This window comes from Gobio gobio (genome assembly GCF_949357685.1).
Source record: "Gobio gobio genome assembly, chromosome: 24".
Taxonomy (NCBI): domain Eukaryota; kingdom Metazoa; phylum Chordata; class Actinopteri; order Cypriniformes; family Gobionidae; genus Gobio; species Gobio gobio.
Genome location: NC_137120.1, coordinates 12,898,614 through 13,042,792, shown reverse-complemented (window position 1 = coordinate 13,042,792; position 144,179 = coordinate 12,898,614). Strand labels below are relative to the sequence as shown.

The window sequence follows — 144,179 nt, the reverse complement described above, 5'->3', positions numbered from 1 at the left end:
CATTTATATTATTTTTAATTTATTTTAATATTTATTATATTTAAAATCAGTTATACATATGTCAATGAGTCAAACTGATTGTAAGCGGAAATGCACTTGTATTATTTAATATTTCAGGTATACAGTCAAACCAAAATATTTATTCAGACACCTTCAACTTTTTCTCACCGCAGTTTATTCACTATAGTTTAGAAAATGGTAATAAAATATGAAAACTCAGAGTTAAACTGTGTCAGAACAAATTCATCTTGAAAATGTCAGATATTTTTGATAGAAAGGGATGTAATGGATTACAATCAACCAATCAGCTGTTAAATGTAAGTACACAATCAGATAATACCAATTTAGGTCAACCAATGACCAAGCAACGTTTCATTTTGTTCAGTCTGTGGTGTAAAAGGTCGCATTAACAATTAAAGAAACAACACTTCAGCAAAACATGGTCAGGTCTAAGATTCTGAATAATTTTGGTCCCAAATATTTATCAATTTTACTGTTAGTCACTATATGAAGAATTTTTGGGTATAATGTCACAGTTTGCTTAATTTTGCTATCCTCACTTACATAAATGAACTATAGTGTCCTACACCCACTAGTAAAAAAATATATCTGGTGTCTGAATAATTTTTGGTTTGACTGTATGTCAGTTTTTCTCAAGGAAAAAAATGGATTGTACAGTCAGAACATTTGGAATATTTGCCGCTCCTCCGCATGAGATTATTTTATTGCATGTTTGCACTTTAAGCTTGAAGAAGGTCATCAATTACTCCTATTTAAACTATTGAAAGTCACAGAAAAATAAGTTGTGAAAGGGTAAATAAAGTCCAATGAATGAAAACTGTCGTATGTAAATAATTAAGTATGGCAGTAGGAGTAGTAGTTCATTTTATGGTTTTTGAAAACATCTGAGCTGCCATGTGTGTATATATAATCATATTGTGCCTTGTAAGTAAAATTTACTTCTGTTTGTATTATTCTTATTTGTAAGTCATTTGGATAAAAGCGTTTGTTAAGTGAATAAATGTTCATGTAAGATATTAATATACCATCGGTCTATGATCTTTCTGTCATCCGTCATCAATCATGTGTGCAAAACTTGTACGGTTCTTCTGTTTTACAAAATATAAGAAAATATGCATTTGTATGTGAACAGTTTTTATCTTATGATATCATGTTATGTGAAATCTGTTGGTTTATACTGTCTGTTCTATAATTTATGTACGAATTCAAATTTTGAGAGAGAGAGAGAGAGAGAGAGAGAGAGAGAGAGAGAGAGAGAGAGAGAGAGAGAGAGAGGAGAGAGTGTGAGTGTGAGTGTGAGTGTGAGTGTTTGTACTTTAAACCACAATCTGAGCAAATCTGAATTCAATAAAATGGCTAAATAATCATAACTATGAACATTTCATTTAAAGTTCCATCTTTAAGAAAATATATTAGGAAAAGATAGCTTCCTCTTGGGAAGCAGACCAAAACATTTTGACTCATCTTGCATGCATGAAAAGCACTAGTCAGAAGAGTGTAATATAATGTTTTAGATTTGCATGTGAGGGGTCAAGGGTCACAGGTTTACAGCCCTGCTAGAAAAGCTGCCTGACCTACCAGATTTGTTTCAATTCAATCAATGGATGTCCCTGCTGGTAACAGCTGTAAATACACCATCAGGATCCATAATTAATTGTCCTCCATTGATGGTCATTCATATATCAGCATCAATCTTAAAACATCTTTAGCTGCCATGTTAGTGACAGTGAGACCGCCGTCTGTTATTGAAATAACACAGGGCCGTAACCACTATAGACATTGAGGGGACAAGCCAAAATAATTGCAAATGGTTCAAAACGATTATTTCCAAACTAGAATTAGACCTATAATTAACTTCACTGATCTATTTCTATTCTTTATGCATTATAAAAAAAAAACATGGTTACAGCCTTGAAATAAGGTAGTTTAGTGTTCAGACACCAGGGGGAGCTAAATCTCTGTCTCTGCATTAAGAAAACAGGCCGTTAGCCTGAAAATACTATTAAATCTGCTGTGTTATATCATGTAAATTAATGACGTGATTAATCACTTGAGGAAAACCCTGGCTGTTGCTCCACAATTATTTAATAATTTGTGTTTTTGTGTAATTTCACCCTCAGTTCTTAATATCTGCAGTCATGCATTGTTAAACATTAATAAACACCATAATAATTATCTTATTTTAACAACCAGACCACATTATACATATTTTTTATGTTCATTTAAAAACTTAAAATCCAAAGTCTGTTGATATTTCCTGATCAAACACAGATCACAGAATAATATACTGACAGTTTCACAGAAGCTTCTAGTGATGATATTCAGACTGAATTTGAATCAAAATCACGTAACTATATTATTGAATATTTAATGTATAGTTGGGAAAAAAAGGGACGGTTTAGTTTTAAGGCCTTTGACTGTAAAATACTGTAATGTTGTGTTTCCATGTTCAGTCACTAGTTGGCGCTCCAGCAGGGTGTTTAGGAGAGACACACTGTCTGTTCATCATTAAACTGAGTTAAAATGAATGAATCTGAAGTTTAAAAATGATTCTGAGTAGATCATAAGAGTCAGTTTAATATCCCATGATGATCAACTGTATGTGATGTTTGACCTTTAGTCTACATTAATCACACAGTGACCTTCAGGATCACTTTAAACATGTCAAAAATTCTGAATGGTTTGTGTTTAATACAGTAATACTGCAGAAGAGAGTCATAATTAATTCAGAGTCTCATTCATTTTCAAGAACGGCGCTGACAATTTCAGGAGAAAGGTTTGATGCCATGAACATTTACACATTTTTACATGATATGATAATGTTAAATAAAGCAGATCTGAATGTAAATGTTCTGTATTTTTCCACTGCACTGGTCAGTTTCTGTTCTGTTTTCACACTTCATCTCTCTCTCACATGTCCACATGCACAAAAGCAGAAGTAACTGCAGATTTTTAACACTTTTAGCTCCTGACCAGTTTCGAGTAATTCTGCTTATCAGAATTTATTTTTAATCTGAAGCGCAGTAAACCACAGTGTGTTTAAAGGTTAAAGTGTCTCTGCACTTACAGCTCTTCTCTCTCATCTGATCTCAATTGATCACTCACTATATTTGCACAAATACATGTTCTATTGATGTAAATCATTCAGATTGTTGTATTGAGCTTGTCTCTTGCCGTAAAGCGTTTGATGTGGTGATTCAGAGACTGATGCAGCTGATGCTGATGGTTAAGTTGCTCTGTGGAGTTTCATTATGGTTTGTGAGGAGCAGAGAAACACAGACTGAACCAAACAATGATTTTAACAGCTGAAGGACAATGAGAGACTTGATCCGGCCAAACATCTGAAACTAATGGGGTTCAACAGCCATGAATGCAAACCATAGACTCTATAAAAAAAATATGGACGTAGTAGGGATGGGAAAAAATCCATTTGATTTAAAAATCGAGTTGGTAGGTCAAATCAATTAATATTTTCAAAAAATCAATTTTTTAGATTTTTTTCTCCCCGTCTGCAGTATAGCGCAATACATACATTTTGCATTCGCCAAATCTTCCTTCAGGGTTTCCGTAGCACGCTCAACGGGTGGCGCAGCCCTCTGCCCCTCCCCTCTCCCGAGGGCAGCGCTTGCATACACAAACAACATGGCAGAAACAGCCGGCGAAAGAGAGCAGCTCCTTCCAAAAAAAAATTATTCGACTTCAGTCGTGTGGAGTTGGTTTGGATTTACGGCATCTGATGAGGAACAGGCAACACCTCGATGCAAACTATGTCTTAAGGCTGTTGTTGTTGCTGGCAGCAGTACGACAAATCTGTTTCAGCATTTAAAGCGAAGACATGCGGCTGAGTGGGAGAAGTGTTGCCTTCTTCGAAAAGAAAACCACTCTAGTGGCCTTAGCGCTAGCACCCCGTTTGCAAAGCAAACAACTCTTCAACAACCGAGCTTGCCTCAAGCCTGCTGTTGTTGATAGGCTCATTTTCCTTGCAAAGAATGTTTAAAATGCAATTACATTTTTTATGGCGAATGGTGTTACTGTTTACATGTTCAATTCAACTAAGAGTTACCTCAGGATTTTTTGTTGTTTATTAGCTCAATCCAAATACAGTATAAATAATTTGGATGGTTAACAATCTTTGTTGCACACTACACAGTGACTTTTCAGTTAGATAAAGGGTTTGCCGTTGCAATTTTATGTTGATGCACTTTAATTAAATATATATATTTTTAAAATATACGTACAGTTTGCAATTATTTTGTTTTAAATGGGGGGGCGGGGATAAAAAATCGAATCGAATCGTAAATCAAGTTTTTTATAAAAAAATCACAGATTTTGTTAGGGGAAAAAATCACCCAGCCCTAGGACGTAGTGTCCGTGGCGTCACCCATAGGATTCTGAAGAGCAGTTTTGAAGCGAAAAGTAGGGACGAGCTGCCCGTTACCATCTTGGCAGTGTGTCACTGCACGTCACTCCCGGATAACACAAAGTGGGTGGAGCTGAGATAAGTAATTATAAAAAAAAATGAATTCACCGCCCTCACAGTTGTCATTACGGGCAAAGTTAGATATATAGACCAAAACCACAATTTGTACCAGATATAGACCATAAAAAATATGGACGAAGCGACTTCATTGGTTTCTGCTGAAGTAACTGAAGCCTCCGGAGGTCCAAATATGGCGCTAGGAAGGCGTCCCAGTCCGCTCAGCCCGCCCCGCTAAACGCCAGGCCAAGCGGCGCTCCTGAGACGGACGGCTCAGGGATGGGAAATTCTTTCCAGGAGATGGTAGCAGGACCACTCCCTCCCCCGGTGGAGGGCCGGGGGAGAATCCTTTGTTCAGCTGCTGGCCCCCGGGTCAGCAGCACCCTAATTTGGTCAAAGAAAGAATTACACTCCCATCCCTGAGCCCCCAGAGATCGGTGATGACGGTGCGCACCACCCACGGGTCCCGCCACTCGCATCCCTCTCTGTCGCCAGCCCCCTGGCAGAGCAGACCCCAGTGGAACGTGCGTCCTTCCCTGGTCTCCTCTGTCAGGACGCAGTCGTTAACCCAACAGCCTACAGCCTACGGTAACACTGCATCGCTGCCCCTCACCGGGTACGCCTGTAGTCCGAATGACCCCGCTGGTGCAGTTCCTGGGAGCCTGGCTTCAGATTCCGGGACTGTCCCGCTGGGTCGTGAAGACAGTCAGACGCGATTCAGTTCGTGCACGCTCCTCCCTGCTTCCGGGGAGTCCGCTTTACTATGGTCGGGGCCAATGCCACTGTCGTGCGAGCGGAGGTTGCCACCCTACTGGCGAAGGGTGCAATCGAGCCTGTCCCTCCAGCCGAGATGAAGTCCGGGTTCTACAGCCCCTACTTCATTGTACCCAAAAAGACCGGTGGGTTGAGACCGATCCTGGACCTGCGCATCTTGAACCGTTACCTACACAGGCTTCCGTTCAAGATGTTGACAGCGAAACGCCTTTTCGAATGCGTTCGTCCGGACGATTGGTTTGCAGCGATCGACCTGAAGGAAGCCTACTTCCATGTCTCCATCCTACCTCGACACAGACCGTTCCTACGGTTTGCTTTCGAGGGGCGGGCATATCAGTACGCGGTCCTCCCATTCGGGCTATCTCTGTCCCCTCGCGTCTTTACGAAGATTGTCGAGGCAGCCCTTGCGCCTCTCCGGCAGCACGGGGTTCGCATCCTGAACTACCTCGACGACTGGCTCATAATGAGTCACTCTCGAGAGCAGGTTTGCGGACACAGAGATTTAGTGCTCCATCACTTAGCCCGTCTGGGTCTTCGGGTCAACTGGGAGAAGAGCCAACTTTGCCCCGTGCAGAGGATCTCTTTTCTCGGTATGGATATCGACTCGGTCGCCATGTGCGCGCAGCTTACGAGTGCGCGCGCGCAGTCTCTGCTGACTTGCCTCCGTCAAATCGAGAGCAAGAGTGCGGTTCCACTGAAACAGTTTCAGAGGCTCCTGGGGCATATGGCATCTGCAGCCGCAGTGACGCCGCTCGGATTGCTACATTTGAGACCGCTTCAGCACTGGCTACGCGATCGAGTCCCGAGATGGGCATGGCGGTCTGGCATGCTCCGGGTACAAGTGACTCGGGCCTGTTTACAGACGCTCACCCCGTGGTCGAACCTCAGTTTTCTACGGACAGGAGTGTCCTTAGAACGAGTTTCCAGGCATGTTGTTGTATCAACAGATGCCTCCACCATGGGCTGGGGTGCCATGTGCAATGGACAAGCAGCCGCGGGCTCCTGGACAGGACCCCAGCGCCTTCTGCATGTCAATTACCTCGAGTTGCTGGCAGTACGGTTCGCCCTGCACCGCTTCTGAGCGTTGCTGAGGGGTCAACATTTACTAGTCCGGACAGACAACACAGCCACAGTAGCGTACATCAACCACCAGGGCGGTCTACGCTCCCGCCGTATGTCTCAACTCGCCCGCCATCTCATTTTATGGAGTCAGAAGCACCTGAGGTCCCTTCGTGCTGTCCACATCCCGGGAGAACTGAACCGTGCAGCCGACGAGCTCTCACTGATTCAGCCACTTCCTGGAGAATGGAGACTCCATCCCCAGACAGTCCAGTTGATTTGGGAACAGTTTGGCGACGCACAGGTAGATCTGTTTGCCTCCCACGACTCTTCCCATTGCAGCCTGTATTATTCCCTGACCGAGGGCACGCTCGGCACGGATGCACTTGCGCACAGCGGGCTGCGGGGCCTACGCTTATATGCGTTCCCCCCAGTGAGCCTTCTCGCACGGGTACTGTGCAAGATCATGGAGGACAAGGAGCAGGTCATGTTGGTCACCCCGTATTGGCTCGGCCAGACCTGGTTCTCAGAACTGCTACTCTTTGCGACAGCCCCTCCCTGGCCTATTTCTCTGAGACCGGACTTCCTCTCTCAGAGACGGGGCACTCTATGGCACCCGTGTCCAGCGTTCTGGAAGCTCCACGTGTGGCTTCTGGACGGGACGCGGCAGGTTTGAGTGGCCTGCCACCTGCGGTGGTCGCCACCATCACTTCCGCTAGGGCAGAGTCTACACGACACGCTTATGCGTTGAAGTGGAACCTCTTCGTCACCTGGTGCTCTTCCCGCCAAGAAGACCCCTGGAAATGCCCGATCGGGTCCGTGCTTTCGTTTCTCCAAGAGGGGCTGGAGCGAAGGCTGTCTCTCTCCACCCTGAAAGTGTATGTGGCTGCAATATCTGCCCATCACGACCTCTTGGGGGACAAGAAGGTAAGTCAGCACGACCTGATCATCAGGTTCCTGAGGGGGGCGAGGAGACTGAATCCTCCAAGCTCTCCTCTCGTACCCTCTTGGGACCTCTCAGTAGTTCTAAGTGCTCTGCAGAGGCCTCGCTTTGAGCCTTTGCGGTTGGTTGATATTAAGTTCCTGTCGATGAAGACGGCACTGCTGACCGCATTGGCCTCCGTTAAGAGGGTCGGGGACCTGCAGGCATTTTCGGTTGACGAAGCATGCCTAGAATTCGGGCCGGCTAACTCTCACGTGATCCTGAGACCCCGGCCTGGATATGTGCCCAAGGTTCCTACCACCCCTTTCAGAGATCAGGTGGTGAACCTGCAAGCGCTGCCTTTGGAGGAGGCAGACCCAGCCTTGTTATTGCTCTGTCCAGTACGTGCTCTCCGCGCTTACGTAGACATGACGCAGTGTTCCAGGACCTCAGACCAGCTCTTTGTCTGTTATGGTGAAGAGCGGAAGGGAAGAGCTCTCTCAAAGCAGAGGTTGTCTCACTGGATAGTGGACACCATTGTTTTGGCTTACCAGCAGCAAGGTCGACCATGTCCCCTTGGTGTGAGGGCACACTCCACTCGGAGTGTGGCCTCCTCTTGGGCTTTAGCACATGGCGCCTCGCTAACAGACATCTGCAGAGCTGCAGGCTGGGCGACACCGAACACATTCGCCAGATTCTACAATCTCCGAGTGGAGCCAGTGTCCGACTATGTACTCCCCTCTACTAGTGGCCGGTAATGGACCAGGCTCAGGTGTCTTCGCTTGCTCGCCATTCCACTCCATGGACTGGATACGTGCAATATTTTCCTCAGGTGAGCTCCACGAGAGCCCTGAGCTCCTCCAGCACTGTCGACGCCGACATCAGTTCAGTCTGCCCTCTCGAGCCCAGACCCTCATGTCCGACCAGGTGCCCCGTGTGCATGGTTCCCCTCCGGCGACCCCCACACGAGTATTTCCACCGTAAGCCTCCTCAGTGAGCAGGTGTCTTTCCCTTGGCAAGTCCCTGCCACCCCTAGGGTTAAAAATCCACCTTCGGCTGGTTCCCTAGAGTTTCCCATATGCAGCCCTCAGCGGGTCATATGTGTACTCTCTAAGTCAGGGGTGTCCAAAGTCTGCATGAATTTCAAATGGCCCACAGCGCATCTATTAAAATGTATTAAATGTGGCCGGCCACGGATCATTTACAAATCATGCAGTTTCACGATGTCACCACAAGGTGGCAGTACTAGACTTTAGGCCAGGGAAACAGCGCCCAAAGCGGAACGAAACAGCGCGAGCTCTGACCCCTCTGACTCTGAACAAATGTGTTTACCTGCTGAGTGTCTCGATCACGCGCCCACTAAACAGCCTTCCGAAGCCCGTAAGAAGTGTTCGAGTTCGGTGCAGAGGTCTCTTCTCCAGTACGAGCTGCGAATCTCTTTGTGATTTGATTTAATTTAAATCCAGTTAAACAGCGCTGACTTAATAAACAACACTAACGTGCAAATCAGCTGAGCCGATTCAAAATACTTTTCAGACAACAATTCACATTACGAATTTATCGCGTGTTTACTGTGGAAACACCTTTAACCGGTAATTTGTCAGAAATGGAAGCTTTAGCGTAAGTTCTGCCAGGAAGACTTAATTGTCATGTCACTTTAATTTTATCTATCCAATCACATGCTAAATACCTGGGTATAAAAGATCGGTACTTACTCATGTCTGAGTTCGCAGATGCTGACGCTCCCATTCACTTGACGATCCGGGCGTTCCGTAGTGGTCGATCGCTGGTCCTACGATAACTAATAATGTGTTTACAGTGGCGTTCTAAGTCCATGTCAGCCTTTCATTCTGTTCAATGAGTTACCGCAGTAACAGACGCGAGTGCTTCACTAACAAGAGCAAGTCTCACGTCAGACTCAGATCAATCGCTTCATGAGGACTATCTGGGCATGTTATCAAAGACACGGCTGTGGTTTTCATCACCATTCTGGCGACATCACTACATCAGCATTTATCACAGTGATATGCATATGGTTATGCATTCCGATGCCGATTGGGTGTAGTATATTACTCTTTTTCAACTTTGTCGCAAGCATATCTGTATAGAGCACACACATGCATCGTGTGAGACGCGCACAGGTGTTTGCCGGTCTGCTCGTGCAACGTGATCTCTCGTTGTGACTCGTTTGTGCCCATAGTGCTCGTAAATGATTCCTATGACACCGGTTACCGCTATAGATAGTATTTTGTTATAAAACTGAAACAGAACAGATATGCACAGCATATTTTGACTCTATCATTCTCCCTACGAATGCAAGGAAATTAACACGGGTTTTAAAGCAACATGCACCCATTTAATCGGGGCTTCATGTTGAACTGAAGTTAAGCTGAAATCGCGATTGGGTTCAGTGTTATCAGATCACTAAAATTGAATTTAAAAACTATGCTGAGCAAATAAGCATATTTAGGTACAGCACCGACATCAGTGCTTTGATCCAGTCTGATTCAATGGCGTTAGATTCATCTTCCAAGTGTTGTGAGTTCGTCACATATGCAATTTAACTGTCACAACAAAGTTTCAAGCTTGAAGTGTTGGCTGTCATCCAGCAGAGTACATATTTTGCTCAAACATACGGGGCACCAAGCGTTGGACCGGCTTCCTTTCGTGATTCGATATGGCTTCCTTCCCTATGAGGAAGATCTGTAGCGTTCTGTGCTCATATAAAGGTGCTGTTTTATGTTCAATCTTCAGGTGCTACATGGAAAGCCTAATGAAATACTCATCCACCTATTCAAAGAAAAAACATCTCAAATTAATTTTCCAGAAATTAAACAAAAGTGTGCTTTGATGAACACAGAAAAACACATTTTGATGGTGAGAACAAGAAAATATATGTAATTCGCTGAATGGAAACATTTCGTTTTTTTATACGTATTGTTGAAGGTTAACAATGTTTGCAAGATAAATTAGTTTAAATTATCTCCTTGATACATTCTTTGCATTATGATACTTTTTGATGTTGTGATGGTAATGACGTTTTGCAGTGCCAGTTGGCAAATGGATATAAAATACTCAAATTACATTTAAGCTCAGTCGTGGCCATTTTTATATCTTTACATCAAAGCATGTAAACATTGTCTTGACATAATTTTAACAAAATTCAACCAAATTTCATTCATCAAAATGTAAGATGGCAAAATAGCCCCCAATTGAAGAATCACCCTTATATTTCTAGAAACTTAGAATTTGGTGTTATGTCTCCCTTGGTCTTCCGTGCTAGGACGCCATGGCTACATTCATGAATAAAACAAATGTGTATCTCGCTTGTACTCTCAGCATCATATGTTGGGTAAGGTTTGCATACAAAACAAGGTTGACTTGATATTCGATAGCAGTACTAATTTAATTCCTTACTCAATCCGACCTGTTAACATAAGATTGCATCGCACAGCATCTAAATGGCAGCACGGGAATACAATTATTCAAATCTTTTATGAATATAGTGAGCAGAGTGCACTCCTTTATAAACGCATGAAACTGCCAGATGCTTCAGTTCAGATAAACTTAGTGGAAACTGCTGTGGTCAATCTGACTACACCGAATCATGATCTATTGGATGTTCTACTATTCGTTGGTCAAATGTATGCACTGGAAGGCAGAATTAGCGGTGAACAAGCTCTGAACCATTCAATCCTGATTGTGTGTTTCTGTTTTGTGTAGCGCCTCCAATTGGGCATTGTATTCGAGTGCCCAACGGACATTACATTTATGCATTTGGCGGACGCTTTTGTCCGGGCACCTTGAGTTGCATTCAGGGTGCACATTTGGCGTTTTCGGGTCTTGCTTTTCCTGGGAATCGGGCCCGCGGCTCGGCGTTGCTGGTGCCATGCTCTACTGTTTGAGCTACAGAAAAGACATGCCTGTGATCAGTTACACTCGCACTGAATTCTATCGTGACTAAAACAATATACAGGGGAGTAAATATAGCATTGACTGTTGCACAGTCTGCATATGCGTATTGATTTCTGGCTGCGCCGCAAACAGCGAGTTCTCTCGCAGTAAGTTTTTCTCTTCACTAAAGCTGGCACACACGGTGCGCTTATAGACATTGTGATTTGTTGCTTTTCAGACTGCGATCCTGATGCCACCCTGGGGGATCTCAGTGCATTTACAGCAGGCTGTATGTTAATCAGACGCACGAAGACGTGTCTGGAGTTTTACATCAACTAATTCACTAAATTATCATGGCGTTGGGGAACATGTCAAACTAATTATTAAAGACATCAGATTTTATTCTAGGAATTTTTAGGATTGCGATATTGTCTCATACTGCCAAACGTGGCTAAAATCACACAGTATTATCCTGGCTTAGGTATCAAATGAAGATTTCGCTTCGATCTCTTCCATAGGTTCGGTAGCGGTGTCGGTTCCTATATAGCTAGTTATGGTTTTATTAGCTAGTAAAGCTTAAACATATAAAACATAATTTTTCCTTTTGCAAGGGCATCGTCCGGTGTTCTCAATCACATGCGCATGTTATGTATTTGTCATGCTGTTCTGGTTTATTTTCTTTTGGGGGTTCTCTCAGCAGGTTGACGGTTAGATGGTGTTCTATCAAGATGTGAGCGGGAGCTACGCCCAGGGGTTTAGAATCCTCCTAACTGCAGATGGAAAGATGTGTGATCTCTAACTCGCCTGTGCATGGGCCATTCTTTCAGATTGGTGTTGCTACGAACATAGCTCAACGCGCGGAGTTGGCATCCTCTACTAAGGTCTCTCCTATCAAGAAGCATTTTGAATGCAGGATTCCATGATGGTCAAGATGGTTTCTTCAGCAATGCTTAAACCATCAGGCATGTTCATTAAACTCTCCCATAATTCCAAAGGTAAAACTAGGATTACCTACTTGTCTTAACAAACATCAGGTACGTTCAAAGCTTTTAAGGTTGATCTTCCACTTACACCGATATTCCGATAGAAGCCATGTTTTATAAGCCTTTCGGCTTCATGTGTCCAGGGAAATTCACTTTAGAAACTAATCAGTTTGATTCTACTCTCGGTCTTTCCTGTTCTGATCGTCACTTCTCACCCAATTTCTTTACTCTTTTACTTAAGCATTCTAGAATGACTTTAAAGGTTCTGGTATCACATGAACAATTTCTAAGATGAAGAATAATTACTGTCCCTTCACTTCTAAGGTTAAATATCTTCACGTTCATCCTAAGACTTCTGACCACTCCCCCCTATTTTTATCTAATGGAGCACCTCTCTCTAAGGCCTGGTTCAGACCCACTTTTATACTGACTTAAAAGCTGCAGTTTTCCTCCTTCTCTTCATATCAGACTTTCTACAGCTACGACAGCGGAAATTCTAGGCCAGCATTTAAGCTACCGTGAAGATGATGTTCTTCTGCATTCAAGTCTTATATAAGACAGATTCTAAAATCATCCTTGAAGCTCAGCAAGCTCTCCAGTAATGGTTCTGGTAAATCCCTATGCAACTACTGGTGGTGGTGTTCCGGCCAATTCGGCTCGGTACGTTATGATAGCATGGTCTTTCTACTATATCAAAGATGGCGTGTGGCCCTGCGGCCTTGTCTCTGTGGTCTAGCAGACTGTGTGGCCCTGCGGCCTTGTCTCTGGAAAAAATAAATAAATAAATAAATAAATATATATATATATATATATAAAAACCTGTTACATTTATGCAGCAACAGATATGAATTGCTCATGTGTAGTACTCCTCTACAAATTATAACTTCAAGTTCTGTTTAATCATGAAGTGGCCTTTAGCCATCAGCAGGCGGCGTTCCATGTTCACGCTTAACATGTTAACTCTTATTCTTCTTCTTTGTAGGAACTCCAGGACACAAGACCGGTGGGTCTATTTTATTTACCTTTTTTCGTGTGGCCCTGCGGCCTTGTCTCTGTGGTCTAGCAGACCGTGTGGCCCTGCGGCCTTGTCTCTGTGGTCTATCAGGCCGTGTGGCCCGGCGGCCTTGTCTCTGTGGCCCTGCGGCCTTGTCTCTGTGGTCTAACAGACCGCGCGGCCCTGCGGCCTTGTTTCTGTGGTCTAGCAGACCGCGCGGCCCTGCGGCCTTGTCTCTGTGGTCTACCAGACCGTGTGGCCCGGCGGCCTTGTCTCTGTGGTCTATCAGGCCGTGTGGCCCGGCGGCCTTGTCTCTGTGGCCCGGCGGCCTTGTCTCTGTGGCCCTGCGGCCTTGTCCTTGTGGCCCTGCGGCCTTGTCTCTGTGGTCTATCAGGCCGTGTGGCCCGGCGGCCTTGTCTCTGTGGTCTAGCAGGCCGTGTGGCCCGGCGGCCTTGTCTCTGTGGCCCGGCGGCCTTGTCTCTGTGGCCCTGCGGCCTTGTCCTTGTGGCCCTGCGGCCTTGTCTCTGTGGTCTAACAGACCGCGCGGCCCTGCGGCCTTGTCTCTGTGGTCTAGCAGACCGCGCGGCCCTGCGGCCTTGTCTCTGTGGTCTACCAGACCGTGTGGCCCGGCGGCCTTGTCTCTGTGGTCTATCAGGCCGTGTGGCCCGGCGGCCTTGTCTCTGTGGTCTATCAGGCCGTGTGGCCCGGCGGCCTTGTCTCTGTGGCCCGGCGGCCTTGTCTCTGTGGCCCTGCGGCCTTGTCCTTGTGGCCCGGCGGCCTTGTCTCTGTGGTCTAACAGGCCGTGTGGCCCGGCGGCCTTGTCTCTGTGGCCCTGCGGCCTTGTCTCTGTGGCCCTGCGGCCTTGTCTCTGTGGCCCTGCGGCCTTGTCTCTATGGTTCAGCAGTCCGTGCGGCCCTGCGGCCTTGTCTCTGTGGTCCAGCAGACCGTGCGGCCCTGCGGCCTTGTCTCTGTGTCTAGCAGTCCGTGCGGCCTGCGGCCTTGTCTCTGTGGTCTAGCAGTCCGTGCGGCCCTACGGCCTTGTCTCTGTGGTCTAGCAGTCCGTGCGGCCCTGCGGCCTTGTCTCTGTGGTCTAGCAGACCGTGCGGCCCTGCGGCCTTGTCTCTGTGGTCTAACAGACCGTGTGGCCCTGCGGCCTTGTCTCTGTGGTCTAGCAGACCGTGTGGCCCTGCGGCCTTGTCTCTGTGGCCCTGCGGCCTTGTCTCTGTGGTCTAACAGACCGTGTGGCCCGGCGGCCTCGTCTCTGTGGCCCTGCGGCCTTGTCTCTGTGGCCCTGCGGCCTCGTCTCTGTGGTCTAATAGGCCGTGTGGCCCTGCGGCCTCGTCTCTGTGGCCCTGCGGCCTCGTCTTTGTGGCCCTGCGGCCTTGTCTTCGTGGCCCTGCGGCCTTGTCTCTGTGGTTATACATGTTTTATATATAAATATATATTATATAAAACAAAAATGGCCAAATGTACATTTATGCAGCAGCAGATATGAATTGCTCACGTGTAGTACTCCTCTACAACTATAAATTCAAGTTCTGTTTAATCATGAAGCGGCTTTAGCCATCAGCAGTTGGCGTTCCATGTTCACGCTTAACATGTTAACTCTTATTCTTCTTCTTTGTAGGAATCCCAGGATACAAGACCGGTGGGTCTATTTTTATTTTTCACCATTTTTTTGGGGGTAGGATAGGCTCCGTCCAGGTGGAAGTATTCTTCCACTTATTCTTGGGGGTCGGCTGCGCCTCTGCCTTCGTCTTCAGGCAGGATATGCAGAGTCCGGACCCTCAGATTGCGAGCTACGGACGGGGCCTATGCCAATATACTTTATTGTTTGCTGGGTTGTTAATAAATGGATAATTGTCACAGTATTTATTCTCCCGAGTCTTTCTGGCAGAAATGGAAGCTTTAGCGTAAGTTCTGCCAGGAAGACTTAATTGTCATGTCACTTTAATTTTATCTATCCAATCACATGCTAAATACCTGGGTATAAAAGATCGGTACTTACTCATGTCTGAGTTCGCAGATGCTGACGCTCCCATTCACCGCCATCCTCCCCACCACCTCCAAGTCAAATCCTTCCCTACATCCACCCCACCACCACCAGGATGGTCCCTTCCATACCTCACGTGGGGGTCGGCTGCGCCTCTGCCTTCGTCTTCAGGCAGGATATGCAGAGTCCGGACCCTCAGATTGCGAGCTACGGACGGGGCCTATGCCAATATACTTTATTGTTTGCTGGGTTGTTAATAAATGGATAATTGTCACAGTATTTATTCTCCCGAGTCTTTCTGGCAGAAATGTAGGTTAATATCTAATTTTATTTAATTTGTAATGTAGACATGTATTAAATGAGTAATAAAGGCCAAATTGCAAACTATTTTTGTCATAAACTTGTAGTTTTGTGCATTTGTATTTATATGTCTATAGACTAAATACCATTCTAGATATAGAAATTATATATATATATCCTCACTTTCCTAATTATATGCAGATTTTTGCAACCCGTTCGATCTAAATATTATGTTAAATCACGTCAAACGCGCTGCTGCGCAGCGAGCGAGGACGAGCTGTCAGGTCGAATCACGTGACTTGACGCTCTCAGAGTTGCCAGATTGAGCGTGTTTGAATTTGATTTTTTGCGGTAAAAAACGGGTTTGGGCGGTTGGATAAAATTTGAGCTGGTTTGGGGTCAGTTTGGCGGGTTTCAAACATCAACATTTTATAGTCTAATTGATTAATAACAAACTCAAGTGTGCATGTACTCCATAAAATCAGTCATCATGACACACACTGGCCCAGCGTTCAGCATAGAGTTAGCTCAACTGGCGTTGGTGTTGACACTGACGACGAGCACGCACTTTCAGCCAATCAGCGATCTGCAGGGAGTCGCGCTCATTCATGACAGGTTTTCAGCGCGAAATTGTAGCTGGATATCAAATTATCGCTATGCCAAAGTGGCATAAATATACAGTAAGTTATCTACAGTAATGAGTGGGAGAGTGAACCAACTCTCAAAACGTGGATTACACCTGTGACTCAAAGACTCTTTACATATAACTAACTCCAAGAGCACAGTTGACATGAACTGAAACGGAATATATGACTCCTGTCCATCATCGCAAGCACACTGGCCTGACCGGGGATGGCGTGCAAGATGGCGCCCTGATCACATGTGCGTTTATGAGCTAAGCAATCCCCAATTGTTTTATAGTAGTTACAACAAAACTTTAGATTTTTTTTTTTGAGAATTTCCATTTATTAATGCCTTGATTTTTTGGAACAAAAATAATGGGAGGATCAGAAAAGAGGAAAGGTGCGAAGAAGTCAGGGAAAACAGTGTCAGATACTCCTGCTAGATCTGCTAGCACAGGTGACGATAAACAAGCAGTCGAACGACATAGCAGCACTCCTGCAACCGGGGTATTGAAGGACAGTTTGCATGATTATTGTGAACAAAATGATGATTCTGAGATTATGCTGGCTGAAGAGGTGTTTCCACCGCTTCCCGAAACCCCATGCAGTTCCCCGGCCGTTAAACTTCGGAGAACTGTTATAATGCCACAGTTATTTCAACACAACTCTCCGAGCTCTCACAGTTGGTGAAAAACAGATCAGACAGTCTGGAAAAGTTGATTGCCGACAATTCGCGGGTGATTAAAGACATGAAGGAGGAGATCTGTAGGAATATGGAACAAATCTCTGGAATGATGGAAACCATTGAGTTTGTCTGCAGCGAAGTTAAAAGCTTGAAAAAAGAGTTGATTCTATTGACTCGCGCACAAAGAAAGAAGAAATGAATGCCACTGAGCGAGAAAATCGCCTTGCTCATTTAGAAGCTTACACACGCAGATGGAACCTGAGAATCCACGGAATTCCAGAGAAAGAAAGAGAAAACGTCCGTCAGGAGGTTATCAAGTGTGCCAACGCCTTCTACCACAGTTTAAAGATAAATTCCCTGAAGTAGTTGATGTGGCACACCGACTTGGCCGTGTTAATTCAAATGATAAAGCTTGTGGAATCATCTTCCAATTCACCTCGCGTTTTTACCGAGATGCTGTCTGGCATACCGCCAAGGATGCTGCGTTTCTGATTGAGAACCGACTGAAAATTACGGAAGACTTGTCACCGGCCGATAGAGCGAGGAGAATGACGCTTTGGCCCATAGTTGAAAAGGCCCGAAAAGAAAACAAAAGGGCCGTTTTCGTCTGCGGTCGAGCGTTTGTAGATGGTAAGGAAATATTTCCTCCTGCTTAAAAGTTAACGGATCTGAATTCCGCATTTGGCTGATGCTACGCTGACTTGACATTGGAACTGATTTGCGAGTAATTTCTGAAACTTTCACTCTGATCCAAAATACCTTTACCCACTTCTGATGGTGATGTGCTTTTTTTATTTTTTCTCTCCCCTGGACACTTAAAAAAAAATTATATATATATATATATATATATATATATATATATATATATATATATATATATATATATATATATATATATATATATATATATATATATATATATATATATATATATATATATTTACATCTTTCCTGAGCCTTTTTGTTTACATCCATTTAAAAAGAAGAAATATGATTACTAAAGACTTTTATCGATTTAGGTTAAAATGCTAATTATTTTAACCCCTTTAAAAGGGGAATTATAGTTCCCTTTCGTTCAGTCACTACGACGTAACGTTAGTGACTAACGAATGGGGGTTTCGCTTAGAAGCCTATCAACTTCGAGTTTTGAGAAAACGCCCAATGGCGTGCCAATGCCATGGGGCATGCGGAATTTGCATACGTAGCTCCGCCTCACTGCGTGAGTATATAAGGAAGTACGAGGCAATATCGCATTATGTTTCTGCTTTCGGAGCCAAGAGTACCTACCTCTTCACTCCTACAGCCTTCTGAGACTCTGTCAGCTTCTTCGAGACGAGCAGCTTTCCAGTCGGTGTTGGTGTGACGGCGCGTTCCAGTGATCGCATACTTCCTGCCTGCTGATCTGTGCAGTGGTCTGCATCCAGCTGGTGTGTGTTTCCCTGGGCGCTTCGGCATCGACTGTGAAGTTTCCTCTCATAAAAGAGCTTGCACGTGACGCGTCCTTTTCAGGATGTTTCGTCCGTGCACTTCTGGGTGCGGTAGATCGCTTTTTTCTTTCGACGGGCACGAGCGCTGTGTGACGTGTTTGGGCTTTCAGCACGCTCAGGCAGCACTCGTGGATGACTCATGTTCTCTCTGCGGGAACCTGGCCATCTCAGTGCTACGATCGAGACTCCGTGAATTCCGTGCTGATGCCGGAACGAGAGTCCCCTCCGTCCCCCCCCAATCTGCGGTCTCCTCTGGAGGCGGCACTTTGGCTGGTGACCAGGGTGATCTGAGGGTGACGGTGTGGAATAAAGCTCCGACGCTAGTTCCTCGGCCCACACCCCCCTCTCAGGCACTTGACCCGGCCCGCGCTCAGGCGTCTACATCGGGGCCGGCTCCTGCTGTCCCGACTGTGGCGTTTGGCGCGGCGGAGGAGGAAGTGATGTCTATCGCCGCATCACAAGGTGGGCTGGAGTCATCTGAGGATGAGGATTCGGCTGTGCTGCCACCTTCGGGTGTCCCAGCATTGCCCGAGTCGGACCCAGAGTTGACAGCCATGCTCTCTCGGGCCGCCGCAGCGCTTGGACTGGAGTGGAACCCTCCGCCTCAGCCCGAGCGTTCGCGGTTGGATGATTGGTTTTTGGGGGCGGCGCGTTCGGACACCCGTCCGGCCGCTCCTCCAATACCTTTCTTCCCCGAGGTGCATGAAGAGGTCGCGCGTTCCTGGAAGGCCCCGTTGTCTTCCCGTGAACGTTTGGCGGCCTCTTCCGCCTTCACCTCTCTCGATGGAGCCGCGGCTCATGGGTACACTGGGGTCCCCCCAGTCGAACGTTCTGTTGCGATGCAACTGTGTCCACAGAGCGCTTCGTCCTGGCGTGGTGACCCAAAGCACCCCTCCAAGGCCTGTAGGTTTTCGTCATCTCTGGTGGCGAAGTCCTATAGAGCTGCGGGGCAGGCCGCCGCTTCTTTGCATACCATGGCAACTCTTCAGGCTTACCAAGCCAAGTTGCTGTGCGATATGCACGAGAGAGGGGCTGATCCAGGGCTCAGCAATGAGTTGCGTGCCGCCACCGACCTCGCTCTCCGGGCGAAGAAGGTGACCGCGCGCTCCCTGGGTCAGGTGATGTCCACAAATGTGGTCCAGGAGAGACACTTATGGCTCACCCTGTCTGATATGCGCGACGCCGAGCGAACACGTTTCCTCGACGCCCCCATATCACAGGATGGGCAAATCGGCGGAGCGGTCGAGAGCTTCGCCCAACAGTTCTCGGCCGCTCAGAAGCAGACTGAGGCAATAAAATACATCCTGCCCCGGCGGTCAGCTGCTGCCTCCACCCCACCGCCCGCGCAGGTGCCTCAGCCTGCTCGCCGCCGAGGACGTCCTCCCGCGGCTTCCTCCGCCTCTGCGCCACCCAAGCAGCAGCCTCCACCCGGGCCGCGCAGAGGCAGCCGCAGGAAGGCGTCCCAGTCCGCTCCAGCCCCGCAGCCCGCGAAGAAACGCCAGGCTAAGCGGCGCTCCTGATGCGGACGGCTCAGGGATGGGCAGTTCTTTCCAGGAGACGGCGGCAGGGCCGCTCCTTCCCCCGGTGGAGGGCCGGGGGAGAATCTTTTGTTCAGCTGCTGGCCCCCGGGTCAGCAGCACCCTAATGTGGTTAAAGAAAGAACTGACAAACCCATCCCTGAGCCCCCAGAGATCGGTGACGGCAGTGCGCGCCACCCTCGGGTCACGCCACTCTCGTCCCTCTCTGTCGCCAGCCCCCTGGCAGAGCAGACCCCCGTGGAACGCGAGTCCTTCCCTGGTCTCCTCTGTCAGGGCGCAGCCGTTAACCGTGCTCCGACCCGGGGACGCCCAACAGCCTCCCCTGTCCGCGCCGGTAACGCTGCCTCGCTGCCCCACCCGGGGTACGCCTACTGTCCGTATGACCCCGTTGGTGCAGTCTCTGGAAGCCTGGCTTCAGCTTCCGGGGCTGTCCCGCTGGGTTGCCCGGACCGTCAGGCTCGGCTACGCGATTCAGTTCGCGCAGGCTCCTCCCCGTTACAGGGGAGTCCGCTATACCGTGACCGGGGCCCATGCCCCCGTCATGCGTGCGGAGATTGCCACTCTACTGGCGAAGGGTGCGATCGAGCCTGCCCCTCCAGCCGAAATGAGGTCGGGGTTCTACAGCCCCTACTTCATTGTACCCAAGAAAACCGGTGGGTTACGGCCAATCCTGGACCTTCGCATCTTGAACCGATCCCTTCACCGGCTTCCGTTCAAGATGTTGACTGCGAAACGCCTTTTCGAATGCGTTCGTCCGGACGATTGGTTTGCAGCGATCGACCTGAAGGACGCCTACTTCCATGTCTCCATCCTTCCTCGACACAGACCGTTCCTACGGTTTGCTTTCGAGGGGCGGGCATACCAGTACGCAGTTCTCCCATTCGGGTTATCTCTGTCCCCTCGCGTCTTCACGAAGATCGCCGAGGCAGCCCTTGCGCCCCTTTGGCAGCACGGGGTCCGCATCCTGAACTACCTCGACGACTGGCTCATACTAGGCCACTCTCGAGAGCAGGTTTGCGGACACAGAGATCTGGTTCTCCACCACTTAACCCGTCTGGGCCTTCGGGTCAACTGGGAGAAGAGCAAACTCTGCCCAGTGCAGAGGATCTCTTTTCTCGGTATGGAGATCGACTCGGTCGCCATGTACGCGCAGCTTTCGAGCGAGCGCGCGCAGTCTCTGCTGACTTGCCTCCGACAAATCGAGAGCAAGAATGCGGTTCCACTGAAACTATTTCAGAGGCTCCTGGGGCATATGGCATCTGCAGCCGCGGTAACGCCGCTCGGATTGCTTCATATGAGACCGCTTCAGCACTGGCTTCGCGATCGAGTCCCGAGATGGGCATGGCAGTCTGGCACGCTCCGGGTCCAAGTGACTCGGGCCTGCTTACAGACACTCACCCCGTGGTCGAACCTCAGCTTTCTACGGGCCGGTGTGCCCTTAGAACGAGTTTCCAGGCATGTTGTCGTATCGACGGATGCCTCTGCCACGGGCTGGGGTGCCATGTGCAATGGACAAGCAGCCGCGGGCTCCTGGACAGGACCCCAGCGCCTCCTGCATGTCAATTGCCTCGAGTTGCTGGCAGTACGGTTCGCCCTGCACCGCTTCCGAGCGTTGCTGAAGGGTCAACATGTGCTCGTCCGGACAGACAACACGGCCGTAGTAGCGTACATCAACCACCAGGGCGGTCTACGCTCCCGCCGCATGTCTCAACTCGCCCGCCATCTCGTCTTATGGAGTCAGAAGCGCCTGAGGTCCCTTCGTGCTGTCCATATTCCGGGAGTCCTGAACCACGCAGCCGACGAGCTCTCGCGGTTTCAGCCTCTCCCGGGAGAATGGAGACTCCATCCCCGGACGGTTCAGCTGATTTGGGAACAGTTCGGCGACGCACAGGTAGACCTGTTTGCCTCCCACGACTCTTCCCACTGCAGCCTGTATTATTCCCTGACAGAGGGCACGCTCGGCACGGATGCACTGGCGCACAGCTGGCCGCGGGGCCTACGCAAATATGCGTTTCCCCCAGTGAGCCTACTCGCACAGCTTCTGTGCAAGATCATGGAGGACAAGGAGCAGGTCCTTTTGGTCGCCCCGTACTGGCACGGCCGGACCTGGTTCCCCGAACTCATTCTCCTTGCGACAGCCCCTCCCTGGCCTATTCCTCTGAGACCGGACCTCCTTACTCAGAGACGGGGCACCCATTGGCACCCGCGTCCCGACCTTTGGAACCTCCACGTGTGGCTCCTAGACGGGACCCGGCAGGTTTGAGTGGCCTACCACCTACGGTGGTCGCCACCATCACTTCCGCTAGGGCAGAGTCCACTCGGCATGCCTATGCGCTGAAGTGGAACCTCTTCGTCACCTGGTGCTCTTCCCGCCAAGAAGACCCCTGGAAATGTCCGATCGGGTCCGTGCTTGAGTTTCTCCAAGAGGGGCTGGAGCGAAGGCTGTCTCCCTCCACCCTCAAGGTATATGTGGCCGCAATATCTGCCCACCACGATCTCTTGGAGAACAAAAAGGTAAGTCAGCACGACCTGGTCATCAGGTTCCTGAGGGGAGCTAGGAGACTGAATCCTCCTCGCTCTCCTCTCGTACCCTCTTGGGACCTCGCAGTAGTACTAACTGCTCTGCAGAGACCTCCCTTTGAGCCTTTGCGGTCGGTCGATATTAAGTTTCTGTCTATGAAGACGGCTCTGCTGACCGCATTGGCCTCAGTCAAGAGGGTCGGGGACCTGCAGGCATTTTCGGTTGACGAAGCGTGCCTGGAGTTCGGGCCGGCTAACTCTCACGTGATCCTGAGACCCCGGCCTGGATATGTGCCCAAGGTTCCCACCACTCCGTTCAAGGACCAGGTGGTGAACCTGCAAGCGCTGCCTTTGGAGGAGGCAGACCCAGCCTTGGCATTGCTCTGTCCAGTACGCGCTCTCCGCGCCTACGTAGACATGACGCAGTGTTTCAGGACCTCAGACCAGCTCTTTGTCTGTTATGGTGGAGAGCGGAAGGGAAGTGCTCTCTCAAAGCAAAGGCTGTCTCACTGGATAGTGGACACCATTGCTTTGGCTTACCAGCAGCAAGGCCGACCATGTCCCCTTGGTGTGAGGGCACACTCCACCCGGAGTGTGGCTTCCTCTTGGGCTCTAGCGCATGGCGCCTCGCTAGCAGACATCTGCAGAGCTGCAGGCTGGGCGACACCCAACACATTCGCCAGATTCTACAATCTCCGAGTGGAGCCAGTGTCCGACTATGTACTCGCCCCCCCGAGGGGCCGGTGATGGGCCAGGCTCAGGTGTCTTCGCTTGCTCGCCACTCCACTCCACGGACTGGATACGTGCGATATTTCCTCAGGTGAGCTCCCCGAGAGCCCTGAGCTCCTCCAGCACTGTCGACGCCGACATCAGTTCAGTCTGCCCTCTCGAGCCCAGACCCTCATGTCCGGCCAGGTGCCCCATGTGCATGGTTCCCTCCGGCGACCCCCACATGTGTATTTCACCGTAAGTCTCCGCAGTGAGCGGGTTTCTTCCCTTGGCGTGTCCCCGCCACCCCTAGGGTTAAAAATCCACCTTCGGCTGGTACCCTAGAGATCTTCCATATGCAGCCCTCTCCGGGTCATATGTGTCTCTTAAGTCCTCCCCACGGGTAGGCATCTTGGCATTCCCTCACTGGGATATGCTTCCCAGTGTACCTTGGTAATCCTGTGTTAAGTGGGAGTCCTTCGTCCGTACTAGTCTTACGACAGGGAACTCACACTTACGCAGGGCGCTGGAAGACGGCTGAGTGGCGGGATTATATTGGGACCCCCATTCGTTAGTCACTAACGTTACGTCGTAGTGACTGAACGAAAGGGAACGTCTCGGTTACGGATGTAACCCTCGTTCCCTGAGGAGGGAACGGAGACGTAACGTCCCCTTGCCACATCAGCTGTGTTGCCTGGAACGCAGGAGTTCAGTCTTGGCTCCTCAAGCAGGTAACATAATGCGATATTGCCTCGTACTTCCTTATATACTCACGCAGTGAGGCGGAGCTACGTATGCAAATTCCGCATGCCCCATGGCATTGGCACGCCATTGGGCGTTTTCTCAAAACTCGAAGTTGATAGGCTTCTAAGCGAAACCCCCATTCGTTAGTCACTAACGTTACGTCTCCGTTCCCTCCTCAGGGAACGAGGGTTACATCCGTAACCGAGACGTTGTTGTTCCTCAATTGTATGTTTGTTCTCTTGATAGATTAATGAAGGGATTGTTAACCTCATCCCTTACTTGTTCTGACCAGTTAGGTTCCCTATCTCAGTGACTTAGTCCTTATACTTGTTCTTTGAACTAATTCTTTCTTCTATTGGTCTGGGTTTTTTTTCTTCTTCTTCTCTTCCTCTGTCATTATCTGTTATTTCCTTAAATTGTAGAGGGCTACGAAACATTCTTAAGCGCAAAGTAGTTTTTTTGTATCTTAAAAGTCTCAACACAGATCTTTGTTTCATACAAGAATCTCATTCAACTTTACAAGATGTCAATTTATGGAGAGCACAATAGGGGTTAGAAATGTGGATGTCTCACGGAAATGAATATTCTGCTGGAGTTTGTATTTTAAAAAATAATTTTGGAGGAAAGATCCTGGATTCTGATTGTTACATCAATGGTCACTACATTACTATACTTGTTTTTCAGTTTGCAAATATGACTTGTAATACTGCTAATGTATATGGGTATAATTCACCAAAAGACAATAAGGTATTTTTTAATATATTAGAAACGCGTATATGTCATATGTTATCTTAAATTTCCAAATTCTTTCTTAATATTTGGTGGCGATTTTAATTTTGTTTTGAATTGTACCTTGGACAGATGGCCCCCCCAATCTACTAATACTAATTCTGAGTATCTATTATCCTTTATGCAAAAATGTTCTGTTGTAGATGTGTGGCGAGAAACCCATCCCTTGCTAAAAGTATTCACATGGAGCAATAATTCTCTTTCTAGACAATCCCGACTTGATTTTTGGTTGACCTCAGCAGAGTTATCTAATATAAAGACTGATATACTTCCCTCACCATTTTCTGACCATAAAGCCATCTCTATCTGTATTACATTTGTATCCTCTCCCTCACAAAGTAAAAGATCCTCGTATTGGAAACTTAATACCTCAATTCTTCAACATAATGAAGTTCTCACTAAGATTGACAACTTAATTTCCTTTAACTGGCATAAAGCCAATAATGAGAATATTTTTTGTAATAATTGGGAACTTCTTAAATATGAAATTGGGAAGTATTGTCGGAAATACAGTAGTTCGTTAGCAAAATTAAGAAAAAGTAATGAGAACCAGAACCAGACTAGAATTTCGTCATTATCATGTAAAAATGTAGATGATCTTACAGATTCAGAAAAAATTTAGCTTGTTAATCAAAAACATAATTTAGAGAATATATATAAACGGAAGGCTGAAGGTGCCTTCTTCAGATCTCGAAGGAATTGGCTAGAGGAGGGTGAGCAAAATTCTGCCTATTTCTTTAGGTTAAAAAGGCAACAAGTAAAAAATTCCATTCAGCAACTATTGATGGGAATGTAACGGATGATTTTAAGATAATTGCAGATTTTTGTAAAATTGCAAATTTTTTATAATGATTTATATTCTTCTAAATTTTGCCAGCAATCCACCACTAATTTTTTTGATTCCTTATCTCACATAAAACAAATTAATAATGAAGATTGTAGTCTGTGTGATGCACCCATTAGTCTTTCAGAAATTATTGATTCTATAAATAATTTAAAAGTTAACAAATCCCCAGGTACTGATGGAATATCTGCAGAGCTTTATAAAGCATTTAGTCAAAAATTAGCACCTTTTTTACATAAAATGTTTTTAGAGAGTATTGAGAAAACAATGCTTCCTTCCTCTTTATGTCAGGGGCTAATAACTTTGATTCCCAAGCCCAATAAAGATCCCCTTCTAATAGAGAATTGGCGCCCGATTTCATTATTGAATACTGATTATAAAATTATTGCCTTGGTTTTAGCAAAAAGACTAAAACTTATTCTTAATAATATAATAGATGAGTGCCAATCAGGTTTTATTAATCAGAGACATATTTCTAATAATATACGCTTAATTTTTTATTTATTGGATTATTCAGATCTTATTTCTACAGATAGTTTTATCCTCTTTCTTGACTATCATAAAGCATTTGATTGTTTAGAACACAAATTTATGTTACAAGCCCTACAAAGATTGGGTTTTGGTAAAAAAAATTTGCAAATGTATTAAAATGCTTTACTGTAATGGTAATAGCTCTATCCGTCTAAATAATGGCACTTCTCCTAGATTTTCTTTAAACCGTGGCGTAAGACAAGGTTGCCCCATTTCCCCATATCTTTTTCTAATAGCTACACAATTTTTAAATGTACATATTAAAGAGAGTCCTGTGAAGGGAATTTATATTGCTGGTACGAATTTGTTTAATAGCCAACTGGCATATGATACAGCGTTGTTTCTAAGAGATGCCTCTCAGATCCCTATTGCTTTAAGCTCTCTACAATCTTTTTCTAATGCGTCTGACCTTCTTCCTAATATTAATAAATGCGAATTACTCCCGATAAAAAAATGTGCTGCAACCTCCATCTCAAATATTCCCATCAAAGAAAGTGTCACCTATTTAGGAATAAAAATAATAAAAGATAATAAACTAAGATGTCAGATTAATTTTAGTTCAGTTATAGAGAAAACTCAGAAAAAATTTAACCTTTGGTTGTTAAGAGATCTATCTTTGAAAGGCAGAACTCTGCTTACTAAAGCAGAAGGGATTTCCCGCTTATCTTATGCTGCTTAGTCTTTATTTTTGGATAAATCTACTTGCAAGCTGATTGATGTAGTGTTGCTCAAATTTCTTTGGAAAAATAAGACTCATTATGTTAGAAAATCAGTTATTTTGAATTCTTATAATAAAGGTGGCTTAAATTTCATTGATTTTGATTCTCTTAACAATACCCTAAAAATCAATTGGCTTAAACGTTTCCTTTACAATCAATCTTCTATTTGGAGTATAATCCCAAAATATGTCTTTTCTCAATTAGGAGGTATACATTTCCTTTTAATGTGCAATTATTCAGTTAGTAAACTTCTTATTAAACTTTCAAACTATCATCAGCAGATGCTTATGGCCTGGAGACTTATTTACAAGCATAATTTCTCGCCACACAATTTTCTAATTTGGAACAACTGTAATATTCTACATAAGAGGAAGTCTTTATTTCTTGAAAACTGGTTCAATAATGGAGTGATATTAGTAAACCAGCTGTTTGATAGTGATGGTAATTTATTTAGTTATTCCGCTCTTGTCTCAAGATACCAATTCCCAGTTTCTAGTAAAGAATTTAATATAGTTCTCAAGGCCATCTCTTTGGAAATTTAAATGCTATTTAGAAACCGTAATAATGCTACACTGACTTCTGTTTGTACTCCTAGCCCTGAAACCAATGTGGTTGGTTCTATTTGTTTTTCAGTGCATAAATCCAACTACAAAATCAGGTCCTTATTTTTGGACCTTATTACTTCAATTCCTTCTTCCATTTCTTATTGGAATAACCTTTTTGATGACATTACATGGTGTTGGATTACAAATTTAAGAAAGTACATTGTATTTACAAATTTAAGATAGATAATAATTCTGGGGTTTTTCCAGCAGGAGATTTCTGCTGGACCTGTTTTCAGACTCTCACCGTCGTTGCTTTATGCGTTTGAATAGTTATGCTGATTAGGAGTATTGGTGATACTCTGTCTGGGCGGGTTTTCCAAAAACCTGTATATTTAATTTACATGCTTTGTTCAGCCTCAATGTAAATCCCTCCCCCTTTGGAATGTATATAACCTATCAGGTATACTGTTAAATCAGACTGTTTTCGGGCGACCTGCAGCACAGAGAGTTCTCATTAAAAGAATAACTTCTGTTTGATCCCGATGTCTCCTGGTCTCTACTTCAAGAAACAACAGAAGTTCACAACAGATGGTGCCGTGACCCGGATAGAGTTCCAGCTTCCTCACCTGAAATCCAGATTGAAACTTCAAGTTCAAAGATAAAGATCTGCCTACGTTCCAGACTGGAATCCAGAGCGAAACTTCCAGCTGAACAAAGATTTTCCAGGCTGAATCTTAACCAAGGGTTGTGGTGAGTGCTGCTCTATCCAAAAGAACCTTAAAGACCAATACAAATTTGATTTCCTCTGCGCTGCCAGGGAAGAGTTAACGGACATCTGTAGGGTTTGGTTAACTAAGTTATCCTCTAAAAAGTTTGTTTAGAGATGAAAGTTATCCTCTGTTCCCTTTCAGTCGGTCACGTTCGACGTACGTCGGAACTGACCGACGAATTGGGATCTGATCTCAGAGACCAATCTACTTCGAGTGTATTAAAAACGAGCCAATTGGAGATTGGCATGCGATCCACGCATTCCACGCACCGCCCCGCAGCGCGGGTATAAATAAGGAAGTGGAATGCTAGATCATTGCTTTCTACTTCGGAGCCGAACAGCGAATGTTTCCTGCTTCCTGTTTCTACGAAGAGTGTTTGACGAGTCTCGTGAGAGGATCTGCTTCCAGTGCGGGTGTGACAGCGAGTCAGCGAGTGCCGCTTCAGACGGAGATCAGCTGTTGGTTCGCTGGGCGTTTCCCATTCTGAGTGCACACACAGGCTTGCACCTTTGTACTGTGTGGTGCCGCGGTCATCTCCCTGGGTGCTTCAGCACGTAAAAGAGCAGTTTCCTTTCTAAAAGAGCAACACGGTTTGACCCTGCGTCTTTTTCAAGATGTCATTCAAACCGTGTGTTTCTGGATGCGGTCGATATCTGTCCCCAGCTGACGGTCACGTTCGTTGTCTCACGTGTTTGGGCGTTCAGCACGCTGAGGCTGCGTTCGTGAATGACTCATGTTCCCACTGCGGGAACATGACCATCGCAGTTTTACGGTCCAGACTCCATTACCTCGAAAGAGGCGGAGCACCATTGCGCATCCCCCGATCTAGTGGTCCTCCCGCTGCAAAGCAGAGGGCTGCTACTTTGGCTGATGGCCTTGGTGGGGACCTGAGGGTTACTGTGAGGGCTTCCCCGACGGGTCAAACGGCTCCTCGGGCCCCTCCCCCCTCCGCTGCGCCGGTGGAGCTTCCAGAAGAGCGCGCTGGCCTCCCCCGGGAGGTCCCAGGCGTTTCTTTTGGGGCTCCGGCTGAGGACATGCTGTCGATTGCAGCATCGGGGGACGAGCTAATGGGCTCTGAGGATGAAGATTCGGCTGCGCTGCCCCCTTCGGGTGTGACAGCGTTGCCCGAGTCCGACCCAGAGCTTACGGCTATGCTTTCCCGGGCCGCCGCGAGTGTCGGGCTCGAGTGGAACCCTCCACCGTGTCCCGAACCCTCGCGGTTGGACGATTGGTTTCTCGGGACGGCCCGTGCTGGTTCTCAGCGCCCCGCCCCGGTTCCTTTCTTCCCGGAAGTGCATCAGGAGATCACGAAATCGTGGGTAGCGCCTTACAACGCTCGCTCACGGTCGACTGACTCCTCCGTCCTCACTACTCTCGATGGTGGTGCGGCTAAGGGCTACGTGGGAATCCCCTCAGTCGAGCGGTCTGTGGCGATGCAACTGTGTCCCAAGACCGCTGCGGACTGGCGGGGTGCCCCGCGTCTCCCCTCCCGGGCGTGTAAGTTCTCGTCCGGTCTCACGGGCAGGGCTTACACCGCCTGCGGGGAAGCCGCATCATCTCTGCATGCTATGGCGCTCCTGTAGGTCCACCAGGCCAAGGCGCTAAAGCAATTGCACGAGGGTAGTTCCGACCAGGGTGTTATGCAGGAACTGCGTGCGGCGACTGACCTCGCTCTCCGGGCGACGAAAGTCACTGCACGCTCCCTGGGTCGGGCGATGTCCACACTAGTGGTCCAGGAACGCCACCTGTGGCTGAACCTGGAAGACATGCGTGATTCCGACAAGGTCCGGTTTCTCAACGCCCCTGTCTGTCAGGCCGGCCTCTTCGGCGACGCCATCGAGAGCTTCGCCCAGCAGTTCTCGGTGGCCCAGAAGCAGACGGAGGCCATCAAAAACATCCTGCCCCGACGACCCGCTGCTGCCTCCACCCAGTCGTCGTCGGCAGCACCTCCGCCTGCTCGTCGCCGAGGGCGTCCCCCTGCGTCCGCCTCCGCCCCTGCGAAGCCCAAGCAGCAGCCTCCACCGGGAAAGCAGGGTGCCGGACGTAAGGGAGGCGCCCAACCCGCTCAGGGCTCCGCTAAACCAGCCGGCAAGCGCAAGGGGAAGCGGCCCTGAGACGGGCAGCCCAGGGAAGACGGGAGCTGCTCTGAGGGAGATGATGTCCGCATCCTTCTCCCACCCCCCGGAGGAGGACCGGGGGGCCCCGACTGGTGTTACATCTCTGCCGCTGGCTCTCCGGAGCCCAGCGGCACCCACTTTTTCAATAAAAGAGCAGTTTCTATTTTCCCTGGGCCCCAAGAGGGCCAGGTTGGCAGTGCGCGACGCCCCCGGGCCTTGCCACTCCTTTCCTCCCCTCTCCCCCTCGCCAGGGGGCAGCAGTGTGGGCACCGAGAACGCCCCCGGGCCTTCTCACCCACACTCTGCCCCGCCCTGGAATATTCGGACAACACTCCGGGCCGCCTCCGGGCCTCCCGAGTCGGTTCCGTCCATTCCACTTCGCTGCCCCACCCCGGGTACGTCTGTGGTGCCGTTGGTCCCGCTTGTACGGTCTCTGGGGGCTTGGCTTCAGCTCCCCAGGCCGTCTCGCTGGCTCATCCGTACCATCAGACTCGGCTACGCGATTCAGTTCGCTCGCCGGCCTCCCAAGTACAAGGGCATCCTCTTCACCTCAGTGCGGAGCAGCGATGCCCAGGTCTTGCGGTCAGAGATCGATGTCCTGCTGGCGAAGGACGCGATCGAGCCGGTTCCTCCAGCCGATATGAAGGCGGGGTTCTACAGCCCCTACTTCATTGTACCCAAGAAAGGGGGTGGGTTACGGCCAATCTTGGACCTGCGTATCCTGAATCGGGCCCTGCACAAGCTCCCGTTCCGGATGCTAACGCAGAAACGCATTTTCGAATGCATCCGTCCCCAAGATTGGTTTGCAGCGATCGACCTGAAGGACGCGTACTTTCATGTCTCTATCCTTCCTCGACACAGACCGTTCCTACGTTTTGCGTTCGAGGGGAAGGCATATCAGTACAAAGTCTTGCCCTTCGGGCTGTCCCTGTCGCCTCGCGTCTTCACGAAAGTCGCAGAGGCAGCCATTGTTCCGCTCAGAGAACGCGGCGTTCGCGTCCTCAACTATCTCGACGACTGGCTTATACTCGCCCAGTCTCGGGAGCAGTTGTGCGAACACAGGGACATGGTGCTCAGTCACCTCAGCCTGTTGGGCCTTCGGGTCAACCGAGAGAAGAGCAAACTCTGTCCCGCACAGAGGATCTCTTATCTCGGTATGGAGCTGGATTCGGTCAGCCAGACTGCGCGCCTCACGGAAGAGCGGGTCCAGTCGGTGTTGAACTGCTTGAATTCGTTCAAGAACAGGACGGCGGTCCCACTGAAATTTTTTCAGAGGCTCCTGGGGCATATGGCATCTGCAGCCGCGGTAACGCCGCTCGGATTGCTTCATATGAGACCGCTTCAACACTGGCTCCATGGCCGAGTCCCGAGGTGGGCGTGGCAGAGCGGCCAGTACCGGGTCCCAGTGACTCCTTACTGCCGCCAAACTTTCAGCCCATGGTCCGACGCTTCGTTTCTCCGGGCCGGGGTGCCCTTAGAACAAGTCTCCAGGCATGCTGTGCTCTTCACGGATGCCTCCTCCACGGGCTGGGGGGCCACGTACAACGGGCATGCAGTTTCAGGTCTGTGGACGGGACCTCAATTGCATTGGCATATCAATTGCCTCGAGTTGTTAGCGGTACACTTGGCACTGCGCCGCCTCAAGGGGCCGCTACGTGGCAAGCATGTACTGGTCCGTACGGACAACATTGCGGCCGTTGCGTACATCAACCGTCAGGGTGGTCTACGCTCCCGTTGCATGTTCCAACTCGCCCGCCACCTCCTCCTTTGGAGTCAGAAGCATCTGAGGTCGCTTCGTGCCATTCACATCCCAGGTGCGCTGAACCAGACAGCCGACGAGCTCTCTCGCCAGTCGACACCTCCGGGGGAGTGGCGACTCCATCCCCAGGCGGTCCAGCTGATATGGGACCTCTTCGGAGCCGCACAGGTAGACCTGTTTGCCTCTCCGGACTCGACCCATTGCCAGTGGTACTATTCCCTGTCCGGGGGCACCCTCGGCACGGATGCACTGGCGCACAGCTGGCCCCGGGACCTGCGCAAATATGCGTTTCCCCCAGTGAGCCTTCTTGCACAGACCCTGTGCAAGGTCAGGGAGGACGAGGAGCAGGTCTTGTTAGTTGCGCCCTACTGGCCCAACCGGACCTGGTTCCCAGAACTAACTCTCCTCGCGACAGCCCCTCCTTGGCCGATCCCCCTGAGGAGGGACCTTCTTTCTCAGGGACGGGGCACTCTATGGCACCCGCGTCCAGACCTCTGGAAACTCCATGTCTGGTCCCTGGACGGGACGCGGAGGTTCTAGGTGGTCTACCACAGGCAGTGGTAGACACCATCTCTTCTGCTAGAGCCCCCTCTACGAGGCGCCTCTATGCTTTGAAGTGGAACCTGTTCGTTGAATGGTGTTCTTCCCACCGGGAAGACCCCCGAAGGTGTTCGGTTAGTGTCGTGCTTTCTTTCCTGCAAGATGGGCTGGAGCGAAGGCTGTCTCCCTCCACCCTCAAAGTGTACGTCGCAGCAATTGCGGCGTATCACGACGCAGTCGAAGGTAAGTCCGTAGGAAAGCACGACTTAATCGTCAGGTTCCTCAGAGGTGCGAGGAGGCTAAATCCTCCTCGTCCAAACTCGTTACCCTCTTGGGACTTAGCTCTAGTGCTCAGAGCACTTCAGAGCCCTCCCTTTGAGCCTTTGCAGTCTGTGGAGCTTAAAATCCTGTCAATGAAGACAGTGCTTCTGACGGCATTGGCCTCCATCAAGAGGGTAGGGGACCTGCATGCACTTTCGGTCAACGAATCGTGCCTAGAATTCGGGCCGGCCAACTCTCACGTTATCCTGAGACCCCGGCCTGGATACGTGCCCAAGGTTCCTACCACTCCCTTCCGGGACCAGGTAGTGAACCTGCAAGCGCTGCCTTCGGAGGAGGCAGACCCAGCCCAGGCTTTGTTATGTCCCGTCCGCGCTCTCCGCGCTTACGTCGACCGGACTCAAAGCTTTCGGACCTCAGAGCAACTCTTCGTCTGTTACGGAGGCCAGCAGAAGGGAAAGGCTGTCTCCAAGCAGAGGTTGGCCCACTGGATAGTGGATGCTATCGTCTTGGCTTACCAGTCCCAAGACGTGCCTTGCCCGTTCGGGTTGCAAGCACACTCAACAAGGAGTGTTGCTTCTTCCTGGGCGCTGGCTCAAGGCGCCTCGCTGACAGATATATGTAGAGCTGCGGGCTGGGCGACACCTAACACGTTCGCTAGATTCTATAGCCTCCGTGTAGAGCCGGTATCTTCCCGCATCCTCGCCCCCAGTGGCCAGTAGCGCTAAGTGCCCGTTCTAAGTGTCGGCTTGCAACGCCACTCCCGCCCTCTGGGCCGGATACGTGCGTCTATTTTCTCCAGTTGTGTTCCCCGGAAACGGCTAACCCTGTCGAGCTCCTCCGTCACCCCTGCGGTGCCAGACGTTGCGGCCGTCTGACGCCAGGCCTGCACCCGTATGCTTGTGAAACGTGTGTGTAGGCTGGGTTCCATATGTAGCGGTCCCCTCACGGCTACCCCATATGTGTATTCTTCCACGGTACCAGCTACCCTACTCGGCTAGCCCCGTGTCTTTCCCTTGACAGAGCCCGCTCTGTCGTCTCTGGGCGTGTTCTTTCCCCCCTGGGACCAGGCTGGAACCACCCCAGAGACTGCCATATGTTGCACTACCCTGCCAGGTTAGTCCTTATGTGTATTCTGCCACCTAGCCTTCTACGAAGGACGTGGCTCCGCAGCGTACCATCTCCCGAGACGGGCACGCTTTCCCAGCGTTATCCAATAGTCACACTGAGTGGGTCTTGCAGAAACAGCAGTGACTGACCTCCCTGCTTGGAGCCCTGACTTCCGTACCATCTAAGACGGTCCAGTGCGCTCAAGCAGGACGCTGGAAGGGCCAGCGCCCTGGCGTTTTGGTAGGGATCCCAATTCGTCGGTCAGTTCCGACGTACGTCGAACGTGACCGACTGAAAGGGAACGTCTCGGTTACGTATGTAACCCTCGTTCCCTGAAGGAGGGAACGGAGACGTACGTCCCGTCGCCAGGTGCTGTGCTTCCGCTAGGGGGCCGAGTCACTAGTTCGGCTCCTCAGCAGAAAAAAGCAATGATCTAGCATTCCACTTCCTTATTTATACCCGCGCTGCGGGGCGGTGCGTGGAATGCGTGGATCGCATGCCAATCTCCATTGGCTCGTTTTTAATACACTCGAAGTAGATTGGTCTCTGAGATCAGATCCCAATTCGTCGGTCAGTTCCGACGTACGTCTCCGTTCCCTCCTTCAGGGAACGAGGGTTACATACGTAACCGAGACGTTTTCAGACTCTCACCGTCGTTGCCTCTATGCGTTTGAATAGTTATGCTGATTAGGAGTATTGGTGATACTCTGTCTGGGCGGGTTTTCCCAAAACCTGTATATTTAATTTACATGCTTTGTTCAACCTCAATGTAAATCCCTCCCCCTTTGGAATGTATATAACCTATCAGGTATACTGTTAAATCAGACTGTTTTCGGGCGACCTGCAGCACAGAGAGTTCTCATTAAAAGAATAACTTCTGTTTGATCCCGACGTCTCCTGGTCTCTACTTAAAGAAACAACAGAAGTTCACAACAATGGTCATATGTTTGTAGCCTGGGAAAACCCAGACAACTTCCGGCAAATTTAGATTTGCTCTGCAAGTAGTCTGGCAAAGAGCCCATTCAAACCCATTTCTAAGCCCTAGAAATCGAGGCACCAATCAGAAACGTTGAAGCGGGCTTTACACGATGACGACAGCGCAGCGACAGTGAAGCAGATTCTGTACACTGACTACAAAGATGGATGCAGCGGTGGAACATCACTATCAGCTATCGCGGCTGTTTTGAGCGATTTAAACTTTTCCATTCCGTTAAAACCAGAGCAAAGAACAACACTAGAAGCCTTCATATCTAAAAAAGATGTTATCGCTGTCTTACCGTCTGGATTCGGCAAAAGTCTGATATACCAGCTTGCTTGTCTTAGCGAGAGCCCTCTGGTAGTGTTAATGTTTCACAAAATATAGTTTTAAGTCCTTTTCAGGCGAGAATGTAGTTGTTTTTAAAGCTCAAATCTGTGGTTTATTTATAAATAGAGCACCTTTTTGAACATTTGATCTTCCGTTTTCGGAGTTGTGAGTTCCAGTGGACCAGCGGCGCTCAATTGCTCAACCCCACCGAGAGGCGCCTTTCCTCGGCCAGTCCTTCTGCCATCTGCCGCTGGCTCTGACTCTGATGTCAAGATATGATTCGTCTTGTGTAGATCTAACGGCTGATCTTTGCTCTCATTAATCTATAATTTGTTCCCTGACAGATCGTTTTGTCTGACGGCAAAGTGAAGTTTCATAACTTTATATTTGTAAGCTATTAAACTTTGTCGTTGTAGTCTCCTAGCGCTGACTTTCTTTGACTGAATTGCTTTATGTATTGTAGCTTCTTATACCTTTTACTTATACTTTTAAAATGGATATTGATCACGCATTAAACTAACATTTAACAAAAAGAGACTGGGTTTTGTTTTATGTCATATCTCATTGTATTACAGTGATAATCATAGCCTATATTATGCACACATATTACATGTTTTTATTTTTTAATGTAAACGAAAAGAGGCCGGTTTTTTTAAATATTTTGTTTTGTTATATACATGCATTGAAGATAATATGCATTGCCTTCACTACATTTGTGTGGCTATAATATGTTTAATATTAACTATTACCGTCATCGGGAGTTCATTCTCCGGAGTCAAACTTGGTAAGTCACGGACGCAAGTCAGAAGTTTGCGTACAAAATATGTCATAAAACACCACTGCCTCATTTCATAAAAAAAAACAAAAAACAACTTAAACATATTAGCCACACACATGTGGTTCAGGCAATGCGTAGTTAGGCCTACAATCATTATCTTATATATTTATAATAAAACGAAGTATAAAACACCCTGCCTCTTTTCGTTTACATTTTTAAAATAATTAAACATTAATATGTGGTTTAGGTAAGGTGACCAGATTTCTGAAATGGAAACCGGGGACATTTCCTATTTGAGAACACAAGTACAGACCATAGACAGTGGTACAGACAAGTACGCATATTGAGAAACGGCCAGAGTAGATGTTTCTCCGTCGCTCTGCATACGTCATCTCCCTCATCGCTCTGATTGGTTTTAGGTCTATCCAATTGCACCGAGAGGCATTTGAGCGACGCCCGTTGGTGACGCCCCTTTGGAAATGATTTGTCTATGAAGCTTTGCCAGACCATAACTCAGTTACTACTGAGAATGGTCTGGTTTTAACCAGGCTAATATGTTTGGTCACTTCGTCAGAAATTCTTTCTAACAAATAAAGTTAAAGAAATTTCCTTCAAATTTATTCATAGATTTTATCCAGTTAAATACTTTTTAAAGAAATTTAGAAGTGATATTGATACTTCCTGCTCTTTTTGTGAAGCCTCTTCTGAAACTGTTGATCATTTATTTTGGGAATGTCCTTTTGCTCGATCTTTCTGGAATAATATTGATGCTCTGATTGTCCAAAAGGTTTTTTGCAACTTTTCTCTATCATTTAAACACATTCTTTTTGGGTTTTATGTCAAAGACAATAATCTAATTGATGCAAGCTTTTGTATAAACCTTCTTTTATTTATTGGAAAGTTTCATATCCATAAATGTAAATATATTAATTAATTAATTAATATATTAAATATACTAAACCCCACTTTAACTTCTTAAAAGAAGAACTGAAGATGTATTTAAATACAATTTCAACTTCTGTTAACAAAAAAGCTATAAAAACATCCAGAAATTGTGCCATGTTTAATATTCATCCCTAATACTCTTATTTTGGTGCCCTCTTCCTTTTTCTTTTCTTCTCTTTTCTCTGTTTCCTTTTTCTTTTAGGTTTATTGTTCAGGTGATTTTTTTTTTTGTCTTCTACATTTCTCTGTAAAATTATTGAATCATACTTTCCTTTTGTCTTTGAAAGATTGTTTATATTTGTTATATGTGTTGATTTATTTTGTTTATTAATATTGCAATAAAAAAAATAAAAAACACTCGCCTGACCAGGACATCTGCACCTTTTAAACCGTCCAGACTGCGCTGTACTCGTCCTGACCGCTGCGGAAAGAGGTTTGAATCAACGATTAATCCATTTTGACTGTGTTAAAGGGTAACTTCAGTGATTTAGCATTAAGCTTTGTCTCAGTAGAAACCCGGTAGTATATTCAAGTTATTGTACTTTTCCCCCTCATATCCCCCTGAGACGCGATAATTATGCATTTTATTTCTGGAAAAAAATCCTCCGATGACGCAAATATCGCCATTTTGCATCGTCGTTGTCGGATTTTTGGCCAGAGGCAGACCTAGAGACTACAGGAGCTAGACTCCTGCTGCATCTGTGAAGTGACTTTCGTTCGGCTCACTCACACTAGAAAAGACACGTTCAGTTTTTCATTGTAATGTTTATTCTCTAACTGAACGAAATGGTTTTAAAATGACGTGGGGCGGTGACTCGGTGGGCAAGTGATAACCAATAGCCGTGGCTTTGGGAGTGGCCTCGTAGGGCAGCGAAGCAAGTGCATTCTGGGAGTTGTTGTCTTTCATCCACATGAGACAAAAATACATTTTCTGTCTTTTCTCAGTCTAGAAGGCACCAAATTCAAATAGATAAATGACACAGTTTAAATACACATTCATCTTCCCAGCGCTGAAGTACCCTTTAATGCCTGCGTTATGTTCCACAAATATGTACTTCACGAAAGACATAACATTACTGTAGTTCTGTCTGAAGTTAAAGCATAACACAAAGGTAAACGCATTCTTGTTGTTAATTTTTTGTTGTAGGACTATCGTACAGTATCAGTGAAAGACACATTTTGTCTGTGGTGTGTGCAGTAATGTGTGTGTAATGCCTGCTAATTACATTGTTTATTCCGATTATATTGGGCACTTTTTGTACTTAAATTGGTTTATTCTTACTGTTGACATTTGAAAATGATGCATGGGTTTTTCCATGGGTTAAAATCATCGGTTAATTTCGTGATTTTGACAGTTTCCCCTTCCACTGTATTTGAATGCCCTGTTTTGATCCATTTTCCTGGGAAATTTATAATTTTTTATTTTATTTTGTTTTAAGGAGATAAATGGTGCTAACCAACCTTGATTGACATGGCAATAAAATTATATCACATTATTTTGGCAGTTAAAATTTTGGGTCGTTTTTTTTCTTGGATTGGGTGGGTTTTAGTGAGGTTTTGGGCTGGAAATCGTCAACCCAGTCTGGCAACACTGTCTGAAATTTAAGCGGGAGCGCTAAAAGAAAATTAAAAAGAGAAAAGGAATTGAAATTAGTCTACATTTTGAAACGTATTCCAAAAATAGCCATCATTTCACATTGTAGCATTTTAGAAATAATCTCTGGTTTTAAGTTAAGGCTTCCCTAGCTGTCTGCTTTATTTCACTGTTGCAGTCTAAATATAATTTATTGGCTATATTGAAACATTTAATAATTACTCTGTAGCCACCAAGTTCTGTGAAAGATTCATTGTAAAAAGTTATGTTAAACATTTGTGCATTTGTTCTGTCTCTTGAATGCACTTTATGCGGAGGCTATTACATCTCCACTGAGCATTGCAGAAGCCTGATTTGTTAGTATAGAAGTATAGGCTATATGCTCTTGATGATAGCGACTTTGCGATTGTTGCTTTGGGGCAGGGGCAGGGGGGGCCCTTGAGTCTTGTTGCCCAGGGCACAGAAAATTGTTAATCCGGCCCTGCTCACCTCGGCTCGCATTCAAGTGCCACGCTGCTCGGTTTCTGTGGACAATAAATCCTGCCTCCTTCGATTTAATCGGATATCTCAAACATTTTTACTTTGCTTTTACACCACTGAGACAGATCAGATAAAATATTTTTTTTCCCTCAAGTGAGTTGTGCGGGCCATTCGTCTGGACTGACGAAAGGATATAGACTAGGTTATGTAAATGTACAATTATTCATTCTTCATATTTCGGCGTATAAACTCAAAAATCAATCCAAACGCCACGGCAGGCTAAAACATGTGGGTTAACACTGAAGACGCGTCACGCTGACCATGATGAAAAGTATGCATTGCTCTATTTCGCAAGGAACTGACACTTACTTTGACAGATGTTCTTCATAAACCGTACAAAGATACCTTAGACAGTGCATTCACAGAAGATGTTAATGAGGACAATGACGGTAACAGTGGAGGTGTCGGTGACGATGACGGTCAACAGAAAGTTTCTCCCCATGCTCACCCTGCCATCATGATCCAAAACCCTTAGCCGCCACACAGGTGAGCACACACACTAATACAGTCACCACCACGCCCCCAGTGCCACCCACAGTAACCAATGACGTCACTTAGCGCATGTACATACACAACAGTATAGAAAAAGAGGAAATACCATAAAAGACAAATCAAACCCAATGTATAGCTCCTACATTCTGGCCCCAAAAAATTAAATGTAATAATTAACCATCACCATCATCCCGTGGGAGACAGACACCAATCAAAATACAAAATGAACTACTAGTCTTCTAAAGTCCTGTAAAGTCCAACAATGACAAAAATGTAATGACCACTATGTCCAAAGATCTTCACTGCCCCTCTGCTTCCTGCAGAAGGCAGACTTTGGTTATTGGCCGATCCAGATAGCTGGTTCTGGTTTTAATCCGTACACGTCGTACTAGTCCATTTTTGTCCAGAACAGTAGCCACAATTCTTCCTGTAATCCAAGTATTTTGAGGTGCCTTATCATCCACTAGCACTACAAGATCTCCTGGAACAAAGTTTCTTTTGGCAGTATTCCACTTCTGGCGCTCCTGAAGTCCAGGAAGATATTCCTTCACCCAGCGCTTCCAGAACAAATCCGTCATCACTTGCATCTGCAAAGTGGTGAAGCTGAGCAGAGACGACCACAGTCCACAGGTTTTAAGCACCTACCAGAAATGGACAATTACAATTTACGAATTCCCAGGAATCTCCGGTCACACGTTCTCTCAGAAAGGATAAAGGAATGATAAAGGCGCTGAATACAAATGAACTGGATGATTTGCTAACAGAACGATGCAGCAGAGAACATGACAGACAGCGCCGGAGAGAAGAAAAGAAAGACAAACGGACATTCAAGGCCATCCGAAAGGATGGAGTCACTCAAAGCAGGACGAGCTTCCAGACGGAAACAATAAACTAATCAGGCAAATGGAGAAAATGAACAAATGGATGATGGATGATATTAAACATATTGTGTTTGATAGTGATTTTGAATGCTCACATTGTGAAATGTTTAAAGGTCCCGTTTTTCGTGTTTTTTTGAAGCTTTGATTGTGTTTACAGTGTGCAATATAACATGTGTTCATGTTTCGCGTGTAAAAAAACACAGTATTTTTCACACAATGTACTGATCTGTGTACTGCTGTTTCCACTGTCCTCAAAACGGCTTGAAAGATTTCCCTGTTCTATGCAAGCCTGTAGTGCTTCAGTCAGAAATTGAAGCTTTCGGGCCTCGATCGCCCCCCGGTGGCCGGTCCCAGTATAGCTCCTAAACCCCGCCTCTCCATGTATTAGAATGGGCACGAGACACACTAAACAATTTAATTACACTTCAAATAATTGTTTCCTAAAGATGGTTTCTGTCATTTTAGGCAGTTTTTATTACAATAATTTCATTTCAAGTGTTCGTTTTTTAAATAAGTTTAGTTTTAGTGAGTTATTTGATGCTATAAAAACGAGGGGTGTGACGTCATGATTGACAGCTGAGATTGACGGCTTCTCTGAATGAACTTGTCACTGAGGCACTAACGGACTTTTTTCTGGATTTTTGGGAGGAGATTGGAGCTTTAGCTTTAATTTATACACTTCCATAACTGTTTATTTCACACCAACATAATGAATTGTTCTGCATCTGCGAGAGTGTGGGCGGGCTTTTGATAATCGCGCCTCTACTTCCTGCTCTCTACTGCGCAACTCCGGTCCCGAGATCGCTACTGCGCAGACTCGGTCCCAAGATGTCAGCGCCGTGAGCGGGCCTATGAAAGCTTCAACTTTGGTCAGCGGAAGTCAATGAAGTCGCGTCGTCCATATTTTTTTACGGTCTATGGTTCTATGAAGTCCCTCCTTCAGAAACACGTAACGAGTTCTGATTGGGCCAGCGGTTCCCGTGTTGTGATTGGACAGCAGTTTAGCGCACGCAGAGCGCACGTTACCGGAAAGGTCGCGCCTCTCACCATAACGGGGATGCATGCGCTCAATGATCTCTAAGTACAGCGTCCCTGGGAAAGCCAAACAAAGGTGACTTGACTCCGGGATGAAAATAACAGCGTCTTGACGACATGGCAACAAACAAACTATACGAACGCAACCGAACGCAACACTTCCTATTCTCCACGCGGGAGCAACAAGACCACGCCCCCTTTTTCGCGTGTTTTTGTGGGCGGAGGTTAGTCGACATACTGCTCTACTGACGTAATTAAAGCAGGAAATACCAGGATGTAGTCCTAACCAGCAGTTCGCTGTAGGCTTTGAAAGGGAACTTCTGTTAAATAAAATATCTCGCTTGGCATTGAACTTTGAGCTTTATAATTTTACAGGTATTATAAATGCTCTAACAGCAACATTACACACAAACTAAAGTTTGAAAAATGGGATCACGAAGAACAGGACCTTTAAGTTACGAGAGAAGTTTGGATCTCTTGACACCCAAGACTATCCGAACTTGCCTCGTAAGTAAGATGAAACATGTAATTACTATATTTCTTTGAATTTTAGAAGTGTATATGTGCTCAATGGGATGAGGTCAAACGCAGGGTATTCTGCCTAACAGCAAAACTATTTACAGGCATAAGGGAGAGGGTTGGCTGAAGTTAAAGATGTTAATAAGAGAAAAGACCAAGTTCACTGTCAAATACAAACCACACGAAACTGTGGTTTCTACGGAGCCCCTAAAGGGACGTGGTGGTGGAAAAAATTTAGGATGGGAGGAATTTTTTCCCCCCAAAACTTTTGCATTCCATGGATGACCGGTTCTATTTATGCAATATAGCAAATATAAACCCTAAACCCTCACAATCTTCCTCTGAGTCCGCACTTTCACAACGTAATGTCGCTTTGACTTCCGGGAAGAAGTCCGCAGAGGCCATTGTAAATCCACAAGACCGAAAGTGCACATGAAGTAAATGGACTGCATTAATAGCGCTTTCAACAGACCCATGGCCAACCAAAGCGCTTTACATATTCCCTCACATTCACCCATTCAAACACCGATGGCGGTGTCAGCCATGCAAGGCGCCATCCAGCTCGTTGGGGGCAGCTGGGGTTAGGTGTCTTGCTCATGGACACTTGGTCAGGTGGAACCGGGGATAGAACCACCATTTGGGACAGGGCCATGGTCATAGTCAGCTACGAGGTTGCCATGGTCCAGACCTCTGTATTTTTCAGAGGTGTACTATATAATAAATGTTGTAAAATAATTTAATCAGATTAGGCATAAAATAATGAATATGTGTGTACATATTGTGAATAAATTTATTAAACGTAAATTACTTAAATGTCCTTCTGTGAATTAACTAAGAATATGCTTAATAAAATATAGGCTAAATATCAGTTGACCCTATGTTTACTTTCTTCACTGACACAGACGAAAATGAATAGACTATTAGTCAGAGCTCAGCTTTAGGATGGGAAGAGACAGGGCAAGAGAAGGAGACTGAGAGAAAAAGAAAGAATGATGGAAATTAGAGAGTGATGAAAGGAGGAGAGCCCAGGTATGACAAATAATCTACTGCCTACTAACATGGTTTTAAAAACTCTTTTTTAGCCTTCACCCACCTTAAAACGCACATATGTAGCTCAGAGAAATACAAAAATGATTGGGGGGCCATGCCCCCAAACCCTTCTAAATAGCTCACATGTTGGTCCTCACTGGTTTTAAAACTTGTTAAGGCAGTTATATGCTCAAAAGTTGTTGCTGTTTCTGGAAACCTGTTTGCTTTGACCTCATATCTGAAGTTAATGCATTTATGCTGTTAATGTGTTGCAGCCTGGAATATTTATATATAGGCCTACCTAATATTAAAATTGAATATTCAGACGGGTCACAGGTTGGTGTACCAGGAAGAAGCTGACTCCAAAGCTCAAAATGCAAATTAAAACTTTAATAAAGCTTCTTAGAAACCAAGGCAAACACTCCAACATAACATAACCAAGACTAGACAAAGACTGAAGGTGAGAGTGTAACTTAAGTAGTGGACAGAAATTAGATAAAACAAGACACAGCTGGGACAAATTAACTAATGAGGGGAATCAGGGAAAACAGAAATGGCGGGAAAGAGAACAAAGGAACATGTGACAAATCGTAAGGTGTGTTCGACATCGGCTGCGGCTGGATGGAACCGATCGGCGAGAGTAGCCGCGTGCAGGCGGGGAGGAACTGCAAACGGAGATGTGAAGTCGGCAGAGGTGGGTAGAGTAGCCAAAATCTGTACTCAAGTAAAAGTACAAGTACTTACTGAAATATTTACTCAAGTAAAAGTAAAAGTAACAATCGTAATATTTACTTGAGTAAGAGTAAAAAAGTATTCGATGAGAAAACTACTCAAGTAGTTAGTTACTAGTTACTTTTGATCTGATTGATAAGCGAAAACCCTGAATTGCAGGCTACTTGGAGAGCTTTCACACACCTCTCTGTAACACTTTACAATAAGGTTGTATTAGTTAACATTAGTTAATGTATTAGTTAACATGAACTAACCATGAACAACACCTCTGTTCAGCATTAGTTAATCTTTGTCAATGTTAGTTCATAAAAATCCAGCTGTTCATGGTTTATTCATGTTAGTTCACAGTGCATTGACTAATGTTAACAATATTTTAACAATGCATTAGTAAATGTTTAAATTAACATAAAGATAAATAAGTGCTTTATAAGTGCAGTTCATTATTAGTTCATGTTAACTAATGTAAGCTAATGAACCTTATATATATTAATATATATACATTAATATACACACGTGTGTGTGTGTGTGTGTGTGTGTGTGTGTGTGTGTGTGTGTGTGTGTGTGTGTGTGTGTGTGTGTGTGTGTGTGTGTGTGTGTGTGATTAATGGTTAAACAGTGTAAATTAATGGTGTGCTGGGCTAACTAGAGCTCTTCTTAAAACATACTTTGTTCTTATATTTGTATAAGTATACAGGCTATTCTTTAGGTAGGAATAAAATACAATACCGTTTTTATTTGTATGTATTTTCTACACTTCAGACAGGTGTCTGTCCGGATTTGTGTATAAATGCAAGACGTCACATTAGGCTATTCAATTTGTTTCGTTTTGTGAAGAAAAGGATATGTAAATGTGAAGATGAGAACGTTTGTTCGTGGACGTGTACACTATCAATGAAGTGGGGTCTACGTTTTTATCCGTTTTATTTTGATAAACATGACAATATAACATCGCGACTACTTGAAAGAAGGTTTTACTGTTATAAAAACAGATTTGTGCGCATTAGTAGAGCTGAAGGTTTAAGAATAAACACACGTGATCGCTGTCATGCAGTGAATCTGGCCAATCGTGGAACAGCTGTGTCGTCATCAGAGTCCGTGCTGCCTCGAGCAACCGCTCTGCAGAAACTGCACCGGCTGTGTTAGCCGACTGCTCTCGAATCGCTCTCGCGGCACTTTGTTGACATACGTCACTGTCACGTGGCGTCGGCGCTGTCTCAAGACAGACAAAATTTCTAACCGGCATGCACTGCTTCAAGTCAGCCGCCGATCAGTCTGCGCATTGCTGTATCAAGTCGAACAAGCCTAGAAACACAACCAAAACAGACTAACATGTGACATTAGTCCCCCTCCCGGTAGGCGTGTCCTCACGCCGTCGAAAGACCAACCGGGGAGGGGGGAGGCAGGGCACCCTGGAGGACTGTGGCAGGTGTCATTTCTTTGAAAAAAAAAATTTCTTTGGGGAGCTTCAGGGGTGGAGTGGAGGGCTCGAGGAGAGCGGGAGCGGGCTCGAGGAGCTTTCTAGTATGCCATAAAAAGATCCATTAAAATCAACATCCCAATCCAAATTTGGCTCAAACTTTTCAAATCTATAATTGAACCAATTGCTTTATATGGCAGTGAAGTGTGGGGTCCTTCTATAAAATTTGATTTCTGAAATTGGGAAAAACATCCGATTGAAATTCTATATTTAGATTTCTGTAAAAGAATATTCAAAGTCCAAAGAAAAACATCAAACAACGAATTAGGCCAATGCCCTCTCCTTCTAAACATCCAAAAAAGAGCCATCAAATTCTGGAAACACCTAAAAACAAGCGACCCCAACACTTACCACTACAAAGCCCTAAAACACCAAGAGCTGAGCGTGACGAGGAGTCCCCTGTGTCAGCTGACGCTGAGACTGACAAACACCAAACACCATTCAAAACCAGCACAAACTGGAATGTTATTCTGCCCTAATTCGAGAATACAGTGTTGCAAAGTACCTGAGCTCAGTGAATGATGAGAGACTCAGGAGAACCCTGACGATGTACAGACTCAGAGAGCACAGTCTGGCCATAGAGACGGGCCGGCGCAGACACACCTGGCTCTCCCGTGAGGACAGACTCTGCTCGCACTGCATGCTGGGAGTGACAGAGACCGAGCTGCACTTCCTCACAGAATGCACAAAATACAAAGGTATCAGAGACCACTACTGCCCCAAAATTGATAAAATATTCCCCCAATTCAGCACTTGTAGCCCAACCCAAAAACTCAGATACATCCTTGGTGAAGAAGCCAAATGCTCAAATATAGCTGCAAGATTTGTATCCTCTTGCCATCTCCTGAGGGACGGCCAAGCAAACAGCCCATAAACACAAACTCTCTCACAGCCCGTAACACATTAGACTGCCAGTCAGGTATATAATGTATGTATGTTCAGTTGTTACAAGATTTATGTAGCCTATTATATGTATATATTTTTTTTATTTATTTATTTATTTACTTTATTTATTTTATTCATATTTTGTTATTATTATTATTTTGCTATATCAAGCCATGTGCACATACCGTAATATATTGTCTTTTTATTTTTTAGTTCTATCATTATTACTTTTATCTCTGAATATGTTCACTTGTTACAAATCACTTTCTGTTGTTTAATGCTTTGGCAATACAAAATGTATGTTTGTGTCATGCCAAAAAAGCTTCCTGAATTGAATTGAATTGATTACGCTGAGAGAGTGAAATACTCGATGGTGATTGGCTTTTATGTTGAGAGAGTGAAATACTCGATGGTGATTGGCTTTTATGCTGAGAGAGTGAAATACTCGATGGTGATTGGCTTTTTTCTTTTTTTCTTTTAACAGCGAGCGGCGGCAAAAGTCTATCGTTTATCAACAGTCCTAACTATCGTCAGATTCAACACGTTCATTAGGTAAGTGCAGCGTATAAACATTAAAATAAGCAAATAAGTGATTATTGACAAAGTGAGAGCGAAAGTGAGATTATTGACAGTGAGAGCGGTTAAAACAGACTGTGGTTCATATTCAGTCACAAGAGGGAGCTAAAGCAGCGTCATCTGCAGCAGGAGAGTCATGTTACTGTACATCTTCCTGAAAGCATCCAAAAAATATTAGTCAGATAGATTACAAGTAGGATACAATATATTGAAATATTTGCAATCATCATTGTTTCTTGCAAGTACTTTAGTTTTATCAGACTACACATTTAACGCTTCGGTTACTAACGTAACCTCGGTTCCCTGAGAAGAGGGAAAAGAGTATTGCGTTTGCTAAACACTATGGGGGAATTCCTTTCCTCGAGATATTGAAGCAAATTGTTATCCTAAAAATACCATATAACACGCAGTGCAGCTGCACAGCTCTCAGCAGGAAGCTGCTGCTTGGCTGTGCCGCTGCAACTGCAGCAACCTATGGCGAGACCGCTGGGCGGGACGGACCAATCAGGTCCTTCTATATTCCCGCCACAAGGGGCAGCAGAATTTGCATAGCCAAGGGTATATAAGACCCTGTCTCGCAAGGTTAGTCAGGTTAATCGACTGAAGCGACTCCTGAGCAAGCGAAGCACGGCAAGCAAACGCAATACTCGTTCCCTCTTCTCAGGGAACCTAGGTTACGTTAGTAACCGAAGCGTTCCCTTTCGAGAGTACTCTCGTATTGCGTTTGCTAAACGCTATGCAAAATGCCGTGCTTGCTTAACGGCTCTGAAGCCCGGAGACACCATACCCAAGCCGACCTAAGTGGGCCCGTAATATGATATCATGAAGTCCCAATATGAGCCAGACCTGAGTCGGGCCATTTAATGAGAATAACACACAAGATACGTGTAGCATATATATATATATATCTATATATATGTGTAGACCAGACATAGTCGGGCCAAGAATAATGAATGACCAGGTAATTCGAGTCGTATAAGGAATGTGCTTATGACTTATACAAATACTTAACCCAGACCAGACTATCGAGTCTTAAGGGGTTAAATGTATTACACAGCAAGAAGCCCAGCCTGTAAGGCAGGAACATCTAAATTATAAAACCTGATAAAAGTGGACGGGGAGGCCCAGCCTGCCACCACACAGATATCATTCAGAGAAATGCCAGTAGACCAAGCCCACGAAGAGGCCATACCTCTAGTAGAATGGGCTTTGACGCCTATAGGGCAGCTGAGATCTTTAGACTCATAAGCCAGCGAGATAGCATCCACTATCCATCGTGACAAGGTCTGCTTTGTAACCGCACATTCATGGCATCCAGGACCGTGGACAGGTCCCATAAAGGGACTGAAGGGGGGCGAGGTGGGTGAAGCCTTCTAGCCCCTTTAAGGAAGCGCACAATAAGATCGTTCTTTCCCAGTGACAGTCCGTTCACTTGAATGTGGTGCGCTGCTATAGCGGCCACATAAACTTTGAGCGTGGAGGGGGAACGACCCGCGTCCAGCGGCTCTTGTAAGAAAGTGAGCACTTCTGACACTTCACAATTATGTGGGGTCAGGCTTCGTGCTTTACACCAGTCCGAAAAGACTGACCATTTGCCTGAATAAAGCCGCCTGGTCGCGGGGGCTCTAGCTTCAGAAATAGTGTTTAATACATTCTCAGAGAGGTTCTCATGTACCCGTTGATGGGCCAGACATGAAGCGCCCATAGAACGGGACGGGGATGCCAGATCTGCCGTCTCTCCTCAGCGGTATTGGCCACGGAGCTGTATCTGACATCTGACTTAGCAGTGAGAACCATGGTTGATTTCTCCAAAGCGGGGCTATTAAAAGCACAGCGCACTTGCTCTCCCTGATCCTCTCTATGACCTGAGGTAACATTGAGATTGGGGGAAAAGCATAAAGAGGAAGGTTGGGCCATTCGTGGGCCAACACATCCTTGTGCTTGGAGAAATATATTCGGCATTGAGCATTGTCTTGTGAGGTGAAAATATCCACTTTTGCCTCTCCAAACCTGCCCCAAATTGTCTGAATCGTATGTGGGTGAAGAGACCACTCTGCTGCGGATACTTTGCCCCTGGACAGCATGTCCGGACCCAAATTCAGAATGCCTGGCACATGAGTAGCTCTCAGCGAACTCAGGTTGCGCTCTGCCCATATTAGGACTTTTTCCGCAATTGTGTGCAGATCGATAGATCTTAGACCGCCCTGACGATTTATATAGGCTTCCACTGACCTGCTGTCCGTTCGGACCAGGACATGGTGGTGCTTTATGTACGGAAGGAAAGCTCTTAGCGATAGCGTGACCACTTTCATCTCTAGACAGTTTATGTGAAGGCTCTTCTCCGAGTCTGACCAGAGACCGGAGACTGGCCTGCCCTCGTGAAGGGCTCCCCAACCTAGGTTGGATGCATCTGTCGAGATAACTTTCCACTTCGTAACAGTGCCCAGGCTCACGCACGTCTGATACCAGACGGGATTTTTCCAAGGAGCCAGAGCCAACACACAGCTGTGGTCTACCTTGATTTGTAATCGGCCCGAGAGCCATGCTTTGAGCTGGAACGCGGCGATTCAGCCAGCGCTGTAGGGGGCGCTTGTGTAACAGACCTAGTCTGAGAACTGGTGCCGCCGAGGCATGAGACACAACATCCTCTGAAAGTGTTTGAGAGGAGTGAGTGCACCGGAGCTGAGGGAAACCGCTCGGTTCTGAACAGAGAGCGCACGCTGTGACGTCAGTCGAGTCCAATACTGTTCCCAGAAACGAAACATTCTGTGTGGGAGACAATGAGCTCTTTGCCACGTTGATTCTGAGGCCCAAGCATTTTAAATGGTTGAGAAGCCAAGATCTGTGGTTCAATAACTGTATCTCTGACTGAGCTATTATGAGCCAGTCGTCGAGATAGTTGAGAATTCTCATTCCCCGAAGCCTCAGCGGGGTAGCGCCGCTTCCATGCACTTCGTAAACGTGCGGGGAGCCAGAGATAGACCAAAGGGTAGCACCCTGTATATTTATATATTTTCCCCTCGAAGGCGAATCTCAAGAATGGCCTGTGATGAGGGGCTATTTGTATGTGGAAATAGGCATCCTCTAGATCCACAGTGAAAAACCAATCTCCCGGGCGAATGTGCGCGAGGATTTGTTTCATTCTCAACATTCTGAACAGGTGCTTCATAAGGGCTTTGTTCAGATGTCTGAGATCTAGGATGGGTCTGAGACCACCGTCCTTTTTTGGTACAAGGAAGTAACGACTGTAAAACCCGACTCGCTCTGTGATGGGTGTACGGCTTCCACCACCCCTTTTATTAACAGTTTTGATATCTCGGTTCGAAGCACGTGACTTGTGTCGCTTCTCACCGTTGTCTCTTCCACGGCGGGAAAGCGCGGTGGTCTGCGAGCAAACTGTAGCGAGTAACCTTGTTCTATAACACCCATTTTGAAATGCCGGGAATGGCCTCCCAGGCCTCGGCCTTCGAAGCCAGGGGCTGAATTAATTTGTGGGGCGAGTCGCTGAGTAACAGGGACTCGGTGGCCCGATAATGTTTCGCTAAGGTGACGCTTAGTTGGCCATACATCTGCCGATCGCCTGAGCGTTGGCCTTGGTAGCGCACAGGGCCAAGTCAGTGGCGCCGCAGATCCTTCAGAGCCTCGTTATCAGGGACAGACTCATCCAGGGAACGGAGGAGTTTGGCCTGGAAGACCTGATGCACCGCCATGGAGTGTAGCGCTGAGGCCGCCTGGCCGGCGGAGGCGTATGCTCGACCGGAGAGGCTGGAAGTGGTGCGGCAGGCCTTGGAAGGGTGCACAGCTTTTGACTGCCACCCTCTGGCGGAGGGCGGGCAAAGGTGTGCAGCGACGGCTTCCTCTAGGGGAGGAAGAGCTTGGTATCCTTTTTTCTGAGTGCCATCGACCACCGAGAGCGCTGGAGAAAAAGAGGATTTGGCACGAGATGAAAATAGCGCCTTCCACGATTTAGCTAGTTCCTTGTGGACTTCTGGGAAGAAGGGAGCGGGCTTTTGAGCGGTCGGTTGACGACGGTTCTCGAAAAACCACTCGTCCAGTCTGCTTCTCGTGGGCTCCTCGGGTTGAGACCAGTCAATGCCGAGGTCGTCCACGGCCTTCGTGAGCAGGCGCATAAGCTCAGCGTCCACTGAGGTTTTGTCGCCGCTGGCAGTCCGCGTCGAAGTGGCGTGCTCCGAGACGGTATCCGACCACCCGCTTTCGGATGCAGCAAGAGAAAGGCTGTCATCCTCCTCCTCCTCCGGTCCGCCGAAGGAAACAGTAGCAGCCGCCAGACGAGGGGAGCTGTGCAGTTCCTCGGCGAACATGACAGGAGTTGGAGAGGCATGCGGGGAAATGCCTCTGGTCGCGATGTTTCTTTTTCCGTGGCTCGAGAGGCTGAGAGCAAGAGACAGGATTCAGGTCGAAACTGGCGAGCCGAGCCCGAAGGGTCTGCAGCGTTAGCTCGTCGCACTCCAAGCAGCCGCCCTGGTTGAGTGCAGCCTGCGCGTGGTCTTGTCTGAGACATGAGACGCAGATGATGTGCCGATTCTCGTCCGAGAGAAAACCTCTACACGAGGCGCAGGAACGAGACATTTGAAACAACGTCTCGGCTCTTTTTGAGTGCGTAGCAACGGCAAACACACGGAATGGTATTGTATAAAGGATATGTGCCGGATGGCGCAGTTGGAAGGCAGGCTGAAGGCGGAGTGTCCGACGTCCTCAGGCTAAAGAGTTCCGCTGGGTGCGTGTCGATGACAGGCTTCGATCCAGAGCTCAGCGAGGTGAGTCGCTGAAGAAGAATTAATCAGACTAACCTTGTGAGACAGGGTCTTATATACCCTTGGCTATGCAAATTCTGCTGCCCCTTGTGGCGGGAATATAGAAGGACCTGATTGGTCCGTCCCGCCCAGCGGTCTCGCCATAGGTTGCTGCAGTTGCAGCGGCACAGCCAATATCTCGAGGAAAGGAATTCCCCCATAGCGTTTAGCAAACGCAATACGAGAGTACTCTCGAAAGGGAATCTTGGATGGTCTTTAAAGAAGGAAGATGCCTTGTGTTCCCAGAGAATAAGTGTAGCTACAACATCTGCCAGCTGGAGCGAACAGACCACACTAACCACACCATGAGCCATGAAAATACATAACCTGTGATTTTTTTTTTTTTAATGAATGTCCTTGTATTTTAAAAGCACATTATCACTGAGATGAGACCATTTCATGAATCCACCCTTTGGACAAAGAGAGGATTTCAATCACCTTCACTGTGATAAATATTAAAGACATCTAATCAGAGTTCAGTGAGGAAACTGAGCTGCTAATAAAGTCTGTTGATATTTCCTGATCAAACACAGATCACAGAATAACATACTAACAGTTTCACAGGAACTTTCAAAATTCATATGACTATATTTGAACAGATTATTGAATATTTTTTATATATCTTGAAAAAATAAGTTTCCACATGTCGGTTTTAAGGCCTTTGACTGTAAAAATAATATGTTGTGTTTGTCATTTTGACCTTTAGTCTAAATTAATCACACAGTGACATTCAGGATCACATTAAACATGTTGAAAATCAATTTTAAATTATTAAAAATCCTCTTAAAATACTAATGTTATTAAAACTAAACATATTAATGTTTAATACAGTAATACTGCAGAAGTGAGTCATATTGATTCATCAGTATTCATTTTTCTCTTCAGTCAAGACAGAAATGTCGATCATGTACAGAGTTCATTCATTTTCAAGAATGGCGCAGACAATTTCAGAAAAAAAGTCTGATGCCCTAATAAGGTTAATAATAATTTGTTACATTAACATAGCGCTTTTCTAGGTACTCAAAGCACTTTACAAATAGAAGGGGGGAATCTCTTCAACCACCACCAATCCACATGTCAGTTTTAAGGCCTTTGACTGTAAAATAAAGTTTTTCAATGTTCAGTCACTAGTTTGAATATATATATATATAAAACAAACTTTCCACTGCACTGGTCAGTTTCTGCTCTGTTTTCACACTTCCTCTCTCTCACACACGTCCACATGCACAAAGGCAGAAGTAACTGCAGATTTTTCAAACTTTAGCTCCTGACAGCTTCAGTTTCGAGTAGTTCTGCTTATCAGAATTTATTTTTAATCTGAAGCGCAGTAAACCACAGTATGTTTAAAGGTTAAAGTGTCTCTGCACTTACAGCTCTTCTCTCTCATCTGATCTCAATTGATTACTCACTATATTTGCACAAATACATGTTCTATTGATGTAAATCATTCAGATTGTTGTATTGAACTCGTCTCTTGCTGTAAAGCGTTTGATGTGGTGATTCAGAGACGAATGCAGCTGATGTTGATGGTTTAGTTGCTCTGTGGAGTTTCCTTATGGTTTGTGGGGAGCAGAAAACCACTGGACCAAAACCGAGCTAAACAAAACAATGGTTTTAACAGCTGAAGGACAATGAGAGACTTGATCAGGCCAAACATCTGAAACTCATGGGGTTCAACAGCCATGAATGCAAACATGTGCTAAAATAGTCGCTATGAGAGATAAAGATCAAACTAAGAGCAGGGTGGAATATAAACTGAAATTACTAAGCTTGCACATTTTTGTGACCAAATGCGCCTGTGGTCAATTTTTTTCTTCTCCTCATCGCATTTCACACTGAACTTTTTTTTCTCACCCCTGTCGTCAACATCTTCCTAGAACTGTTTAACAACAGAAACACCTGAGGCCATGATGAGATTAATGTTTGTCACCTTTTAAAATCCATAACGAACACCATGTTCAATCATAAGGGTGTCCATCAGTGCACATGGCACCAGGACACCCTAGGTCGTAGGTCAATGATCGACTTTGTGGTCGTTTCATCTGACCTGCGGCCGTATGTCTTGGACACTCGGGTGAAGAGAGGGGCGGAGCTGTCAACTGATCACCACCTGGTGGTGAGTTGGATCCGATGGCGGGGGAGGAAGCTGGATAGACTCGGTAGACCCAAACGTACTGTGAGGATCTGCTGGGAACGTTTGGCCGAGTCTCCTGTCAGAGAGATCTTCAACTCCTGCCTCCGACAGAACTTCGACCGGATCCCGAGGGAGGCTGGAGATATTGAGTCCGAGTGGACCATGTTCTCCACCTCCATTGTCAAAGCGGCTGCTCGGAGCTGTGGACGCAAGGTCTCCGGTGCCTGTCGAGGCGGCAATCCCCGAACCCGGTGGTGGACACCGGAAGTAAGGGATGCCGTCAAGCTGAAGAAGGAGTCCTATCGGGCCTGGCTGGCTTGTGGGACTCCTGAGGCAGCTGACAGGTACCGGCAGGCTAAACGGACTGCAGCCCGGGTGATTGTGGAGGCAAAAACTCGGGCCAGGAGTTCGGTGAGGCCATGGAAAAGGACTATCGGCTGGCCTCGAAGAGATTCTGGCAAACCGTCCGGCGCCTCAGGAGGGGGAAGCAGTGCCCTACCAACGCTGTTTACAGTGGCGATGGGCGGCTGTTGACCTCGACTGGGGATGTTGTCGGGCGGTGGAAGGAATACTTCGAGGATCTCCTCAATCCCGCCGTCACGTCTTCCATTGAGGAAGCAGAGGCTGGGGGCTCAGAGGAGGACTCGTCCATCACCCAAGCTGAAGTCACCGAGGTGGTCAAGAAACTCCTCGGTGGCAAGGCACCGGGGGTGGATGAGATCCGCCCTGAGTACCTCAAGTCTCTGGATGTTGTGGGGCTGTCTTGGCTGACACGCCTCTGCAGCATCGCGTGGCGGTCGGGGACAGTGCCTCTGGGATGGCAAACCGGGGTGGTGGTCCCTCTTTTTAAGAAGGGGGACCGGAGGGTGTGTTCCAACTATAGGGGGATCACACTTCTCAGCCTCCCCGGGAAAGTCTATGCCAGGGTACTGGAGAGGAGAATTCGGCCGATAGTGGAACCTCGGATTCAGGAGGAACAGTGTGGTTTTCGTCCTGGTCGTGGAACACTGGTCCAGCTCTATACCCTCTACAGGGTGCTGGAGGGTTCATGGGAGTTTGCCCAACCAGTCCACATTTGTTTTGTGGATTTGGAGAAGGCATTCGACTGTGTCCCTCGCGGTGTCCTGTGGAGGGTGCTGGGGGAATATGGGGTCCGGGGTCCTTTGCTGAGGGCTGTCCGGTCCCTTTATGACCGAAGCAGGAGTTTGGTCCGCATTGCTGGCAGTAAGTCAGACTTGTTCCCGGTGCATGTTGGACTCCGGCAGGGCTGCCCTTTGTCGCCGGTTCTGTTCATAATTTTTATGGACAGGATTTCTAGGCGCAGCCAAGGGCCGGAGGGTGTCAGGTTTGGGGACCACACGGTTTCGTCTCTGCTCTTTGCGGATGACGTTGTTGTGTTGGCCCCTTCTAACCAGGACCTTCAGCATGCACTGGGACGGTTTGCAGCCGAGTGTGAAGCGGCTGGGATGGGGATCAGCACCTCCAAATCCGAGTCCATGGTCCTCAGTCGGAAAAGGGTGGCTTGCCCACTTCAGGTTGGTGGAGAGTTCCTGCCCCAAGTGGAGGAGTTCAAGTATCTAGGGGTCTTGTTCACGAGTGAGGGGAGGATGGAACGGGAGATTGACAGACGGATCGGTGCAGCTTCTGCAGTAATGCGTTCGATGTACCGGTCTGTCGTGGTGAAGAAAGAGCTAAGCCGTAAGGCGAAGCTCTCGATTTACCGGTCAATCTACGTTCCTACTCTCACCTATGGTCATGAGCTTTGGGTCATGACCGAAAGGACAAGATCCCGGATACAGGCGGCCGAAATGAGCTTTCTCCGCAGGGTGGCTGGGCGCTCCCTTAGAGATAGGGTGAGAAGCTCAGTCACTCGGGAGGAACTCGGAGTAGAGCCGCTGCTCCTCCACATCGAGAGCGCCTGAACGCCTTCCCGGGAAGGTGTTTCGGGCATGTCCAACCGGGAGGAGGCCCCGGGGAAGACCAAGGACACGCTGGAGGGACTATGTCTCCCGGCTGGCCTTGGAACGCCTCGGTGTCCCCCCGGAAGAGCTAGAGGAAGTGTCTAGGGAGAGGGAAGTCTGGGCATCTCTGCTTAGACTGCTGCCCCCGCGACCCGGCCCCGGATAAGCGGAAAAAGATGGATGGATGGATGGACCTTTTAAAACACAAGGTTTGAATATGAATTCACTGATTAATATATTATTTTCTAGATAATAGTGTCTGCTAAATGAATATAAGTAACTGCAGAATCCAGAAGCAAGTCCCTGTATGTGCCGCACTGGCCCCCTGAACTGTGTGCGCCGCCCTGGCCCTCTGAACTGTGTGCGCCGCCCTGGCCCCCTGAACTGTGTGCGCCGCCCTGGCCCCCTGAACTGTGTGTGCCGCCCTGGCCCCCTGGACTGTGTGTGCCGCCCTGGCCCCCTGGACTGTGTGTGCCGTCATGGCCCCCTGGACTGTGTGTGCCGCCCTGGCCCCCTGGACTGTGTGTGCCGCCCTGGCCCCCTGGACTGTGTGTGCCGTCATGGCCCCCTGAACTGTGTGTGCCGCCCTGGCCCCTGAACTGTGTGTGCCGCCCTGGCCCCCTGAACTGTGTGTGCCGCCCTGGCCCCCTGGACTGTGTGTGCCGCGCTGGCCCCCTGAACTGTGTGTGCCGCCCTGGCCCCCTGGACTGTGTGTGCCACGCTGGCCCCCTGGACTGTGTGTGCCACGCTGGCCCCCTGAACTGTGTGTGCCGCCCTGGCCCTCTGAACTGTGTGCGCCGCCCTGGCCCCCTGGACTGTGTGTGCCGCACTGGCCCCCTGAACTGTGTGCGCCGCCCTGGCCCCCTGAACTGTGTGTGCCGCCCTGGCCCCCTGGACTGTGTGTGCCGCCCTGGCCCCCTGGACTGTGTGTGCCGTCATGGCCCCCTGGACTGTGTGTGCCGCCCTGGCCCCCTGGACTGTGTGTGCCGCCCTGGCCCCCTGGACTGTGTGTGCCGTCATGGCCCCCTGAACTGTGTGTGCCGCCCTGGCCCCTGAACTGTGTGTGCCGCCCTGGCCCCCTGAACTGTGTGTGCCGCCCTGGCCCCCTGGACTGTGTGTGCCGCGCTGGCCCCCTGAACTGTGTGTGCCGCCCTGGCCCCCTGGACTGTGTGTGCCACGCTGGCCCCCTGGACTGTGTGTGCCACGCTGGCCCCCTGAACTGTGTGTGCCGCCCTGGCCCTCTGAACTGTGTGCGCCGCCCTGGCCCCCTGGACTGTGTGTGCCGCACTGGCCCCCTGAACTGTGTGCGCCGCCCTGGCCCCCTGAACCACAGAGTCAGTCAGTCACACATCTGTATAATTCCCCACAGTTTAAAAGTTTAAAAGTTAATCCATCTTCACCTTGTGGGTTTTTGTGAGAGGAGAAAGATTTTGTAATAGCAGTGAATTTGTGATATAGAGATTTATAGTGCGCTTTGGTTAGTTATATTTAGGCTACATTTAAATTAGATATATTGACTGATAGGTATAGACAGTGACATATAGTTAGGATAGATATAGTGACACTTTAATATAGGATAAGTTAGATAGTAACAGATAGCACAGCATAAGTTAGAGATATATAATTATATATAGATTAGGTGATATATAAGCTAGATAGATATATTAATAGAATAGATGGAAAATGTAGGCTCCACGTAAGAGATGCCGTACATCTGTGGAGTGGGAGCATTTCCATTTGGAAACACCAAATAAAGTGAGATGTGTGTATTGTGATAGGCAGCTAGCCTTCTGCAACAATACATCATGATGCGCCATTTTGGAGGGTGCAGAGGATGGTAACATTCCCCCTGTACCTAGGCCTTTTTTATGGGAACTGTTTGATAGTCGTATCCATGAAACCCGGATGATACACAGTGCTACAGCTGATGCAACAATAGAAGTGAAAAAGTACCTCAAAGATGTGTTTTTGCCCAGAACTTATGATCCATTAATTTATTGGAAAGAGAGAGCAGTAATTTTCCCTCATTTGTAGCCTATGATGTACTTGCTAAAAAATATTTGTGCATGCCAGCAATAAGTGTCCCTTGTGAGAGGATTTTTTCAAAGGCTGAAGAAATTATATATGTAAAAAAAGAAGTCGGCTAAGTCCTTCAACAGCAGAGCAAATCATATTTTTCAATAAAAATGTTATGTAACAAATGTTATGACACATTGTGGCTTTATTTATTTTATTAATGTTCATTTTTCATGACCAAAAAAACCCTATAGTTATTTACAATGAGGAGGAAACAGGTTACAAAACCAATATCATTGTCAAGGTTATTTCAGATCAACACATGCAAGTGACCACTCGGTGTCGCCGTAGAGACGGGTGTCGGATTGATTCGAATCTTCGAAACAATATGGCACATTTGCTTCAACTGTTTCAGTGCTTCACGAAGCCTCGGTCTGCCCATCACTACCGACAGGAACTCCTGACATTTAAATTCGATTTACTTCTATTCTGAAAAACTCTGACAAGGCAAACTTCAGGATGTGTTACAGCACTAAATAACCTGTAGATTGATCATCACTGTGACTCATGAAATGAGAAACCTAACTTGTATTTAGAAAAAAAAGGACCGCTTCAGTAATTTACTTACCGTACTCGAAGACAGCTCTCCGGATGTAACCGCGGGAAACAATGACGAAATCACACGATATTTGGCAGCTCCATCACAAGTTGCGTGCTGAACGTGCTGTCATGCTTGGAATGCAAATGTAGTCAGGGCTCTGAGAAAATTGCTTTGTTACTTTCGCCCCGTTCTCCCCTAACAAAAGAAAATCACGCGCAGCTCACATCTGGTTCTGTGGATATGGGTCTAAAAACTGCGGTTCTGAAATTGCAGTGCACCTCCCTCATCCACATAGCCTAGGCCACATGCCCAACTGAAGCTCCAGCATCAGTCTCTAGTAAACACACTCTAGAAGAGACAAACTACTCTAACCTGCGGTGGCTTAGGGAAACCGAAGACACATAGTAAAAACCCTAAGCGGTAGAAAAACACTCCATTCTCCCAGAAGGGCGTCCTACCGCTTAGTACTCCGCAAACATTTCAAAGAAAAGAGCAGCGGCCTAAACACCACTCTCACCATGAGAGGAGGCCCTAATTACATACATATGATACCAAGAGCGGTGGCCTGCTCCGCGATAACTTGCCCGCCAAGGGAAAGCCAACACACCCTAAACCTAACAGCCCAGCTCCTGGTGCTGTCATAAGCCACCTACAGGGGAAAACTCCAGTTAGCTCCGTCTCAAAAACCCCATACTCCAAACAGGGAATGGAGGTCTGTAAGAAATACATTTTCTAGTGTTTCACACAAAAATGACCACTCTCACCTGCGGCACGTAGAGCGAAGACTCACCAAGCAGCTATCACCGCAATGTTCTACCGCCCTTGCATGCCTGAAAGCGGTGATTTCACTATCCAAGCTAAAGCGGGCCGTCAGAACAAAGTTCTACTCATCATAGGCCCGCCTCAGGCCTGTTGTAAGAAGCGCCTGGGAATTAAAAGACATTAAAGGATGTTAAAAATGCATTAAAAAGGCATCAAAAAGGAAAAAAGGGAGAGGGTAGGATTGAAATCCCCTCAAAGGAGGTGATCCATCACCAATGGCGAGCGCGTTTGTCCTGGATCACCTCCCTTAAATCCCTTTTCCTGCGGGACTGGCATCTCCTCTGTGTCCTACTCCTCACCGGAGGAGGGGCACGAGAGGAGACGCTCACCGTCTGGTCCATCCTACGGCCCTCAAGCCGTGATGGACCAGGTCCCGCCTGCCTGGGTGTGGACGCAGACCTCAGCGGTATACAGGTTTTAAACGTGGCTGAGCGCGCCTTCGCCTCCCTGAACTTTCCGACCACCGCCTCCACGGAGGTGCCAAAAAGTTCAGTGGGCGAAACTGGTGAATCGAGGAGAAAGCTCTTCTCTTTCTTCCCGATGTCAGCCAAGCTCAGCCACAGATGCCTCTCCGTGGCCACCATCGCTGCCATCGATCACCCGATCGTGGCAGCAGTCTGTTTAGTGGCCCGGAGAGCCAGGTCTGTGGTGCGGCACAACTCAGCCACCGCCTCAGGGGACAGCCCCGCCCCCTGGTCGAGGTCTCTCAGCAGGTCCGCCTGGTACGCCTTTAACACAGCCATCGTGTGCAGTGTCACACCAGCCTGACCTGCTGGTCAGGCTGCCATTCAACCGCGAAGTCGCCTTCAGCGGTCTGGATGGCAGAGTCGGAGCTCTCAGTGTCGATGTACGCCCTGAGACGAGATAGTTCGCAAACGTCTCGTCCATGGGGGGAACTTCCAACTGGAAGTTGAGACTCACTGCGAATTGTAAATCGAGATTCACGGCCAACTGTAAGTGCAGATTGGCGAACTGTAAGTCAAGACTCACGGCGAACTGTAAGTCCAGGTTCACGGCGAACTGCAAGTCGAGACTCACGGCGAACTGCAAGTCCAGATTCACTGCGAATTGTAAATCGAGATTCACGGCCAACTGTAAGTGCAGATTGGTGAACTGTAAGTCGAGACTCACGGCGAACTGTAAGTCCAGGTTCACGGCGAACTGTAAGTCGAGACTCACGGCGAACTGTAAATGCAGATTGGCGAACTGTAAGTCAAGACTCACGGCGAACTGTAAGTCCAGATTCACAGCAAACTTGGCGACGTCTCAGAAAAGCCAAAGATGAAAATTAGGAGATCCAGTTTTTGGTGAGATGAAAAACTTTTCTTCAAAAGCTAAATTAATTTCCTATTATCACTGTAAAGCTGCTTTAAAGCAATCTGTGTTGTAAAAAGCGCTGTATAAATGAAGGAGACTTGACTTGACGTGTTGCGGACCGGTTGTTATGTACGCCCTGAGACGAGATAGTTCGCAAACGTCTCGTCCATGGGGGGCATCAACACATACCCGTGCTCCCGTACATCAGCGAAACTGGCTTGCTGCTGTTGGTGGATGCGTGCAGAGTACGGGTTCTTCCATGCCGCCCAGACCTCATCATGAAGGTCTGGGAGGAATTGAAGGCTCGTCTGAGGTGCTGGCCTGTGTCCGGGGAGAAACCGATCGTCGAGCCTGCCACGCACGGCCTCTCCCCTAGCGCGCCGCCAAGGCAGCCTCAGCCTGCCTCAGCCTGCCTGCGGCACGCTCCACAGCATCCAGCAACTCAGTGGACGCGGGACAGGGTGGCTGAGAGGGTCCAGGCTGATCCTGGTCACTGTTACCACCCTCCTCAGCCATCTCCTGCCCGTCCAGAAGAGCGCTCGCTGCAGAGCTCGGTGGAGAACTCCCATTCTCCACGTCGACCTGCAGCTCACCCTCGTCAGCCACTAGAAAAACCCCTCTCTCCAGACGATCGGCGAGCTCCATCTGTGAGCCCCACGATGTGCGTCGCCGCTCCGCCTCAGCGCGAGCGGGACTCACATCAGTGACACCAGATGAAGCGCCCCCTTCCCTCGAGAAGAGGGCTAAACGAGAGCGGAGAGTTCTCAGCGGAAAACTCACAATTCGCACAAGCAGAACCCTCAAGAACTGCTTGTGCGTGCTCCTCTCCCAGGCAAAAAAAAAACACAGAGTGTGTGTGTCTTCCGGTGTCAGAAACCTCTGACACGGGTCGGCACACTTCCTGAAGCTTTTGCCTCTTCTCTGTAAGTTTCATATTCAAACAAGTTTAGAATCTTTTACCAGTATCCGCAGTATTACGCTTCAACAGACAGTCCCTGAAGACGAAAAAGATGTGTATGTGTTGGCACGGCGCCCTTATATACTTCTGGGTCGCACATTGATGACGTCATGGGCTGTCGCCGGTCAATAGGATTGACGTGATTCGATAGTAGCTTCAGACACCAGTCACGCTGAGGCGTTCCCCCGTAGCGTCAGCTGACGCAGCGAGAGTTCCCTTTCGAAAGGGAACCTCTAATCTATTTTGCCTGATCAGTCTCAGGGGTCTAAAAGCGCTCGTCAATGTCAAAATGTTAGAGATATCCAATCAAATTGAAGGAGGCGGGCAGCACTTGAATGCGAGCCGAGGTAAGATAAACAGCTGAACTTAAGGAGTCAATACAGCAATATCCTGAATGTTTACGATTTAAAAAAAAAAGTTAAACAATGCACATTACTTTCCAGGTATGCACACTAATGCTGACCTTTTCGAATTTCTCAGATTGCAATGCCATTTATGTTATGCGACACACAATGCACAAAGAAACATTAACGCAGCAGTTTTCAGCATATCAGAGTGAATGTTTGTGTATCTGTTTCCAGGCTTCAGTAATATAACAGTCATTTGAAAATGATTCATAAAACTCAAAATATTATTTTCATTAAAACATGGTAAAACTGACAGCTTTCATATTCAAGTAGCCCCGAGAAGGAACGTGTCATATAGCCTACTAAAATAAATATAGGCTATAATATGCTAGTTAGTTCACATACATTATTTTACACACTAGCAAAAACAGTTTGAAATAATTAAGACTTTTTTAATATTTTTGAAAGGCTGAATTTATTTTATAATAAATGCAGTAAAAACACAACATTAAGAAATATTAATACAATTTCTAATAGCTGTTGCACTGTAAAATCCAACAGTTGTTCTTACTAAGAATTTTTTAGTAAACTTTACTTAATGTCCAATAATTTGTTGACCTTACTTAAAACAAGTAAGTAATCTGAACTATTTGCATGCTATGCCTTCGTTACTTAGAAAACTCAAGTAAACATTACTTGACTGGTTTGAGTACCATTTTGCCAAAGCAAAAAAACAAGCGGGTGGACGGGCGGACGGGCAAAGTGTTTTTGAGGCGGGGCAATTTTTTCTAGACTTATCACTCATTTCCTCCACTTCTTCTCACCATAATTGTGATTAGTGTTCCCTTTGGTTGGACACTTGGAACTTCATTCATATTATAGTAATTAACTTCCTATTAATGCAGCAATGCAACAAGAAATTGATTTCAAAACAAGGGAAGTAATATATATATATATATATATATATATATATATATATATATATATATATATATATATATTATATAAAATATTTGTCCATTAATGATATAGAACATAACTATTTTTCATGTCAAATAATGACCTTTTAACATTTTTTGCTAATATTTATGGCAAAACCTTTTAATTGAGTTGATATAATCCCTCTATGTTTGTCACAATATCATTTGGCTATGCTCGAGTGTGTCACACACACACTTCAACATTCAGCATGCAAAACACAACAATGGTAACAAGGATTTTTTTATTTATTTTTTTATTTTTTATTATTAATACGACCTTTACTATTTTACTTGCTGTCATTATTGGGGTTATACTGACAAAAGACAAATAGTAAAATAAAGGCAAAAATAGTAAAACGAAGCAATTAATTTATTCATGCCACAATGCACTCTGGGAGTACCCTTCCTCAGATCCCAGATAGAATTAAGTTGACAAAACTTAAACGGTTTAAGTAAGAACAACTTAATGCAATTAAGTAATGCTTACTTAATTGAATTAAGGCAACAAGTTTGCACAATTTAATTAAGTAAACTGAACTAATTAGTTTTTACAGTGTGTGAATATATTGTGAACAAATGTATTCCTGTGATCAAAACTGAATCTATAATTTTCATTAAAAAAAACTTCAGGACCAATATAATTGTTAAACTTTTTTTAAACTCTATTCCATAAAATTACAGATGTCTGTATATGTATAACCACTAGAAAGACACAAGGCACCATAACAGTCCACATTCTGCACTACATACTAAGTCTTAGACCATAGCATTGCTTTATTTGGACTTATTTTATGGTAGGTATTGAACTTTAGTGATATTAAACTTCACTGTATGGAAAATATTTCAAATGTTTAAAAAAAATAAATAATCTAAATTATTTATGAATTGCCATGTGCGCCAGGAAAGACCAATTATAACCTAAAGAAGTATGCCAGTCATTCATTCATGTTAATGATAAGCATTTCAATAAAAAATTGCATTTATATTTCTGTATACACAGCATCTATATTTTTATGTTAGTAAGTGGTGTTTAAAATTGCTCTGTGCATAATGAGCAAGTTTTTGTGAGTGAGTTTTTGGTGAGTGAGTTTTTTCAAAAGCTAAATTAATTTCCTATTATCACTGTAAAGCTGCTTTAAAGCAATCTGTGTTGTAAAAAGCGCTGTATAAATGAAGGAGACTTGACTTGACGTGTTGCGGACCGGTTGTTATGGGCCGCTTTGTGCCAGAAAGTCCAGGGCCACTTTTTTGCCCCAGTCCGCCCGATTCCCACTTATTAAAGACTGTTCACACTAAAAACAGTTAATCAACAATGTTTTTTCCCAGCTCGTTTTTTTGTTTGTTTTCGTTAACGATTATAACCTTGGTGTGTGGAGGCCTTATCTGGCCGGTAGGCCGGCTGGCTGGCTGGCTGCCCGAGATGAGGTGTTGTTTCAGCCAGGAAGAAGAGAAGAGAGTGAGGGGATCTGAGCCATCTCTTTTTAAGCTCTGGGAGTAGTCACACCCTCCTGGAGTAGTCTTGACCAATGAGATTGTTGAGATTTCCCAGCGGGAAATTCTTCTGGAGATTTCATGGCTCTTTGTTTCAAACATGATTTAATTGCAGAGGAAGGAACTATTAAAGACTCTTGTAATACTAATATGTTGCACAAAACCATAGTTTGCCATTCTGAAACCTAAATCCAACAGAGATTGAATTGACACATAGACCACCAAACCCTATAAAAACAAATCATGAGATGGATATATGTTTATATATTTCTCAAGTGGTTATATATATATATATATATAGGATATATGAGTTTAAGATGGTTTATTTGTCCTTTTCAGAAAGACTGTGAGAGTCTCAGCTCTCTGCACATTCTTTCAAGTCGTAAAACTTATCAGTACCTATGTGCCCTGTAACCAGAGAGCTCTTCCTTGCTCTCATGGGCCTTTTTGGTGGATGGGCCCATAGACCTTCAGAGTGAGTTCTACGGATTGCTTATTGGACAAATAATTGTGTCTGATCTGTCTCAGTCGCTACACACTTTTATGTGCAGTCATTAATATAACAGTGATAGAATCTAGTAATATTACTGTCCCCATTTCATTATATTCTAGTAAAACAAAATAAACAAAAGGACTTGTCAGCTACATTGTGTAACCCCCAACAATTTGTCAGCAAGCACAAGAAGAACTAATCCTCCTAAAGCTTTTATTCAGATAGATGTAAAGTATAGCAATTTCCCACTGAGCAGGAATTGTTGAGACTGCAATATATCTTACATGAATACAACAGAATACAAAAAAAATCATTATACTTTTTGAGTGTCTGATTAATCACAGTGTATATTATCAGGCATTTTAGTTGAAAATCTGCTTTAGAATGATTTGTATTGTGAAAAATTATATACAAACACAACTGTTGTGAAAAATTTAAACTGAAAAAGGGGAGTTTAGATTCTGAAAACAAAATATTTTTTCAAAATGATAAATTTTGTAAAATAATGTCTACAGTAGTTGAAGAATATCTCCATCTTCCCGAGTATCTGATTATTTAGAGTTTGATGGTGATTTCTGCTCCCTCCTCTTCTGCTGAAGACTTCTGGAGCTGATGTCATAAACCAGAACAACCACAGCAGCCACGCCCACCACAGCAGCGAGAGCCAATCGGATCACAGCTTCAGTGAAACCACAAAAGTGGATACAGTCTTATGAGAGAAGAAATTAGCAATGTTAAAATATAAACATGGTTATTAAGGGGTCTAAGCACCGAATGTGTTTGTATTGTTTGTATGGGCGTCAAACAGCGTAAATCGCAGAGACCCCAAACTCAGCAGGATGGTCCCAATCGTGCACAGACACGTGACACACACACAGGTGGTGCTATAATTTTGGATTTTGAAGGTGGCAGCGCACACCAAATTTAATGAAATTTTTCTACAAATAATAATTTAAATAACTCCTCAACCGTTTGATGCATGAAGTTGAAAATTGATACTTTTTCTAACTTCTAGGCCATTTGTCAGACCTTCACAAACTTTGCACACATCAGCTGTAGACCAAGAATTCTCATCGATCAAACTGTGTATCTGATAAAATTGTATGTATATATACAGGGAGTGCAGAATTATTAGGCACGTTGATTTTCTGATCATATTTTTTTTCCAGGCATATTTGACCAATTCCAAACCACAGTAATCCTAATAACTACTATTGATTTAGTATTTAATAATGTATAAGTGATATATAATTGTTCATGAAGGCTGGAAATGAAAATCACCTTATATTCAGGTGTGCAGAATTATTAGGCATGTTTTCTTTTACAGATAAATTGAGCCAAAAAAGAGATTTAACTCAGACTGAAAAGTCAAAAAGTATGAAATGCCCATGAGAAGGATGCAATACTAATGCAATACTAGACATTGCAGTTAAGGCATGACCATTGGACAGTGAAATGCTCGTTGGGTCAGCAGGATCTGACAAAAACAGGTGGTGAAGAAAAGACAGCTGTTAACTGCAAAATAATTAAGAATTAAGGTGAAGAATTAAGGGTGAAACCATCAGGAACCCTTTAGTCTCCAGCGCCACCATTTTCCAAAGCTGCAACCTACCTGGAGTCTCCAGAAGTGCAAGGTGTCAGGATCTCAGAGACTTCAGTTAGGTAAAGAATCCTAAAAAATGACCCCCACTAAATAAGAATCACAAGCTGAAGTGTTGTAAAATACATGAAGAAGGTTTTTTTATAGGCTTTATAGGTTTTATAGGTTGAGAATGACTCTTGAAGGACCAGCACCACATCCTCTAGTACCACTGTTTGAAGAATTCATCTTCCTGAGTCCACAACATTTTACATTTTATACAGCTTTTTATCTACTTCCCTTTTAATCTAACAGTAAGAGGGAGTGATATATTTTTTGTTGAGTTTTTCTGATACAAGTGTGTTGCGGTAACATGTTGTTTTTTTCAAATCCTAAATATCACTGAAGATTCAAGATGGACTTTTCACATCATAAGATACGTTTCAATTTGATTACTAATCATTGACAGGGGTCATTGGTGTTTGGACACCATTGATTGCTGCTTGGCTATATTTTAGTTTGTGAATGTATGGCCTACTTTCACAGACAAGGTTTAGATTAAGCCAGGATTAGGCCTTAGTTAATTTAGGACATTTAAGTATAGCTTTTATAAACGTGCCTTATTAAAGGGTTAGTTCAAAAATATTATTGGTGCTTTATAATATTAGTATTGAACCACTGTACTCACATGAACTGATTTAAATATGTTTTTAGTACATTAATCGATCTTGAGAGAGGAAATGTCATTGATGCCTATGCAGGCCTCACTGAGCCTTCAGATTTCAACAAAAATATCTTCATTTGTGTTCTGAAGATAAACAGAGGTCTTACGGGTGTGGAACGGCATGAGGGTGGGTAATAAATTACATTGTTTTCATTTTTGGGTGAACTAACCATTTAAAAAAAACATTACTGGTGTGCATCTTGAGACAAAACAATGGCACTGATATATTTTAAGATATGTCAGTACAAGTTACTTTCAGTTAAAACAGCTCAAACATGCATTTTAGTCTGAGACTAGGTTAAGCCGTGTCTGTGAAACCGGGAAATTTATAATAAATTATATTAACATATAATATGTTATGGCCCATCCAGGGGCCAGGCCGCAACAGAAAACATAGGCTTAATTTACGGGGATTTATAATATAATATAATATAATATAATATAATTTAATATAATATAATATAATATAATATAATATAATATAATATAATATAATATAATATAATATAATATAATATAATATAATATAATATAATATAGTATAGTATAATATAATATAATATAATATAATATAATATAAACGGTTATAATGTTTTTTTTGTAGCCCCCCCATATTTCAAGATGTTACAAAACTTCAGAATGTCCTGTTGTCTTTGTGGGTCTAATTTCGTTATGCTTGCGCTCAGCAGCTACAGGTCAACTCATAAAAAAAGAATGTTCCCTGACAAATCATTTTAAGTTATATCTTTGCAATGATTTAATTTTTTTTATTTTTTAATTTTTTAAATTTAGCTGCTGTGTGCATATTTTGGTGAAGATCAAACCAACGGCCTATGAGGAGTTAGAAAAGCTATTTTTTAAGGAAATTAAAATAATTATAGGTGTAAATGAAATCAGATATGTGTAAATATAGTGCCATGTACCTGCAGATCATAGCTGACAGAGTTCAGTGTTGAGATGTTTGGTCTGGTTTCTGATGGGATTGTTGAGCACACAGCTGTAGGTGTTGTTATCCTGATATTCCACCTCCAGAGGTAGAGAGAGACTGATGCTGAGATCAGACACACTGATGCTGGACAATAAACTGTTTCCTTTGTACCAGGAGAGAGTCACATGACTCACATTCACCACTGAACACAGCAGTGAACAATTTGATGATGATGATGATGATGAAGATGATGATGAAGAATTTTTTGAAGAAAGGCTGATGACAGGAAAGGGCAGATGAGCTGGAAAACAGAATAAATCCGGTATTGAAGATATTTGTCAGTTCATTACATTTAAAATTTAATGAATGTAGCAGAGAAACAAATGTTATAAAATGTTGATTCATAAAATTAGTAATCATAATGCATAAATGCACGAATGAATTTGTATCATCACAGAATTGTTTTTATATAACTTTATAATATTCTTAGTAATTATGACAATGACAACCTGCACGCGCACACACAAACAGGTTTAATATGGAGTTGGCCCACCCTTTGCAGCTTTATGGCTGAGTTGCTGTTGTTCCCAGTTGCTTCCACTAACATTATAAACATTACTAACAGTTGACCGTGGAATATTTAGTAGTGAGGAAATTTCACGAATGGACTTATTGCACAGGTGCAACTTATCACGGTACCACACTTGAGTTCACTGAGCTCCTGAGAGCAACCCATTCTTTCACAAATGTAAGCGTTGTAAGCGTCTGCATGCATATACTATAATATACTATACTATACTGTACTATACTATACTATACATGTATACATGTATACGTATATATATATATATATATATATATATATATATATATATATATATATATACACACACACACACACACACACATACATGTATAGTATCTCTATCAGTAATTATCTACTCACCATAGACAGTAAGATTGAATGTGTTTAGCGGTGTCTCTGAGCTGCTGCTGGCGACTGAATAAAGTCCAGAGTCTGTGGTTCTGGTGTCTGTGATGGTCAGAGATCCAGTCTGATGATCCAGCTTCAGTCTGTCTCTGAATCTCCCATAAAACTGTGGCTTACTCTTTTCATTGATTTTAGCTATGAGAGTGTTGCTGTGTCCAGATCTCCACGTTATCAGATCATCTGTGTTTATTTCAGTAAGACCAGAGTTTAGAGTGACGGATTCTCCCTCCATCACTGACTCTGACTTCACTGCATCATCACCAAACACACCTGAGGAACAAACAGAAATATTCACTCACAATTCACTCACGTTTACCACATTTGGAGATTTTTGGCCATTTTGAAACAATTTAAAAATGTATAACAACTCTTCACTTCACAAATTTCAATGTATATTTCAATGATTCAGTTAAAACATTTTTTATCCATGCTCTTTGATGATAATGGATAGAAAAATGACAAAATAACATAATTAACAAACATATTTGAGTATATTTGTTTGACTTGAAAATTTATGGAAATAACAGAATGATGTGTATGTGGACAAATAATGATATAAACAGAAATGAAGTCATAAAAATACTTACCATTCAGACTCCACAAGCACAAACAGAAAATAAACACGTCAAATATTTTCTTTGGCATTTTGCTGAACGGTTTCAAATAACAATAGTTCCTAATTTTGTAAAGGCTGAATTTAAACACAACCAACTGGAAAACACAACATAAATGTCATAATAAATACTGAACGTTTCGTAATACTGCAACAGAAGAGCTGAAAAGTGCCGTGCTCAGCGTGCTGCTGGTCTGTTGCGAGTGGCTTAGTGAAATTATGTCAGTGTGAATAAACACCTTCTACGCTCAAGTGGTGCTCACTGCAGAGCAAATGGGTGGAGCTTACATGTAGCTCCCCCTCGCTAGACATCCAGTGAAAGTAATTTGCATCTAATGGGTGGAGCTAGAATATCCAACCACACCCTACCCACAACTCTACCCCTCCACCCCTTTAGACATCCAGAAACCCCTTGCTGACAAAACAGCTTAATGCTCATTGGTTTAAACAATAACGTTCTGTTAATTTCTGAACATTTTGATAATTTTAACTCTTTTTTTTGTGTATAACAGTCTGACAGCAGGATGGATCAACACCTTTATATGGTTGTATTTGCAGGGCCCTATAGCACACCCCTTTTCACCTACAGTAACCAAGCTTCATACACATATAGGTCTCATCTGGCCTAACAACTTTTGTGCTCTAAGTCTCTAAGCCAGGCCAACAGGAAGTCAGCTATTATGGGTTGTTTTAAATTTTAAAGTTGTTTGATACTCTGGAATTTGATATAATCCTCTTAGGGAGTTCAACAGTCAGCATGAAGTCAAAACATTGAAGATGCTAAATTACAAGGGAAATAACAATAATTTATGTCAAGAAAAGGGAAATCTCCTTCTTATTTTTACCTATTTTGCTTCAAACTTCATCAGGATAATGTCAAAGCACTGCAGATTTAGGCATCTGCAAAAGGATTCTTGATATCTTAAATACTGTTGCCATGACAACACATCAAGCTTTATTATTTCTGTGTGTTTTTAAGACTCTACAGTCACCAAACTCTGTACATATATTGTTCTCATCAAGCCGGACAACTTTCTAATACATTCATTGGCTCCACCCAACAGGACGTCGGCAATTTTGGTTTGAATGTGGATTTTTTTTGGGGGGAAAAGAGGGCTGATGAAAGCAGGCTCTGAATTTTTAGGTACTCCTCCTAGAAGATTCATGCAATCGCCAAGCCAGTGAAAATGAAGCCAAGACAGTGAGGATGCTAAATTGCAAATACATATAGGATATCTTGAATGATTACATAACACCAAAAAGGGAACAGGAAATGTCTCAAATATTCTAAACAATAAATTATACACCTTTTTCTAAATAAGATAATACCATTTTTTTTTAATCACATTTCATTATATTTTTCAATTAATGCAGTATTTGTAAATTAAAAACAGGCAGATTTGTGATCTGTTTGAAAGAAATAAACAAAATCAAATGTAATAATACACCCACTATATGGCAGTATAGACCCATTTTTAAATAGTGTGGAGAACCTATGTAAGAAATTATAATTTTACTTTTTGTCACAGTTTATTTATCAGGGATTGAAGTAATGACTGAAAAGGGAAACAGGAAGTGCTGCATATCTTCTAAAAGCATTGTTTGATTTAAAATAAATTAAGATTATAGGTTTGGAAATGTGATTTGAAAAAATCTATAATAAATAAACAAATAAATGTATTATATTTCAATTCAATTCAAATTTATTTGTATAGCGCTTTTCATGATACATATCGTTTCAAAGCAGCTTCACAGAAAATGAATCTACATAACAATTTAAATTGATTTGTACATGTTATGCATTTCAGAATTGCACATATACAAAGCACACAGATTAGCTATCTATCTTTATTATCAATATAATAACTATGGCATAGAAATAAGAATACATGTTGTTAATGAATAGGTATATAGATGAGCATGAGTGCGTGTTGATGCAGAGCTGCTTCATCTGAAGTCCTCCAGGAGTTGAGTCGACTCTTCACAGGTGATGGTCATCTGAAGTCTTTACGAGAAGCTGGATCCAGACTGGAGCTGACAGCAGGGCCGGCTCTAGCTCTTTGGTTGCCCTAGGCGAGATTGAGTTTTGCCCCCCCTTAATTGTTAAGCTCACCAGCAACTATAGTTGCCAGTGTATAGTTGTCATTTTCCTTCTGTAAGTATTTTTCTAGATATTATCCATGTTTTATATCTTAATGACACACAAGCAGACAACCAAATAAAGGATATCAAGAAAAAAAAAAAGTATTAACTTCCTTCCTGTTACATGAGACTGCCCACTTCCTACCCCTACTTCCAGGGAGCACAACGAAGGCAAACCCTCCCAAAGAAAGGATATTTTCATGTTACTAATGGATGTACTAATTCATGTAAGTGTTTTCTGTTGACATGTGTATATATATATCAACATAATCATGAAGGTCTCTAGAATCATCCAAACAAAACAAATCTTACAACAGATCTATAGTTTTTAGTATACTTAGTCAAACATAATTAATTTGATTATGAATAAAGATTGATCTGTTGAAAGCAGTTATTTTGAGTTTGATGCTAAATGTTCTCCTCTTATTCATATTTGACATTGAAGGGGTGCATAGAACATATTTGCCCACCGGCAACTATGGTTGCCACCGATTCAAATACGATTTTCAAGAAAAAATACAAAAACCTGGGGAAAATAAATGTATTACATGCCATTCAGAAAACATTGGGCACAAATGGGTTAAGTATTTATAAAAACTATACAAACAAAAATGCTCCTATAGTTACTCCAAGACTTAAAAAGCTAATTATGACTTAAATGATACACTCTAATAAATTGCACATACAAAAATGCTACAAAGAGCGTTGGAGGATATTTAACAAATTATGACTCAAACTACCGAATGAACAAACAAAAATGCTTTTATAGTCACTCCAACACTTAATCAAGAAAATTAAGACTTGAAGGATCAACTGCAATAAATTGGTCATACACAAATGCTAGAAAGAATGTTCAAGGATATTTACCAAATATTAACTCCATAAACTGTGCAAAAACTCTCTTAAGCACCTGTAAAGACACTTAAGCAAATTATGACCCATAAACTGGATTAACTCTACCCTCTACAAACAAAAGTGCTATTATGGATACACTGTACTTACCACTACAAAATTAAAATATATAAGTTTGTGTAGCTCTATCCCTATCTTAAATAATAAAAGATGAACAGTTGTTTCTGGCATTTCTATTCACCTTCAAAATTGACGCAGCATTAAAATTTGGCTCGTCTGGATTTCCTTATTGTCAGTGAAATGCGTAGTAATATGTAGATAACTAGCTAGCTAGTGATAGCTTAGTGACAGCAATGAAACGTCCAATGCCGTCCAATATAAGTTGATAATATCGATAATACGAAGTAAATTTATTTAGTTTGACACCTTTATGGCTGAGATGAGAAGACTTACCTCTATACTGGGCTTTCTTTTGATCGTCTGCCTTTCTCTTTTTCCGTCCCTGTGCACTCGAGGGTTTAGACCGCTTAATTTTTGAAGAACGCGCCAGTGATGAGCACTTGCCTGACCTAACGCCTGAACGCCTGTGCTCGACAATACTCACCATCAATTCCATCTAATAGTGTGTTTTATTTCGCTTGTTTTAATTCTATGCTTAATGGGAAGTAAGTTTAAGGGCGCCACTAGAGGGCGCCTGGCTGCGCCCCCAACAAATTTGTCGCCCTAGGCAACCGCCTAGCTCGCCTATAGCAAACGCCGGCCCTGGCTGACAGACTCTCTAGTTACCTCGGGATGGGCGTCCCGAGATGAAACAGAACAGAAAAATAATTAGCATAGCTGCTGTTCAGGGCATTAAGCAAAGACGATCATGTGCACCGATATAATATAGCAACATAGAGTACAAGGTTAGGAGAAGCATCATGTGAATGCCTGGCTAAAGAGATGCGTCTTTAGTCTATAGACTGGAGGAGGGAGTCTGAGCACCGAACATTATTTGGAAGGCTATTCCATAGTTTAGGTGCCAAATATGAAAACGTTCTACCTCCTTTAGTGGACTTAGATATCCTCGGTATTACCAGAAGCCCAGAGTTTAGTGATATTAAAGATCGTGATGGGTTAGAAGAAGGCGATAGAAGATCAGTTAATATAGGAGCTAAACCATTTAGGGCCTTATAGGTCAGTAGCAATACTTTATAATTGATACAAAACTTAACAGGTAACCAGTGTAGAGATGTTAGAATTGGTGTTATGTGATCATATTTTCTTGACCTAGTAAGAACTCTAGCAGCTGCATTTTGGACTAATTGTAGCTGGTTTATTGAGGAGGCAGGACAGCCAGCTAGTAGTGCATTACAGTAATCTAGTCTAGAGGTCATAAATGCATGAACTAACTTTTCTGCATCAGAGACAGATAGCATGTTTCGTAGCTTAGCGATGTTTCTGAGGTGGAAGAAGGCTGTTTTTGTAGTATTTGAAATATGATTTTCAAAAGATAATTTGCTGTCTAATATAACACCCAGGTCTTTAACTGTAGCAGATGAAGTAATAGTACATCAATTTAAGAGATTCTGTGTACCAGTTTTTGGTCCAATAAGTAATACCTCAGTCTTATCTGAATTTAGTAGGGGAAAATTACAGGTCATCCAATATTTTATATCTTTAACACACTCTGTTATTCACAATATGTACACACACATTCATTATTTTATGCCTAATCTGATTCAATTATTTTACAACATTTATTATATAGTACACCTCTGAAAAATACAGAGGTCTGGACCACGGCCACCTCATAGCTGACTACGACCATGGCCCTGTCCCAAATGGTGGTTCTATCCCCGGTTCCACCTGACCAAGTGTCCATGAGCAAGACACCTAACCCCAGCTGCCCCCGACGACCTGGATGGCGCCTTGCATGGCTGACACTGCCATCGGTGTTTGAATGGGTGAATGTGAGGCAATATGTAAAGCGCTTTGGATGGCCATGGGTGTCACATATCTGTGTTTCAGTCATGTTGTTTATTCTGGTCACATGTTCCTTTGTCTATGTTTCCCGCCACTTTCTCTGTTTCCTTAGTTATCCTCGTTAGTCTAGTTCTGTTCAGCTGTGTTTAGTTACCCTCATCTGTATCACCTGTGCCCCTCGTTAGTTAGTCATCTGTGTTTGTATTTAAGTTCCTCTTTGTTCATTCAGTCTTTGTCTGGTCACCGTTCATGTTGAGCGGTTTATGCATGTTTATGGTAGGTGTGTTATGCTATCTGTCAATCTCCTGAGTTTCCCAAGTATTAAATGTTGTTTGAGTATTCTACTACCTGTCTTTGCCTTCCTGCCTGAGCACACCCGTAACAGATGACCAGACCAAATACTGACAGCAGCATGGGCCTTATCTCCTGAGACCCAGCTGACCTGCTGATGTCCATCTCCCAGGACCAGCGGCCAATTGAGGAGTATGTTGAGGAGTTCCTCATCTTGGCACACCAGGTACCATGGGGAGAGGGGACACTAAAGAGCATTTTTTGTACTGGGCTGGATAACCACCTGTTCCGCCAGGCACCTACACCAGCAACCACATGCTCCCTGGCCCAATACCTTGTCTATGTGATGCGGCTGAGTGGTTCTTCCCTTACGGTCGGTGAGGTGGATGAGGACACCACCGCCCCTCAGTCACAGTCACCCAGTTCCACTCCAGGCCCAGTACAGAGTCCAGTTATGTCTCCAGCCCCAGACCAGCATCCTGTGGGGCCTCCAACCCTCAACCAGCCAGCATTCTCTGCAACATCGGAGAGTGAAGGGTGGTTAATAAACTTTGGGAGCAATCCTACCACTCTTTGTTTCCTGGACTCCGCTCCAGCGCTCCTGGACTTCCTGAACTCCGCTCCAGCCTTCCACGAGGCCGCTCCAGCCTTCCACGAGGCCGCTCCACCTCGCAGGACTGTCCCATTCCACAGGCCCTCCATTCCAGCCCTTAACTTCCCAAAGAAAGTTTTTTTTTTGGGGGGGCTATATACCTGTGGGTGGGGCTCTGGTCCCGCCAAGGCGCCCACGGCTCCTGACCCGCCATGGCCGCCCACGGCTCCACCCTGGAGGCACCCCAGCCAGTCAGACCCCAGTGCTCCTGTCCTCAGGACTCCAGGGTGCCCACCCTCCCTCCCTATTTGTGTCTTCTACGGCGCGAGGACGCGCCTATTGGGAGGGGGGCGTTATGTCACATATCTGTGTTTCTGTCATGTTGTTTATTCTGGTCACATGTTCCTTTGTCTATGTTTCCCGCCACTTTCTCTGTTTCCTTAGTTACCCTCGTTAGTCTAGTTCTGTTTAGTGTTTAGTTACCCTCATCTGTATCACCTGTGCCCCTCGTTAGTCATCTGTGTTTGTATTTAAGTTCCTCTTTGTTCATTCAGTCTTTGTCTGGTCACCGTTCATGTCCGTTTATGCATGTTTATGGTAGGTGTGTTATGCTATCTGTCAGTCTCCTGAGTTTCCCAAGTATTAAACGTTGTTTGAGTATTCTACTACCTGTCTTTGCCTTCCTGCCTGAGCACACCCGTAACAATGGGTCAGTTGAAAGCGCTATAAATAAAGTCCATTTACTTCATGTGCACTTTCGGTCTTGTGGATTTACAATGGCCGCTGCGGTCTTCTTCCCGGCAGTCAAAGCGACATTACGTTGTGAACGTGCGGACTCAGAGGAAGATCGAGAGGGTTTAGGGTTTATATTTGCTATATAGCATAAATAGACCCGTTCATCCATTTTCTGTCAGATTATTTTCAGTGGTTGTCTTTGTCACCTCACACCAAGAATGTCAAGGACTAACCAGAAAATTGATGGATGTTTTACCAACAGTATATATGAGAGGTTTTATTTTTCCAAAGATTCTTTAAATGTTCAGATTTTATTATAAAGAGAAAGTAATTAAGGCCAGTGGTTCTTAATCATGGCCTATGGAACCCATAGGGGACCCCTACAACTGATTCTTTGTGAACATGATTTTATTGTAAAGAAACTGTCATTAAGTGAATTAAATCTAAGTGACTTAAGTTAAAAAGCACAACAAATAAAACAATGGTTTTATGTTTTAACCATGCTCTTTTCAAAAGCAAGTTTCGTAATACATGAATTATGATAACCCATTTGTGCCAACATATTTCTGAATGGTTTCATGCATATAATCATGTTAATAGTATCCTATGTTAAATTTTTTCTTGAAAATCATATTTGAATGTATACTATAGTTGCCGGTAGGCAAATATGTTGTATGCACCTCTTCAATGTCAAATTTGACTAGGAGGAGAACATTTGGCATCTAACTCAAAATAACTGCTTTCAACAGATCAATCTTTATTCACAAACAAATTTATTGTGTATAAAAGTCGAAGAACATTCGATGCAAACTCAAAAAAGCTGCATCTCTTATCTGTTGAATATGAAAATACAACAAACAACAAATATCTTAAAACAACAACAAAAGTCTTAAAGTGGTGGAACATAGTGCAGAACAAACTGCAGCCATTAAGTTGCCCTAACAGAGCCTTGTGTATCAAAAAGTTAAATAAAAATAAATTAACGCAAAAATTACATCTAACATATAACAAAATTATAATAAATAGTCCCATAGTATTCAATGGCTGACTGTAGTAGGTGATTTCATATAATAATGTAAATGTAAACACATTACTTGTCTGAATTTCTGAGTTTGAGTTTGTGTTTATTTCAAATAAGACAAATCCGATATTATTTGAATCTTATATCTGTTATTTAACAGTTGAGATCGTAAATTTAATGCTGATCTGACTGCAGAAGACACGAGCCACGATTTAAATCCCAGTTCTGCAGATGGGGTGTGTTGTAACACTGCGTTGCAAAGAGCTCCTATTAGAACTACGCCATTATATTCTATACTTTTATGAATTCTTTTGAGAAACCATGAGAAAAGGGTGTATAATGTCTGAGAGTTAATGTTCAGAAATTATTAATTATTATGTTTTGAACCAGGGGCGTAGCACCAAATTCTGGGCCCTGTATACTCTCAATGTCAGTGGGCCCCCTACACATGCCATTGTACGATGCGGGTTAGCAAAATGAAAATTCAATTTTGAATGATTTTTTTCTTTAATTATTTGAATATAAACAAGTATAAATAGTGTTTAAATCTATTTGGCCTACTTGTGCTCAAATACCTTTAAACCTTAGGCTACATCGGGTTTGTGTCCTAACATTTTGATCCATGATACTGATGCAAGTTTTAAATTAAAAACATTTATTTTTGAACAGGAGAACACGAGACAACTGTACCCTCAGAAACCAATCAAATAAGCTAAGCCTGCCATAATGAAAGAAAAAAGTCAACTATAAAAAAATAAACAAAAGTCAAATGAGATGTAATCTACATCCCGAGTCTTTTTGTTTGCGAAATCAGTGAGGAGATCTGTAAAGTCATTTTTTTAAATAGTAAAACAATGTAAACAACATGATCTTTTATCAGATGTATTTTAGAGTAGAACTTTAAAACTTTAACTCTTGTACTGAACCATTAATTCTATATATATCTTAATATATCATTAATATATCTTTTTCTTGTAACGTTACTTAATCCAGCGTGCGTGCAGACAGGGTTTCCAAGTGTTTTTGCAATGTCGCGCACAATTGCTACTCAAAACTATAGCCCAAAACAATAACTTTCCGGGGGGTTCTCCGGAAAAAAATGGCGTTTGGTTGGCAAAATATGTTATTTTGGCAAGGTTGCCTGCTAAAATTCGCATTCCTGGGTTTATATAATCACATAATTGGGGTCGCTTCAACCCGCGGACATGGAGAAAAACACGGACTTGGTAACACAGTGCAGTTGAGTTCTGTTGACATTTGACAACTAACGTTACGCGTCGCTCCGTTGCTCTGATTGGTTGTAGGTCTATCCAATTGAGGTCTTTCCTGGCTCGGTTGAAACACGCCCCATAATCAAAGCTCAATGGAGCGGTACCAGACTCATATTCTGACTAGAATTGAGTATGGCCACGCCAGGCTATTATATTCCTGTGAACTCCCATGGAAATTTTCCAACTTTGAAAATTCCCAGAATTTTGCAACCCTATTCATTGGCTTTGATAACATCATGAATTTATTGAGCATTGGCTATAGCTTTTAAGCACAGCACTGTGCTGCAATGCTAGGGCTTTTCACCAAACAAAAATGATAATTTGCTTTATTGCTCAAATCAATATTACATGTGTGCACTTGAGAACACAGTGATTTTGGTAGGCACATCTACATGTGCAGAAATATAGGCAGATAATTTACTAAGGAGTTTGAGAATATATCACACATTATAAGCAATAGTAGGGCTATAACTTTACACTGTGCTGCCACTCTTTCCACCACTCCAATAGCATTAGGCAATAGCACACACATTGAATCAAAAGGCTTACTTATTTAAGGTAAACAACTCACAATTAGGAAGCAAGGGGGGAGCTCGCCCTTTGAGCAATGATCTCACCTTGTCTTTCCTCATTTCTGCTCTCAGTCTCAGCCTCATCTCCAGAACAGCAGCAAGGACTGGCCAGTGCTGCTACTGCTGGTGTGTCAGAACCACTGGTTGTTTCTGAAACTGGTTAATGTTGGCAACCTGACGTTAGCTGACCTGGCCCATAATTTACTTACAGCAACAAGCAGCCTGGTTGACAAACTAAGCTAAAGATTTAACATTAGCATACATACATTAGCAGCAGCTGTCTGGAGTTGACTAACGTTAACTTTAATTGGATGTAGGTGCATAACAAGCAAACTCAGTTCACCTTTTGGAAAGAAAGCAGTCATCAGCTGCTTCCCCTCATTCTGCCTCCTTTCTTTTTCCTTCCTGTCTTTCTTTTTTTGAAAAACATTCTCTCAGTTGGTGTTATCAATATATTTTGAAATGAATAATGACATCAATTGGAGGGCCCAATTCATTCGAATTAGGCTACAAAAACAAAAAATTTTTTTTTACAAAAAAACAAATTGATGGGATTTCAAAGGGCCCTCTCCCTAGACGGGGCCCTGGGTAGTCAGGTCCACCCCCCCCCCCCCCACTACCACGCCCATGTTTTGAACTATGCTGTATAGCTGTATTTAGCGATGTGTTTGTAGTCAAACTCAAAAATGCTTATATTTTTAATGATTAAAAAATGCCATTATTTTGTTTTAAAAAGTTAATAATTGTATTTTGTTGACAATATATTTTAGTTTATCTTGGATATTTTTTTGATTATATAAGGTAACATTTTAAGCTGTTATTTGGACATGTTACATTGTGCCCAACCACGTTACAATGTACCCCACCTACGGGGCATGTTGTCACATTTCACTTCCATTCTTTCAGGGTAAATCAAGAAAAAAGTATACACTGTATTAATGAAACAAAACCACATAATTGTACTAGACATGTGTGCAATTAATGCGGGAAAAAATCAATACTCTGAACCCCAAGTGGATTTACACAAACTGAGAAAGTCAAAAAGCGTTAGGTTGTGCCCCGCTCTCCCCTACTCCAGCTACCTGTTTCTATAGCCAGATTATGATTTGAACATTTGCATTATGATCTGACAGATTATGACCTGAGCCAGGGGGTGAAAATTTATTGAATTTGAAGATCAAGGTAAATTGTACATAATTTGTCTTCCAGGATACTTGTAAGTATCTTCTGTTGCTTCTGAAGTACAAAAAAAAAAGGATGTTTAAACAAAATAAGAAAACTTTGGACATCTTCATCCTGTTTATCCAGATTTATTCATACATGCATTAATTATTGAAGAACATTAAAAATTATAATGAATATGTGATATGGGGCATATATTCAGCAATATGCACCTCTCTAAAGTAAATACACTTCAGGCTGACTAATTTTGGTCACTGGATGTTTTTTCTGAGGTAAATTACATTGTTTACAAGCTGTTTTACTGACGCCTTTCCACGGTGGAAACACTGATTGAGCGATTCCATTTGATATGGCATGGCCTACTCTATCTTTTAACACACTTTCAGATGCTCATTCATGTTTATTTTGCGCTGTAACTGGTATTAAAGGCAGTGGCGGAACTAGACTTTTATACATGGGGTGGCCGGGGGTGGCCAAGGCTACATTAGGGGGTCCATAAAGAATATAATGTGTAATGCTTATTTGTTTTCATTGTTTTGACCGATGTAACATTGTATTCTAATAAATAAGCAACCAAAATTTAGCAGGACCGACGAATATTCCACAGCAAAAACTACAAGTGGCTAGTAGGTTACATAAATTTAAAACATTATTGAAAACAAGTGAATAGTCAGCCATAAAGTGAGAACAGTGCTAAGAATTAAGTGCTTGAAGGTTCAGGTTTAACAGTATTTCAGGTACAGAAATTGAATAATCAAACGTAAAATAACATTGCATAATCTTCACTGTATATGAATTAAATATATATTAATGCATGTTCAAACTAGCTACAAAAGTTAGGGTAGAGTGGGGGAAAATGCCCCTCTGGGCAATAATACAGATGACACTGCTGGGGCGCCATCTTGTGGCTGCTAACTCTTTGAACAACAAACACTGAGCCCGATGTAACGCTGAACATCCTTGCTGACATATGGATTAGATGAGGCTGCTGTCTCCCATCCTGGTCACAGCTGGTTTTGACCACTTCTAGCTGGTTACACCATCTTAGCTAGTCTGAAAACAACACGTATATATAAGTATAAGGTACAGCAAGACAATAGAAAATAATTTAACTCGTCTAACATTACCCAAAGAAATCCAATACCCTTGTTAGTGATGATTTGCGCTGTATAATTAACCGTCTGGCTTCATTTTTAATTTGTAGCGTTCTAGTAGCTAGTTAAATGGGCAAATGTTTAATAAATAGGTAGGTGAGATGTTCAAAATTACGTCTCGACTGTGTCTCAAATGTGTGTCTCGACTGAAAGTAAAATACTCGATGGTGATTGGCTTCTACGCGGAGAGAGTGAAATACTCGATGGTGATTGGCTTCTAAGCTGAGAGAGTGAAATACTCGATGGTGATTGGCTTTTTTCTTCTTTTTTCTTTTACCAACGGAGGCAAAAGTCTATCATTTATCAACAGTTGTAACTTTACTCGTAATTACATCCGCACTTCGGAAGTTTCAACACGTTCATAAGGTAAGTGCTGCGTATATATTAGTCCCTGGTAAAATACAATGTTTGCAGTTGTAGCCTATATGTTGCTTGCAAGTACTTTTTATCAGACAACACATTTACTCTTGAATGGTCTTCAAGGAAGGAAGATGCCTTGTGTTCCCAGATAATAAGTGTAGCTACAACATCTGCCAGCAGGAGCGAACAGACCACACTAACCACACCATGAGCCATGAAAATACATATAGGCCTACTGTATACTCATATTCCTCAAATACTGTATACATATACATATACTCATATTCCTCAAAATGTTCCTGTATTTTAAAAGCACATTGTCACTGGGATGAGACCATTTCATGAATCCACCTCTGGAGACAATGATGATTTCAATCACCTTCACTATGATAAACATTAAAGACATTTAATCAGAGTTCAGTGAGGAAACTGAGCTGCTAATAAAGTCTGTTGATATTTCCTGATCAAACACAGATCACTCAATAATACACTGACAGTTTCACAGGAGCTTCTAGTGATGATAATCAGACTGAATTTGAATCGAAATCACATAACTATATTGTTGAAATATTGAATATTTAATGTACAGTTGAAAAAAGGGAAGGTTAAATTTTTAAGACCCTGACACTGTAAATATGTTGTTTTTCCATGTTCAGTCACTAGTTGGCGCTCCAGCAGGGTTTTTAGGAGAGAGGTACTGTCTGTACACCATTAAAGAGTTAAAATGAATGAATCTGAAGTTTAAAAATTATTCAGAGTAGATCATAAGAATCAGTTGAATATCCGATGATGACCAACTCATGATGTGATGTTTGAGCTTTTGACCTTGAGTCTACATTAATCACAGTGACCTTCAGGATCACATTAAACATGTCAAAAATTTTGAATGGTTTGTGTTTAATACAGTAACACTGCTGAAGAGAGTCATAATTAATCAGAATTCATTTTTCTCTTCAGTCTACACAGATGTGTCGATCATGTTCATAGTCTCATTCATTTTCAAGAACGCCGCTGACAATTTCAGAAGAAAAGTCTGATGCCATGAACATATACACATATTTACATGATATGATTATGTTAAATAAAGCAGATTTGAATGTAAATGTTCAGTATTTTTCCACTGCACTGGTCTGTTTCTGCTCTGTGTTCACACTTCATCTCTCTCTCACACGTCCACATGCACAAAAGCAGAAGTAACTGCAGTTTTTTGACACTTTTAGCTCCTGACAGCTTCAGTTTCGAGTAGTTCTGCTTATCAGCATTTATTTGAGCAGAAATGCGTTAAACTGCATGTTTACGATTAAAGTGTCTCTGCACTTACTGCTCTTCTCTCTCATCTGGGGCCTATACCATGAAGCCGGTTTAGCTGGCTAGCCAGATATGTTTAAGCTTAGTTTGTGCCAATCCTGGGTTTTAGGTACCATTAAAGTGGTTTGGCTTTTAGCCGTGTTCATCTCCATAGTAACTTACTCTCCACGGCTAACCTGCTCCAGGGCAGGTTATGTTCTGGATAAGACATCTCAAACTGAAATTGGACCAATCAGCTGTGAGCAAAGTGACACGCCTCTGATGCAATAAAGTCACTCCCTCTGTTTCTATCCAAATTAAAGGTCACTATAGCAAATGGTTTTTAAAGACTAACGCGTCTGGCTTTTAACAATGCTTATTTATAATAATAATACTTTTGAATGATTTAGATATAATTTATGTAATTATACCCTTATATATTTTAGTTAATCAATCATTAATAGGCACTTAGTTCAAATTAATATTAATAGCCTATATAAAGGTCATACAAATAAGCTTTAAAATCAATAAATAAAGCTATAAAAATGACTACATGTGATCTTAAATGTTCAATTCTCTCTATATATCAACTAAACTAACTTCATAACTTTTACTTGCATTGACATATAATATATTTCTTTAAGTTATCCTCTTTCATAGACAGCTCTTTTCTTCCTGTCTATTTGTTTAAATTCTTAATATTTTTCAATCATGTAATATTCTGCAGAAGAGAGAAATGAATCTCAGTTTCACTGATCCACAGCTTGTGATTGGCTGTTCACTACTGACGTCACAGCTAAACTCCTAAACTCAGGATCAAAGCCTGAGTTGACAGAGAAAGCTGATGATCAGCATCATGGGACTAACAAAGCCTGAATAGATTGGTTTGGTTTTGTCAACTCAAAACTAATCCTGTAACCCTGAGTTTGTTAATGGTACAGGCCCCTGATCTCAATTGATCACTCACTATATTTGCACAAATACATGTTCTATTGATGTAAATCATTCAGATTGTTGTATTGAACTCGTCTCTTGCTGTAAAGCGTTTGATGTGGTGATTCAGAGACTGATGCAGCTGATGGTGATGGTTTAGTTGCTCTGTGGAGATTCATTATGGTTTGTGGGGAGCAGAGAAACACAGACTGAACCAAACAATGATTTTAACAGCTGAAGGACAATGAGAGACTTGATCAGCCCAAACATCTGAAACTCATGGGGTTCAACAGCCATAAATGCAAACATGTGCTAAAATTGTCACGATGAGAGATAAAGATCAAACTAAGACCATCAGTCTCATCCTGTGCAGATTTGATCAATAAATAGCCAATGAGTGCAAAAAATACTCTGTTAATAAACAGCTGTGCAAGCATTAATGTATGTTTTGCCTTCTGGGGATTAAACAGACACCTTCAGCAAGAATATCTGGATCTCCACCTTCTTGTAAACTCAAACCATTGGTCTGATTTCACTCTATGGGTCTGATGCTGACGTCTCTTCCGTGTTCTTCACTTCTTGTAGATGTGATGTCATAAACCAGCACAGCAACAACAGCCACGCCCACCACTGCAGCGACGACCAATCGGATCACAGCTTCAGAAGTATCACAACAGCAGGTACAGTCTGAAAAAAAGAGCACTGAATGAGAATTGTGCATTTAGGTCCCTTTCAAACAGACTTATAGGTGCAGGATTTGTGGGTAATTATGAGCTCAAGCATCCGGTGGAACATGCACACTTTCCTTGCTTAGCCAAATAACATTAGCTGTACTGTTTTAAGGGCTTCTGCACATCGTTATTCTCAGCTCCCATAGAAATCTGTGATTGTAAGCCCTTTAAAATGTATTGCACCCATCAGCTGTAATATGAATCAACACCCATGAACATGTGATACTATGAACACTGGGCTGTGTTTGGACAAAACTATCCATGTAATCCGGCCACTATGAACTAAGATTGAAAGCATAATCAAAGTTTTTATAACCTTACGTTACAGGATTGAGATCATATTTATAAGTGAATTTGTTCCTTCTATGGAATATTTAAAGGGTTAGTTCACTCAAAAATGAAAATTAGCCCATGATTTACTCACCCTCAAGTCATCCTAGGTGTATATGACATTCTTCTTTCAGGCAAGTACAATCAGAGTTTATTAATAAATATCCTGACGCTTCCCAGCTTTATAATGCCAGTGAATGGCAGGCCAAAATTTGAAGCTCAAAAGTTTATTAACCGGAGGGTTAATAAAGGCGGACCGCCTTCCGTATTCAACTTGCGAAGAAAGTGTAGTGACTCTCGCTGTTCAAAATGCTTACGCTCTGTCTAACGTTATAGTCACGTCAGTTACTCTTTTTTCGTAAGTTGAATACGGAAAACGGTCCGCCGGAAGCTAGATATTTGACTTTATAAATAAAAGAGTTTTAAATATGGATATTTTTCTTTCACAAACCCATCGATTCGCTTCAGAGGGCTTTTATTAACCCCCCCGGAGCCGTGTGGGCTGAGAAGTGTCAGGATATTTATTAACATAACTCTGATTGTATTTGTCTGAAAGAAGAATGTCATAGGCTATACACCTAGGATGACTTGAAGGTGAGTAAATCATGGGATAATTTTCATTCTTGGGTGAACTATCCCTTTAATATCACACTTGACATGAGAGCTTTGTAAATCAACACTAACAAAATATGACAGAGAACAAACTTAAAAAACAGAAACACACAGGAGCAGCTTTCAGAGGCGTTTACTGAACGCACTAGTGTACACACACTCATGTACCTGTAGCTGGATCTGTATTGAGATCCTCCTCAGTCTAGTTGAATGTTGAATTGTTCACCGCACAGCTGGACGACACACAATTTGAGCTTGATGATCTTTCTGGTGAAGAGGAACTTTGTGGAGTCACTGATAATGACAGATGTTACTGTGATGTTATTGTGCTGATAATAACAGCCCTAATCTTTATTTATAATTAAATGTGTATGTGAGTGTTGTGTTGAGAATATTGTTGGTTAATTGTATGTGCAATGTGGATATGCACCACTAGGGGTCTGTAGAGGATCTGCTGAGGATGATAGAAAGGTATAGAGAATGAGAGGCGTGAGTGAGTGAGAGGAGTCCTGTGTCCCAGTGTGTGTACTGTACTATCTATCCTAAATAGTATGTGACATTAGAATAAGTTTAAGCGCCTACAATGCCCTAAAAGTATGTACTGTTTTTGTGATGAAAAAGTACTGTGTAGCAATAGAGTCAACAAGCTTTGGGACATACTATCACGTGATTAAATTGATTCTTTAACGGACGCTCTGTTGTATAGTTATGTGCATCCCACTGTAAACTGGCCTGTCAATCATCTTATCACAGTTAACATCCTCCACATTTAATTTAATTTAATTTCCTAATTCCTACCCTATAGGAGAGAAAAGTAGTATCACATTGATCTGCTTCGGAGACTCTCCTCATATTAATGGGATAGTTCAGCCAAAAATAAAAAGTATCCCTTGATTTACTCACCCTCAAGTCATCCTAGGTGTACATGAGTCATGACATTCTTCTGTCAGACGAATACGATCAGAGTTATATAAAAAAATTGTCCAGGCTAATCCAAGCTTTATAATGGCAGTGAATGGCAGTCCAAAATTTGAAGTCCATAAAAGTGCATCCATTATAAAAGTGCTCCATATGGCTCCGGGGGGTTAATAAAAGCCCTCTGAAGCGAATCGATGGGTTTGTATAAGAAAAATATCCATATTTAAAACTTTATAAAGTAATTATATATATATATATAAATAAAAGTGCAAAAGGTGTACATAAAGTCTTTGAAATGGGGCCTTATTATAAGAGGATGTTTACATATTACTAAATATAACTAAATATTAACCTGTAATATTAAATAAAAAAGATGTTTGACCTTTATTCTAAATTAATCACAGAGTGACATTCAGGATCACATTAAACATGTCGAAAATCAATTTGAAATTATTAAAAATCCTCATAAAATGCTAATGTTATTAAAACTAAAAATATTAATGTTTAATATAGGGCTGAACGATACATCGATTTTATCGTCATCACGATATGAACTCACGCGATGAACACGTCGCAACAGACAGCCTGACACGATGAATAAGGGAAAACAGTTTATTACATGCGCCAATCTGAGTAACATATTCTGAATACTTGGATTACTTCCACATTGAATTGCATTTTATAAGTGTAGGAATGCAGCTATTAAATCCTGTTTACTAAACATATAAAATATTTAGCTTATGTCAAACGGGGCCAACGGCGCTTGGGCTAGTAAATCAGCACATATAGGAGAATGTAAAGTTGCACGTCAACTAAGCAGGTAGCACCGGCGGTGGTCGGCCAAAACACTTTTTTTTGTATGTGAACGCTGTTTTACGTGAATATTATGACACGAGTGAAGCACAAAGCTTTATTTACAAAATAGGTTTGCAATTAAATGTTACGTCGCAGCCATGGAAACATAAGGATTCATCCCAAACGAGAGAGGAAGCTTTGTGTGGTGAGCCAAATTTAAGTTTGCTTCGTTTTGCTATCTGGTCACGATTTTCCACGAATTTAACAATATGCTTACTCCATTTTATTCTACTGGACATGGAATCTCTTATTTATTTTCCCAAATCCTCATTTACGTCTCACAGGGGATTAAACGTTTCAGTTACGGATGTACGGTGAAGCAGTGAAGAGGAGATTTGGGACTTCCACAAAGATAGGTTTTATTCGGATAAACATCGGAGAGAACACCACACAGCATACACATAACGTAGACTAGACAAAGACTGGGTGAACAAGAGGAAACTAAATGCAAACACTGACTGATTAACGAGGGGCAGGTGATACAGGTGATTAACTAAACAGCTGAACAGAACTAGACTAACAAGGGAACACGCGATACACGCGATCCCAGTAGGCGCGTCCTCGCGTCGTAGAAGTCCAAATGAGGAGGGAGGGTGGGCACCCTGGAGTCGGGAGAACTGGGGTCTGACTGGCTGGGGGGCCTCCAGGGTGGAGCCGTGGGTGGCCATGGCCGGTCTGGAGCCGTGGGCGGAGCAGGAGACCTGGGCGGGTCTTGAGCCGTGGGCGGACCAGGAGACCTGGGGGGGGTCTGGAGCCGTGGCCGGACCAGGAGACCTGGGGGGGGTCTGGAGCCGTGGCCGGACCAGGAGACCTGGGGGGGTCTGGACCAAGCGGCAACCTCCCGCAGTTTCTCTTGAAGCCAATACGGAAGTGCCTCAAACTGCAATTCATCGACTGGCCGCTAGGGACAGGATCCAGAAGGGAGCAGAATCACATTGAGCCCCATGTTAAAATGGCCAACTTTAGAGCAGAATAAAACATGTTTACAGCCACGTCCCGCCTTTTTGTCCATTTTCTGTTATCCGGGAGTGACGCGCGATGACGCGCTGCCAAGATGGCAACGGCCGGCTTTGCGCTTCAGAACGGCTCATCAGAATCCTATGGGTGACGTCACGGACACTACGTCCATATTTTTTTACAGTCTATGGTCTGGACCCTTGGGCAGAGTAGGAGACCTGGGCGGAGCAGGAGTCTTTGGGCGCCTAGGCCGAACCAGAGCCCCACCCACATGTGTGCCACCCACATGTACATAGCCCCAAATGTACAAATTTTCTTTGGGGAATTCAGGGGTGGGGTGGAGGGCTCGTGGAATGGGGTGGCCTCATGGGTTGGAGTGGCCTCGTGGAAGCCTGGTGCGGCCTCGTGGAAGCCTGGAGAGTCTGCAGGAGCAGGAGAGTCTGGAGCAGAATCCAGGAGTCCCGGAGCGGGCACAGGAGAGTCTGGAGCAGATTCCAGGAGACACAGAGCAGTTGGATCGCTCCCAAAGTCTATCAACCACCGCTCTAGAGGATCTGCCGTGGCTGCGGCCGTCACGACCTGAGACGGGGGCTTTGCGGCAGCCCTCCACTTCTGCCTGGGCTTAGGAGGGATATGCGGAGGAAACTGGCTGAGGGTGAACTGACCAGGCAGCAAGCTTTTCTGAGGGGACTGGACGAGGAAGACACGTATTCTTAGGAACCTCTTTTACAATCTCGAACTCTGAACAATTTAGGATCAATATCAGATTGATTGTCTCAACTAGGGAAAAGGAACAGGCAGGTTCCAGGAAACGAATCGTGTCCTCGTCCAGGCCCATCAGAAAAAACGCGTTAAGGGGTGCATCTGGCCAGTTCACCAGATAAGCAAGCTCAGTAAATTCCTCCACATACCTCTCGAGCGAGCGACCGTCCTGCCTGAGCCCACACAGGCGATCCACCGCCGAAGAGTTTTCTGCTGGGGACACTGGAGAGAGCGGGAACAGGAGAATGCCTATCTTCAAATAGAAGTCCTTTCGCTGTATGGGTCTGGTCTTCTGTTACGGATGTACGGTGCAGCAGTGAAGAGGAGATTTGGGACTTCCACAAAGATAGGTTTTATTTGGATAAACATTGGAGAGAACACCACACAGCATACACATAACGTAGACCTGACAAAGACTGGGTGAACAAGAGGAAACTAAATACAAACACTGATGACTGATTAACGAGGGGCAGGTGATACAGGTGATTAACTAAACAGCTGAACAGAACTAGACTAACAAGGGAACACGTGATACATGAAACGAAACGCAACAGGAACAGACCGACATGTAACAGTTTCTTCCTTGTTTGATTTATTTAGGAGTAGGCTATATTCGCATCATTTACTGTGGTGAAGTAGAAAACGGAATAGGACAGATAAATTTTACTTCAAACTTTACTTTATTTAACACAGTTTGTGCTTGCTATTAGACTTGGTCAAGTTTCAGTGTATAGCGTTTTTCATACACGCCTGAGATTTTTAGTTTCGCTTTCTCTCACAGCGCATAATCAAATAAAGCCTAAATTCTTGACCCTGCGGAAGATAATTTCGTTCTTCACATTTTACTACAAGTAGCCTATCAGTTTTGTAACATCAGGAGAAAACCATGCTTCTTTCCTGCTCGTGTCATCCCTTTCAGCGCAAAGAGGCATGACGCACGTCTGTGGGGAAATATAAACACATTTTTTCTATAACTAATATTCAACTTATATTTTTTCATTATTTACAGATATTTATTTAAATGTTTTACAGGCTGTAGTAGGCTATGTTGTTTCACTGACGGAAGTAGATAGGCCTACTAAAATAAACACGCATGAGCCTTGTTTATATATATTTTTTCAAAATGTAGGCTATTTATTTGAGGTATATATACACCTCAATCTCAATTAAATAGCCTACATTTTGAAAAAATATATATATAAATGAATAATATATTTAACGAATATATAACGAATTTATATATATAATATAGGCCTAGGCTATATAAAAAATATATATAGGCGTGCGTGCATGTGTAGCCGCCACCCCCAACCACTGCGCCACTGCGCAGTTACACTGCCGTGTTATATTTCATTCTCCCTTCTCTTTCTTTAATATGAAATGCTGTTTGAATTTTCAAGATAGAAACGCTTTCTTGCCCTGGCTCTGTTGTTCTGGCTCATCTCTACCTCTAGCTCCCACTGCTCCTCTTCCGACTCCATTGTGATTGATCACGCAAACCGTGCATTTTTTCGTTTTCATATTGGGGCTTCTGAGAAATGCATTGAGTTTCCTTCATTTATTTAGAGAGTAAATAAACTCATGAAACAGAGAAGTATTGTTAATGTTATCCATTGATTTCAACAATGCAACTGTATTATAAATATCAACTATTTAAATTGTAGGGCTAACTGCAACGGAATAAAGTTACTCATAATATGTATTCTGAATACGTAATGCCGGTACATGTATTCCGTTACTGCCCAACACTGAACACGACCTATTAAAAGCACTAAGACATGGGAACAGTATAGCTGACATTCACATTTGAATATTTATCGCAAGTCATATCGTCATTGCAATATTAAACAGTGTTATCGCACATCGCAGCTTTTCCTCATATCGTGCTGCCCTAGTTTAATACAGTAATACTGCAGAAATGAGTCATATTGATTCATCAGAATTCATTTTTCTCTTCAGTCAAGACAGAAATGTCAATCATGTTCAGAGTTCATTAATTTTCAAGAACGGCGCTGACAATTTCAGAAGAAAAGTCTAATGCCATAATAATATTAATAATAATTTGTTACATTTATAGAGTGCTTTTCTAGGTACCCAAATCGCTTTACATATAGAAGGGGGGAATCTCCTCAACCACCACCGATCCACCACCAGCCTTTGACTTTAGAATAACGTTGTTTTTCCATGTTCAGTCACTAGTTTGAACATGTATATATAATAATAATAATATGTATAATAATAATATATATATATATATATATATATATATATATATATATATATATATATATATATATATATATATATATATATATATATATATATATATATATATATATATATATATAATATATAATATATAATATATAATATATATATATATAAATAAATATATAAACAAACTTTCCACTGCACTGGTCAGTTTCTGCTCTGTTTTCACACTTCATCTCTCTCACACGTTCACATGCATAAAAGCAGAAGTAACTGCAGTTTTTTGACACTTTTAGCTCCTGACAGCTTCAGTTTCGAGTAGTTCTGCTTATCAGAATTTATTTGAGCAGAAATGTGTTAAACCGCATGTTTACGATTAAAGTGTCTCTGCACTTACAGCTCTTCTCTCTCATCTGATCTCAATTGATCACTCACTATATTTGCACAAATACATGTTCTATTGATGTAAATCATTGAGATTGTTGTATTGAACTCTTCTCTTGCTGTAAAGCGTTTGATGTGGTGATTCAGACACTGATGCAACTGATTCTGAGATTCATTATGGTTTGTGAAGAGCAGAAAACCACTGGACCAAAACCGAACTAAACTAAACTAAATGATTTTAACAGCTGAAGGACAATGAGAGACTTGATCAGGCCAAACATCTGAAGATCAGTATATTTCAAGAAACTCATGGGGTTCAACAGCCATGAATGCAAACATGTGCTAAAATAGTCGCTATGAGAGATAAAGATCAAACTAAGAGCAGGGTGGAATATAAACTGAAATAACTAAAGTTTGCACATTTGTTTTCGTGACCACATGTGCCTGTGGTCAATTTTTTTCTTCTCCTCATCACATTTCACACTCAACGTTTTTTTTACACCCCTGTCGTCAACATCTTCCTAGAACTGTTTAACTGTGTTTTCAACAGAAACACCCGCGGCCATGATGAGATTAATGTTTGTCACCTTTTAAAACACAAGGTTTGAACATGAATTCACTGATTAATATATTATATTTTTAGATAATAGTGTCTGCTAAATGAATATAAGTAACCGCAGAATCCAGAAGCAATATGAAGTAATTTTGTTTTATATAAACAAAATGTTTTTGCCAGTGTATAGATCTGTTATTCTCAGTGGTTATATTGTTGGGTGCTCATGTGAAGCTATAAGACTATATAACACTTTTATAGTAGATTTCCTTATTCGTGCGGTAAGAGATGAATGATTGTACAAATGCATTATGTAGTGATGTTTGCTAATATTTATTCAGAGGTCAAGAATGAGGCCGAATAATATATTCAAATAATATGTAAAACCATCTTTATTTAACATTGTACAGAAAGAGGCTAAAGTTGTCAGGGTTCTGTCACTTCTTGATAAGCTTTTTGATTGGGTGGTGATGAGAGGGCTGGATAACGCCTTGGTGGTCAGGCACCTTGCCCTGCCCGCACTGTCCATGCGCCTGGCCCTCCACGCCACCCAGACTCCTTGCTCTGCCAGAGCTGCCCAATTGCATTGCCCTGCCGTGGTCAGTCCTGGACCATCGTCCAGTGAAGGCTCCAGCCCCTGACCTGCATCCAGTGAAGGCTCCAGCCCCTGACCAGGGTCCAGTGGTAACTCCAGCCTGTGACCAGAGTCTAGAGAGGACTCCACCTCCTGTCCCGAGTCCAGGGAGGACTCTGCTTCCTGAACGACGTACGTCGCCCTGGTACCCTGAACTGTGTGTGCCACCCTGGCTTTCTTTTTTTTCTTTTTTATTATGAAAACAGACAAGTACAATATTTACAAATGAGAAATTAGATGAAAATTACTTAGACCAACAAAACATACATTATGGTCAGTACGATTTGGGTATATGTGTGTGTGTGTGTGTGTGTGTGTGTGTGTGTGTGTGTGTGTGTGTGTGTGTGTGTGTAGGTGAAGGAAAGTAAAAATATTTGAATAAAGGAGCATGTAGGGAAGTACAACAGACATAACCAGAGTAAAAAAAAATAAAAATAATAATAATTTTAAATGACAATAATAATGATGAAGATAGTAATAATATCCCCAAAAAATTGAAAATGGGGTATGAGGAAGGTGACAACAGCAAAAATAATAGCAATATTAATAATAATAGTAATAATAATAACAACAATAATAATAATGATAAATCAAATTAATAAGAAATGATAAATAGTAATAATAGTATTAGCAGTAGTAGTGATAAACATATGAACAAATATACTAATTTCATCCGGAATGAGGGGGAGGTTAAAGGATCAAGGACAAAAAAAATAATAATAATAGTAGTTATAATAATAATAATGGTAATATTTATACGGCCATTAATAGTAATGATAATAGTAGAAGTTGTAACAGTAATGATAATAATAATAGTAATATTATTAATAATGCTAATATTGATACAGCCATTAATAATAAGGTATTATAAAGCTGCATCTGATACCCCTCATGGCCATGGCACAGGATAGACCCCCGCCAGCATCATATTGCAACGGGCTATCAAGGTGAGGTGCAGCAGGGCCCAGGGTCCCAAGATCCATACCCATCCCCAGCGGTCACACGCATGCCACGCTTACCCTGTCTTTGTTTTTTTGTTTTTCCTTTCTTTCCTAGATATATGGCTACTTTCATTGTTATACTCATGATATGTTTATGTCGACTAGTGTATAATGCATTAAAAAAAACATGGCGTGTAGCATGGAACCAGCCATGTTTCCCTTCTCCAAACCTAAAGCCCAGGCCGCCATACCCACGCCTCACCCTATATGTGTGCCTTTTTTTTTCTCTCTTTGCTTTAAACCTTGTTTTATGCTCCAAATGAATGTGTGTGTGCACCTCATCTAATATGTGAAGCATTAAAACAACGAGACAAGTGCTGTGCCAGCCGGAGACAAGAAATCCCTGGCAGAAGTACAAGCTGGAGGGTGAAAACCCAAGGCCTCCCGCCCCACATCACACCCACCCACCCACAACTAATCTGAACTGCACATGGCCGGGACTAGTATGCCATAACCAACCAGGGTCCGGAAGCAGCGAAAAAGAGAAAGAGAAAGAGAAATTTAAATATAATTTTATAGGCATTTTATTTATTTTTGATATTAGTCTGTGTTGCTACCTCTTCCTGACCCCCCTCCCCTCAATCGTGTGATTATTGATGGTATATCATTGAGGATGGCTTCAGACAAAGAAGGTCAGTGGATTCATGACTGTTGGAAGTTAAAGAGAGATGACCAAGAAGGGTGTAATTCTGAAGTATTATTTTGAGTGGAGGTAGTCAAGTTCCCTTTCAGTCGGTCACGTTCGACGTACGTCGGAACTGACCGTCGAATTGGGATCTATTTTCAGAGACGAATCTAATTCGAGTGTATAGAAACGAGCCAATAAACATTGGCATGCGGTTCACGCACCGCCCCGCAGCGTGGGTATAAAACACGGAAGTGAACAACGCATACTGCTTTCAACTTCGGAGCCGATGGTTTTGTTGCTTACCGCACAAGACTACGAGCGAGAGTTCAAGGCGAGTCTGGAGTGTGCTCTTCCGGGTGTTGGTGTGACGGCGCGAGTCAGCGAGTGGCTGCAAAAGGACTTCCTGTTGGTTCACTGGGCGTTTTCCTTTGAGTGCTCACCCGCGGGCTTGCACTATCGGACCGCGGCCATCTCCCTGAGTGCTTCAGCACTATAAAAGAGCATTTTTCATTCCTAAAAGAGCAAAATACACGGTTTGACCCTGCGTCTTTTTCAAGATGTCATTCAAACCGTGTGTTTCTGGATGCCGTCGTTTTCTGTCCTCAGTTGACGGTCATGATCGTTGTCTCACGTGTTTGGGCGTTCAGCACGCTGAGGCAGCGTTCGTGAATGACTCATGTTCCCACTGCGGGAACATGACCATCGCAGTGCTTAGGTCTAGGCTCGAATACCTCAGACGGTGTGGAGTCCCATTGCGCATCCCCCGATCTAGTGGTCCTCCCGCTGCAAAGCAGAGGGCTGCTACTTTGGCTGATGCCTTTGGTGGAGATCTGAGGATGACGGTCAGGGCTTCCCCGACGGGCCAAAAACCCCTTGGGCCCCTCCCACCCTCCGCTGCGCCGGTGGAGCTTCCGGAGGAGCGCGCCGGTTCTTCCCACGGGGGGCCAGCCTTTTCCTTTGGGGCTCCGGCTGAGGACATGATTTCGCTGGCTGCATCGGAGGATGAGCTAATGGGTTCTGGAGATGACGACCCGGCTGCGTTGCCCCCTTCGGGTGTGGTAGCGTTGTCCGAGCCGGATCCAGAACTTACGGCTATGCTCTCCCGGGCTGCCGCGAGTGTCGGGCTTGAGTGAAACCCTCGACCGTGTCCCGAATCCTCGCGGTTGGATGACTGGTATCTTGGGGCGGCCTGTGCTGGTTCTCAGCGCCCCGCCCCAGTGCCATTCTTCCCGGAGGTGCATCAGGAGCTCACAAAGTCGTGGTCGGCGCCCTACAGCGCCTGCCATCGATCGACTGACTCCTCCATCCTCACTACCCTCGACGGTGGTGCAGCTAAGGGCTACGTGGGGATACCTCCGGTCGAGCGCGCCGTGGTGATGCAACTGTGTCCCAGGGCCGCGGTCGACTGGCGGAATGCCCCGCGTCTCCCCTCCTCATGTAAGTTCTCGTCCGGGTTACTGGGCAAGTCTTACGCCGCCTGCAGGGGAGGCCGCATCATCGCTGCATGCCATGGCGCTCCTGCAGGTCTACCAAGCCAAAGCGCTCAAGGAGATATGCACGAGGGTAGTGCCGACCCAGGGATCATGCAGGAACTGCGGACAGCGACGGACCTCGCCCTCCGGGCGACGAAAGTTGCTGCCCGCTCCCTGGGTCGGGCGATGTCCACTATGGTGGTCCAGGAATGCCACCTGTTGCTGAACCTGGCTGATATGCGCAAAACCGTCAAAGTGCGGTTCTTCGACGCCCCTGTCAGTCAGGCCGGCCTCTTCGGCGACGCCATCAAGAGCTTCGCCCGACATTTCTCGGTGGCCCAGAAGCAGATGGAGGCGATCAAGAACATCCTGCCCCTGCGGACCGCTGCTGCCTTCACCCCTCCGCCGGGTCCAGCGCCTCCTCCTGCTCGTCGCAGAGGGCGTCCTCCTGCGTCCGCCTCCGCCCCTGCTAAACCCAAGCAGCAGCCTCCACCCGGGAGCAGGGCGCCGGACGCAAGGGGGCCACCCAAGAGGGCCAAGATGGTTGTGCGCGACCCCCCCCCCCCCGGGCCTTGCCACTCCAGTCTTCCCCTCTTCTCGCCAGGGGGCAGTGTGAGGCTAGAGGACGCCCCCGGACCTTCTCTCCCACACACTGCCCCACCTCGGAATGTTCAGACCCTTCTCCGGGTCTCCTCCGTCCGAGTCAGGTCTGAACATTCCACCTCGCTGCCTCACCCCGGGTACGTCTGTGGTGCCGTTGGTCCCGCTTGCACAGACTTCCGTTCAAAAGGTTAACGCAGAAACGCATCTTCGAATGCATCCGTCCCCAAGATTGGTTTGCAGCGATCGACCTGAAGGACGCGTACTTTCACGTCTCTATCCGTTCCTACGCTTTGCGTTCGAGGGGAAGGCATATCAGTACAAAGTCTTGCCTTTCGGGCTGTCCCTGTCGCCCCACGTCTTCACGAAAGTCGCGGAGACAGCCATTGTTCCACTCCGAGAACGTGGCGTTCGCATTCTCAACTCACCAGGTCCCTGTGTGAAAACAGGGACCTGGTGCTCCGTCACCTCAGCCTGTTGGGCCTTCGGGTCAACCGAGAGAAGAGCAAACTCTGTTCCACGCAGAGAATCTCTTATCTCGGCATGGAGCTGGATTCCGTCAACCGGACTGTGCGCCTCACAGAGGAACGAGTCCAGTCAGTGTTGAACTGCTTGAATACATTCAAGAGCAGGACGGCGGTCCCACTGAAATTCTTTCAGAGGCTCCTGGGGCATATGGCATCTGCAGCCATGGTAACGCCGCTTGGATTGTTTCATATGAGACCACTTCAGCGCTGGCTTCACGCCCGAGTCCCGAGGTGGGCGTGGCAGAGTGGCCAGTATCGGGTCCCAGTTACCCCGTACTGTCACCAAACCTTCAACCCTTGGTCCGACCCCTCGTTCTTACTGGCCGGAGTGCCCTTAAGACAGGTGTCCAGACATGTTGTGGTATTCACAGATGCCTCAGCCATGGGTTGGGGGGCCATGTACAACGGGCATGCAGTCTCGAATCTGTGGACGGGTCCCCAGCTGCATTGGCATATCAATTGCCTGGAGTTAATGGCAGTACGTCTTGCGCTAAGTCGCTTCAAGAAGCTGCTTCAGCACAAACACGTACTGGTCCGCACGGACAGCACTGCGGCCATTGCGTACATCAACCGTCAGGGTGGTCTGCGCTCCCGTCGCATGCTCCAACTCGCCCGCCACCTCCTCCTGTGGAGTCAGAAGCATCTGAGGTCGCTTCGTGCCAATCACATCCCTGGTGCGCAGAACCAGACAGCCGACGAGCTCTCTCGTCAGTGTCCACTTCCGGGAGAGTGGCGACTCCACCCCCGGAGCGTCCAGCTGATATGGGACCTTTTCGGAGCCGCACAGGTATACCTGTTTGCCACTCCGGACTCGTCCCATTGCCAGTGGTACTATTCCCTGAACGGGGGTACCCTCGGCACAGATGCACTGGCGCACAGCTGGCCCCTGGGACCTACGCAAATATGCGTTTCCCCCAGTGAGCCTTCTAGCACAGACACTGTGCAAGGTCAGGGAGGACGAGGAGCAGGTCTTGCTAGTTGCGCCCTACTGGCCCAACCGGACCTGGTTCGCCAAACTTACTCTCCTCGCGACAGCCCCACCCTGGCCAATTCCCTTGAGGAAGGACCTTCTTTCTCAGGGAGGGGGCACTCTATGGCACCTGTGTCCAGACCTCTGGAAACTCCATGTCTGGTCCCTGGATGGGACGCAGAGGTTCTAGGTGGCCTGCCACAGGCAGTGGTAGACACCATTAGGGCTGAAACGATTCATCGAGTTACTCGATTAACTCGATTACAAAAATTCCTCGAGGCAAAAATTCTGCCTCGAAGCCTCGTTAAATTCCTATGACGCGCACTACACGCACAGGGATCTGATTCACACGGACCGCTGTTCAATGTTCAGGAAGCACACCATAGCGCATGATACATTTTGAATTTAGTTTAGATTCTAGATGCCTAGAATCACTATAGTAACTGCATGTTTTACACAGTTTATGTAAGTTGATTACCGTTCTTATAGCTGCCACACACACACACACACACGCGGCGCGCAAGCCCCGAAGCCAGATCGCTTTCACTTTCATCCTCATAAAGTTTGTCAAGTAAATGCTTTTAAAGCCTTGCCAGTTTGAACATTGAAGCGGTTGTGCACTATTCAAAAACAACAATACGGAAAACTTATCCGTTCAGTGCTCAGCTTTTTTCTGTGACACGGAGAGTTGAGCCGTGTCGCGTCTTTGACAACGAGCGCGCGCCCTGAAGGCTGACCTCTTTTCGCGTGAAAATCGCGTGCGGAGAGCAGCGCAGAACTGATAGTAGAAAATCAGTAACACACACACACACACACACACGCATGCACCCTCCTCTCTCTCTCGCGCGCCAGTCAGACCAATCGTGGCAATGCATCACATATGCTTAAACTTTTATGTAGCCACGCAACAATAATTTCAGCATGCGTTCACTGTATACACCGGGACGTGATATTGTGACACGATTTTTCGAACGGATGCTTCACCTTAAATGCACCGCTATGCAAGTGATGCAAGCCAAATGCAGCGTTCTATTAAAAATGAATGTATGAATTTCTGCTGTACCAAACTGCAATAAAGCCTCACACACACACACACACACACACACACACAGGTTGCTAGGTTACCTTAGCAAATAGGCTCACCACATATGATATATTATTTGTTAGTAGCCTAATGGTAAATGCTGCAGGTGTAGAAATCTACATAAAATATATTTACTTTGATGTCAGCGCTAGATTACAGCATGAAACCTGTTGTGCATATTAATAAATTAAATTGCTTTTCATTTTCGTTATGCATTATTTGTTTTGGTTGTTTAAAAACACGGGGAAAAAAACATCCGATTAATCGATTAATCGATCGATTAAGTGCTAGATTAATCGATTACAAAAAGAATCGATAGCTGCAGCCCAAGACACCATCACTTCAGCTAGAGCCCCCTCTACGAGGCGCCTCTATGCTCTGAAGTGGAACCTGTTTTCGTTGAATGGTGTTCTTCTCGCCACGAAGACCCCCAGAAGTGTTCGATTAATGTTGTGCTTTCTTTCCTACAAGATCGGTTGGAGCGAAGGCTGTCTCCCTCCACCCTGAAAGTGTACATCGCAGCAATAGCGGCGTATCACGATGTAGTTGAAGGTAAATCCTTAGGGAAGCACGACTTAATCGTCAGGTTCCTCAGAGGTGCGAGGAGACTAAATCCTCCTCTTTCTATCTCGCTACCCTCTTGGGACTTAGCCCTGGTGCGCAGAGCACTTCAGGGCCCTCCTTTTGAGCCTTTGCAGTCCGTTGAGTAAAAAATCCTGTCTATGAAGACGGTACTCCTGACTGCATTGGCCTCAATCAAGAGGGTGGGGGACCTGCATGCGCTTTCGGTCAACGAATCGTGCCTAGAATTCGGGCCCGGTAACTCTCACTAGGGTTCACTAGGGTTCGCTAGATTCTATAGCCTCCGTGTGGAGCCGGTTTCCTCCCGTGTACTCGCCTCCAACGGCCGGTAGACGCGAAGTGCCCGTTCCTGTGTCGGCTTGCTACGCCACTCCCGCCTATGGCCGGATACGTGCTTTATTTTTCTCCAGTTGTGTTCCCCAGAAATGGTGAACCCTGTCGAGCTCCTCCGTCACACCTTCGGTGTCAGACGTGGCGGCCATCTAACGCCAGGCCTGCACCCGTATGCTTGTGGAACGTGTGTGTTAGGCTGGGTCCATATGTAGCGGTTCCCTCACAGCGACCCCATATGTGTATTCCACGGTACCTGCTACCCTACTCGGCTAGCCCCGTGTCTTTCCCTTGACAGAGCCCGCTCTGTCGTCTCTGGCGGTGTTCTTTCCCCCCTGGAACCAGGTTGGATCCACCCCAGAGACTGCCATATGTTGTTACTACCCAGATAGGTTAGTCCGTATGAGTATTTCCTAACTCCTCCTCCGGAGGACGTGGCTCCGCAGCGTACCATCTCCCGAGACGGGCACGCTTTCCCAGCGTTATCCAATAGTCACGCTGAGTGGGTCTTGCAGAAACAGCAGTGTCGGACCTCCCTGCTTTAAGCCCTGACTGCTGCTCCAACTAGGAGCACCCAGTGAGCTTAAGCAGGGCGCTGAAAGGGCCAGCACCCTGGCGTTTTTGTAGGGATCCCAATTCGTCGGTCAGTTCCGACGTACGTCGAACGTGACCGACTGAAAGGGAACGTCTCGGTTACATTTTTAACCCTCGTTCCCTGAAGGAGGGAACGGAGACGTACGTCCCGTCGCCAGGTCCTGTGCTTCAGCTGCAGGCCCGAGTCACATCTCGGCTCCTCAGTTGTAAAAGCGGTATGCGTTGTTCACTTCCGTGTTTTATACCCGCGCTGCGGGGCGGTGCGTGAACCGCATGCCAATGTTTATTGGCTCGTTTCAATACACTCGAAGTAGATTGGTTCCCTCCTTCAGGGAACGAGGGTTACATACGTAACCGAGACGTTTTCCATGGAGATGTACTCTATTAGTAAATTTTTCCTTAAAGTTAAAGTTGTAATGTGTATGGAGTTCCTTGATTTCCCGTTCATGAGGATAGTTTTCTTGGCGATAGTTAGAGCCACTAGGAGTAACTGACTGTTTGTACTGTTTAAATTGATTATGGATATGTCACCTAATATACAGAGAAAGGGAAACAGCGGGATGTGACAACCCACAAGGTTGGATAGTGAGTCAGTAACTTTTTCCCAGAATTTTGCAATGCCAAATAGCGTGTAAATAGGTGTCTGGGGTGTTTTGTGTGCAATGTGACCATGTTTCTGAGGTAAAACCCATTTTAAATAATTTCTGTCCAGTTAGGTGGACTTAGGGCTGGGAAAAAAATCGATTTGATTTAAAAATCGAGTTGGTAGGTCAAATCGATTCATATTTTCAAAAAATCGATTTTTTAGATTTTTTTTCTCCCCCTCTGCAGTATAGCGCAATACATACATTTTGCATTCGCCAAATCTTCCTTCAGGGTTTCTGTAGCACGCTCAACGGGTGGCGCAGCCCTCTGCCCCTCTGCCCCTCCCCTCTCCCAAGGGCAGCGCATGCATACACAAACAACATGGCAGAAACAGCCGGCGAAAGAGAGCAGCTCCTTCCAAAAAAATGCTCTTCGACTTCAGTCGTGTGGAATTGGTTTGGATTTACGGCATCTGATGAGGAACAGACAACACCTCGATTCAAACTATGTCTTAAGGCTGTTGTTGTTGCTGGCAGCAGTATGACAAATCTGTTTCAGCATTTAAAGCGAAGACATGCGGCTGAGTGGGAGAAGTGTTGCCTTCTTCGAAAAGAAAACCACTCTAGTGGCGTTAGCGTTAGCCTACCGTTTGCAAAGCAAACAACTCTTCAACAACCAAGCTTGCCTCAAGTCTGCTGTTGTTGATAGGCTCATTTTCCTTGCAAAGAATGTTTAAAATACAATTACATTTTTTATGGCGAATGGTGTTACTGTTTACATGTTCAATTCAACTAAGAGTTACCTCAGGATTTTTTGTTGTTTATTAACTCAATCCAAGTATAAATAATTTGGATGTTTAACAATCTTTGTTGCACACTGCACAGTGACTTTTCAGTTAGATAAAGGGTTTGCCTTTCCAATTTTATGTTGATGCACTTTAATTAAATCTAATAAATATATATTTTTAAAATATATGTACAGTTTGCAATTTTTTTGTTTTAAATGGGGGGCGGGGGAAAAAATCTAATCGAATCTTAAATCGAGTTTTTTATAAAATAAATCGCAGATTTTTTTAGGGGAATAAAATCGCCCAGCCCTAGGTGGACTCTATGAAGTACTTTATATTGTATAAGTTGTAAATTGGCGTTTTTGGCGATATTTTTACAGATTTGTGTCCAGAAAGCAGCATTGGGACCAATGGATAAGTCTGGCAGGCTTAATGTGTTGTCTGATTTGGATATTATTTTATTTTTGGGGGGGGGGGGGGGGGGGGGGTATATTAATTAGCTCTGAGATTGGAGGGGGAAGGTCTAGATTAATTGTCTGAGTGTCGATTTTTGATTGAATAGATGATTTGATTTGTAAATATTCCAAAAAGCAATTACTCCCAATGCTGTATTTCTGGACCAAGTGGGAAAATGGTGCCAAGTTGTTATTAAGGAGGATGTGTTGAAGTTGTGTGATGCCCTTATCTACCCATGTGCGTAAATTGAGTGGCTTCTTGTTAACTATAAAATCTGGGTTATTCCAGATCGGGGTGTATTTTGATGGTGCAAGAGGGGTGTTTGTGATTTGATGAAATTTCCACCATGCTGTCAGAGCTGCGGCTATTGTTAGTGTTTTAAAACAGTGATGCTTTTTGATTGTCTGATTATAGAAAGGTAATTCTGAAATGTTAATGTCTTTACAAATTGACTGTTCAACATCCATCCATATGCTTTCTGATGGGATAGGATGAATCCATTTGTAAATATTTTGGAGCTGATTGGCCAAAAAGTAGTGGTAGAAATGTGGTGCTTCCAGTCCTCCTTGTGTTTTTTGTTTCTGTAGTGTAGTCAATTTAATTCTTGGGGTCTTATTTTTCCAATAGAATTTAGTGACAATTGAATCTAGTGATTTAAACCAGGTGAGGGTGGGTAGTGCTGGAGTCATTGTAAATAAATTGTTTAATTTAGGGAGTATAGTCATCTTAATTACTGATATTCTGCCCATAATGGATAGTGGTAAATTCATCCAGCGATGAAGGTCATCATTTATTGTTTTCAGTAATGGAGTAAAGTTGAGTCCAATCAGCTCTGACAGCCTGGGGGAAACATTAATTCCTAAGTATGTGATATAGTTGGTGCACAAAGGAATAGGTGGTGTCTGGGATGTCACATCCAAGCTGTTGGAATGTAATGAGAGTATGGCAGATTTACTCCAGTTGATCGAGTATTTAGAGATATTTGAGAATGAATCAATGAGTTTAATTGTTTCTTGTAATGATGATGGGGGGTCTTGTAAATATAGTAATATATCATCAGAATAAAGACTAATTTTGTGGTGCATGTTTAGTGTCTGATTTCCTTTAATGTAGCTGTTTTGACGGATAGCTGCTGCTAATGGCTCAATGAAAATGGTAAATAATGAAAGGGAGAGTGGGCATCCTTGTCTAGTCCCCCGTTGCAGTGTGAAGATTTGTGATGTTAATCCATTGGTGATGACAGTGGCTGAAGGTGATGTATACAGAATTTTGATCCAATTAATGAATGACTCCCCAAAACCAAATCTCCCTAATGTGGAAAACAGGAATTTCCAATTGACCCTATCAAAAGCTTTTTTTTCATCGAGAGTAACTATGTTTTTTTTTTTTTTTTGTTGGATGAAAGTCTGCCTTTGATGAAACCGGTTTGATCTGGATGGATTATAAATGGTGTGACTTTTTGGCTTTGGCGATGATTGTCTACATTGATTAGGGAAATCGGACGATAACTTGCTGGTAATGTTGGGTCTTTATTTAAGAAGTAGTGAAATTGTTGCTGTGTTCATACTATCTGGGAGTTTTGATTTTTGTTTTGATTCAGTAATTATACGGATGAAGAGTGGCAATAAAATGGACCAAAAGTGTTTGTAGAACTCGGCAGGGAATCCATCAGGGCCTGGTGCTTTATTGTTTGGCATGAGTTTGAGGGCATTAAAAAGTTAAAAAGTTCTGATAAGGGAGATTCAAGATTATGTATTTGATGTTTACTGAGTTGAGGTTGGTTAATATTGTTGAGAAATGAGTCAAAGTCTTTCTGATCTGGGTCTTTATCGGAGGAATACAGGGAGTGCAGAATTATTCATCTTCCAGAATCTGGCAGTACGTTTTGGGAGTTCATTTTTAGTCCATCTCTGCAAAACGGACTTCAGGATGGACTAAAATGAACTCCCAAAACGTACTGCCAGATTCTGGAAGATGAATTCTTCAAACAGTGGTACTAGAGGATGTGGTGCTGGTCCTTCAAGAGTCATTCTCAACCTATAAAACCTATAAAGCCTATAAAAAAGCAGGCTTCATGTATTTTACAACACTTCAGTTTGTGATTCTTATCTAGTGGGGGTCATTTTTTAGGATTCTTTACCTAACTGAAGTCTCTGAGATCCTGACACCTTGCACTTCTGGAGACTCCAGGTAGGTTGCAGCTCTGGAAAATGGTGGCGCTGGAGACTAAAGGGTTCCTGATGGTTTCACCCTTAATTCTTCACCTTAATTCTTAACTCTTTTGCGGTTAACAGGTGTCTTTTCTTCACCACCTGTTTTTGTCAGATCCTGCTGACCCAACGAGCATTTCACTGTCCAATGGTCATGCCTTAACTACAATGTCTAGTATTGCATTAGTATTGCATCCTTCTCATGGGCATTTAATACTTTTTGACTTTTCAGTCTGAGTTAAATCTCTTTTTTGGCTCAATTTATCTGTAAAAGAAAACATGCCTAATAATTCTGCACACCTGAATATAAGGTGATTTTCATTTCCAGCCTTCATGAACAATTATATATCAATAATACATTATTAAATACTAAATCAATAGTAGTTATTAGGATTACTGTGGTTTGGAATTGGTCAAATGTGCCTGGAAAAAAAATATGATCAGAAAATCAACGTGCCTAATAATTCTGCACTCCCTGTATAATTTACTGTAAACATTTTGAAAGATTTTATTTATTTCTTCTGGTGAGTTGGTGGATTTCCCTGCTGTGTCTCTAATTACTGGTATTGTAGCTTTTTCTTTATTTTGTTTGATATGATTTGCCAAATATTTACCAGATTTGTTATTCTGATGGTAGTTTTCTTGTCTTAGCCTCTGAATTAGGAATTGTTTATGTTTATTGATTAATTCGTTCAATTTGAGTTTATATTTTCTTAATGAATCCTGTGTTTCTTCTGTTGGGTTATTTATGTTAATGTCTTCTAATTTTTTGTTCCAATTTTACTTGTTGATCCTTTTCTTTCCTTTTTTTGTAAACAGAGAATTAAATTATTTTTCCTCTTAGTATGGCTTTCCCTGTTTCCCAAAGAAGAGATGGAGAAACTTCCGGGGAGTCATTCATCTCTAGAAAGCATGACCACTCTCCTTTCAAATAACTCTCAAAATCATGATCTTTCAGAAGAGATGTGTTAAATCGCCATCTGGTAATGGGTTTATGTTGACTAGTTGTGTTCCACTTTAATGTTACCGGGGCATGATCACTAATGACTATTGGATGGATCTTCGATTCAGAAATATTTGATATGATAGAATTACTGGTAAGAAAGAAGTCAATGCGGGAATATGAGTGGTGTACTGGAGGAAAATGAGTATTCTTTACTGTCAGGATGCTGTAGACGCCAACTATCGCCAAGACCAAAATCACTCATGAACTGTTTTATGGTTTCGGCAGATTTCCAAATGCGTTTATTGCCAAAACTATTACATCTATCTATTGTTGGATCTAGAACTGTATTGAAATCACCTGTAATTATGACTGGACAATTAGAGAAATTTGAAATTGAAGTAAAAAAGGTCTGGAAAAAGGATTGGTCATCTGTGTTTGGGCCATATAAGTTGCCAATTGTGACTGGGCTATTATTAATTGAGATGTTTATGATAATGAAACATCCTTCAGGGTCTGTAATGGTGGTATTATGAACAAAAGAGATTTTTTTATTTATTAGAATGCATACTCCTCTTTGTTTTGTGTTGTAGTGAGCCGAGAATAAATGACTGTAATTTGATTATTTAATTTTATTATAATCCGATTCTGATAGATGTGTTTCTTGCAGGAGACATGTCGGCTTGTAGTTTATTTAAATGATTAAAAACTTTGACCTTCTTTGTCTGAGAACCAAATCCACGAACGTTCCAGGTTACAAAAGTGATAGATGACATGTTTTAGTTAAAAAATAGACATTACTGTATATTAATGTGTGGGCCTGTTAGTACTGTATATGTGTACATGTGACTGTATATATTCGAGCGGGTTTAGTAGTGTATGTGTGTGTGTGTGTGTGTGTGCATAATAATGCAATGTTGTTTGCAGACTAACAAAAATACAGAAACATAACTGACAGAATATACATAGCAGAACAGCAACAACAAAACAGAAACCATTAAATAGAGACATGAGACCTAGGTGCAAAAGTAGGACCACATCTAATAGATTAACGAAAGAAGTATCGAGTGTATTTAGTTAAGTTTATGATTATGGCAGTTATTGACTCAGGAATGGAGGTGAAGTGTTCAGAAAAGCCAGGGAGTAATGTCCTTATCGCGATATAGTTGTCCATCTATGTATAATTTATCCACTGTAATGACTGCCTTTTTTCCTTCATTTATTTTCTGTTTTCGGATTGGGAAGAGTTGTTTCCGGCGTTCGAGAATGTCCTTTGGATATTGTTCATTGAGTCCACGTGCCTTTGAGTTGTCTGCCTTGCCTCTGAACCAGATCTTTGTGTTTATAGTGTTCGAATTTTGCAATGATCGCTCGTGGTCTGTTGTTGATGTTTCTGGATCTGATACGGTGAACACGGTGAAAGGTGATGCTCTGAACTGTTTCCGCTGGTAATTTGAGTTGTTTTATCATGAAGTCCTTGACAGATTTTTCGGCGTCGTCTGGAGTTTGTTCCGGGATGCCTGTAAAAACTAAATTGTCCCCCATGCTGCGCGATTGCAAGTCCAAAATGTTTTCTTTCATGGTTTTATTCTCGGCGACAATGGAAGTGAGTTGAATGGTAAGTCCTTGAATGGAGTTCTTTAAAACGTTTTTTTCTTTGGTGAGAGTGTCTATCTGTTCTTGGCTGAATTCCAAACTGTGCCGCAATTCCTGGAATTCCTTGTGTATGACTTCTATAAGTGCAATCCTGGTATCAAGTCCGGTGAGTTTATTTTCGATTGAGAGCAAAATGTCGCTTACCTCAGTGCAGCACGGTGGTTTGGGTGATGTGGATGGTGTTGTACTTGGGCTGAAAGGTGAATCGGGACGAGGTTTCTTGGAGTTTGGAGTGGGGTTACCTTGACTTTTTTTGTTGTGATCCGGTTTGTCCCTGTTCATGGTGCAGCAGAATGTGTTGTAGTGCGCGTCGATATATTCTTCGAGATGATCCAGGTTGTATAATATTATAATCCGGTTTTGAAACGGTTTTTGTTAGCAACATGTTTAGAGCATTCTTGTTTAGTTCACTCAAGATAATAAACCGACTCATCCCACACTCTAAAAAATGCTCTGTTGTTTTAACCCAATTGACCCTTCGCTAAGCCACACCCTAAAACCGTCACAGGCCAAATGTGGCTTAGCAACCGTAACTAGGCGCGAAAGGTCTGTCAAGCTTTCGAGCGAGGGAAACATGCCGAAGCGTTCTGCTTATGGAAAGTGCAAATCTGATACCCGGTATCCTAAAAGTTTGGACGGGGGGTGGAATTTTTTCCCTTCTCCAAACTTAAAACCCAAGGGCAGAAATTCTGTCAATTTGTCCTACCTTGTCAGATTTTCCTACTGTAGTGCAAAATTATAGCTGTATCTATCGATCCATGCTACCACTTCGAAAAATCCTACTGTGTGTTAGCGTTTGTGACTAACTTACATGAAATAATTCAGTGTAACTTTACCAAGGATTCTTATTGGGGTTATTGTAATCGTATTGCTTATTACAGTGCAAAATACCCCATCAGATTGTTGTGGATCAAGTAGTGTGGGAGAATATACAGGGAGTGCAGAATTATTAGGCACGTTGATTTTCTGATCATATTTTTTTTCCAGGCACATTTGACCAATTCCAAACCACAGTAATCCTAATAACTACTATTGATTTAGTATTTAATAATGTATAAGTGATATATAATTGTTCATGAAGGCTGGAAATGATAAACACCTTATATTGAGGTGTGCAGAATTATTAGGCATGTTTTCTTTTACAGATAAATTGAGCCAAAAAAGAGATTTAACTCAGACTGAAAAGTCAAAAAGTATTAAATGCCCATGAGAAGGATGCAATACTAATGCAATACTAGACATTGCAGTTAAGGCATGACCATTGGACAGTGAAATGCTCGTTGGGTCAGCAGGGTCAGACAAAAACATGTGGTGAAGAAAAGACACCTATTAACCGCAAAAGAATTAAGAATTAAGGTGAAGAATTAAGGGTGAAACCATCAGGAACCCTTTAGTCTCCAGCGCCACCATTTTCCAGAGCTGCAACCTACCTGGAGTCTCCAGAAGTGCAAGGTGTCAGGATCTCAGAGACTTCAGTTAGGTAAAGAATCCTAAAAAATGACCCCCACTAAATAAGAATCACAAGCTGAAGTGTTGTAAAATACATGAAGAAGGTTTTTTTATAGGCTTTATGGACAGATAGGTTGAGAGTGACTCTTGAAGGACCAGCACCACATCCTCTAGTACCACTGTTTGAAGAATTCATCTTCCAGAATCTGGCAGTATGTTTTGGGAGTTCATTTTTAGTCCATCTCTGCAAAACGGACTTCAGGATGGACTAAAATGAACTCCCAAAATGTACTGCCAGATTCTGGAAGATGAATTCTTCAAACAGTGGTGCTAGAGGATGTGGTGCTGGTCCTTCAAGAGTCACTCTCAACCTATAAAACCTATAAAGCCTATAAAAAAGCAGGCTTCATGTATTTTACAACACTTCAGCTTGTGATTCTTATTTAGTGGGGGTAATTTTTTAGGATTCTTTACCTAACTGAAGTCTCTGAGATCCTGACACCTTGCACTTCTGGAGACTCCAGGTAGGTTGCAGCTTTGGAAAATGGTGGCGCTGGAGACTAAAGGGTTCCTGATGGTTTCACCCTTAATTCTTCACCTTAATTCTTAATTCTTTTGCAGTTAACAGGTGTCTTTTCTTCACCACATGTTTTTGTCAGATCCTGCTGACCCAATAAGCATTTCTGCCAGAAAGACTCGGGAGATTAAATACTGTGACAATAATCCATTTATTAACAACCCAGCAAGCAATAAAGTATATTGGCATAGGCCCCGTCCGTAGCTAGCAATCTGAGGGTCCGGACTCTGCATATCCTGCCTGAAGACGAAGGCAGAGGCGCAGCCGACCCCCCCCGTGAGGTATGGAAGGGACCATCCTGGTGGTGGGGTGGATGTAGGGAAGGATTTAACTTGGAGGTGGTGGGGAGGATGGCGGTGAATTGGAGCGTCAGCATCTGCGAACTCAAACATGCGTAAGTACCGATCTTTTATACCCAGGTATTTAGCATGTGATTGGATAGATAAAATTAAAGTGACATGACAATTAAGTCTTCCCGGCAGAACTTATGCTAAAGCTTCCATTTCTGCCAGAAAGACTCGGGAGATTAAATACTGTGACAATAATCCATTTATTAACAACCCAGCAAGCAATAAAGTATATTGGCATAGGCCCCGTCCGTAGCTAGCAATCTGAGGGTCCGGACTCTGCATATCCTGCCTGAAGACGAAGGCAGAGGCGCAGCCGACCCCCAAAAATGAGTGGAAGAAGGCTTCCACCTGGACGGAGCCCATCCTATCCCCCAAAAATGGTAAATAAAATAGACCCACCGGTCTTGTATCCTGAAGTTCCTACAAAGGAGAAAAACAAGAGTTAACATGTTAAGCGTGAACATGGGACACCGCCTGCTGATGGTTTTTTTTTTTTTTTTTTTTTAAGAAACACGTATAAACCACAGAGACAAGGCCGCAGGGCCGCGCGGTCTGCTAGACCACAGAAACAAGGCCGCAGGGCCGCGCGGTCTGTTAGACCACAGAGACAAGGCCGCAGGGCCACAAAGACAAGGCCGCAGGGCCACAGAGACAAGGCCGCCGGGCCACACGGCCTGATAGACCACAGAGACAAGGCCGCCGGGCCACACGGTCTGGTAGACCACAGAGACAAGGCAGCAGGGCCGCGCGGTCTGCTAGACCACAGAGACAAGGCCGCAGGGCCGCGCGGTCTGTTAGACCACAGAGACAAGGCCGCAGGGCCGCGCGGTCTGTTAGACCACAGAGACAAGGCCGCAGGGCCACAAGGACAAGGCCGCAGGGCCACAGAGACAAGGCCGCCGGGCCACAGAGACAAGGCCGCCGGGCCACACGGTCTGCTAGACCACGAGACAAGGCCGCAGGGCCACAGAGACAAGGCCGCCGGGCCACACGGCCTGATAGACCACAGAGACAAGGCCGCAGGGCCACACGGTCTGCTAGACCACAGAGACAAGGCCGCAGGGCCACACGGTCTGCTAGACCACAGAGACAAGGCCGCAGGGCCACACGAAAAAAGGCAAATAAAATAGACCCACCGGTCTTGTGTCCTGGAGTTCCTACAAAGAAGAAGAATAAGAGTTAACATGTTAAGCGTGAACATGGAACGCCGCCTGCTGATGGCTAAAAAGGTCAATTCATGATAAAACAGAACTTGAAGTTATAATTTGTAGAGGAGTACTACACATGAGCAATTCATATCTGTTGCTGCATAAATGTAACAGTTTTTACATATATTTTTTATTTTTTATTTTTATTTATTTAAACATGTATAAACCACAGAGACAAGGCCGCAGGGCCACACAGTCTGCTAGACCACAGAGACAAGGCCGCAGGGCCATACGCCATCTTTGATATAGTAGAAAGACCATGCTATCATAACGTACCGAGCCGAATTGGCCGGAACACCACCACCAGTAATTGCATAGGGATTTACCAGAACCATTACTGGAGAGCTTGCTGAGCTTCAAGGATGATTTTAGAATCTGTCTTATATAAGACTTGAATGCAGAAGAACATAATCTTCCCGGTAGCTTAAATGCTGGCCTAGAATTTCCGCTGTCGTAGCTGTAGAAAGTCTGATATGAAGAGAAGGAGGTAAACTGCAGCTTTTAAGTCAGTATAAAAGTGGGTCTGAACCAGGCCTTAGAGAGAGGTGCTCCATTAGATAAAAATAGGGGGGAGTGGTCAGAAGTCTTAGGATGAACGTGAAGATTTTTAACCTTAGAAGTGAAGGGACAGTAATTATTCTTCATCTTAGAAATTGTTCATGTGATACCAGAACCTTTAAAGTCATTCTAGAATGCTTAAGTAAAAGAGTAAAGAAATTGGGTGAGAAGTGACGATCAGAACAGGAAAGACCGAGAGTAGAATCAAACTGATTAGTTTCTAAAGTGAATTTCCCTGGACACATGAAGCCGAAAGGCTTATAAAACATGGCTTCTATCGGAATATCGGTGTAAGTGGAAGATCAACCTTAAAAGCTTTGAACGTACCTGATGTTTGTTAAGACAAGTAGGTAATCTTAGTTTTACCTTTGGAATTATGGGAGAGTTTAATGAACATGCCTGATGGTTTAAGCATTGCTGAAGAAACCATCTTGACCATCGTGGAATCCTGCATTCAAATGCTTCTTGATAGGAGAGACCTTAGTAGAGGATGCCAACTCCGCGCGTTGAGCTATGTTCGTAGCAACACCAATCTGAAAGAATGGCCCATGCACAGGCGAGTTAGAGATCACACATCTTTCCATCTGCAGTTAGGAGGATTCTAAACCCCTGGGCGTAGCTCCCGCTCACATCTTGATAGAACACCATCTAACCGTCAACCTGCTGAGAGAACCCCCAAAAGAAAATAAACCAGAACAGCATGACAAATACATAACATGCGCATGTGATTGAGAACACCGGACGACGCCCTTGCAAAAGGAAAAATAATGTTTTATATGTTTAAGCTTTACTAGCTAATAAAACCATAACTAGCTATATAGGAACCGACACCGCTACCGAACCTTAGAAAGAGATCGAAGCGAAATCTTCATTTGATACCTAAGCCAGGATAATACTGTGTGATTTTAGCCACGTTTGGCAGTATGAGACAATATCGCAATCCTAAAAATTCCTAGAATAAAATCTGATGTCTTTAATAATTAGTTTGACATGTTCCCCAACGCCATGATAATTTAGTGAATTAGTTGATGTAAAACTCCAGACACTTCTTCGTGCGTCTGATTAACATACAGCCTGCTGTAAATGCACTGAGATCCCCCAGGGTGGCATCAGGATCGCAGTCTGAAAAGCAACAAATCACAATGTCTATAAGCGCACCGTGTGTGCCAACTTTAGTGAAGAGAAAAACTTACTGCGAGAGAACTCGCTGTTTGCGGCGCAGCCAGAAATCAATACGCATATGCAGACTGTGCAACAGTCAATGCTATATTTACTCCCCTGTATATTGTTTTAGTCACAATAGAATTCAGTTCGAGTGTAACTGATCACAGGCATGTCTTTTCTGTAGCTCAAACAGTAGAGCATGGCACCAGCAACGCCGAGCCGCGGGCCCGATTCCCAGGAAAAGCAAGACCCGAAAACGCCAAATGTGCACCCTGAATGCAACTCAAGGTGCCCGGACAAAAGCGTCCGCCAAATGCATAAATGTAATGTCCATTACACAAAACAGAAAACACACAATCAGGATTGAATGGTTCAGAGCTTGTTCACCGCTAATTCTGCCTTCCAGTGCATACGTTTGACCAACGAATAGTAGAACATCCAATAGATCATGATTCGGTGTAGTCAGATTGACCACAGCGGTTTCCACTGAGTTTATCTGAACTGAAGCATTTGGCAGTTTCATGCATTTATAAAGGAGTGCACTCTGCTCACTATATTCATGAAAGATTTGAATAATTGTATTCCCGTGCTGCCATTTAGATGCTGTGCGATGCAATCTTATGTTAACAGGTCGGATTGAGTAAGGAATTAAATTAGAACTGCTATCGAATATCAAGTCAACCTTGTTTTGTAAGCAAACCTTACCCAACATATGATGCTGAGAGTACAAGCGAGATACACATTTGTTTTATTCATGAATGTAGCCATGGCGTCCTAGCACGGAAGACCAAGGGAGACATAACACCAAATTCTAAGTTTCTAGAAATATAAGGGTGATTCTTCAATTGGGGGCTATTTTGCCATCTTACATTTTGATGAATGAAATTTGGTTGAATTTTGTTAAAATTATGTCAAGACAATGTTTACATGCTTTGATGTAAAGATATAAGGCCACAACTGAGCTTAAATGTAATTTGAGTATTTGATAACTATTTGCCAACTGGCACTGCAAAACGTCATTACCATCACAACATCAAAAAGTATCATAATGCAAAGAATGTATCAAGGAGATAATTTAAACTAATTTATCTTGCAAACATTGTTAACCTTCAACAATACGTATAAAAAACGAAATGTTTCCATTCAGCGAATAATTACATATATTTTCTTGTTCTCACCATCAAAATGTGTTTTTCTGTGTTCATCAAAGCACACTTTTGTTTAATTTCTGGAAAATTAATTTTAGATGTATTTTCTTTGAATAGGTGGATGAGTATTTCATTAGGCTTTCCATGTAGCACCTGAAGATTGAACATAAAACAGCACCTTTATATGAGCACAGAACGCTATAGATCTTCCTCATAGGGAAGGAAGCCATATCGAATCACGAAAGGAAGCCAGTCCAACGCTTGGTGCCCCGTATGTTTGAGCAAAATATGTACTCTGCTGGATGACAGCCAACACTTCAAGCTTGAAACTTTGTTGTGACAGTTAAATTGCATATGTGACGAACTCACAACACTTGGAAGATGAATCTAACGCCATTGAATCAGACCCCAGCAAACACAGCAACGTTGTAAAAACTTTTTTTTCACGTTGTGAAAAGGTCGTGATAACGTTTTTATCCTACGTATTTAATACGACAAGATGGCGGGTTTTTTTCACGTTATAAAAACGTTTTTTCACAACGTTGCAGAAACGTATTTATAACGTTTTTATCACGTTACCACGTCTCCTTTCAACGTTGCAGAAACGTATTTATCACGTTACCACGTCTCCTTTCAACGTTGCAGAAACGTATTTATCACGTCCAAACTGTTCTTCACTTCACACATGTAATCAAAATGTTTTTACTGTTATGTTTGAAAAATGACTTTAATATAAAACAATATAACTACAGTAAGAGAAATAGATTAAGTGGTATTTATAGATCTCTTTATAATTCGTCATAGGCTAGTCACAGGTTACGATATTTCTGTACATCTGAATATTCAGCGCATTACTAACACTTTTTACATTTCACCTTACCTGTAGGGCGGACCTCTGGTTGTTGCCCATTTTATAAAACTACATTAACATATGTAGTACTAATAATTTATACTATACACAAATAGTCACTCATTGTATTTATTCACACAATATAAGAAATATGATTAGGTCGTTCACAAAAAAGAAAAATCTGTCATTTACTCATCCCTGCGTAAATCCAATGTAAACCTGTATGACTTTCTTTCCACTGTTGAACAAATGGAGGTGTTAATGTTAACCTTAGTCAGGAGATAAGCATAATGTTCCTTATTCACCATTCACTTTTTTTGAACCAAAGAAAGTGAATGGTGAATAAGGTCAGAAACATTAACTTTAAAGTCTAACAAAGTCACACAAGTTTGGAACAACAACAAAAGTGTTAAATGATAACACCTTTGTCATTGTTTGTAGAGATAATGTATAATTAAATTCCAGTACTTTCAAGGACCTTGAGATTTTTTTCAAAGACTACAATTAGCGCCCTCATTAATAATAACAGAAAATTCTTAACAGATAAATAAAACTACGCCGATAAAACAAAATGGTACAAATAAAGTACAGCAAATTTAAATAAGAACATTAACAAATAGAAAAATCCAAGAAATGTCAGTGCACAGATATTATAACAGAAAAAAACTCATCTGTAAAATGTACATTTTCTCTAACTAGTTACAAATTATTTTATTGCAATTGTTATAATAATTAAAATACAATTTATAACTTATCAATTAATATACATTACATATGTAAAGTTTATAATGGCTATTATTGTTCAATAAATAATATTTTATAATATTTGCATACTTGATTTTGAGAAACAGTCTGTGTTTTAGTTGTTTTTCAGCGCTTCCGTAGCAGGTTACATTGTTATGCCAGTAGGTGACAGCAAGGGGCTGTCTTAATGAGTGAGTTAGTAAGTAAACCATTAATTCAATGCAGATTCATTCTGTTATAGTGCTGAATTCTGTGACCCTAGTTATAAGGTTAGGATTAGGGATGGGTTTAGTTGTAACAGTCAACTAGGGTCACATAATTTGGTAGGTCAGATTTCGGCACAACACCAGAAATCTGACGCTTCATTTCACAGAGATCATTGCATTTACTAACGTTGACCCCGTCATGTAAAATCCCCTTAACCACTGAAAGAATACTATGACAAAGATATAGATATACAGCAAATGTGGGGGGAAGTATGTTTCACACTGGTGCACTAAATAGATGTATTATAGCAAACAAAGTTTAGTCATGTTCCTGAGTAATATCTGCATGCACCTAATTCTGCAGAGAACATATAATATGACAGCAGACAGCAATCCATATGAGAGAGAAATCTGGTGTGGAAGGTGGATCTGGAACCGACTTCTGTCCAGGCTGTCACAACATCTCTTGTTTATCTGTCTTCACAAACTGCCCTGAAATACAATTCAAATATCAACAAGGATTGTTATAAATATAATGTGAGGTTCTTACATTCAAAATGCTCATTTGGCCTCTGTGTTAAAGTGTGCAGAGAATTCTGCCGGACTGAAATTTAGTCTTTTAGTCATTCATACCCTTCTTATACTAATGGTAACAAATTTATAACAACAATAAATAACTCTCAAAACTAAATCTCTTTAATACTGCAAATACCACGTAGAGTCATATGATTTCCGTGATGCAAAAACATGCATGAAACCACAGAATCCAGTCACAATTTACTGTATAAAGCGGAACGCCACAGAATTTGGCAATTTTTGAATTAATAAATTAAAAGTAGGGCGGTACAATGAATCAGATACCGATACAGACTAGTGTCTGTGAATATTAAAGCTAAAAAAACTGCTAATGAAATCTGAAGTCTTTATGTTCTGCCATGTCTGTGTGAATGAGCGCTGCAGTTTCGACTACTACGCAAACTAAAGCGTGTGTGACGCTTGCAATGATTTCAGTGTCTGCTGTCTCTCTATACATTAACTTTATCTGCAGAGCTGCTCTCAGAGTCACTTCATGAACATTTTACCATTTAATTTACAAGAACTATCAACATTTGTTGTATCATATACACACAGGAATGTTTGAGGTTTTACTTACAAGTCAGATGGTTCATAGTACCTTAGAGATGTTCTCTGCACATCCATCAGAATCTAGAAACATAAACAATTTGTCACAGAGCCAACAATATGTGGTATACAATGTCAGGTTTATTAGAAATAAATAAACTAGAGCACGTGGTTAAAATGCTGAAAAAAGTAAGAATATACAGGATACAATATATAATATCTTTAGATATCAGAATTTATGTTTTGAGGTTTTACAGATGCATGGAGATATATACGTAATAATAATAATTGATGGAAAACCATGTAAGATAAAAGAAAAAAGGTGTTTGAAATAGTTTCAGCTCATTGTCACGCTCCTTGTGAGTGACGTCACCGATTAACTTTACAGTGCAAACTTTTAGGTTAAATAATTAGATTAACGTTACTTCCATTCATCCATTGACAAATTGCCAGCAAAACGTTAACAAAACTATCAAGCCCTCTTATCTTCACATAATATGTGATTAAAACCCCAAACTTTCATAAACAAGAGCTCAAGGCTAGTTACATTAGCCTAAGTTAACGTTACCTTTCATAAAGTTAGCCTAACGGCTAACGGATTTTTTCCGAAGACACTAACGTTAAACCATTTCTATAAATTAAATATTCAACATAACAACGGAACAGTTGTATGTATTATATGTGTAGTTTAACATTATATGTGTAATTTTAGGGATTAAACTTACCTGAAATCAGTGAAAACAACAGTGACAGGACGCAGGCGGAGTCTTGCTGTTTCACTGTGTCGCCCCGTTTCCATGGTAACTCCCACCGCTCCAGTTTAAAAGCGACTCGGATGTTCAACACGCACGCCCATTAAACACGTCATATGTCAATTACACAGCGTTTCAAGAATTAAAACATCACATAGGCTTACTGATGGAGTAGAAAATGTCCCGAAAGTTGATAACGTTGTTTAATTGGATAGTGCAGCCTAGCCCTACATCATCACAGCCTAGTTCGTGCGTATATAGTAATATTTATACGCATTTTCGTGTGGTCGGGCTCATTTTTACACTCTATGAGCTGTTTGATCCACGCGCCAGGCTCGTGATGAGCTATGAAACAACAATAATCGATTGGATTATTCTAATTGCTATCAGTTAAATGAGCAGAGACCACTGAAAGTAAGCATTCACATATTAGGCTACCTTTAAGTCCTTTTGATATCGAATGCTCAGCTGCATAAATCAGTCTCACTCAGTCACTGAATCGCCTCAATGGTAAAATGTTACTGATATTTTTACACAAACAGAAAGTAGCCTATCATTGGAGGTTTGGCATCTGGTTGTATTTTGGTACTGTCATGACGTTTTTTAAACGTCCTATTCCAACGTGCAGATTACGTTATTTTAACACCAGAATAAAACGTCTAACAAAAGTTGTAGCTTGGTAGTAGACAAACGTAATATTTACGTTTTTTTGACTACTTAAAGAAAACGTACCAGGTTGGTATTTTTACAACGTTTTTGAAACGTTTTATTTTGGTTACATTATTTTTCTATTTAAAAAACGTTTTTAAAACGTCTTTAAAACGTTGTACTGCAACATTACCTAATTGCAACCAAAATACAACGTTGTGAAACGTTGTAAAAACGTTTTGTGTTTGCTGGGACCGGATCAAAGCACTGATATCGGTGCTGTACCTAAATATGCTTATTTGCTCAGCATAGTTTTTAAATTCAATTTTAGTGATCTGATAACACTGAACCCAATCGCGATTTCAGCTTAACTTCAGTTCAACATGAAGCCCCGATTAAATGGGTGCATGACATGTTGCTTTAAAACCCGTGTTAATTTTCCTTGCATTCGTAGGGAGAATGATAGAGTCAAAATATGCTGTGCATATCTGTTCTGTTTCAGTTTTATAACAAAATACTATCTATAGCGGTAACCGGTGTCATGCGAATCATTTACGAGCACTATGGGCACAAACGAGTCACAACGAGAGATCACGTTGCACGAGCAGACCGGCAAACACCTGTGCGCGTCTCACACGATGCATGTGTGTGCTCTATGCAGACATGCTTGCGACAAAGTTGAAAAAGAGTAATATACTACACCCAATCGGCATCGGAATGCATAACCATATGCATATCACTGTGATAAATGCTGATGTAGTGATGTCGTCAGAATGGTGATGAAAACCACAGCCGTGTCTTTGATAACATGCCCAGATAGTCCTCATGAAGCGATTGATCTGAGTCTGACGTGAGACTTGCTCTTGTTAGTGAAGCACTCGCGTCTGTTACTGCGGTAACTCATTGAACAGAATGAAAGGCTGACATGGACTTAGAACGCCACTGTAAACACATTATTAGTTATCGTAGGACCAGCGATCGACCACTACGGAACGCCCGGATCGTCAAGTGAATTGGAGCGTCAGCATCTGCGAACTCAAACATGCGTAAGTACCGATCTTTTATACCCAGGTATTTAGCATGTGATTGGATAGATAAAATTAAAGTGACATGACAATTAAGTCTTCCCGGCAGAACTTATGCTAAAGCTTCCATTTCACTGTCCAATGGTCACGCCTTAACTGCAATGTCTAGTATTGCATTAGTATTGCATCCTTCTCATGGGCATTTAATACTTTTTGACTTTTCAGTCTGAGTCAAATCTCTTTTTTGGCTCAATTTATCTGTAAAAGAAAACATGCCTAATAATTCTGCACACCTGAATATAAGGTGTTTTTCATTTCCAGCCTTCATGAACAATTATATATCACTTATACATTATTAAATACTAAATCAATACTAGTTATTAGGATTACTGTGGTTTGGAATTGGTCAAATGTGCCTGGAAAAAAAATATGATCAGAAAATCAACGTGCCTAATAATTCTGCACTCCCTGTATATATATATAATATAAGCGGTAGAATGTTATCATTGCAAAGTGGTCAGGCTAATGTCTTGTGTTTATTCCACAAGATTTATGGATAAGCTGTTTGATTTTATATTTATTCGATTATTTTCTAATTTCATTTACCCTGCTGTGCATGAACATAGCTGTTCCTCAATTTGTGTTTCACATTTGAATGGTCAGCCTATGAAGCGGCTGCTGCTTGCGCTGGGACCAATAGGCTTTAGCTTCAATTTTGATTAAATTATTCGGTTACATATTATGTAATGGATATATCCCTCGAATGCATACTGCAGTCCCTTTTGTCTTGCTCTCTAAGATATTTCACCTGTTCACCAAAAAAAAGAAGCTTGTCAGGCCTAGCAACAGTAACTAAGGAGGGCAGGGTTTAACGAAGGGTCAATTTTGGGTCAAATTTGGGACATGAGACGTTTTGATGTGTTGAGCTATATGTGCTTGTGCAACTTATTTGCCCGATTGAAACTGTGTGCCTCTAGTTTAAAGAGACAAATGATGTTCATGTCATGTAGTTAACTTTGAAAATTTATTTTAAGGGTCCAACAAAACTACGTATGATATCATTCTTGCCATCATTTGTGTTTTCATAATTTTTTTATGTTAGTTACAAAATTGATTAGTGAACCTCATTCTGTGCCGATTTGATCAATAAATAGCCAATGAGTGCAAACATTGCAAGCATTAATGTATGTTTTGCCTTTTGTGGATTAAACAGACACCTTCAGCAAGAATATCTGATCTCCACCTTCTTGTAAACTCAAACCATTGGTCTGATTTCACTCTATGTGTCTGATGCTGACGTCTCTTCAATGTTCTTCACTTCTTGTAGATCTGATGTCATAAACCAGCACAGCAACAACAGCCACGCCCACCACTGCAGTGATGACCAATCGGATCACAGCTTCAAAAGTATCACAACAGCAGGTACAGTCTGAAAAAAAGAGCACTGAATCAGAATTGTGCATTTAGGTCTCTTTCAAACAGACTTATAGGTGCAGGATTTGTGGGTAATTGTGAGCTCAAGCATCCATTGGAACATGCACGCTTTCCTTGCTTAGCCAAATAACATTAGCTGTACTGTTTTAAGGAACACGTCACTTTTTAAAAAAATAGGCTCATTTTCCAATTCCCCTAGAGTTGAACAGTTGAGTTTTACCATTTTCAAATCCATTCAGCCGATCTCCGGGTCTGGTGGTAGCACTTTTAGCAAAGCTTAGCATAGATCATTGAATCTGATTAGACTGTTAGCATCTTGCTCAAAAAATATTTTTCCTATTCAAAACTTGACTCTTCTGTAGTTACATCGTGTACTAAGGCCAACGGAAAATGTAAAGTTGTGATTTTCTAGGCCGATATGGCTAGGAACTATACTCTCATTCCTCTCATAATCAAGGAACTTTGTTGCCATACCATGAGTGCAGCGGCGCAATTATATTACTCAGCGCCTGAAAATAGGCTAACTTCCGTCTACATAACCAACGTGACAACCTGCTTGCACAGAGACCGTGCTGGGGACTAATTTCAGGCACTACATAATATCATTATAGAATATCTTTATTAAATGTTTGTAACCAAGCAGATCCTAAGCCCCATTCATTACCATAGTATTTTTTTTTACTATGGTCGTCATTGGGGCCTGAGATCTGTTTGGTTACGTTTGGTTTAAATGTGTGAATAGTGAAGCCAATTTACACATTCTCTACTCACCAGAGACTTTGATATTGACTCTCTTGTATGTGGTCTCTCCTCTGGTAAGTGATAGATCATAAAGTCCAGAGACTGTGATATTGACTCTCTTGTATGTGGTCTCTCCTCTGGTAAGTGATAGATCATAAAGTCCAGAGACTGTGGTTCTGGTGTTTGTGATGGTCAGAGATCCGGTTTGATCCGGCTTTAGTCTCTGAATCTCCCACCAGGACCATCAAACGTAGAGCTGGTTTGCGTGTGTCGGCTGATTTGAGCTATTTGAATGCTTCCAAAAGTCCACCGTATCCTCAAATATTTCTTTACTTCAGTGACACCAGTGTATAGAGTGGCAGAATCTCCTTCCATCACTGACACTGACTCCACTTCATCTGTCACATCTAGAGAACAAACATGAACATGAACTAAGAATCTAAAATAAGTTTGTTGGTTATTAATGACCAAACTAGTTGTAGTTTTATTATTATTTAAATCTATTTAGTGCAAAAGGTGTACATTAATCAATTCGGGCCTTATTATAAGAAATATAATATATACAGGTGCTGGTCATATAATTAGAATATCATCAAAAATTGTATTTATTTCACTAATTCCATTCAAAAAGTGAAACTTGTATATTATATTCCTTCATTACACACAGACTGATATATTTCAAATGTTTATTTCTTTTAATTTTGATGATTATAACTGACAACTAAGGAAAATCCCAAATTCAGTATCTCATAAAATTAGAATATTACTTAAGACCAATACAAAGAAAGGATTTTTAGAAATCTTGGCCAACTGAAAAGTATGAACATGAAAAGTATGAGCATGTACAGCACTCAATATTTAGTTGGAGCTCCTTTTGTCTGAATTACTGCAGCAATGCGGCTTGGCATGGAGTCGGTCAGTCTGTGGCGCTGCTCAGGTGTTATGAGAGCCCAGGTTGCTCTGATAGTGGTCTTCAGCTCTTCTGCATTGTTGGGTCTGGCATATCGCATCTTCCTCTTCACAATACCCCATAGATTTTCTATGGGGTTAAGGTCAGGCGAGTTTGCTGGCCAATTAAAGGGGTGGTAAACCACGATTTCACTATTCTAACTTTAGCTAGCGTGTAATGTTGCTGCTTGAGCATAAACAACATCTGCAAAGTTACAACGTTCAAAGTTTAAAGCAAAGGGAGATATTTGCTTTTAAAGAAATCAGTTTCTAAGGACTACAGCAAACGGCCAGCAGGCGACTACAGACATTCCTTCAGGGTTGGTGACATCACCAGGCTCAATATTTACGTAAACCCCTCCTCCGAGAATATTAAATAAGGGGGGGTGAGGCCATTTTGTATCACGGCACTGTTGTGGTATAGTTAGGCTGGAGTGTTGTTGCCGCGATGCCAAGGAAACGCTGTTATTTTCATCCGGATTTCAGGTCTGGGGTACTTGCTTTGTTCAGCCTTCCTTGTGGGACGGGGGTGCGTTGCAGAGCGTTTAACATACAGCATGTTATATGCACGTGTGTGTTTGAGACGGAGGGGAACAGGCGCGCGCGGGGCTCCCGCAGCACATCCACGGAGGAAAACTTCCGCAAACTTCGCGAGTTCAATGCCGGATTTGAACAACGTCAGCTGCGTGAGACAAACACTGCCAGTGCGTGGATGCACGACGCGCGCGCTGCACATTTCACGGAGGAAAACTTCCACCATTTTCGCGAGTTCAATTCAGGATATGCACAACGGCTTGTCCTGAAAGCTGGATTTACAAACAGAAGCTGTTTACGGGCCACAACCTGTAAGTCTGATTTATATTTCATCGATGTGTTTTCCTGTAATAGGTTGTAGCAAGGAAGTAAACAGATGACAATGCTGTTCTGCAAACCAGTCTGTTAAATGCTCATTCATACTTAATGTTATCCGACGAACACCTAACGTTACAAACACTAACGTTAAAATCTCTACAGCGAACTTGGCATTAGTGTAAATGATTCTTTGATTAGAGCTTTTATGTATTGTTTATCTACAGGCTTGCTAAACATGGTTCTGTGTGTGATTTGGCTAACTTACTAGTAAAGCCAGTGCTTAGTGTTCGTTTTGGGTTAGTTCTTGCGACAGATATTTGGCTATAATCGTTCTAAAAATACAAAAGTAACAGTGCCATTCAGTAGCGATCACTATAGACCTGCAGTCTTTACTCTTGAGGAATGAACAGGTTCTGCTCGATCATCTTCACTAAAATGTTCTGGGTCTGATTCGGGCTCATATGGTTTTATTGACGCCATTGTTTCTAATACTGCCAAAGCACAGCCTCCGGTGAAGGGAAGAGGCGTGACGTTTCCGACAAATGTGCACTAGGTGGTTAGCGAATCACAACACACTGGGACAGCTAACCAATCTGAGCCCATTGCGTATTTTTGAGGGACTGGCTTCATACAACCCGGAAAGCATCAGACTGTTTTACAAGGAGGGACAGAGCAGAGTAGAATAAAGGTCAAATATATGAAAAATAATGATTTTTTTTTTTAAACGAAGCATGAACAGTGCACCCCACAAACACAGTCAAGCCTTCAAAAGAATGTGTTTTACCACCCCTTTAAGAACAGGGATACCATGGTCCTTAAACCAGGTACTGGTTGCTTTGGCACTGTGTGCAGGTGGCAAGTCCTGTTGGAAAATGAAATCTGCATCTCCATAAAGTTGGTCAGCAGCAAGAAGCATGAAGTGCTCTAAAACTTCCTGGTACACAGCTGCATTGACCTTGGACCTCAGAAAACACAGTGGACCAACACCAGCAGATGACATGGCACCCCAAACCATCACTGACTGTGGAAACTTTACACTGGACCTCAAGCAACGTGAATTGTGTGCCTCTCCTCTCTTCCTCCAGACTCTGGGACCCTGATTTCCAAAGAAAATGCTAAATTTACTTTCATCAGAGAACATAACTTTGGACCACTCAACAGCAGTCCAGTCCTTTTTGTCTTTAGCCCAGGCGAGACGCTTCTGACGCTGTCTGTTGTTCAAGAGTGGCTTGACACAAGGAATGCGACAGCTGAAACCCATGTCTTGCATACGTCTGTGCGTAGTGGTTCTTTTAGTACTGACTCCAGCTGCAGTCCACTCTTTATGAATCTGCCCCACATTTTTGAATGGGTTTTGTTTCACAATCCTCTCCAGGGTGCGGTTATCCCTATTGCTTGTACACTTTTTTCTACCACATATTTTCCTTCCCTTCGCCTCTCTATTAATGTGCTTGGACACAGAGTTCTGTGAACAGCCAGCCTCTTTTGCAATGTCCTTTTGTGCCTTGCCCTCCTTGTGCAAGGTGTCAATGGTTGTCTCTTGGACAACTGTCAAGTAAGCAGTATTCCCCATGATTGTCTAGCCTACAGAATTAGACTGAGAGACCATTTAAAGGCCTTTGCAGGTGTTTTGCGTTAATTAGCTGATTAGAGTGTGGCACCAGGTGTCTTCAATATTGAACCTTTTCACAATATTCCAATTTTCTGAGATACTGAATTTGGGATTTTCCTTAGTTGTCAGTTATAATCATCAAAATTAAAATAAATAAACATTTGAAATATATCAGTCTGTGTAATTAATTAATATAATATACAAGTTTCACTTTTTGAATGGAATTAGTGAAATAAATCAACTTTTTGATGATATTCTAATTAAATGACCAGCACCTGTATATATTTCCTTAAATATACACATAAACAACAAGTTGTTCGTCACTATAGCAACAGTAGACCCCCGTTAATAGGCTATACCCCCGGGCATCGCACCCCCCTTGCGACATGCCTGTGTGATGTTTGTCATTTTGACCTTTAGTCTACATTAATCACACAGTGACTTAAACATGTCGAAAATCTATTTTAAATGATTAAAAATTCTCATAAAATACTAATGTTATTAGAACAAAAAATATGAATGTTTTTAATACAGTAATACTGCAGAAGTGAGTCATATGGATTCATTTTTCTCATTCATTTTCAAGAACGGCGCTGACAATTTCAGAAGAAAAGTCTGATGCCATGAACATATACACTCACCTAAAGGATTATTAGGAACACCATACTAATACTGTGTTTGACCCCCTTTCGCCTTCAAAACTGCCTTTATTCTACGTGGCATTGATTCAACAAGGTGCTGAAAGCATTCTTTAGAAATGCTGGCCCATATTGATAGGATAGCATCTTGCAGTTGATGGAGATTTGTGGGATGCACATCCAGGGCACGAAGCTCCCATTCCACCACATCCCAAAGATGCTTTATTGGGTTGAGATTTGGTGACTGTGGGGGCCATTTTCGTACAGTGAACTCATTGTCATGTTCGAGAAACCAATTTGAAATGATTCGAGCTTTGTGACATGGTGCATTATCCTGCTGGAAGTAGCCATCCGAGGATGGGTACATGGTGGTCATAAAGGGATGGACATGGTCAAAAACAATGCTCAGGTAGGCCGTGGCATTTAAACGTGGCATGGTTATTAGTGCCAGACGGGCCTGTCTGAATATTTCACAATCTGCTCAGTTACTGGGATTTTCACGCACAACCATTTCTATGGTTTACAAAGAAGGGTGTGAAAAGGGGAAAACATAGCCTGGTTAAAACCAGACCATTCTCAGTAGTAAAAGGTCTGGCAAAGCTTCATAGACAAATAATTTCCAAAGGGGCGTCACCAACGGGCTTCGCTCAAATGCTAAAACCAATCAGAGCGATGAGGGAGATGACGTATGCAGAGCGACGGAGAAACAGCTGAGACTGGAGAACGAACTCCCGAGGACGGGAGGACACTAGTCCGGTACTCTGCTAATGGACAAGCAGCGTTCTTGACAGTATCACTCAGTATATATTTGTATATTTTAGGCTACAATAAAACAAAATAATGATATTTTAAATATTAAACATATTATAGCCACACAAATGTAGTGCAGGCGATGCATATTATCTTCAATGCATGTATATAACAAAACGAAATATTAAAAAAACCCGGCCTCTTTTCGTTTACATAAAAAAAAAACATGTAATATGTGTGCATAATATAGGCTATGATTATCACTGTAATAAAATGAGATATGACATAAAACAAAATCCAGTCTCTTTTTGTTAAATGTTAGTTTAATGCGTGATCAATATCCATTAGAAAAGTATAAGTAAAAGGTATAAGAAGCTATACAATACATAAAGCAATTCAGTCAAAGAAAGTCAGCGCTAGGAGACTACAACGGTAAAGTTTAATAGCTTACAAATATAAAGTTATGAAACTTCACTTTGCCCTCAGACAAAACGATCTGTCAGGATTATAGATTAATGAGAGCAAAGATCAGCCGTTAGATCTACACAAGACGAATCATATCTTCACATCAGAGCCAGCGGCAGGCGGCAGAAGAACTGGCAGAGGAAAGGTGCCTCTCGGTGGGGTTGAGCGATTCAGCGCCGCTGATCCACTGGAGCTCACAACTCCGAAAACGGCAGATCAAATTTTCAAAAAGGCGCTCTCTTTACAAATAAACCACAGATTTGAGCTTTAAACATTCTCGCCTGAAAAGGACTTAAAACTAAATTTTGTGAAACATTAACACTACCAGAGGGCTCTCGCTAAGACAAGCAAGCTGGTATATCAGACTTTTGCCGAATCCAGTCGGTAAGACCGCGATAACATCTTTTTTAGATATGAAGGCTTCGAGTGTTGTTCTTTGCTCGGGTTTTAACGGAATGGAAAAGTTTAAATCGCTTAAAACAGCCGCGATAGCTGATTTTGAACGAGTGATGTTCCACTGCTGCATCCATCTTTGTAGTGTACAGAATCTGATTCACCGTCGCTGCGCTGTCGTCATTGTGTAAAGCCCGCCCCAACGTTTCTGATTGGTGCCTCGATTTCTAGGGCTTAGAAATGGGTTTGAATGGGCTCTTTGCCAGACTACTTGCAGAGCAAATCTAAATTTGCCGGAAGTTGTCTGGGTTTTCCCAGGCTAGAAAAAACATCCAGTATGCGGCAGTCCTGTGGGCGAAAATGCCTTGTTGATGCTAGAGGTCAGAGGAGAATGGGCCGACTGATTCAAGCTGATAGAAGAGCAACTTTGTCTGAAATAACCACTCGTTACAACCAAGGTATGCAGCAAACCATTTGTGAAGCCACAACACGCACAATCTTGAGGCGGATGGGCTACAACAGCAGAAGACCCCACCGGGTACCACTCATCTCCACTACAAATAGGAAAAAGAGGCTACAATTTGCACGAGATCACCAAAATTGGACAGTTGAAGACTGGAAAAATGTTGCCTGGTCTGATGAGTCTCGATTTCTGTTGAGACATTCAGATGGTAGAGTCAGAATTTGGCGTAAACAGAATGAGAACATGGATCCATCATGCCTTGTTACCACTGTGCAGGCTGGTGGTGGTGCTGTAATGGTGTGGGGGATGTTTTCTTGGCACACTTTAGGTCCCTTAGTGCCAATTGGGCATCGTTTAAATGCCACGGCCTACCTGAGCATTGTTTCTGACCATGTCCATCCCTTTATGACCACCATGTACCCATCCTCTGATGGCTACTTCCAGCAGGATAATGCGCCATGTCACAAAGCTTGAATCATTTCAAATTGGTTTCTCGAACATGACAATGAGTTCACTGTACTAAAATGGCCCCCACAGTCACCAGATCTCAACCCAATAGAGCATCTTTGGGATGTGGTGGAACGGGAGCTTCGTGCCCTGGATGTGCATCCCACAAATCTCCATCAACTGCAAGATGCTATCCTATCAATATGGGCCAACATTTCTAAAGAATGCTTTCAGCACCTTGTTGAATCAATGCCACGTAGAATTAAGGCAGTTCTGAAGGCGAAAGGGGGTCAAACACAGTATTAGTATTGTGTTCCTAATAATCCTTTAGGTGAGTGTATATTACGGATGCCACAATTCTCAATATAATATTGAACCGTTCGGTACGGCATTCACGGTTCAATACGCGCTTGTGAATTGCGGTTTGTTCGGTTTTGCATTGAATTCATTATTTTTCTACAAATTCTATAATTTGCCTCCATCCCAATACTGAACAACGCGACATACATTCGCATCACACGTTAGTGGTAGAGTTATACTCACGGAACACTATATATATTCATAATCAAGAAAGTTCATTATTTGCATGCGTTTTAAAGCCTTGCCGGCTCTTTCGCGTGCACGGTTTTAACATGCACTTTTCCGAGCGTGCGCACTAAACGCCTGTCAAACACGTGAATACTGAACTAAGTAGTCTTCTTACTGCGCTAATACTGTCAAATACACACAAGGTTAACATAAACACAGTCGGTTATGTCTAAAGTGAAAGTAAAATTGCGTGTGTCTGTATATTAGATGCAAGGAGGTCTTAAATTGACAGCAGCCCAGCCTAGTGAACACGCTGTCCTTAAAGGGACAGTTCACCTCTAAAATTATGTCATTATTTACTCACTCTAATATTGTTCCAAACCTGTATTCATTTCTCGATGACAGACTTTTCATTTTTGAATGAACTATCCCTTTAATGTTAATACAACAACAAAAGACAAAATCACTCACTGCTCTTGACTGAAAAACTAATACAGTATAGCTTTAATAAGAATCATTGTATATTTTATAGTGAAGTCTATGTAGTGTTTTATTTTTACATTTATTCATTCAACATTTATTCTTTCAACATACTTAAATGCTGCTGTACTGCTCTGAGCTGCCAGTGTAAATCTTTATATACATTTATTTTATATTCTACAATACACTAGGAATATGTACAAGGGTTTTTTTTAAAGTAAAGTTTTAAGTTTAAGTAAGGGTTTTCAAAAGTAAAATAAAGAAAGAGTATTGCAATAAAAACTAGTCTTTTTTTCTCCTTAACCTCTTGCTGTTCCTGTCGCCTAAGAATAGAACAACAAAAAACTGATGTGACAAGCCATCAGAACCGAACCGAAAACCATGGTTAAAAACCGAGGTATGTATTGAACCGTGGACTAACTGTATTGTTGCATCCCTAATATATATATGCACTCCAATGCACTGGTCAGTTTCTGCTCTGTTTACACACTTCATCTCTCTCTCACATGTCCACTTTTTTTTGAGAAGCTCCTGATTTTGGCCTGTCAAAATCACTAGGAGGCCCAGCCGCTGCAAACCGCTGGTGGGTGCCACCCAAAAAAAGTTGGGAGACCGACCGCATTTTTAGATTGGTCGGCTTGCTGATGGTGTGCCGACAGAGGTCCAACCGTGTCAAGCCGCTGACTTTGTGCCACCCAAAAAAACGCTGGCGTATCGCCAGGTCCTTGTTAACTGCACATGGGGTAGTTTAAAACTGCTGTCATCCTTCTTCTTCTTCTTCTTCCCTTTTTCGGCGGTTCGCACCAATTTCGCTCATTACCTCCACCTACTGTGAACTCGATCCATAGACCTATAACCACTACCCACTCCCTAGTCTCGTGTAGCCAGACCTTCAGACTGAGGGCAGAAGGTCTGGAACATAGACTGTAAAAAAAGATGGGCCACACACCTTCACTCCCTTCAGAGTTATGGAAATAAACAGTTATGGAAATGTAGAAATTAAAGTTGAAGCTCCAATCTCCTTGTGAAGATCCAGAAAAAAGTCTCTTGGTGCCTCAGTGACTACTTCGCTTAGAGAAGCTGTCAATCTCAGCTGTCAATCATAACGTCACACACTTGTTTTTATAGCATCAAATAACTAAAACCAAACTTATTTAAAGAAAAAACACTTGAACTAACACCAGTGTGATAAACACTACCTAAAAAAGTTTGTCTCACATCCCATTCGTGATCGAGACACTTTGGCTTAACTTTTCAGGTGTCATGGGTGTGTGCACAGGAACAGGCAGAAGACTCAGGAGATGCAATCCAAACGTGTTTTAATCAAAGATAAACTCAAGGCAGACCAAGAGTGAGTGAACAAGAGGAACTTAAATAGCAAACAGAAACGAGATAATTGACTAAATACAGCTGAACAGAACTTAACTAACAAGGGTAACTATGGTAACAAAGGACTGATGCGAAAACTGTGACAAAGGAACATGTGACAGGATGAAAACACAACTGAAAGATCAACTAAACAGACAGACATGTGACATCAGGGGTTCGTTTCAGAAAGGAGGTGAAGTGAAAACTATTCACTATACTATAGCGGGAGAAATATTGCTAAAATAAAGACAACTTAAACCCGTGGACTATAGGCTATACAAACAACCCACAGCAACAGTGTAAAAGTAGCCCAATACCAGACTTGGCAACACTGAACCGAGCATCGTTAAATGGCTTAGCTGTGCGACAAATGACAGCGGACGTATGTGACGGGATTTTAAAAAGCGGAATTTTTATTGGATTTTGACATTCTGCAAAGACTGCGATGACGTGAGACCGGACCATAACCAGGTAAAGTATGTAGGGTTCAAATATTTAATGCCAGTATATCATTAGCAACTATTAGTTAACAGTTTTTTTCTTACTTTAAATGTAACTGTACAATATCACATTTATACATTTACTCTGTATTTAAGTCCAAGTCTTTTTTACTTATTTTTATTCAACTCCACATCATCTCAGAGGCATATATTGTACTTGTTATAATATGGCAGCCGCCGACTGATTCAGCCCTGCAAACCTGTTAGACAACGCAGTGGACAGTGGAAAGATTCACTTATCCCATATGATGTCCCGCTGGCAGAGGCCTTACCGGGGTCTCTATTGTGCAGCCCATCCCGGTCCAGCAGCACCACCAGGGTCTCCCGATCAGCTCAATGAAAGTATAGCTACATACAAATAGTTAATTTTTGTTGTTTCTGATGTTAAACTTGAAGGGTTAGTTCACCCAAAAATGAAAATTAGACCATGATTTACTCACCCTCAAGCCATCCTAGGTTATATTAATTTTGCAGTATAGCTAGTAAGCCAACAGTTTTCGTTTATTTGTATTTTTGGCTTACGATTTTGAGTGACAGATGTCATTTAGGCTTCAGAATTTATAAAAGTTGTGTTCATCTGTGATCATTATCTTGATGGACAAAACGTGTAAGTATCATTAACTTTAGTTGATCACAGAGCTTGTTTTTAGAGATAATCCAAAAGCCTATGGTAAAATCCTATTGGGTTTTGCCGGTTGGCCTACAAAGTAACGTCATACCTGCACCACTCTATTGGGCAAGCCTTCATCGCACTGCTGTGACACAATTGCACTTCAAATGCGGCGTTCAAAGTGTGCAGCCTGGGGGCGTGACCAAGATGGCAGCCTGAGCGGACGTTATTTTGAGAGCTTGCACCAAGTCCTACTTTAAATGTTGCTTATAAGCAGCAGTGTTTCCCATACATTGATTTATTTGTGGAGGCCCGCCACAATATCAACATTGACTGCCACAAATATTTTTTTTATGCAACTGCTGTCAAAAAAACTAAAATCGAAAGCTCGATAAGGCTTTGTGTCCTTATTAAATCACAAAAGACTGTCTGTTTGTGCTGTGTTAAGAGAAGTGTGTGCTTCCCTCACGTGATCAGCTCCGCGTCTCTGCCTGCGTTCCACTCCACTTTTAGACACGCACTTGCAAACTTCCCTAAGCACTTCCCCTCGGGGGAATCCCTGCCGCCATTTTGAAGTGCTTTCCAGTTTGTGAAGTGGACGAGGGAAGTTTATTTGGACAGACCCTCACTCTCTCCCTTTTGACCGAGGGAGTGAGTCTACTTCATGTGTCCTGCGCTTCTTCAGCTGTACGGGTCATGTTGAGAGAGAAACATGCGAACGTTGCACTGTTGTAAAAACTGCATTTTATTATTAGCCTACATTTAGAAGTAGTGTAAAACACAGGTAAATAACAACATTAACATTATAAACACTATTAACACGTAGGCTATACAGATTTTACTTCCCCTCACTGTATGACAAATCCTTAAATGAATAGTCTACAGAAAACAACAAGAATGAAAAATATATGTAGCCATATAATGAAAATATACATAAGCCTAAATAAAAATAGTCTATATATTGTGCCATTTATTACAAACAACATTTATTTTAAACACCAAGCCTAAATTAATTTATATGAATTGAAACTGTGTCGATGTTGGGCTTGTGCATCTTTCATTCGGTCCAAAACCTTTTTACCTCTTACCTGTTAGAATTAATTTTCAGGCAGATGCAAAGATACTTAATAGTGACTATAAATGAGCATAAAAAGTAAAAAATTTTTTTTTAAACCTGACCTTGGAGGTTTTAATATTAAATATAAACAGATTTAATATTTGGTTACAGAGGGACTTGTCTCTCAAAGGTCGTGTTCTGCTGGCTAAAGCAGAAGGTATTTCTAGACTTACTTAGCTATATATTCAGATAATAAATCAAATAATGCTGAACTTTTTGTGAAAAACCGTATACATATTAGAAAATCTGTAATTGTTAATTCACATAAAAAATATTGGGCTTGATTATTTAGATTTTTTAGATCTATTTTAAATAACACCTTCAAAATGAACTTCTGAAATAAAAATTCAAAATAAAAATCTGTATTTTGTATAAGCATACGAGTATATTTTTAAAAACTTGGTTTGACAAGGGTATTTTGGTTGGACAGTTGTTGAATTATCAAGGGTATTTAATGACTTATAATGAATTCCTTTCATACTTCAACTTCCCTGTTTCCCCTAAAGAATTTGCCCTTCCCTTTCGTTCAGTCACTACGACGTACGTTAGTGACTAACGAATGGGGGTTTCGCCTAGAAGCCAATTACCTTCGAGGTGTTTAACAGCGCCCAATGGCGTGCCAATGCCATGGGCATGCGGAATTTGCATGCGTAACTCCGCCCCACCGCGTGGGTATATAAGGAAGTACGCTGGCAACATCGCATTATGTTTCTGCTTTGGAGCCAAGAGAACCTCTTCACTCCTTCAAGCCTACAACTGAGTCTTTGTCAAGCCTTCGAGACGAGCAGCTTTCCAGAGGCGTTGGATCTACGGCGCGTTCCAGTGATCGCATACTGGATATTGCCTGCCTGCTGATCTGCGCAGTGGTCCGTCTGACAGCTGGTGTGTGGTCCCTGGGCGCTTCGGCGTCTCTGCGAAGCTTTCCTCTCATAAAAGAGCTTACACGTGGCACGTCCTTTTCAGGATGTCTTGCCCGTGTACTTCTGGGTGTGGCCGGTCATTGACTTCTTCTGATGGGCACGATCTCTGCTTGGTATGCTTGGGCGTTCAGCATGCTCAAGCAGCGTTCGTGGATGAGTCATGTTCCCACTGCGGGAACATGACCATCGCGGTCCTGCGGTCAAGACTCAAGGATCTTCGTAATGAAGTGAGAGTCCCCTCAACCACACCCCGATCTACCGTGCCCCCCGTGGCCGGTACTTCGGCTGGTGGTCAGTGTGACCTGAGGGTTACGGTGTGGAACAAAGCCCCGACGCTCATGCCTCGGGCCACACCTCCCTCTAGCGTTCCGCAACCCGTGAGCGTTCAGGCTGAAATCGCGGGGCCAGCTCCGGCTCCCCCGCGCATTTCGTTTGGCGCTCCAGAGGATGATGCGATGTCGGTCACCGCATCACAAGGTGGGCTCGAGTCCTCTGAGGATGATGACTCGGCTGTGCTGCCGCCTTCGGGCGCGCCAGCATTGCCCGAGTCGGACCCAGAGCTGACAGCCATGCTGTCTCGGGCAGCCGCGAGTCTAGGGATAGAGTGGAACCCTCCGCCCTGTCCCGAACGCTCAGGGATGGGAAATTCTTTCGAGGAGATGGTAGCAGGACCACTCCTTCCCCCGGTGGAGGGCCGGGGGAGAATCCTTTGTTTAGCTGCTGGCCCCCGGGTCAGCAGCACCCTAATCTGGTCAAAGAAAGAATTAACACTCCCATCCCTGAGCCCCCAGAGATCGGTGATGTCAGTGCGCGCCACCCACGGGTCCCGCCACTCGCATCCCACTCTGTCGCCAGCCTCCTGGCAGAGCAGATCCCAGTGGAACGTGCGTCCTTCCCTGGTCTCCTCTGTCAGGACGCAGCAGTTAACCGCACCCCCACACCGGGACGCCCAACAGCCTCCCTTGTCCGGGTCGGTAACGCTGCATCGCTGCCCCACACCGGGTACGCCTGTAGTCCGAATGACCCCGCTGGTGCAGTTCCTGGGAGCCTGGCTTCAGATTCCAGGGCTGTCCCGCTGGGTCGCGAAGACAGTCAGGCGCGGCTACGCGATTCAGTTCGCGCAGGTTCCTCCCTGTTTCCGGGGAGTCCGCTTTACTATGGTCAGGGCCAATGCCCCTGTCATGTGAGCGGAGGTTGCCACCCTACTGGCGAAGGGTGCGATCAAACCTGTCCCTCCAGCCGAGATGAAGTCCGGGTTTTACAGCCCCTAATTCATTGTACCCAAAAAGACCGGTGGGTTGAGACCAATCCTGGACCTGCGCATCTTGAACCGTTACCTTAACAAGTTTCCGTTCAAAATGTTGACAGCGAAACGCCTTTTCGAATGCGTTCGTCCCGGCGATTGTTTTGCAGCGATCAACCTGAAGGACGCCTACTTTCATGTCTCCATCCTACCTCGACACAGACCTTTCCTACGGTTTGCTTTCGAGGGGCGGGCATACCAGTACGCGGTCCTCCCATTCGGGCTATCTCTGTCCCCTCGCGTCTTTACGAAGATTGCCGAGGCAGCCCTTGCGCCCCTACGGCAGCACGGGGTTCGCATCCTGAACTACCTCGACGACTGGCTCATACTGAGTCACTCTCGAGAGCAGGTTTGCGAACACAGAGATCTGGTTCTCCACCACTTAGCCTGTCTGGGCCTTCGGGTGAACTGGGAGAAGAGCAAACTCTGCCCCGTGCAGAGGATCTCTTTTCTCGGTATGGAGATCGACTCAGTCGCCATGTGCGCGCAGCTTACGAGCGAGCGCGCAGTCTCTGCTGACTTGCCTCCGTCAAATCGAGAGCAAGAGTGCGGTTCCACTGAAACATTTTCAGAGGCTCCTGGGGCATATGGCATCTGCAGCCGCGGTAACGCCGCTCGGATTGCTACATATGAGACCGCTTCAGCACTGGCTTCGCGATCGAGTCCCGAGATGGGCATGGCGGTCTGGCACGCTCCGGGTCCAAATAACCCGGGCCTTCTTACACACACTCACTCCGTGGTCGAACCTCAGTTTTCTACGGGCCGGCGTGTCCTTAGAACGAGTTTCCAGGCATGTTGTTGTATCAACAGATGCCTCCTCCACGGGCTGAGGTGTCATGTGCAATGGACAAGCAGCCGCGGGCTCCTGGACAGGACCCCAGCGCCTTCTGCATGTCAATTGCCTCGAGTTGCTGGCAGTTCGGTTCGCCCTGCACCGTTTCGAGCGTTGCTGAGGGGTCAACACGTACTTGTCCGGACGGACAACACGGCCACTGTAGCGTACATCAACCACCAGGGCGGTCTACGCTCCCGCCGTATGTCTCAACTTGCCCGCCATCTCGTTTTATGGAGTCAGAAGCACCTGAGGTCCCTTCGTGCTATCCACATCCCGGGAGACCTGAACCGTGCAGCCGACGAGCTCTCACGAATTCAGCCACTTCCTGGAGAATGGAGACTCCATCCCCAGATGGTCCAGCTGATTTGAGAACAGTTCGGCGACGCACAGGTAGATCTGTTTGCCTCCCACGACTCTTCCCACTGCAGCCTGTACTATTCCCTGACCGAGGGCACGCTCGGCACGGATGCACTGGCGCACAGCTGGCCCCAGGGCCTATGCTTATATGCGTTTCCCCCAGTGAGCCTTCTCGCACGGGTTCTGTGCAAGATCAGGGAGGACAAGGAGCAGGTCATGTTGGTCGCCCCGTATTGGCACGGCCAGACCTGGTTCTCAGAACTGCTACTCCTTGCGACAGCCCCTCCCTGGCCTATCCCTCTGAGACCGGACCTCCTCTCTCAGAGACGGGGCACCCTATGGCACCCGCGTCCAGCGCTCTGGAAGCTCCACGTGTGGCTTCTGGACGGGACGCGGCAGGTTTGAGTGGCCTGCCACCTACGGTGGCCGCCACCATCACTTCCGCTAGGGCAGAGTCCACTCGGCATGCCTATGCGTTGAAGTGGAACCTCTTCGTCACCTGGTGCTCTTCCCGCCAAGAAGACCCCTGGAATTGCCCGATTGGGTCCGTGCTTGAGTTTCTCCAAGAGGGGCTGGAGCGAAGGCTTTCTCCCTCCACCCTGAAAGTGTATGTGGCTGCAATATCTGCCCATCACGACCTCTTGGGAGACAAAAAGGTAAGTCAGCACGACCTGATCATCAGGTTCCTGAGGGGGGCGAGGAGACTGAATCATCCTCGCTCTCCTCTCGTTCCCTCTTGGGACCTCTCAGTAGTTCTAAGTGCTCTGCAGAGGCCTCCCTTTGAGCCTTTGCGGTCGGTTGACATTAAGTTCCTGTTGATGAAGACGGCTCTGCTGACCGCATTGGCCTCTCTTAAGAGGGTCGGGGACCTGCAGGCTTTTTCAGTTGACGAAGCGTGCCTTGAGTTCGGGCCGGCTAACTCTCACGTGACCTTGAGACCTCGGCCTGGATATGTGCCCAAGGTTCCTACCACTCCCTTCAGAGATCAGGTAGTGAACCTGCAAGCGCTGCCTTTGGAGGAGGCAGACCCAGCCTTGGCATTGCTCTGTCCAGTACGCGCTCTCCGCGCTTACGTAGACATGACGCAGTGTTTCAGGACCTCAGACCAGCTCTTTGTCTGTTATGGTGGAGAGCGGAAGGGAAAAGCTCTCTCAAAGCAGAGGTTGTCTCACTGGATAGTGGACACCATAGTTTTGGCTTACCAGCAGCAAGGTCGACCATGTCCCCTTGGGGTGAGGGCACACTCCACTCGGAGTGTGGCCTCCTCTTGGGCTCTAGCGCATGGCGCCTCGCTAACAGACATCTGCAGAGCTGCAGGCTGGGCGACACCCAACACATTCGCCAGATTCTACAATCTCCGAGTGGAGCCAGTGTCCGACTATGTACTCGCCCCCCCCGAGGGGCCGGTAATGGACCAGGCTGTAGGTGTCTTCGCTTGCTCGCCACTCCACTCCACGGACTGGATACGTGCGATATTCTCCTCAGGTGAGCTCCCCGAGAGCCCTGAGCTCCTCCAGCACTGTCGACGCCGACATCAGTTCAGTCTGCCCCTTCGAGCCCAGACCCTCATGTCCGGCCAGGTGCCCCGTGTGCATGGTTCCCTCCGGCGACCCCCACACGAGTATTTCCACCGTAAGCCTCCTCAGTGAGCAGGTGTCTTTCCCTTGGCAAGCCCCTGCCACCCCTAGGGTTAAAAATCCACCTTCGGCTGGTACCCTAGAGTTTCCCATATGCAGCCCACAGCGGGTCATATGTGTACTCTCTAAGTCCTCCCCACGGGTAGGCATCTTTGGCATTCCCTCACTGGGATATGCTTCCCAGTGTACCTTGGTAATCCTGTGATAAGTGGGAGTCCTACGGCCTTGAGTGGCGGGATCTCACACTTACGCAGGGCACTGGACGACAGCTGAGTGGCGCGGTTATATTGGAACCCCCATTCGTTAGTCACTAACGTACGTCGTAGTGACTGAACGAAAGGGAACGTCTCGGTTACGTATGTAACCCTCGTTCCCTGAGGAGGGAACAGAGACGTACGTTCCTCAGCCACGTCAGCTGTGCTGCTGGAACGCGGAGTTCAGATCTTGGCTCCGCAGCAGAAACATAATGCAATGTTGCCAGTGTACTTCCTTATATACCCACGCGGTGGGGCGGAGTTACGCATGCAAATTCCGCATGCCCATGGCATTGGCACGCCATTGGGCGCTGTTAAACACCTCGAAGGTAATTGGCTTCTAGGCGAAACCCCCATTCGTTAGTCACTAACGTACGTCTCCGTTCCCTCCTCAGGGAACGAGGGTTACATACGTAACCGAGACGTTTTCTTTGGGTGTTTCTTTATGTAGAGGTATTTCATACTGTAAACATGCTTTCTTTATTGCATCTAGCTGATACGTTCTGTGGTAAAGTTTGTTTTTCAGCAAGCAAAAATAATAATAAGGCTATACATTCCAATGGCCAATGGCTAATAATGGATATAATTTAGTCGCCCAGAGTGTATATTTACTCGCATATGCAAGTGATTTACTCACATTGTAGAGGGTTGTTTCCATTAAAAAGTAAAAAAAATAATATAAAAAAAGCTGTTAAAACCATTCATTTATTGAATACATTTAAGATTGAGAAATATTAAAGCTTTTAATGTTTGTTTGGTGTATTATTTATTTTTGTTTTTATTCACTTTCTTGTATTTTATATTTTTGCATCCTTAAACCTGGAATTTTAGTTTGTTGTGTTTTCTTTTATTTGTTCCTGTTCTGTTATTGTTGTAATAAATAATAAGCAATAAAAATATAGGCTATATATTTTGTTATTTTTTTATAAGTGCCTTCACATTGAGACCTGACTATTGCTGCGTTCCACTCCAGTTTTAGACATGCACTTGCGAACTTCCCTAAGCACTTCCCCTCGTGGGAATCCCCGCCGACATTTTGAAGTTGGTTCCACTTTGTGAAGTGGACAAGGGAAGTTTATATGGATAGACCCTTGCTCCCTCGATTTTGACCGAGGGAGCGAGTCTACTTCATATGTACACTTCAGGCAGCTTCATATACCACAATGCAACAAGTTTGTGACGTCACCGCATATAGCGTTTAATTTACCCCACCACAAACAACTATATGATTTTGTATTATTTTAAAAAACATTTAAAACAATGCTAATACACCTATATACATATAGAATGCTACATTAAACAATTTCGTAAAGGAAAAAATTAAATAATAAATCAACTCATAGGATTCGAAGTGATCAAGGGCTTAGGACGTTCCAGTTCAGCCCATTGCAAATGTTCCTCCAGTAGTGGACACTCATGCAACGTAAGAAATGACGCACATCCGAGTGAACGAGACGGAGGGAAGTTAAAGGGTAACTAAACCCCTGCTCAGAGCTTAACTCCACCCACTGGCAATTTTCAAAAAATGCTGGAAAAGTGGGCAGAGCCCGGCGGACACAGAGGGGACGAACCGAGGGCGGGGCTGAGCGGAGGGCGTGCACCTGAGACCCGCAGGGACGGGTTGATTGACAGCTGTCAGACTCGCGAGTCGCAAAGATGGATAATGACTGGAGTGACGCCAGCTTTGCAACAGAGCGGTCATTTCTCCTACCTTCACCTGAAGTGGAGGAGGGTGGATTGTCTGTAGACATAAACCCGGAGCCTTATCAATGCGAGCCGCTGCTCAAACTGCGTTAACTCCCGATGCCGACGATGCTAGTGAAGCAGCCGCGCAAGAGAACCGACCTAATCTATCTGCGTCCGCGGCAACCACTTGCGTGTCAGGGTTTGAAAGCGCGTCTCATGTATGAAAATTATCTGTACACAAGCCTGACGTGTACTGACAACTTCATTATTTAACCGTATTTTCTTCAATACAATGTTAAAGCATGTGTCAAGTGAGTTTCATTCATAATGTTTCCACTTCATGTAATATGACAGTTCATACTGGAGTAAAGCCGTTCTCATCATGTGATTGGGGGAAACATTTCTGAGGGCGTGGTGAGCTCGTGCCAGGGGCGCGGATAGTGAGCCGTTGGAGGTACCATCCTACGTCACGATGTACCACAACGTCCAATAGGAAAATTCAACTGCAGTAGCCACCGTTCAACCTTAAGAGGGCAGCACTTTGGCGGTTTTACACCATATTTTATAGAATTAAAACACTTTATACTCAAATGTCAAAACATTTACTCGAATCAATGAACAGCATTAATAAAGCCCCAGTATTACAGATCATTAACTAAAAAAAGTTGGTTTAGGGTTTAGTTACCCTTTAACGAGTGAAGGGCATAATAAAAATGAACTGGAACGCAGCATTGGTCTGGACTCTATCGCAGCTTTCATTGGTCAAGGACCGCCGGGACGTTTGACTGACATGTAACGCAACCAATCACAGTTTGTTTTGTTCCGCGTAATGTTTAGGGGCGTGAAAATGTAAAGTTGATGTTCCTGCAACAACAGACCGGTGTGCAGCTACAAATTATTCATTCATGAACGTTGTGCAAATTTACTGCAACAATGGAGCCGCGTAGTTTTGAAAATCCAGCGTTTAGTTGATCCTGGTAAGCGCTCATCGCTCATTGTTGATGAGCGGTCTCCACCCAGAGCCCTCAGTCCAGAACAAGACAGAAAAAAATCTGCATACATACATCTCATGTTATTCTTGAATCTTCTTATCATTACATAGCCAACATTTCAGAAACTAAAGATATAGCATTGAGTCAATTACAAATAACTCTGGTACGATAAGGGAGAAAACTACATCAATAAAAGCATGCTTTGTGTTTCCTGGTCTAAACAAAAGCACATGAAGGCGGCGCGCACAGGATTATTCTCATTGACTGTCGACCACAACATCACTTCACTGTAGACAGTTATTTTCATCATATCTATTATTTCATTACAATGCTTGTGTATGAAGATTCGTATCCGTATAAATGTAACATTTCTGTCAACTGATGTTACTATAGAGACGTAGGAGAATTTTTGAAGAAAATGCTTCCCCTGTTTGCTTTGCTCTGTTATTCGGGGCATCTCGTTGGTAAGTTCTCTATATCGTGGCTTCAGCTTTTGGCACTTGTAATACAGAGTAAGAAATCCTTCAACCTTTTGCTGTTATTCGCTCTAAACACATCTGGCCAAAAGTCACATTTGACACAGAAAAAAATATTTAGTTTGTTTAGCTTTAGTTGATTTGACTGATTGTTGCTTATTGTGCCTGCCGATGTTAGGTGCTTCTTGTCACATAATGCATTGCTTTTAATTAATCTCCAAAAATGTTGCAGAGAGTATGTGATTTCAGGTGATTTATATCCTTATGGGGACAATTGGTTCTATGTAAACTAATTTCATAATTATTTAGGCTACTTTATCTACTGTATATAATTCTGTATAATTATTTATATACGTGTATGTTATATTATGATATTAAAAATATATTATATTAAAGCATCATTTATTACCAATTGCCCCCACCCACCAAATTTTTTACTGCATCCCCCAAAATGGCTGTTAAATTACAAATGTTTTTCTGTACATTTGTAGTGATTAAAGCTCTTTTCTGGCAGGAATCTTTCATTTGTTTGTAACTTTTTGTTCCTCAGGTGTGTTTGGTGTTGATGAAGTGAAGACGGTGTCAGTGATGGAGGGAGATTCAGTCACTCTAAACTCTGATGTTACTGAAGTGCAGAGAGATGATCAGATAAAGTGGAGGTTTGGAGATCAAGGTGCTCTCATAGCTCTCATAGATGACAGTAAGATCTCATTATATAATGGTAGTGCTGATGGGAGATTTAGAGACAGACTGAAGCTGGATCATCAGACTGGATCTCTGACCATCACAAACACCAGAACCACAGACGCTGGAATTTATCAACTAAACATCAAGAGAGAAACCCAGGTCAAGAAGTTCAAAGTTAACATCTATTGTGAGTAACTTCATTTCATTTCCTTTATTGACACAAAATTTGTTTTAGAATAAACCGCAATATTAAAATACTAATGTTTCAAATTATTTATATGTAAAGGAGATGGCAAACAGAAGCGTACCGATTTTTGTCAGTTGTCAGTTGGGGGGATTGAGCACTGAAGGGCTGTGCACCTATTGTACCTGTTTGTATTATTATCATTATTATTATCATTCTTTCAAAGTTGCATTTGGTCTAAAAAATAAATTTTAATTTGATTCCTGAGCTTTTTGAATGTAGCCAACCTACATTACATTTTCACCTAGTAGAATAGATTTTGTGCAACTTTTTTCCCACCGTTTTCAAACCCCACCTAGGGCCAAATTTGATGAGACTAATTGAGACGCTTTAAATCGCTCAATAACAATAACTGTCATGATCTGAGCCATTAGAACAGGGGTGTCCAATATATTTCTCTTTATTCTCTCCAGCTCGTCTGCCTGTTCCTGTCATCAGTAGAGACTGTTTTTCATCATCATCATCATCATCAAATTGTTCACTGGTGTGTTCAGTGGTGAATGTGAGTCATGTGACTCTCTCCTGGTACAAAGGAAACAGTTTATTGTCCAGCATCAGTGTGTCTGATCTAAGCAGCAGTATCTCTTTACATCTGGAGGTGGAATATCAGGATGAAAACACCTACAGCTGTGTGCTCAACAATGCCATCAGCAACCAGACCACACATCTGGACATCACTCAACTCTGTCACACATGTGCAGGTACGGCAGCACGGCTGATATTAGCATTTGTTTAGTTACTGGTACAAATTTCCGTATAAAAAAAAAATTGCAAACAAATCAACCTCCTTTAACAACTTAATTTCTCTTTTTTTTTCCTTTAGAAATCCACCATTGTGGTTTTAATGAAGCTGTGATCCGATTGGTCACCGCTGCTCTGGTGGGCGTGGCTGCTGTTACTTTTGTGGTTTATGACATCAGATCCAGTAATGCTAAATAGAAAAGGCGAGAGCAGAAATCACCATGAGACCTGGAAACAAAGTGAATATGTTCTTGAACAGCAGCACAAAGAATCTTATGTGTTCAGTATAGGATAAGCTCTGACAGCATTTGAAGAATAATGTTGATTAACAAGAGCAGGACAGTAAAATTGAGGTTAGGAGCAAGACATAAACAAAATAAATATCTTTCTTGCACTTATCATAAAACAGTCCCATGTTTAATCCCATGCATGCTCTGAAGGTTGAGAAACAAACTGAAATGTCATTTAATATTTAGTGAAAATATCATTGCTGTGGTGTAAAGCTATGTTCTATGATTTGAAATATGTGGTGTAAAAATGACTAAAAATAAATGTAATTTGCTGGACCCTGAATATATCTTCTTGTGGCTGTATTTTCTGCACTCTCAAAAAAAGTGTGCCACTTTGCTTCAGAAGGACTTTATTAACCCACCAGAGCCGTGTGGAGCAGTTTTATTATGGATAGATGCACTTTTATGTACTTCAAAAATTACCCAACAAGTCACTGCCATTATAAAGCTTGAAAGAGCCTGGACATTTTTAATATAACTTCGATTGTTTTCATCTGAAAGAAGAATTTCATATACACAAATCATGAGGTAATTTTCATTTTTTGGTGAACTAGACATCCCAACCTGAAAAAAGTCATTTCAGGGAGGTATCCCGAATTTCACCACAGAACATGACTTTACTTGTATAGTTTAATATAATATATCATTAATATATAATTTCTATAGGCCTATGCAATTATTTGTAACAAATTATGTAAAATTATGTAGATCACTTTTACTATTTACATAAGCTGCTTATACTATTTATGTAAACTGCTTTTATTTATATTTCATTGCAACTTTAAACAGTTCTAAGGAGTTTGTTGTTTTCATGTAGCCTCGGCAACTAGCCGACCTGAAAAAATATGCACATGAAATGAAACTTGTTTAACTCAACCATAACATGTCAGTAACAAACTGTACAGCGTGCAAGATTGTCATTATGTTTATACTTTCGTTTTTTGGGGCACTCTCCCTCTGCCATGGCTCCAGTTTCTAGATACACTGAACTGATTAATTCGGTTCGGGAGAAGAGATAAAAGCCCGCCCACACTGACAATTGATTGGTTGCCTTACCGAAACAGGCTAATCAGGATGCTCTCCGTCTTACATGCGCTTAGGTGCACACCAGCACACACGCAAGGGCTGCGTCCCAATTCGCATACTATCCGTACTAAATAGTATTCGAAAAAAGAATTAGTATGTCCCAAATCTTAGTATGTTGAAAAAAGTATTCCAAAGATTCCCGGATGGTTTACTATTTCCGGTCAGAATCCGAAGTGCAGATCGATGCGCACTCTAACGGCTGATATTGCCCACAACCCATTGCGAGATGGACGAGGATTCGATTAGAACTACAAACGCGGATAAAAAGTGTTAAAAAACTACAAACATGACGGTTACGCGAGTCTGACGGTTAAGTGGAGAGGATTAGATAAAGTGGTTTGAGTGAGCAATTATCAGTATTTAACCTGACGAAAAGATATTTATTCAATATTATCCACATTATATTTCTCCTTCAGCAGCATTGCGAACTTTTGTAATGATACGTTTGGCCATTAACTTTGCAAACACATGAGAGGAGTCTCTGCATTAAAGACCCACGAAAGGCAGATCAT

General features: G+C 43.6%; 2 protein-coding genes across 4 annotated transcripts; one reads left to right on the top strand and one right to left on the bottom strand.

Annotated features, from left to right (window-relative positions):
- Positions 1-64,644: 64,644 nt before the first annotated feature.
- On the bottom strand, positions 64,645-69,516 carry LOC307120393 (uncharacterized protein). The gene is made up of 4 exons (XM_079807414.1): positions 69,258-69,516; positions 68,626-68,940; positions 67,675-67,980; positions 64,645-65,157 (listed from the first exon to the last, which is right to left on the bottom strand). The coding sequence occupies exons 1-3, from the start codon at positions 69,313-69,315 to the stop codon at positions 67,682-67,684; spliced, it is 672 nt and encodes a 223-aa protein (XP_079663540.1). The 5' UTR covers positions 69,316-69,516; the 3' UTR covers positions 64,645-65,157; positions 67,675-67,681.
- Positions 69,517-81,338: 11,822 nt separating this feature from the next.
- Positions 81,339-143,705, top strand: LOC307120386 (SLAM family member 5-like). Of its 3 annotated transcripts, XM_079807406.1 has the most exons (6): positions 81,339-81,426; positions 84,226-84,320; positions 120,141-120,235; positions 141,170-141,493; positions 141,964-142,251; positions 142,374-143,705. In XM_079807406.1, the coding sequence occupies exons 4-6, from the start codon at positions 141,208-141,210 to the stop codon at positions 142,487-142,489; spliced, it is 690 nt and encodes a 229-aa protein (XP_079663532.1). In that variant the 5' UTR covers positions 81,339-81,426; positions 84,226-84,320; positions 120,141-120,235; positions 141,170-141,207; the 3' UTR covers positions 142,490-143,705. The 3 variants fall into 3 exon arrangements, with proteins under 3 accessions (XP_079663532.1, XP_079663531.1, XP_079663530.1); XM_079807405.1 differs by lacking the exons at positions 81,339-81,426; positions 84,226-84,320 and adding an exon at positions 128,898-128,961 and having other exon boundaries at positions 120,139-120,235; XM_079807404.1 differs by lacking the exons at positions 81,339-81,426; positions 84,226-84,320; positions 120,141-120,235 and adding an exon at positions 140,416-140,607.
- The last annotated feature ends 474 nt before the right edge of the window (positions 143,706-144,179 follow it).

Bases quoted from the DNA above. Each gene is read 5' to 3' on its own strand.
- LOC307120386 (XM_079807404.1), top strand. From the start codon at position 140,562: ATGCTTCCCCTGTTTGCTTTGCTCTGTTATTCGGGGCATCTCGTTG. The intron at 140,608-141,169 runs GTAAGTTCTCTA...TTTGTTCCTCAG, and splicing joins TTATTCGGGGCATCTCGTTG to GTGTGTTTGGTGTTGATGAA. The intron at 141,494-141,963 runs GTGAGTAACTTC...TATTCTCTCCAG, and splicing joins GTTCAAAGTTAACATCTATT to CTCGTCTGCCTGTTCCTGTC.
- LOC307120393 (XM_079807414.1), bottom strand. From the start codon at position 69,315: ATGCCAAAGAAAATATTTGACGTGTTTATTTTCTGTTTGTGCTTGTGG. The intron at 68,941-69,257 runs GTAAGTATTTTT...TTTGTTCCTCAG, and splicing joins GTGCTTGTGGAGTCTGAATG to GTGTGTTTGGTGATGATGCA. The intron at 67,981-68,625 runs GTGAGTAGATAA...TCTGTTTTCCAG, and splicing joins ATTCAATCTTACTGTCTATG to CTCATCTGCCCTTTCCTGTC.